Source organism: Salvelinus namaycush, chromosome 26 (genome assembly GCF_016432855.1).
Source record: "Salvelinus namaycush isolate Seneca chromosome 26, SaNama_1.0, whole genome shotgun sequence".
Lineage (NCBI taxonomy): Eukaryota > Metazoa > Chordata > Actinopteri > Salmoniformes > Salmonidae > Salvelinus > Salvelinus namaycush.
Window position 1 is genome coordinate 22,447,409 of NC_052332.1, and position 143,109 is coordinate 22,590,517.

The window sequence follows — 143,109 nt, forward strand, 5'->3', positions numbered from 1 at the left end:
TGCAATATTAAAGCTGATCCACCCCCCCCCCCCCCAAAAAAAAAAAATATATATATATATATTAAAGAGTTTCACACTTGGAAAGTATCAGAATCAACCAATAGGAAGCTCTACGCAAAAAACGTACATAAAGTTTAACTCGGCGGTTCCGAGTTCCCGAGTTGACTTGAACGTGGCATTACACCCTGGATTGCTGATGCTCTTGCCGCGTTCAAGACAACTCGGAAACTCAGAACCTCCGAGTTAAAATGTGCGTTCGTTTTTTTGCGTTGAGCCTCCTATTGGTGGATTACTGGTGCCCTTGCTGCATTCAGACAACTCGGAAACTTGGATCCTCCGAGTTAAAAATGTGCGTTCGTTTTTTGCGGAGAGCTTCCCGATCTACACCGAGTCTGGAATTTCCAATTTCTGAGTTGTCTTGAACGTGGCTTATCCATTCGCGAATGCGAGGCTTTGAAGCCACCGGCCATATTGGTACTCCTCAGAATTCCAGAGGTGTATTTGATCTGGTATATTTGATCTGCGCATGTGCCAGCACCGGTAGCACAAGCCTCAGCTCTATTGTGGCAGTAAAGTGAGTTCGGAAGAACTGAAAGTATGCATCTTAGAAATAGTTTTCCTCTACAAACTTTAAATGTCCGAACTCGGAATCAAATAGGCTTCACAAAAATAACATGGTCGCTGTGGTAGAACGTTTATTTTATTGTTCATTTTCTGCATTTGTTTAAGTTCCATCAGGTAACCTGATTTAGGTGTCCATGTAAACCGGATTATTAGGGAAAACGGTCTTCTTGCAAAGCATAAACGTTTTAAATCTGACTATCCACAATAATCATAGAATTGTGTGCGTGTAACTGTACTCAATGTTTCAAGCACAAAATTACCTGTCATGAAGTATTTTTTTGTTAAAGTGGGGACAGTAACATTGGTGCTCTCAAAAAGTATACTTTAAGGAAAATGTTTTTATATATTTTATGTTTTATTTATTTGTATGTTTAGCTCAATATAATTTTAAAGTGTATGTTATAGAATAAACGTGGCAAAACCGAATGTAGATTAGTAAAATCATTTTTATAGCTTCCAAAATATAGCTTTTTTACAACGATGGGGGAGTACTAAAATGGAAGCTGGCTTCAAAACCTTGTCCCCTGGAAATTCATCTATATATAAAGCAATGGTCTCGGCGATACATCTCTTCTGAACGGAAGCGAGCATGCCTATCGCTCTGGGTTTGATTATTCTGCCTTGCAGATTACTTTTGCGCGTCACTCCATTACCGTTTTCCTAGAAGCAAGATATTGACAGTACAGTATGTAGAAACTCTGTGGTATTATGCTGGCAGCAATATCCCTATTATTTATATTTGAAATAAGAGTCCCTCTGCAAAAACATGCTTTTGTACAAATGTTTTTCACAGCATTGCAACCACCTTTGAAAAAATAAGTGGATAATTTTACATTTTGTTTTTAATATTGTATCATTTATACCAGCATCACTTTTGAAAGTTTACACAAATACTGGTATGTTGAAAGGTATTTTGTAGGCTATATTTAAATACACTTTTACTGAAATACAGAAATATGTTCATCTATGGATTTCCCATGATTGGGAATACAGACATGCATCTGTTGGGCACAGATTCGTTTAAAATTAAATTAAATGTTATTTATCACATGTGCCGAATACTTGTGAAATGCTTACTTATAACCCTAAACCAACAATGCAGTTTTAAGAGAAATAAGAGTTAAGAAAATATTTACTAAATAAACGAAAGTAAAATATAAATAAAAAGTTACACAATAAAATAACATTAACGAGGCTATATACAGCTGGTACAGGTACTGAGTCAAAGTGCAGGGGTACAGGTTAGTTGAGGTAATTGTGGTAATATGTACATGTAGGTAGGGGTAAAGTGACTATGCATAGATAATAAACAGTTAGTAGCATCAGTGTACAAAAAGGGGGGGGGGGGTCAATGCAAATAGTCCGGGTAGCCCTTTGATTAACTGTTCAGCAGTCTTATGGCTTGGGGGTAGAAGCTGTTAAGGAACCTTTTGGATCTAGACAGTACCGCTTGCCATGCAGTATCAGAGAAAATAATCTATGACTAAGGTGTCTGGAGTCTGATCATTTTCCACAGGCCACAAAAAAAGGTAGGAGAGTGGATCAGAAAAACAGTCAGTATCTGGTGGGATCCCCATTTGCCTCATGCAGTGCGACACATAGAGTTGATCAGGCTGTTGATTGTGGCCTGTGAAATGTTGTCCCAATCCTCTTCGAAGGCTGTGCGAAGTTGCTGGATATTGGCGGGAACTGGAACCCGCTGTCGTGCAATTCGATCCAGAGCATCCCAAACAGGCTCAATGGGTGACAAGTCTGGGGTGAGTATGCAGGCCATGGAAGAACTGGGACATTTTCAGATTCCTGGAATTGTGTACAGATTCTTGCAACATGGCGTTGTGCATTATCATGTTGAAACATGAGGTGATGGCGGCGGATGAATGACATGACAGTGGGCCTCAGGATCTCGTCATAGTATCTCTGTGCATTCAAATTGCCGTCAATAAAATGCAATTGTGTTTGTTGTCCGTAGCTTATGCCTGCCCAGACCATAACCCCACCACCACTATGGGGCACTCTGTTCACAACGTGGGACATCAGAAAACCGCCCGCCCACACGACGCCATGCTGGCAGCTCCCTGGTACAGTTGAAACCAGGATTCATCCATGAAGAGTACACGGCCACTAGCGTGCCAGTGGCCAGGGAAGGTGAGCATTTGCCCACTGAAGTCAGTTACGACGCCAAACTGCAGTCAGGTCAAGACCCTTGTGAGCATGACAAGCACGCAGGTGAGCTTCCCTGAGATGGTTTCTGACAGTTTGTGCAGAAATTCTTCTGTTGTGCAAACCCACACTTTCATCAGCTGTCCGGGTGGCTGGTCTCAGACGCTCCCGCAGGTAAAGAAGCCGGATGTGGAAGTCCTGGGCCGGCGTGGTTACACGTGGTCTGCGGTTGTGAGGCCGGTTGGACATACTGCCAAATTATATAAAACGGCATTGGAGGCGACTTATGGTATTCTCTGGCAACAGCTCTGGTGGACATTCCTGCAGTCAGCATGCCAATTGCACACTCCCTCAAAACTTGACACATCTGTGGCATTGTGTTGTGTGACAAAACTTTACATTTTAGAGACTGCACTGTTGGTTAGGGGCTCATAATTAAGAATTTCACTGTAAGGTCTACACCTGTTGTATTCGGCGCATGTGACTAATACAATTTGATTTGATTTGATTTGGCCTTTTATTGTCTCCAGCACAAGGTGAACCTGTATAATGATCATGCAGTTTAATCAGCTTATTGATATGCCACACCTGTCAGGTGGATGGATTATCTTGGAAAAGAAAAAATGCTCACTAACAGGGATGTAAACAAATTTGTGCACAACATTTGAGAGAAATAAGCTTTTTGTGCATACAGTATGGACATATCTGGGATATTTTATTTCAGCTCATGAAACATGGGACCAACACTTTACATGTTGCATTTATATTTTTGTTCAGTATAAATTGTCTCTTGTGCTGGGTAATGGGTTTAACAGAGTGCTGGTGACTCCTTACTCCACCCACCCCATTCACTGCAATGCAATACACTGAGTAAACCAAACATTAGGATCACCTTCCTAATATTGAGTTGCCCCCCCCCCCCCCCCCCCTTTTGCCCTGAGAACAGCCTTAATTTGTTGGGACATGGATTTACAAGGCGTCGAAAGCATTCCACAGGGATGCTGGCCCATGTTGACCAGCAGTGTTGCAATTCTTGACACAAGCTGGTGTGCCTGGCACCTACTACCATACCCCATTCAAAGGCACTTAAATATTTTGTCTTGCCCATTCACCCTCTGAATGGCACACATACACAACCAAGTTCTTTAAATAAGACAAGACAAAGGCTAAGTAATAATCACTTTTTCTAAGAATTGACAATTTGGAGAGATGGAGAGGTGAGAAGGCTGTACATAATTGGGGTGATATAAACATATATCAACATGATTTTACTAGCATACTGCCTCAAAAATATTTTATTTTGTCAGGCCAAGTGATTGACATGATGCATTTTTTGGTTCATGTCAAGACTGGCCTTGGGCTGGTTTATATGTGTAAAGGTGCAGCCATTTCCATTACCATTAGGTTAATCTAATTCGTTTAACAGATATGTTAGTCCATCATTGTTTACATTGTGTTTTTGAAGCAGTTGACTTCTCGACTAATCAACTGCTAATAATCGGTATTTGGTACCTCCATTGGGGCAAGGCAAGAGTGCATGAAAGTCTAGTATGAAATGGCATTTTATTTCACACTGGAAGCAAGCAGGGTAAGCAAAAGAAAAAGTGTTATGGTGTTTTGTCTTCCCAACTGATATTCATCAAAATAACAGTACATTCATTTATTATTTTGGAATTAATATAACATTCAAGACTAAATGCATATGTCTATAACACATGTCTATAACACAGTCCCCCTCCAAAGTTACACATATTTGGTTAGTAGAGACGTTACTGAGTATTTTCCACCCGACTTTAGATGATACGGGTAGAAAGGTTTTCTCTCTACAATCCAATATGTATTCTATGTACAATGTATTGCATAGGGGGCTATGGAGGGGGTGGAGTGGAAACCATCAGCAGGCGGTGGGACACAGTCCCCCTCCAAAACTAAACATATTTTGTTAGTATAGAGACCCTACAGAGTATTTCCCAACCCACTTTAGCTGAGGCAGGTAGAAAAGTTGTCTCTGCATCCCAATATTGTATTTCCCACAAAAAGTTAACCATATATTGTTTTATTGTTTTCATAAATTACTTATTGACTTTTCTTGTTGGCACCATAAAAGTGGTCATTGATTAAACAGCAATATCTTTTGAATGAGTTGTCCACATTGCAATGTTTTGAAATTGAGGCTTATATTTTTAAGGAATTCCTCATTACCATACGGTAGTGACGTCATAATTTGTGCTGCTGGTAGAATACCCGTTCTTATAACAGCCAGGTGACTGACTGCTTCTCAGAAGGAAGGCTGGCGAGGGTGAGAGACGTGACTATTGTGGGTCCTCTGGGGAGCCTCAACAACATCATGAAGCTGACGAGGCAGAGAAGAGTCTCTCGATTCCCACCGGGGACCAGAATGAAATATTGTGAAAAATGTATGCACTCACTACTGTAAGTCACTTTGGATGAGAGCGTCTGCTAATTGACTTAAATGTAAATTGTAAGCCTGACCTCTGCTCTGTCTGTGGGGAAATGCTTTGCTCAATCAACCCATCTTAAAGTACACCAGCGCACACAAGAGAGAAGACATAAGGTTGCCATAGACACCATTGAAAACACAGTGAATTTTGAAATGATTTGGGGGTGAAGGGGGCCACTAGGTACTTACACATCCATAAATCACTTACAGTCCTCATCTTATTTAATGTAAGCCTACTGAAATGTATACATATACACAATGTCAGTCCGGAGTTCACGCCAGTCAAACTCAATCAAGCCCAGATAAAGTATTTGAAATGATTTCAGTCACAATGTACACAATGTTAACAATGTAATACTAGGTATGTTTAAGCAATGTAAAATACAAATAAAAGCTTGTTCATCACAAAAACAAAAACAAAAAAAAGTTATTATATTATGCGGCGTTCAAAGACATGTCGGAACTAGGAAACTCCAATATTGCTGACTTGCCTTTTCTTTGAAAGTGGGACTTGTAAAACTACAACCAAATAGCATATCGGAAATATCCGAGTTTCCTAGTTCCGACTAATACATGAACGCGGCATAATACATTCGTGAATAATGCTAGTGTCACTTCCGTATTGCATTTCGCAAAATTCGAGCGCGGTATGATTTCGTTTCATGTGGAAACGAAAAGTTAACCCGTGTAAATTTCTTAGAGTTCCAAAACAATTATACCTGCTGTTATTTCAACATGAGTGACGACCCGGACTCTCCTCCCGAAAGGGAAATGAAGGTAGGCATATTATTGTACGTAGTGTAGCTTGCTAGGTTCAGGTTGCGGCAGTAGCTTATTACTTGCGCAGCAAGTGGTTCGTTAGCTAGCTGGATAACGTTAGCTAAAGGCAACATAGACGGGTTAACTCGTTTTTGTTTCGGCCTGGGGATAACCTTCCAACTGAAGTACTGTATGGGCTATTCCTTACTGCCAAATCCCCACAATGTTACTGGGTAACGTTAGAAGCTTGCCTGTACTTTAGTGAAAGATGACTAGCTAAGCCAGACTCCGCTAGGTAGCTAACATCAACATCACGAACATCAATATGTCTCCATAAAAGCAATGTAACTTTATGGATTAACAGTTGATAGCAAACGTTACCTAGTTAGCTGTGTACAATAGGGTGTCTAACACTGACCTTAAGCTCTAACTTAGTAAGTAACGATAGTTAGCTACTAACTACTGTACGTTTATTTTTATATACATTTTTTAAATGAACAATAGCACACATACAAAAACAAAAATATACAGACAAGGGTGCATAAACCTAGCTACATAGACAGGTGTATTACATGTCTAAATACATTTTCAATTTGTCAGTTTTATGGTACGTACTTTTTTTGTTTTAGCATTTACTGACCATTAAAACATATCGTTTCAGTTCTATCTTAAACAATGTAAAGATGGGTTTGTTCTTCGCCCACTTCATCTTTATGGATAAATAATCTTGGCCTTCAAGGCAGAGTGGTAAAGAAAAAGCCATATCTCAGACTGGCCAATAAAAATAAAAGATTTAAGATGGGCAAAAGAACAGACACTGGACAGAGGAACTCTGCCTAGAAGACCAGCATCCCTTAGTTGCCTCTTTACTGTTGACGTTGAGACTGGTGTTTTGCGGGTACTATTTAATGAAGCTGCCAGTTGAGGACTTGTGAGGTGTCTGTTTCTCAAACTAGACACTCTAATGTACTTGTCCTCTTGCTCATTTGTGCACCAGGGCCTCCCACTCCTCATTCTATTCTGGTTAGAGCCAGTTTGCGCTGTTCTGTGAAGGGTATAGTATACAGCTTTTCACGAGATGTTCAGTTTCTTGGCAATTTCTCGCATGGAATAGCCTTCAATTCTCAGAACAAGAATAGACTGACGAGTTTCAGAAGAAAGTCTTTGTTTCTGGCCAATTTGAGCCTATAATCGAACCCACAGATACTGATTCTCCAGGTACTCAACTAGTCTAAAGAAGGCCAGTTTTAATGCTTCTTTAATCAGCACAACAGTTTTCAGCTGTGCAAGCATAATTGCAAAAGGGTTTTCTAATGATCAATTAGCCTTTTAAAATGATAAACTTGGATTAGCTAACACAACGTGCCATTGGATCACAGGAGTGATGGTTGCTGATAATGGGCCTCTGTACGGCTATGTCGATATTACATAAAAAACAAGCCGTTTCCAGCTACAATAGTCATTTACAACATTAACAATGTCTACACTGTTATTTTAGTGGGCAAAAAAATTGTTTTTCTTTCAAAAACAAGGACATTTCTAAGTGACACCAAACTTTTGACTGGTAGTTTGTCACAACAGGTGTAAATATATGGGTCAGGACAGTGTTATGTCTGCTGATATGACATGGTTATAACTGTCATGTGTTATAATGGTGGGCGTCAAGTAAAACGTTACCTACTACTGATGACCTTTCCTTTAAATGTACCTCTTAAAACTGCTACTCTAGCGACAACCATTTATGAATGTTGTGCTCTGAATCTTGTTTTTGCTATTAATAGGAGCATTTTTTCCCAGAAGGCATTCATTCAGCTACTAGCTATCCCAACATTGGTGGTAGTAGTACTATAATAAAGCACCACTAACTACCGTTTTGACTTATTTACAAATCTAACTCATCCTATGAACAATATATGTTTATTAACATAGTCAGAATGTTCTTTACAGGTCTTAAACCAGTAGCCTACAGTACAAGACGTTTAGTGCTATCACGGTCATTAAGTATTTTATTATTATTTTATGCAGGATTTTCAGTTCCGACAAATGAAGAAAACCCGGGTATTTGATTCACCTGATGACCTGCCAAAGGATAGATCAAGTCTACTTGCCATCTCAAACAAATTCGGACTGACATTTGTCGGACTAGACAAAAAGATCAAGGTGTACCGCACGCAGGACATCCTAGCTGCAGACAAAGTTGATGGGAACTCCAATGAAATAAGTAAGAATGTCCTTAATTTGGTCATTCCATCTTGTACAGTTTTTGCTAAGCGAAGACTGTTAATGGCTTGCCTTGGCCAATTTGACTTGATTTCTACCTTTTTCTCTACATCTTACTCCCTTCTCTCTCTTATCCCCTTTCTCTCTCCCTTAGTTGAGGGGATAGCAGCCTTGGCTGATGTTCCTGTGGAGTTGCCTGTGCACAACCTGGGCCTCAGTAGTGATGAGCTCACCCTGTCAGTCAGCGGCACGTCAGACGAGTCTGGCCTGTCATTGGACTTCTACGACGTCCGCACCTTCATCAACAAGGTGATTAACTAACTCTCATAATAACCCCCACCTGCTAATGGAGCAGATGGATCGGTTTATGTTCTAGTATCTGCTGCAATATGTGTGTTCTCTTCATTTTTCATTAGAATCTGTTATGGCCTGCTTTTTTGAGAGGCAATATGTCCATCTTTGGAGGACAGTGTTAGAAAACCACTTTTTTTCAGAGTGAAGTGATACGGTTTCGTCATGAGTCCAAGCTTTGATATCAACCACAAGCATACTAAGACTAGTCACCCCCACTTCTTCAGTTCCATATTTTCCCCACACACTTAATCCCCTCACTTCTATGGCTGTCCCCTTTCTCCAGGCCCGACTGCAGAAGTTGCCGTTTGTGACTCTGCGACCTGGAGTCGGCCTGGGCATAATTGTGCAGGACCTCAAATGGAACCCGGTGCAGGCGTCCGTTCTGGCCACCTGTCTGTCTGACGGCAGCATGATGGTGCTTGAGGTCACAGACAGCGTCACAGTACAGGCCCAGCTCCCCGCCACCGAAGGAATCACCTGTGGTGAGTGTGACATTGTGTGTCATCACTTTAAAGATTACATTACATGTTATTATCATTTCTACAGTTTTGCTCACTATTTCTGTCATCCTCTCTCTTCATACAGTATGCTGGAGTCCCAAAGGAAAGCAAGTGGCAGCAGGAAAAATGAATGCGACAGTCAGTCAGTACACTCCAGTAAGTCTGACTCAACAACTCCAGCATAGTACAGTAATTGTAGACACACTCATTATTCCTGTGCCGTGTGTATGATGTAGTATACGCCCTGGTGTGACTCTGACTCTGCTCTCCTGAACAGGGGCTTCAGGAGAAGAAAGTGATCCCTTGCCCAAGCTTCTACAGCTCCGACAACCCTGTCAAAGGTAAACTAGACACAGATCCCGCTGGCCTGAAGCAATAAACCTCTTAGCATTTTTAGACATTTTCAGTGCCTTTTATTCTCCGGCCAAATAACCCGAATCTCACAGATATGTTTTCTTTGTGTTGTCCTTTCTCTGTCAGTACTTGATGTGCAGTGGCTGAGTACGTTTGTGTTTGCCGTGGTGTATGCAGCAGCCGATGGCTGTCCAGAAACACCCCCTGAACTGGTGGTGATCTCCCTCCCTGTGAGTAGTACCGCTGCTCTGTCGTACATCTGAATGATTAGATCATTTTGCATTGTTTAATTGTTATAATATTACAAGGTTCATTTCATGCAGTGACAGAAATGTTTTCCTTCCTGATAGATTGTGACATTTTGACAATTAACATGTTGATCTGACAGACAAAGACCGAGAAGAGGGAGGAGAGGTACCTGAACTTCAACGACCCCGTCTACGGCACCTGCACAGAGAGACAGTTGCACTACTTCCTCAGCCACATAGAGGACTGGTGAGACGCTGCCCACTCTGTATTCTGCCCTGCCTGTGTACAGAACACTGCAAAAGTACTCAGTTGGTATAAGCTCTGTTCTGTTTTGAGGAACAACCGTGAGGTTGGTTAATCACATATACTCGTTGTTTCTCCTTCTTTCAGGGATGTTGTTCTTGCCGCATCGGCAGCCTCCATTGAAGTCAGTGTCATTGCCAAGCAAGAAGATAAGGTAATATTTGGGGACCAGCTATTGGTTTGATTCTCACCTTGGGTCTTAGAAACTATAGCAGGTCAATGTGGATTTCTCAACTTCAGATGTCTTTGTGCACCACATAGTCAGATCCATTAGGTACCTCCCACAAGCAAACATCACCTCAGCATCTTCTGATAAATTATTATAGAGTAGCAAAGCCTGGGCGGCATGTAGCCTAGCGGCTAAGAGCGTTGGGCCAGTAACCTAAAAGTTGCTGGTTCGAATCCCCAAGCTGGCAAGGTGGAAAAATCTGCCTTTCTGCCCTTGAGCAAGGCCATTAACCCCAAACAACAACTACTCCCCGGGCGCAATGATTTGGTCGTCGATTAAAGCAGCCACCGCACCTATCTGATTAAGAGGGGTTGGGTTAAATGCGGAAGAAACATTTCGGTTGAATGCATTCCGTTGTGCTGACTAGGTATCGCCTTTCCCTTCCCAAAGGCCAACTAATGTTGATCAAGTGAGCAACTGAGTGTCTATGTTATGTAACCTCTGCCATGTGTTGTTCAGTCCAACTGGGAGCTGTGGCTGCTGGAGGACGCCAGTAGGGGAGAGCTGCCCGTTTCACAGAATAACGACGACACGCTGCCTTTGGGCCTGGCCATCGTCTACACCAGCCAGCAGGAGATCCACATCAGTGAGTGGTTGCTGCTCTCTCCTCTTCCAACTTTCCAAATTCTTCTATGACCCCATTCCAAACCGGTCACTTGATCCTTGACCTGCATTAGGATTTGTAAATGTTTAAAGTAAGCTATTTGACAGACACTTCCGCCAACCTGCCATATTGTTACCAGTCCAGTTCTCCCAGATCTGAGAATGTAGACTACACAGGAAGCTTCAAGCAAAATAAGATGGTGAACCATTTGGAATCAGCTGATATGTTGGTCAACCATGGCAGGATTAGTGAATGTTGCACTTCAATTAGAAGCATAGTTCAACTTTTTTTAATACACTGCAACGTTCATCTCCTCGGTAGAAGTTGGTAGGCAACGCTGGTTGGCGCAGTATTTTTTTGGGGCAGCTGTGAGATGAAAAGTGATAAGCTACTGTCTCAGAATCTACTGTTTAAGTCAGTCAGACAGTCACATAGCACCGCTGATGTTGCTGTCTGGGCTACCCACTCAAAAGGACTCCACCAGCAAACCAAATCAGCAGTTTGTGCAGCATTTTGAAATGATTGTACTCTGATCAAACCCAAGTGAGACCTCAGCTGTATTGGAGAGAAAGAGCGAGGGAGAGATGGTGAGGCCCACGCTCATTAGAATGACTCAGACAAATGAAATTACAACAAACAGCATAGCCAGACAAGCATGTCTGAGAATGTTGATGAGGTTTACCTTGAGCTTTCCAAACTTTTGTGTTCCCTATGGAGAGCAGTCTCAGGCAAGCACACTCATTCTTTGTCTCATCACACTGGCCTTAGTGATGGTGCTCGGGGCTTTGTTTCTTATTAAGACCTTAAGGTCTCTTAATTCACACAGAAATATAGCCCTTCCTATGCTCTGTCCTTGTATTTATCTCAGCTTTTGTGTGTGTGTGGGCGTGCATCTGCCTCGAGCTTTAGTGTATTTGTGCCTTTCAATGGCTGTGTGTTTGCTTTTGTGTTTCTCTCTGACTACCCATAGTTGTACTGCGCTTCTCATTGGCCCTCTAACATATCTATCACCTCAACTGTCATTACAGCCGATGAGAAGACTCTTCCCCCGGTGCCCACTCTGCTGCTGCTGTCTACAGATGGAGTGTTGTGCCCCTTTTCACTGCTCAACCTTAACCCTGGGGCCAAGCAGCTGGTCGCTGCCCCCACCAACCTGGCTCTGGACGGAGAGAGACTGCCCCCTGCGGGTCTGGAGGAACTTTTTCATATTTATAAATATTTGTATTTATTTTCTGTCTCACTGGAGACATTTGTCTTATGATACTTGCTATACCTATACTACTAACATACTGTGGAGTACTTATAATAGTATTGTGATATGGCCCACTAAAAGCAGCGCTCTCCTCTGCTTTGCAGGTTCTGCAGCTCCCCCGCCCCCTTACCCAACCCCTCTCGCATCAACCCTGGGGTCGTTCCCTCCTCTCCGCCCCCCCTCGTCCCCCACGCAGACTCCCCCTGCATCCCTGTTCATCACCACAGCCCCTGCCCCAGCTCCAGTCTCCTCATCCGGCTTCTCATTCTCCATGCCTCCTTCCTCCTCCACTGCTCCTCCCGCCTTGTCCCTTGGGGGCTACGCGGCCTTCAGCGCGGCCCCAGCCTCGGGCACCTCCGCTGGCTTCTCCTTTGCCTCCAAGCCCCTGGCTGATACCCCCGCCGCAGCCTTCTCCTTTAGTGCCCCCAAGCCTCCAGTGGTGGAGACTACTCTAGACCCCTCCCCCACTCCGACGCCCACCCCCCAGCGCCTGGGCACCGCCTCCCCTATCACGGTGCTCCGAGGTACCCCCGAGCTAGCCACTCCCGCTGTGAAGATGAACCTCAATGACAGGTGAGAGGAGAGTTTGATATTACTTGCTGAATAACTTTTACTGTGTTCACATATCTATTAGATGCGAGCTGGCTGACTTGGCTAGATATATTTATGTTTCTGGTCCTCAGGTTCCTGGCAGTGGAGACCCCTGCTCCAGCTGCAGTTCCAGCCTCTCTACCCTTCTCCTTCACCTCCAAACCTGCCTTCTTTGAGCCCACCAACCAGCCCGCCCCGCTGCCCATTGCCACCAGGCCCGCAGCCATGCCTGGTAAGGAGAATGATGAGCTTTACAGCATTATTCATACATATTTATATGAATGGCTTTGATAAAATACTACCATTTTAATTTGTATACCAATATTAGCATATTTGTCAAATCAAATTTTGTCACATACACATGGTTAGCAGATGTTAATGCGAGTGTAGCGAAATGCTTGTGCTTCTAGTTCCGACCATGCAGTAATATCTAACAAGTAATCTAACCTAACAATTTCACAACAACTACCTTATACACACAAGTGTAAAGGAATTAATAAGAATATGTACATATAAATATATGGATAAGTGATGGCTGAACGGCATAGGCAAGATGCAGTAGATGGTATAGAGTACAGTATATACATATGAGATGAGTAATGTAGGGTATGTAAACATTATATAAAGTGGCATTGTTTAAAGTGGCTAGTGATACATTTATTACATCCATTTTTCCATTATTAAAGTGGCTAGAGTTGAGTCAGTATGTTGGCAGTAGCCACTCAATGTTAGTGATGGCTGTTTAACAGTCTGATGGCCTTGAGATAGAAGCTGTTTTTCAGTCTCTCGGTCCCCGCTTTGATGCACCTGTACTGACCTCGCCTTCTGGATGATAGCGGGGTGAACAGGCAGTGGCTCGGGTGGTTGTTGTCCTTGATGATCTTTTTGGCCTTCCTGTGACATCGGGTGGTGTAGGTGTCCTGGAGGGCAGGTAGTTTGCCCCTGGTGATGCGTTGTGCACACCTCACTACCCTCTGGAGAGCCTTACGGTTGTGGGTGGAGCAGTTGCCGTACCAGGCGGTGATACAGCCCGACAGGATGCTCTCGATTGTGCATCTGTAAAAATTTGTGAGTGTTTTTGGTGACTAGCCAAATTTCTTCAGCCTCCTGAGGTTGAAGAGGTGCTGTTGCGCCTTCTTCACCAAGCTGTCTGTGTGGGTGGACCATTTCAGTTTGTCTGTGATGTGTACGCCGAGGAACTTAAAACTTTCCACCGTCTCCACTACTGTCCCATCGATATGGATAGGGGGCTGCTCCCTCTGCTGTTTCCTGAAGTCCACGATCATCTCCTTTGTTTTGTTGACATTGAGTGTGAGGTTATTGTCCTGACACCACACTCCCAAGGGCCCTCACCTCCTCCCTGTAGGCCGTCTCGTCGTTGTTGGTAATCAAGCCTACCGCTGTAGTGTCGTCTACAAACTTGATGATTGAGTTGGAGGTGTGCATGGCCACGCAGTCGTGGGTGAACAGAGAGTACAGGAGAGGGCTGAGAACGCACCCTTGTGGGGCCCCAGTGTTGAGGATCAGCGGGGTGGAGATGTTGTTACCTACCCTCACCACCTGGGGGCGGCCCGTCAGGAAGTCCAGGACCCAGTTGCACAGGGCGGGGTCGAGACTAGAGGTTGACCAATTATGATTTTTCAACGCCGATACCGATTAATCAGCTGATTTAAAAAAATATATATTTGTAATAACGACAATTACAACAATACTGAATGAACACTTATTTTAACTTAATATAATACATCAATAAAATCAATTTAGCCTCAAATAAATAAATAATGAAACATGTTCAATTTGGTTTAAATAATGCAAAAACAAAGTGTTGGAGAAGAAAGTAAAAGTGCAATATGTGCCATGTAAGAAAGCTAACGTTTAAGTTCCTTGCTCAGAACATGAGAACATATGAAAGCTGGTGGTTCCTTTTAACATGAGTCTTCAATATTCCCAGGTAAGAAGTTTTAGGTTGTAGTTATTATAGGAATTATAGGACTATTTCTCTCTATACCATTTGTATTTCATATACCTTTGACTATTGGATGTTCTTATAAGCACTTTAGTATTGCCAGTGTAACAGTATAGCTTCCATCCCTCTCCTCGCCGCTACCTGGGCTCGAACCAGGAACACATCGACAACAGCCACCCTCGAAGCAGCGTTACCCATGCAGAGCAAGGGGAACAACTACTCCAAGTCTCAGAGCGAGTGACGTTTGAAACGCTATTAGCGCACACCCCGCTAACTAGCTAGCCATTTCACATCGGTTACACCAGCCTCATCTCGGGAGTTGATAGGCTTGAATTCATAAACAGCAGAGCTGCTGGCAAAATGCACAAAAGTGCTGTTTGAATGAATCCTTACGAGCCTGCTGGTGCCCACCATCGCTCAGTCAGACTGCTCTTTCAAATCATAGACTTAGTTATAACATAATAACACACAGAAATACGAACCTTAGGTCATTAATATGGTCGAATCCGGAAACTATCATCTCGAAAACAAAACATTTATTCTTTCAGTGAAATACAGAACCGTTCCGTATTTTATCTAACAGGTGGCATCCATCAGTCTAAATATTCCTGTTACATTGCACAACCTTCAATGTTATGTCATAATTACGTAAAATTCTGGCAAATTAGTTCGCAATGAGCCAGGCGGCCCAAACTGTTGCATATACCCTGACTCTGCGTGCAATGAACGCAAGAGAAGTGACACAATTTCAACTGGTTAATATTGCCTGCTAACCTGGATTTCTTTTAGCTAAATATGCAGGTTTAAAAAATATATACTTCTGTGTATTAAATTTAAGAAAGGCATTGATGTTTATGGTTAGGTACACGTTGGAGCAACGACAGTCCTTTTTCACGAATGCGCACTGCATCGATTATATGCAACGCAGGACACGCTAGATAAACTTGTAATATCATCAACCATGTGTAGTTATAACTAGTGATTATGATTGATTGATGGATTGTTTTTTATAAGATAAGTTTAATGCTAGCTAGCAACTTACCTTGGCTTCTTACTGCATTCGCGTAACAGGCGGGATCCTCGTGAGGCAGGTGGTTAGAGCGTTGGACTAGTTAACCGTAAGGTTGCAAGATTGAATCCCTGAGCTGACAAGGTAAAAATCTGTCGTTCTGCCCCTGAACAAGGCGGTTAACCCACCGTTCCTAGGCCGTCATTGAAAATAAGAATGTGTTCTTCATGTGTCACTTCTCTTGTGTTCATTGCACGCAGAGTCAGGGTATATGCAACAGTTTGGGCCGCCTGGCTCGTTGCGAACTAATTTGCCAGAATTTTACGTAATTATGACATAACATTGAAGGTTGTGCAATGTAACAGGAATATTTAGACTTAGGGATGCCACCCGTTAGATAAAATACGGAACGGTTCCGTATTTCACCGAAAGAATTAACGTTTTTGAGATTATAGTTTCCGGATTCGACCATATTAATGACCTAAGGCTCGTATTTCTGTGTGTTATTATGTTATAACTAAGTCTATGATTTGATAGAGCTGTCTGACTGAGCGGTGGTAGGCAGCAGCAGGCTCGTAAGCATTCATTCAAACAGCACTTTCGTGCGTTTTGCCAGCAGCTCTTCGTTGTGCGTCAAGCATTGCGCTGTTTATGACTTCAAGCCTATCAACTCCCGAGATGAGGCTGGTGTAACCGATGTGAAATGGCTAGGTAGTTAGCGGGTGCGCGCTAATAGCGTTTCAAACGTCACTCGCTCTGAGACTTGGAGTGGTTGTTCCCCTTGCTCTGCATGGGTAACGCTGCTTCGAGGGTGGCTGTTGTCGTTGTGTTCCTGGTTCGAGCCCAGGGAGGAGCGAGGAAGCTATACTGTTACACTGGCAATACTAAAGTGCCTATAAGAACATCCAATAGTCAAAGGTATATGAAATACAAATGGTATAGAGAGAAATAGTCCTATAATTCCTATAACAACTACAACCTAAAACTTCTTACCTGGGAATATTGAAGACTCATGTTAAAAGGAACCACTAGCTTTCATATGTTCTCATGTTCTGAGCAAGGAACTTAAACGTTAACTTTCTTACATGGCACATATTGCACTTTTACTTTCTTCTTCAACACTTTGTTTTTGCAATATTTAAACCAAATTGAACATGTTTCATTATTTATTGTGAGGCTAAATTGATTTTATTGATGTATTATATTAAGTTAAAATAAGTGTTCATTCAGTATTGTTGTAATTGTCATTATTACAAATACATTTTATTTTAATCTGTATCGGCTTTTTTTGGTCCTCCAATAATCGGTATCGGCGTTGAAAAATCATAATCGGTCGACTTCTACTCGATACTGACGCTTAGCTTGTATGATTGCCTTGCGGAGGGAATAGCTACACTGTTTGTATTCAGTCATGTTGTAGTTTGGTTTGTGATCCTTTATCCTTTCTGTCTCATCCCCAGTTCGCCCAGTCCAAACCAGTACACCCCCCATGGTTGCACAGAAACCTGCCCCAGCCACCCAGACAAGTGCACCCACTCCACAGGTATTAAAACATCAGCCTTCTCAGGTATTAGGCCAATCCATTTCTTGTAGTACTGGTCATAATAGTAGAGACAAAATCTGTCTGTGTTCCCTCCTGTAGGCAGCGCTGAGTGTGAAGGCCCTGGAGAGACAGCTGCAGCAGAGGAAGGACTCGGACCCAGTCATGGCTGGAATACTGGAGGAGGTAACAGATTCATCTAATGGTCTTCCTCTTAAAGCTGTAATCTGCACAGGTGAAACAGCACCACTGTTCGTCCCAGCGCCTTTGTTATTGCTTTATTTGGTTGATGAAACAGAGGCGAGGAGTGTCCGGCATTGTGATTTAAAAATGTTTATATACAGTACCAGTCAAAAGTTTGGACACACCTACTCATTCAAGGGTTTTTCTTTATTTTTAGTATTTTCTACATTGTAGAATAATAGTGAAGACATCAAAACTATGAAATAAAACCCCAAAAAACAAATCAAAATATATTTTAGTTTCTTCAAAGTAGCCACCCTTTGCGTTGATGACAGCTTTGCACACTCTTGGCATTCTCTCAACCAGCTTCATGAGGAATGTATTTCCAACAGTCTTGAAGGAGTTCCCACATATGCTGAGCACTTGTCGGCTGCTTTTCCTTCACTCTGCGGTCCAACTCATCCCAAACCATCTCAGTTGGGTTGAAGTCGGGTAAATGTCCCACTAAGCGCAAACCAGATGGGATGGCGTATTGCTGCAGAATGCTGTGGTAGCCTTGCTGGTTAAGTGTGCCTTGAATTATAAGAAATCACTGACAGTGTCACTAGCAAAGCACCATCACACCACCACCTCCATGCTTCACGGGGGGAACCATACATTTGGAGATCATCCGTTCACCTACTCTGCGTCTCATAAAGACACGGCGGTTGGAACCAAAAATCTCCAATTTGGCCTCATCAGACCAAAGGGCAGATTTCCACTTGTCTAATGTCCATTGCTCGTGTTTCTTGGCCCAAGCAATTCTCTTCTTATTATTGGTGTCCTTTAGTAGTGGTTTCTTTGCAGCAATTCGATCATGAAGGCCTGATTCACACAGTCTCCTCTGAACAGTTGAAGTTGAGATGTGCCTGTTACTTGAACTCTGAAGCATTTGTTTGGGCTGCAATCTGAGGCTGGTAACTCTAATGAACTTATCCTCTGCAGCAGAGGTAACTCTGGGTCTTCCTTTCCTGTGGCGGTCCTCATGAGAGACAGTTTCATCATAGCGCCTGATGGTTTTTGCAACTGCTCTTGAAGAAACTTTGAAAGTTCTTGAAGTTTTCCACATTGACTGACCTTCATTTAATGATGGACTGTCATTTCTCTTTGCTTATTTGATCTGTTCTTGCAATAATATGGACTTGGTCTTTTACCAAACAGGACTATCTTCTGTATACTACCCCTACCTTGTCACAACACAACTGATTGGCTCAAACGCATTAAGAACATATTAACTTTTAACAAGGCACACCTGTTAATTAAAATGCATTCCAGGTGACTACCTCATGAAGCTGGTTGAGAGAATGCCAAGAGTGTGCAAAGCTGTCACCAAGGCAAAGGGTGGCTACTTTGAAGAATCTCAAATATAAAATATATCTTTAACGCTTTTTTGGTTACTACATGATTCCATATGTGTTATTTAATAGTGTTGAAGTCTAAACTATTATTCTACAATGTCGAAAATGTAAAAAATGGTACTGTATAGAAGAAAGTATGTGGACACCCCTTCAAATTAGTGGATTTGGCTATTTTAGCCACACCTGTTGCTGACAGGTGTATAAAATCTCCATAGACAAACACTGGCAGTAGAATGGCCTTACTGAAAAGCTCAGTGACTTACATAGTTTTGATATCTTCACTATTATTCTACAATGTAGAAAATAGTAAAAATTATAAAAACCCTTGAATGAGTAGGTTTGTCCAAACTTGACTGGTACTGTATATTCTGGTGTTCTGTTGCGCGTGCAATGATGGCCGTTGTTTAAAGTAACTTCTTTGTTGTTATAATATTCCAAACGGGCGTAGCTGTTTCACCCAGTAAGGATTCCAGATTTAAACTGCTGCTATTTCATTACTTTTTAATTGTATTACTTAATGCTGTTTGTTGTCATAACCTCACATAATCACTGTAGTTAACCCACAAAGGAATCGAACACACCACTTGGCTATTTCCAGCACCATGCTCCAATCATTTTACAGTAAGAATTTTGTCCTCAAAGTAGTTTCATGCCGATTGTGTTCCTCTCAGATCGGCCATTTCCAGAAGGAGCTGGCTGATCTGAAGGCGCGCAGCCACAAGGCAGACTTTAGAGTGGGCACCATAGAGGAGATGAAGGAGCTGAGGAAAGAGTCTAAGAACCTCCACGTCTTCACCCTGGAGATAAAAGAAACCACTGAGGTACGAACTGAATTTGATTAGATTGTATTATTAGAATGAGAGGTAAAGCCAGTCTGAGTCAGGACATGAAGCTTGGTGAAGTTGCCATTCTTAATGTATCTAGTTGTGTCCAATTCAAAATAACACACAACAAACTGGTACCACACACACTACAACCTCCTAAAGACCTAGACCCTTTCTATCCCTCATAGGCTCTGACCGTGTGTGTTCTTGTTCTCCCCAGTCTCTCCATGGGGACATCAGCACTCTGAAAACCACCATGCTGGAGGGCTTTGCCGGTGCAGAGGACGCCAAGGCCATGAGTGAGCTCAACAGAGACAGGGGCTACCTGCAGCTGCTGTACAAGAAACCACTGGACCCACGCAGTGAAGACCAACTCAAGGTAAGCCTGGGGGGGAGGAGGGTGATGGCTCTATACATTATGGGAGGAAGAGATGGATTTTTGGTTGGGTGTGTGAAGGGAACTTCCATGATTCATCCGGGTGGATGTTTTAGAAATGGCAAAGGCAGAACACTATTGAAAAAGATGACCCATGTTAAACTGTTTTTCCTACAGCGGACTTTGTTTTGTTGGGTGATAATTTCCTCTGGTGGTTTTTCCCCATAACCAGGAGATCCGCAGGCTGTACCAGTATGTGAAGTTTGCTGTGGAGGATGTGAACGATGTGTTGGACCTGGAGTGGGAGAAACATCTGGAGAAGAAGAAGAAGAAACAGAAGTGAGTGAGAAAAAGAAAATAGATCACTTTACTGTTTTGACATGTTAAATGTTTCCTTTCTAACCAATTCCCTCTGTGACTCCTGTCTCTCCCAGACACATGATTGTCCCAGAAAGGGAGGCTCTGTTCACGGCCCTGGCCAACAACCTGGACATCATCAACCAGCAGAAGCAGAGACTGGACACACTGGTCAAAGACCTCCATGCCCTGCAGCTCTACAACAAGACTGCAGCCTGGAGTACTCCTGGCCCCACCCAGCCCGCTGCAGCCACCCCCACAGAACAGGGGTATGTACAAGGGTGTATACCTGAAATACAATGGCCAGATATGTAGCAGCACAAGGATGTTTTTGGTCTGTTTATTTTTTTTATATGTCAAATGTTCACTGGGGCATGTGTGTGTTACAAATAGCAGCACCCACCCGTAGCACGCGCTCCAGCAGGTATATTTCACTGGTCATCCCCAAAGCCAACACCTACTTTGGCTGCCTTTCCTTCCAGTTTCCTGCTGCCAATGACTGGAACAAATTGCAAAAATCACTGAAGTTGGAGACATATCTCCCTCACTAACTTTAAGTGTTAGCTGTCAGAGCAGCTTACAGATAGATCACTGCAGCTGTACACAGCCCATCTGTAAATAGCCCATCCAACTACCTACCTCATAGCCATATTTGTTTTTGTTTTTCTGCTCTTTTGCACACCAGTATTTCTACTTGCACATCCTCATCTGCACATATATCACTCCAGTGTAAATTGATCAATTGTAATTACTTTGCCACTATTGGCCTATTTATTGCCTTACCTCTTTACTTCAATTGCACACACTGTATACAGGTGTTTCTATTGTGTTATTGACTGTACGTTTGTTTATCCCATGTGTAACTCTGTTGTTTTTGTCGCACTGCTTTGCTTTATCTTGGCCAGGTCGCAGTTGTAAATTAGAACTTGTTCTCAACTGCCCTACCTGGTTAAATAAATACAAAATACTTTTGTGTTTAATAGTTTGGACAACGAGCTGGAGAGTTTGAGAGATGCACTCCTGAAAGCCAGTCTAGAGACCATTCCTAAGACCTTAAAGTCTTCAGGTAAAATACTTTCCAACCTGTGTCTCACTGTGTTAGCTATTGTTCTTGAGTGATGTAAATGTATTATAATTCTTTTCACTTCTTCAGCCAAGATGTCTCCAGTGAAGCAGTCTCAATTGCGTAACTTCCTCTCCAAGAGGCAGACACCACCAGTCCGCTCCACTGCTCCAGGTACTCCCAACACACATAACATAGTGAGCAGTGTAGTGTAAGTAATGTGTGAATGTACTTCTCCTGAATGGTTCCATCTTTTACCCCAGCCAACCTGTTCCGCTCGGCCTTCCTCTCTCCCAATTACTACGAGGATCTGGACGATGTGAGCTCCACCTCCTCCCTGTCTCAGGCCCTGGACCCTGACTACTCCCACTGTTTTGAGGAGGAACCGGAGCCCGAGCCTGCCCCCCTCCCCGTGCTGCCCACCTCAATGCCCCGCCACCCCACGGTGGTACGCACCCCTTCCATAGCCCCAGGGTTTGGTGCCATCCAGTCCACTCCTTTCAGCAAGGTGCACCAGGGCCTGGGCATGGGCCTGGGACTCAGCCCCATCCTAAGCACAGGTAGGAAACTTCATTTACTTTTTAGTTGACCTTTATTTAACCAGGTTGGTCAGAGAACAAGAGGTTCTAAAACTTTGCTGTTGTACTATGTAGTTTGTATTGCATGTTTTATCTTCTGGTAACAACCATCAGGACAGAGAGGGGACAGCCAACCATATGGTTTTCAGAGAGCTGGTCTGTTGTAAAATAAGTTATCAAATGTACTAACATCTTTAGCGGTTTTTCTAGTTCCAACCAATAAGATCAGCATGGGAGGTGCGGACAGCACGGCACTAGCCACTAAGACGGTGAAACACGGAGCCCCTCCCACTGAGAAGGCCACACCTGTCCCCCTCCCTGCCCAACAGGCTGCTGCTAAAGCCGCTTTCCTCAGGCAAATGGCTAATCAGAAAACAGGTGGGCGGGGCTTGACCTTTGTAGAGGTTGCAAATAATGGAAAGTGTATTGCCTTTGTGACTGTTTTTCTGTCACTGTAACTCCCATACAACGTTGCATTTACCTAGTAAAAAATCTATCAATGTTTCATTTTCTGCTCCGCACAGGACATGGGACCTGTTTCTGTATTTTTGGACCATATTAGGCTCTTTTAACCTCAGTAGTATAACTTGCTAGTTTGTTAATTTTTCAATCTGGGAAGAAGCTTTCATTGGTAGTCTCGCTACACTGAAAACAGTTTGACAATCCGATGTATTGACCAGCAGAGCTTTAGTGACCGGTAAAGCTTTTCTGCTCAACAACTGTCTTCATGCCATATTCATACTCCGACACCATGGGGAGACAAAGACCAGGATCGCTGGTGAACTGACAACCCCATGGTTTTACTATGCAGAATTATGGTTGATAAAACTTTAGTCAACAAATGTAATTATTTAAACATGACTTTTAATCAATTAGGCCTATTCATGATAGTATACGTCTGTTTGTCAGTAACCCAACATAACGTGACATTGAGTACTGTTAGATTCACACAATTATGCTATTATTGTGGCTAGTCAGATGAATATAATAGTTTGATTAAAATGTTTACATGCTTTGCAAGAATAGCAACATGCTTTTGCACGTATTTGATCACTTTTGTATAATGATGAGGATCATTTGATTTTTCTCCTTTGTGGACAACCAGTGGTCAGTTCCTCTCTGGCAGAGTCTACCCTGAAGACCGTTCCCCAGGTGGTAAACGTTCAGGAGCTCAAGGACAAAGGACCGCCACTGCCTGTATCCACTGTGATCAAGTAAGTCTTCATCTTTATTACCATCCCTCTTCATCAGGGCTTTACCTGGGGCCTACTTTCAACAATGCTAGGCACCTTTTCTGATTGCTGTTCCCAAAACATAAAATATATGCACATAGATAAGACATTATATAAAAAAATATATATGTAGATAAGAAATGTGACAAAGTAAATACATTTCTCGTGATTAGGAACACGGCTGAATGATTCCTATCTCATAACACTACAATATTACAATAATTGGATGATTCCAATCTGACTCACCATTACTGTACACAGAACCTACAGTCCACATAAATACTGTACACAGCAGCTTTCTTGTGTGTGTTTCTGTTTGTCTAAGTTAAAGTCCTGTGTACTGCAGTGTTGGGTCTGCTGACAGTGCTGTGTCCCTCACAGAGTCCTTTAGGGTCTGCCACAGTGAATCTGTTTCTCTTTTTTTAAACAACTCAAGTCACGGAAATACAACGTCTTTCTTAGTCTAATACGCATAACGTGTATTTTTTTGAGTTTGAGCGATGCAGGGTCTTCCGATTGGCCAGGCTTTAAAATGAGGTCACGCTAGAGGAAGAGAGGGGTAGAGAGAGGGGTAGAGGGAGAGAATCGCTATTTTAGCTTGGTGAGGCATGTTTACAATGACTCGCTGAGGCAGAAAGATACAGCCACACACAAATAGGGGCAATGAAAGAACGCGGTGAGCGAGTGTGCCATACACAGTACACAAAACATACTGTGAACTATTTTCACTGGTCCAGCACATAGACGGTCACAACACTAGACTGGCGCTGCATGGAAGGGCTGTGTATGTGGGGGATGGGCATACACGAGGGCAATGGACCATGATATAAAGTATGTGTGTAAGAGCGAGAGTGTGTGTGCGTGTTGTGAGTTTACGTCCTTGGGGGGGGCGAAGGCCCACGTCAGTACTAGCCTATGCCGTTTGTCTATGCGTGTGGCTGCATACGCCCATATACAATATGTGTGGTTTGGGATCTTTTGTGCGAGTCCCATCACAGCTGGCATATCCCAGGCCTCTATTCCATATGCTGGGGGCCACAACAGCACACAGCACTGCCATTTTCTCTCTCTCTCTCTCTCTCTCTGCCTGTCAGGTCTGACATTTAAAACCTCGCCCCCCCGTCTCCCTTATCAGGTCAAGATGACCAGCAATAAACTGATAAATTAATCTGAGAGCACAAACACACACAGAATTGAGCAATCATAAAACACAAGGGTGAAACGCTTGCCTGACACCCAGGTTGTAACGCTAATGGAGTATATGTGAAGGGCATTGGTGTATAGACTAGACTAAAGCATGATATTGAACCCTTAAGATCAACACACACAAAAAGACATCAAGTATTTTTATGTGAATATGTCTAGAGACTGAAAGCATTAAAGAGATTCTCTGGTACTTTTGTATACTTTTTAGCCAGTAGTTCTGAAAGTAGTGCTCACAAACCGTAAATTGCATACTATGTCACAAATTTGCACCACTTCATTGCTCTCTCTCACTCTGCTGTGTGTGCATCTTGCTAGCTGTCACTCAAATAGTGAGGGGCTGAAGTTCATTGGCTATAAATCGAATTGCTAGTGGGCTTGCCCAGGGAAAATGGCACATCAGTTTCCAGAAAAGGTCACTTTCAAACTATGGATTTTGTGGCTAATTGAGGTAATACAGTAGTACTGCTCATAGATTATGCATATATGAAGTACACATTGACACATTCAGCCCAAAGCGGGAGGTTTAAAAATAATTTTCAGTAGTCACCAAAGTTCCGGAGCATGTAACCAGCTGTTTTTGAGGCTGGATTGGCAAGATCAAGACCCTCCAAACATGCTTAGATAAGCATTCATACAACAGTCCCAGATTTATACCAACCATAAGCCTGTCGCATGCTTCCCAGTGGAAACAGTTTGCGCACAAATTATGGAAGTGTTCGGACTTTTGGCGTTCGTCAGGTTTCTTTAGGCTGTTCAGGCACACACTTTTGTTTTTGAGGCAAGTAGAAGTTCGGTAGCCGAAGTCTATGCCCCTTCGTCGGTGATTGGTCAGCAGTACTACTTCTAGTAGGAGTGGGAACTGTGGACGGGATTCTTCAATGAAGTGTTTGTTATTCAATAAGAGACGACTAGCTTTCATGCACATTTTTTCACTTGAGAAATACGGCACCAAACATCTTGGTTAGATGTAAAATGTTGCGACTAAGACCTCAACAAAAACGTAAAATTGAATGACAGATTTTCTTTATTTATCTTAGATCAATTGACTACTATTTTTATGGTTTCTCAGGAGGGACAAAAAGTAATATTGCAGCTTTTTTCTAGTTTTTCATGCGAAGGTCTTTTAAAGGTTGTATTTGAGGAACAGACGTTTGTGTCGCCTAGCCGAGTTCTGCTAGGATCAAATTGAACCTACTATGCGGGCGCCGTTAGAGCCTAGATTGACGGTTAGATGGCTGACGTTCTGACCTTGTGACTTTAAGAGTCAGATGGAACGCTGCTAATTAAAGACTTAACATTGCTCAATAGTATGAGATGTGTATTAAAGAGCTTTGCGGTCACACACACGTGTACACACGCGCACTTCCCAAAAAGTACATACATTGGATGCACACACAGACTCCCGTCACGCTTGCGTGAGTGTGCTACATTTTTGACCTCTTGTGTCACTGCAATTGCTGATATAAATGGCTGTTGATGACAGCTGTGCATGTAATTTGTCAATGCCAGAGGGACTGAGCGGTGCAAGGTTGGACAGAATGGACAGATGTTGGCAGCTGGTATACGGGTGCAGGCTAGTGATGGGGGATAAATAGTTACATATCGGGATATGATTTTTGACGATGTATCGTTTTGATATCGCAATATTATTTTTATGCTAGTTAGTTGTACCTGCACCAAAACTCCAGTATTTTTCCTTCATAGTGTTGTTCTCCATCTTTTTAAATTGGGAGCAAATTTGCTTTCAGCACTTTTATTTCCATGACTGATCAAATACTAGTTTCCTCATGCTCTCTCTTGTCCCTCTGTAGCAGACATACGGTGAGCAATATGTTTGGAACATTGAATCGCAATAAAAAATCACCGTATCGAATCACATTACATATAGAATCGTGAGAATCGCAGTACATATCGTATCTGCACTTAAGTATTGTAATATCTTGAAGCCCCTGGCAATTCCCAGCCCTAGTACAGGCCTGTGTCCCTGTTATCATAATGACAGAGAGAGAATGTCACTCCCCAATGTCACAGCACATTCAGACTGGAGGGCGGAGGAGGACCTTCAATTTGTACCATCAGCGGTTTCTGTTTTTATAATAATTGTTCTTGGGGGAAGGAGCAGTTGAAAGTGCGTTTTATGCTTCTGAAGTGTAGATAACGGATAAACCCACAAATGTTCTACTCTTTGTAGACAGTAACTGGTATTTGGGAATTAAATAGTTTGAATAAATTGATTTATTTAGAGCACTCCTTACATTTTGATTACATTTAAGACCGTTAAATGCACATTACCCATCATCCTTGTCTAGGGAGATCTTTGTCTCTTACTTTGACCCTGATCCCTATTTTTCACCATAGCTAAATCACCCATAGCTAATAGTCACCTATAAGCAGGTTATTACTTCCCAGAAGAGCTGTACGCAGGTACAGCCATTTACTAATCCCATGTCCCCAGCCTGTCCTGTCTTTACTGCAGTAGTGGTGTTGTCCTGCCCCAGCCACGGTGTGTAACTGGGGACATAGTATAGATTATCAGAGCTGCTGCTGCCAGCCAGATGCAAAGAGCCACTGTGACCTTTCACTTGATGGCGTGCCAACGTCCGGACGGAGAATGGGATTTGGTGTATGGGGGAAAACCTAACCGCAGCAGTAATAGTGTTTTCTCTCACACAACCTCTCTCTCTCCTCTATCCTCCGCTCTCCCATTTCTTTCCTGTATTTCTCTTTCTTGTTACTACATCTGTCATCTCATGTCCTTTTACACACACACACACACACACACACACACACACACACACACACACACACACACACACACACACGACTGACAAAATGTATCTTACTTAAACATGCCAGTCATGGTCTTTTGAGCAGAGCACCTCCAAGCATATAGCCAGCTGTAGCTTCCTATCCTTCCTATTAAGATTTACTTTGATTAATTCATTTCATTTTATCCGTGGGTGGTCTTTTAATTTCAAGCTTCAGTGGCTGTGTGATAGAGTTACAGTGTACTATGTTCCAATTAACAGCAGGAACATTGCACTGGAGTGGGTGGTCACTGGTGCCTGGCCTTGCCTGGCTGGCAGTGTCAAAGCCAGCTGACTTGTAAACCTGGGCTGATACATAGCAGTGCTTGTAAATGTGTGTGTCTGTTGGTGCCAGGTTACGCTGCACATGTGTGTAGGGCTGGCTCAGTTACCATCTAACTGACGGTTATGGATGAAGACCGTCATGGGGCGGCAGGTAGCCTTGTGGTTAGAGCATTGGGCCAGTAACCGAATGCTGGATCGAATCCCCGAGCTGACAAGGTAAAAAACTGTCTTTCTGCCCCTGAACAAGGCAGTTATTCCCTGGTAGGCTGTCATTGTACATAATAATTTGTTCTTAACTGACTTGCCTAGTTAAATAAAGGTTTAAAAAAATTAAAAAAAGAATAACTGTCATTAAAAAAAGTGTGTTTATTAATATTTTCTGGGAATGAACAGCTGATGCGTGTGTCTGCTTGACTTATAGCACCTAGGAAAGAGCAGGCGACAGCAGAGCGCTCTCCCATCTGAGTTAATGCACTGCTAAGGCCTGCCCATGCAACTTTGATGGAGAGACACTGAATAATTCAGTGGGTCTGGCTGACCCAAGGCAAGCTGCAGGGGGAGCGGTCAACAGATAGGTGCTGCTCACCAAACTGACATGTTTTTAACTATGGATGTGTTGTAGCATGGAGAAACAACTCCTAGCCGCGGCCTTTGCAGATCTGAAATAATTAGTTGGGTGTAAGCAAAATGGAGGAAGCTCCAATAAAAACCAGCCATCACCATTTTGCTTACAACTATCTAATCCTTACCGTGCTTGGAGTAATTCAGAATTTTTGCATGCTTCACTGTTGGTTAGCTACTTATCTACTCATGTTCCAGTGCACCGTACTGCCACAGATGGAAGAAGGAGCCAAATGTCTCACAGGATGTAGAAATCTGAAACACCTGTTTAGTCTAGTGGTGTGAAGTGAGAGAAGATGGAACTAGATGAAACTTGGCTGACATTCTGCTAATTTTCTCATCGATGAAACATTCGATCTCAATTCAGGTTTCTGTTCCCAAAACTAAAATCTATTAAGAAGAGTGCACCATGTTTTGTAGACTTGACCCATTGCCAAAGTTTAAAAAAATGGTTTTGTTTAGAAGGAGTGTATGGGCGAATTGAGTTATTGGATAATGGAAATGTGCTAAAACGCACCAGTATGATCTCGCTAGCTTGTGCTTGGCTATGCCAACCACCTTGCATGTTCTGTGCACTATGCTTAATTTTCTCCCATTGAAAACAACGCCAGTGACAGATCTTGAGTTAGTTACCAGTATCTTTGGCACTGCCTGATGAGAGAGCTTATCCCTGGAAGGGGCCCTGTTGGCAATAGGATTTCACTGGCCATTCTTGGCCTGACTTGGGCATGCTTGAGTGAGTGTGGGCTTCAAGATGACAGCATTGGCACCCCACAGTTCAAACTCATCACCATGTGATTAAACTTTGTCAGAGGATCAGCTGTCACTTTACACTACACATCCTCCTCTGTCTGTAACCTCACTGGCTATACATCTATAGCGGATGATCCAGGATCTATTAGCGTTTAGATTGCATATCTGTCAAGCCTGTTCAGTGTGTCTGTCTTGTTTAGTGCTTAGGCTATTTCCTCCACACACACACACACACACACAGTCCTTTGCTTGTGTGTCTATTGATCCATGCGGGCTGCCCATTGTGGCGTGGTGCTCATACTGATGCAGCACTGAGACGGCCATGAGGAAAGCGGCTGATGAGCTGAGTGATCATCCCCAGCTCTACCACCTGCTCTTCTCTGTCTCTGCGTCTCTCTCTAAATAGTTACAATGCAACTTCAGTTAACATGGAATTCTGAAGGCAATTTAGTTCTTAAAATGACAAGGCAATGCATTCTTGGAGACAGTAGATATTTTACAAAATAAATAATGTTTTTCAAAATAACCAGAGTAAAGCAATGAATGTACAGGATGATGTGATGGCAGAATGATGTACTAATGTGATAAGCTAGAGAATCAAACAGGGAATGGGGATTAGAGGGCCTAAGATCAAACAAACAGTTATTCTTGATATTTCAGAATGAAACAAGGCAGGCAGGGATTATAGGAGAAATATAGATAGTAATGACAAAAGTAACAGATACAGGTTACACACACATTCAAAGCAGGGAAAAGATAGGTGGAATAGCATTCCTCATGAAGCTGGTTGAGAGAATGCCATGAGTGTGCAAAGCTGTCATCAAGGCAAAGGGTGGCTACTTTGAAGAATCTCAAATATATTTTGATTTTTTTAACACTTCTTTTTGGTTACTACATGATTCCATATGTTATTTCATATTTTTAATGTCTTCACTATTATTCTACAATGTAGAAAATTGTAAAAATAAAGAAAAACCATTGAATGAGTAGGTGTGTCCAGACTTTTGACTGGTAGTCAAAATGTTTGAAAGCAATACCGTGTAAAATTCAAGTCAGTTGGGAGTAGGTTTTTGAAGTCCCAATGCCTTTTTCATCGGGTCTATGACCTGACGTATAATACAACAATTGACACATCAATCTGTTCGTTTTGATTTAAGCTAGTCTATAAAATACTTTCTACAAAAAAGAATCCTCAACATATGGGGCATTGAACAGTCAGCCTTGTGCAGACTCTGCCACGAGGAAGCAGAATCAATAGAACATATTTTCTGGTACTGTCCATCGGTGGCTCGCTTTTGGAGTCAGGTCCAGGAATGATTGTTATGTCATAATATCAGGGTTCAGATAGAGCTACAAACTGTTATTGTTAGGGGCTCTGAAAAACCAAGATCAGTCAATGGGAAATGCACTACATGACCAAAGGTATGTGGACACCTGCTATTCCAAAATCATGACCGTTAACATGGCTATGTGCTCGATTTTATACACCTGTCGGCAATGGGTGTGTCTAAAAAAGCCAAATCCACTAATTTGAAGGGGTGTCCACATACTTTTGTATATATAGTGTATCATTATACTCTTGGGTAAAGTATTTATTTTTGGGGCAATATCGGTAGAAATTGTACAAATAGGGCGGTCCGGGACCCTCATAATACATGATAGTAAAATGGAGGGATGTATTGCAAAAGGAAATGGCAAAATGGCATTATACTGGGAAAGATGGGTTCATTTGTGGACATCGGAAGGTTGGAGTTAAGATCAGAATGAATGGTGGATTGGCCGCTATGGGTGAAAAATTCTGCACTTAAAGAAAATTAGGAATATATGTATAATTATTTAACTACAGGTAAATTAGGAATATATGTTTAGTTATTTAACTACATGTACTGTAGAAAATAGCTGTAAGTAGCAGTAAAAGTATTGCTGTCTGTCTGTTTACTCCAATCAGGGTAGGGTAAAAAATTATCAGAGGGAAGGTTTAGCATCAAACCATGGAAGCTGTCTGTTCAATGTCTAGGTAGGAGGAGTGCTAATCCCACACACTTAGTGGAGTTCCTCACAAATTCTAACGGTGTGAAAAGACTGACTTCAAGTTGACTACGAGGACTATACACTATAGAGCTTTACCACAAAGATTACAATACACAACCAAGACAATTGTTTATGAATAACCAATAGTAACCAATATACTATTCTGCAACTAAAGGTAAAGTTCAAATACTATTTAGCGTTATCTGAATGCACATCGACCAGGGAGTGCCTGGCTTACAGAACGAGGAAGACCGTATGGGGCATTGCAACCCCCCCCCTTAATTTCCCATGAGGGAATTGCTGTACAGTCTATGACCAGAGTGAGACAATTTAGCATAGTTTGGATGTTAAAATGATGGTCACCCCCCTGGAAGTCTTTTTGAGTTGCTTTGCAAAGGGCGTGTGACTGGTTGAAATTGGGAACAAACTAGGCAGCTTTTGCCTCTTTAGGGGCATCTTGTGTCATCTGTGGCCAATAGACTACCTGGAGCAGTGTATTGCATGTCGTTCCTGAGAGACTATCCTCCTGCAAGAGTTGCATGTACATATAAAGAGCTTGTTGGCTCTGGGAAATACACATATAAATTATGACTGGTTCAGGTTGTGTACCCTGTCACGTATAGGCTTCGATCACTAGCAATGCTAACGTGGTCACGCAAACAAAAATAGTACGCCTAACTCAAAGAGCAGGGAACTTTCAGACAAAAGTTATAGGTTGTCACCTAACGTAAATCACCTAACGTAAGTCTCAATCAAAATGATGGCTCAAGGTCAAGTTACACTAGTATGGGCAATGGAGGTTGAGCAGCCTCATTTACTATCAGAAAATCATTAGCAATACCAGCGGACACTGAATATTACCTGGATAAAACAAAATTGGACAACTAATTAAAAGAGAAGGATACCAAACGATATAGCTTATCACCTACTATAAGGGTCAAAATTACAATTATTAAACTGTAATTAAAGTCTGTGGTAGTCTTTGTGAGGGGGTATGGCAGCTCCCCCTGAAATCACTATCAGAAAATATAAATCGTAGTTAGGTTGATCAGACCTTACTCTATTGCTAGCAGGAACTCAATAATCGTAGGCTACCAGTCAGATACTGGACAGCCTAATTAGATATATTGTTTTCCAAAAACAGTAACTCAACTCAGAGGCACTATATTTAGCGGAGAAGCTAGGCTAATTCAATAATCACTGTTAATTTCATTATTAATTAATTAACACTACCAACTTCTTATGGCTGCATCCCGCTACCGGGATCGATATGACAACAGCCAGTGAAAGTGCAGGGTGCCAAATTCAAACAACAGAAATCTCATAATTAAAAATCCTCAAACATACATGTGTCTTATATCATTTTAAAGGTAATCTTGTTGTTAATCCCACCAAAGTGTCCGATTTCAAATATGCTTTTCAGCGAAAGCACTACAAACGATTATGTTAGGTCACCACCAAACCACAATAAGCACAGCCATTTTTCCAGCGAAAGATAGCTTTCACAAAAAGCAGAAATAGAGATAAAATGAATCACTAACCTTTGATTATCTTCATCAGATGACACTCATAGGACTTCATGTTACACAATACATGCATGTTTTGTTTGATAAAGTTCATATTTATAACAAAAAATCTGAGTTTACATTGGCGCGTTACATTCACTAGTTCCAAAAACATCAAGTGATTTTGCATAGCCACATCGTTTCAACAGAAATACTCATCATAAATGTAGATGATAATACAAGTTATACACATGGATTTATAGATATACCTCTCCTTAATGCAACCGCTGTGTCAGATTTCAAAAAACTTTACGGAAAAAGCAAATCATGCAGTAATCTGAGACGGAGCTCAGAACAATAGCCAAATTAGCCGCCATGTTGGGGTAAACAGAAACCAGAAAATACATGATAAATGTTTCCTTACCTTTGATGAACTTCATCAGAATGCAGTCCTAGGAATCCCAGGTCCACAATAAATGCTTGATTTGTTCGATAATGTCCGTTATTTATGTTCAATTAGCTACTTTGGTTAGCGCGTTTGGTAAACAATTCCAAAGTCACAAAGCGCATCCACTATAACATGACAAAATGTCCAAAAGTTCCGTAACAGTCAGTAGAAACATGTCAAACGATGTACTGAATCAATCTTTAGAATGTTGTTAACATACATCTTGAATAACGTTCCAACCGGAGAATTAGATTGACTTCAGATGAGCGGTGGAACGGAGGTCCTCCTCATGTGAACGCGCATGTGAAAGCATGGTCAGCTCGTGGCAGTGATTACTTATTCCTGTCTCCTTCGGCCCCCCTTCACATTAGAGTCATCAGACAAAGTTCTATTGACTGTTGACATCTAGTGGAAGCCGTAGGAATTGAAAACTCATCAATATCTCGCTGTAATTTCAATGAGAACTTGGTTGAAAATCTGCCACCTCAGGAAAAAATTCAAACAGGAAGTGGAACTTCTCAGGTTTTTGCCTGCCATATGAGTTCTGTTATACTCACAGACATAATTCAAACAGTTTTAGAAACTTCAGAGTGTTTTCTATCCAATACGAATAATAATATGCATATATTAGCAACTGGGACTGAGGAGCAGGCAGTTTACTATGGGCACCCCTGTGCACCTTTCATCCAAGCTACTCAATACTGCCCCTGCAGCCATAAGAAGTTAAAGTTAATTAACACTACCTTAAAGTACGCCTTGACCAAAGGGGTCAACACCAAGTTACAATATCAGAATAATATGATTTGTCCAAGTCCATAGGTTACACAATGCAATAGAATCCAACAATAGAATTGTCAAAGAAATAGGGACTAGAGTATGAATCATGCACGACTGCCTTTGCTCCTAATCTGGGAGGAGGGATATATTCAACTAGGCTAAACTAAGGATAGAGGCAAGCGATTATTCTAATAATCCTAAAACAAAACAAAGGAGACATACAGCGTGGGTTTAATCATAAGGAACAACTTCATAGGCTTAATTCACAATAACGATTTACCGATTATGCGCCTGTATCAGGCTAACATAATAGATTCTTATTGACTCAAATAAACTCACATGGGCTCTCAGAATAAGGACTGTTGTGTTCGGACGGCGACCAGCCATATGGTTACTGTTATGAACTACAAAACAGTCCAAGGACACCCCACGCGGGGACATTGCAAGAATTCTCTGGACTACTGAAATGCTTTGTTTTGGACTGCCTGCCAATGTCCTCTGAAGACATTGGTTCCAGACAGATATACAGTACCAGTCAAGTTCGGACACACCTACTCATTCAAGGGGTTTTCTTTATTTTTGTTGTAGAATAATAGTGAAGACAAACTATGAAATAACACATGGAATCATGTAGTAACCAAAAAAGATTCTTCAGTGGCCACCCTTTGCTTTGATGACAGCTTTGCACACTCTTGGCATTCTCTCAATCAGCTTCATGAGGTAGTCACCTACAATGCATTTCAATTAACAGGTGTGCATTCTTAAAAGTTAATATGTGGAATTTCTTTCCTTCTTAATACATTTGAGCCAATCAATTGTGTTGTGACAAGGTAGGAGTGGTATACAGAAGATAGCACTATTTGGTATAAGACCAAGTCTGTTTTATGTCAAGAACTGCTCAAATAAGCAAAGAGAAATGACAGTCCATCATTACTTTAAGACATTAAGGTCAGTCAATCCGGAACATTTCAAGAACTTTGAAAGTTTGTTCAAGTGCAGTTGCAGAAACCATTGCACTATGATAACTGGCTTTCATGAAGACCGCCACAGGAAAGGAAGACCCAGAGTTACCTCTGCTGCAGAGGATAAGTTCATTAGAGTTACCAGCCTCAGAAATTGCAGCCCAAACAAATGCTTCAGAGTTCCAAGTAACAGGCACATCTCAACATCAACTGTTCAGAGGAGACTGCGTGAATCAGGCCTTCATGATCGAATTGCTGCAAAGAAACCACTACTTAAGGACACCAATAAGAAGAACAAGAGAATTGCTTGGGCCAAGAAACACGAGCAATGGACATTACACCGGTGGAAATCTGTCCTTTGGTCTGATGAGTCCAAATTTTAGATTTTTGGTTCCAACCGCTGTGTCTTTGTGAGACGCAGAGTAGGTGAACGGATGATCTCTGCATGTGTGGTTCCCACCGTAAAGCATAGAGATGGTGTGGGGGTGCTTTGCTGGTGATAATGTCGTGATTTATTTAGAATTCAAGGCACACTTAACCAGCATGGCTACCACAGCATTCTGCAGTGATACGCCATCCCATCTGGTTTGTGCTTAGTGGGACTATCATTTGTGTTTCAACAGGACAATGACCCAACACACCTCCAGGCTCTAAGAGCTATTTGACCAAGGAGAGTGATGAAGTGCAGCATCAGATGACCTGGCCTCCACAATCTCCTGACCTCAACCCAATTGAGATGGTTTGGGATGAGTTGGACTGCAGCGTGAAGGGAAAGCAGCCAACAAGTGCTCAGCATATGTGGGAACTCCTTCTAGACTGTTGGAAAAGCATTCCAGGTGAAGCTGGTTGAGTGAATGCTATGAGTGTGCAAAGCTGTCAACGTAAAGGGTGTCTACTTTGAAGAATATTAAATATATTTTGATTTCTTTAAGTTTTTTGTTTTATTTCATAGTTTTGATGTCTTCTATTATTCTACAATGTAGAAAATAGTAAAAATAAAGAAAAACCCTTGAATGAGTAACCAGCTCGATCTCACCTATCTTTTTCCTGATTTGAATGTGTGTGTAACCTGTATCTGTTACTTTTGTCATTACTATCTATATTTCTCCTATAATCCCTGCCTGCCTTGTTTCATTCTGAAATATCAAGAATAACTGTTTGTTTGATCTTAGGCCCTCTAATCCCCATTCCCTGTTTGTGACTCTGATTCTCTAGCTTATCACATTAGTTCATCATTTTGCCATCACAATATCCATTATTCATTCATCCTGCACATTCATTGCTTTACACTGGTTATTTTTGTAAAATATCTACCGTCTTGCATTGCCTTGTCATTTTAAGAACATAATTGCCTTCAGAATTGTAACTTAACCTTAGTTATAATTGTAACTATTTGGTGCCCCGTTAATAATTTCATAGTAATAAAGCATACACATTCCATTTCACTACCCACCAACCTTATATGAAACACACACACACACACTCCCTGGCATATCTCCACTAGAGTGGGAGATGAGCTATGCCCCTAGTCAGGCTGATATATAGTATCTCTGATGTAGAGTCATGGCACAGTCGAGGTGAGTCCATCACACGAGCCATCAGCCCTGGTTTGTGTATGTGGCCCTCAGCCGAGATAAATAGACCCCAGCTAGATAGCAGGTCACTGCCTCCATCGCATCTGATTCACTGCCAGCATAGGCTAACAATCTGAGTGCATCTCTCCTCTCATTTCTCTCCTCTCCCAACTGTCTCTCCCCCTCTTTCATCCCTCACAGCACTCACTGCCCCAATCCCCCTTTTTTATTACTCTCTTTTTTTTCAGCCTCTCTCCCATTCTCTCAATCGAACAGCTCCCTCTGTCCCCTCCCTTCCTCATCTTTGGTTCTCCCATCTTTCTCTCCCAGTCGCTCACTGTCTTTCATTTTCTCTCTGCCTTCTCCCAATATCTTTTTCTTTTCATCTATGCTAGTGCTGAACGATTAACCAAATTGTCAATATTTTGTGGGGGTTATTAAACAAGTAATTGCCCGATGTCGGTTCATTCACACCGTTTCTCCAGAGGGAAATCAAATCATTCACGAGAGAGTTGAAGTCTAGAACTATATGGGACACTGGGCTGAATGAAGTTGTAGTTTTCTGTAAGCAAATATTCAACCTAGTTCAGCGCAGAAACACGGTAATTGTCTACAATGACCATAATCCATTGTGCCTGTTTTTTTCCGTCTATGACACAGATGGATACACTTTTACGCCTGCTACTTTAAGTTAGATACACACAGACCGCATACGCCACCGCATGAGAGAGGAATGTACACAACACAACGAGAGAAAGGGATAGAGAGTTCGTGAAAGTATGTCTTATCTACTAGTTAAATTATTTCATCAGACAGCTCTGCAACATATTTAGGCAGGCTAGCCTAGCTAAATAGGTTGATTAAAGATTGTACAGTATGGAGAGAACGGAGATAACATTAGATGGTTGGTTGGCTGGCTGCTACTGCCTAAGCAGAGATCAGATGATGAATTTAAAGTTTTATAAAGTCATCACATTAAACTAAGTAATATACACGACTGAAATATTTTGTTATTTAATAGATAATTTCCTATTTCTCGATGTGAAACATTTTCAATGTTTTAGCAATTGAATATTCAATATTTTTGGCTTTGGAATTTCCATTAAAAAGCTCTTTATAATTTTTGTCATTATTTCATAATGCATTTAATGTTCAAGAAAAATAATTTAAATCTGTAACAGTGATTTATTTTTTAATAATCGAACCGAACAGACCTCAAAAACCACTAATCGCTCAGCCCTGATATCCACCCCTTTCCTCTCTCTCGCCATCTCTATCGCTCTGAGATTATGTAATTAATGGACCTCTCTCAATTTCTGCTGGGCCAGGCCTCGTTCCACTGTTGTGTTGAGGTTGAATACATTTTAGGCAGGACTCCCCCTGGGGCCATTTTCCAAATTAGCCCTGTTCACAATAACGAGTCCACCCCAGCCAAACCGTCAGATAGGGGGCTTATTTTAGAGATGCACTCACCAGCCAGTCAGTCTCTCAGTCACAACACTGGGCCTATAATGTGTCCATCCACGTCAGTATGGTTCAGTTGGCTATGGTCTGTCTGTGGCAGTAGTTATAGGGTTGATGCTAGAGAATAATTAGTGAGGCAGTGCAGTTCACCATGGCTTTTGTTTTCTGTGTTCTATTCACTACTGTAGGTATTGTGCATGGCCCTGGCTTTTATCTGGGACGACATTAGCCTTGGATTATGCCACGTATTTGCAGATGGGGCAGTAAATTATAGGCTGATACAAAGTTCTAATGCGCACACACACCCCAATTAATCAATGTGGCGAGAATTGTTATCATACCTCATTTGTAGATATATGCATGTCTCCTCATGACTGACTTGCATTCACTTACTTTTAAAAGCTAATCCTGATGAGATAGTGTGGAGAAGAGAAATTAGGCAACATTTAAAATTTGATGTACGGTGTAAATCCAACTCGTTGCTCAATTATTTTCCTTCCCCTCTCTCTCTCTCTCCCTCTCAGCTCGTCAGTCCCAGCCCCGGTCGGTCAGGTTGTTCAGCAGGTTTTGGCGACGGTCGCCAATACCAACCAGGCCAAACGAGTGAGTATGAAGAGTCCATCTAACATGCTCCCAACTGTCAAGGTGTTTCATCTGTGTGCTTTCCTCTATCAGAGGCTGAATATCTCTTGTACACCCCATCTCTAAGAACTCAGCAACTCTGTGTAGTTCCTGGAGTTCCAGTGTACTTGGCTGACCGCTGGCCTGCGATGTTATAGGATAGAGTTTAAGGTCATTATGACAGGGCTGTGAAATGCCCCAGGTTTCTCCCATGTGCCGGCGGAGGAGTGATACAAGTGGCGACTGGGTGGGAGCTGATTCATACAGGGGAACTCTCTCACACATCACACCTCAGTCCGAACCAGGTTCAAGTTCATGGGATGCATGACTCATAAACCTACACACAGAAACACTCACAGAAAACACTGCGTATACGAACACTAAAACACTGTTTTGCCATAAACAGAATCCAAAGTCTGAGTAGTGAGATGATAAATTACATTTAGCTTTGACTTAAGATAAACATGAACATTGATTGTTAGGTTCTCTAAAACACCCTCTTACTTTGTGTGTAGTTATTCTTGAAGCCATGGCAATGAGAGATGTATAAACTTTCCTTCTGTTGTTTTTCTCCTCAGAATTCTACTCAAGGCATACTGAAGATGTCTGCTGAGAGTATCCGCTCAGCTTCCCCCCAGGGTTTTGTGTTTGGTAAGTACATAAAGATAAGATGTTTTAGATGCTCATCATATCAAGACACGTTGGAAAATGCCTTCCACCTTTTCCCAGGTAATATTTTTTCCAAGGGTTTTTATATACTACAAATCTACACAATTTCTGGGTGAACCATTTATACATTACATCTGTTTGATTACATTCATTATATTACATATTTTATTAGCTCTTAGTATAAGGTGTGTTAGAACTCTTTTGTCATGCTTATTTTAATGCCATCTCCTCCTGTCCCTCTCTCCCAGGCGGACCCCCTAAACCTGACGCCGTAGTTTCCCTGGCCTCCTCCAGCTCAGCCCCGTCACTAGGGGAGCAGAGCAGCAAAGCCTTCTCCTCCTTTACCACAGCGTGAGTCACTGGGGGTCAGCGGTCAGAGAGGGAAACTTCATGTCAGACGTTCTTGATCAGAAAACAGGAATGTTTTATTTTTTAGCTATGGCTGACTGTGTTTTCTCATACTTTATGATGCTTTTGGACAGGTCTGCCGGGGGCTTCAGTTTCTCCTCTGTGTCCCAAGGAGCTCCACCAGGTACCTCTCTCAAATGTACAGCCATATATGCCACTCGTTGGTGTTATTAGACAGTAAAGTCAGTGCTATACTTCATTGAATGCCATATCAATGAATTACAGTGACTTCAATTAATAGCCCGGGTGTTTATTTTCTTAAATTACTGAAGACAGGCGTATTAGAGACAGGCGGAAGACACATTTAAGTTGAATGCATTCAGTTGTACAACTGACTAGGTATTCCCCTTTCCCTTTCTATTTGAGCCAGATGTCTATTTCTTTAAAGCACACAGCTTTTGCTCATTTGCATAGTTAATTGTTTAATTCCAGCATTCACTTACATAATTTAAATCAATTAACAAATAACACATTAAACCTCGTCAGCAATTAATTTAGACCCGCCATTTATTTGAAACAGGCGAGTATTTATTTAAATGTGTGCGGTTGCCCGGCTATTAAAAAGGACAGGCGGCTATTTTAGTCTCAGCGTTTAATTGAAGTTTTACGGTAGTCATGTATTAAATCTATTTGTTCAAAGTGTTTCAATGTCTGGCATAGTTTGTAAATCTGCTGTCCATGTTTCTTCCTCCCAGTGAAGGACGCCAGTAAATTCTTCTTTGGCGGCGCTGGTGCCACCGGCAAGATGATGTTCAGCTCCTCTGCCGGGGAGGAACCCTTCTCCTTCATCCCAAAATCCACTTCCCCCGCCCTGGGGAGCACCAGCTCCCCTCCTCCCAGCATACCAGGGGAGCCTGTGAGGCCCACCCCCACCTTCAGAGTAGAGCCCCAGGCACCCAAGGTGGTAGGAGGAGAGACCCTGGGGAGTTTCTCGGGTCTACGCGTGGGCCAGGGGGACGAAGAGAAGCCCTCAGCGGCCGCGTTTAGCTTTGGCCAGCCGGACAATGGAAAGGGGCTAGGTTTAGGCACGGGGACGGCCCAGTTTAGTTTCGGGTCGACCCTCCAGCAAGGGAAGCCAGCTGAGGCTGCTTTTGGTGAGGCGGATTCTACCGTGACAGACTTATCCAAGACTGCATTCAAGCCTCCCGAACCAGCAGCCCTGGCGATCACCAAGCCTGCGTTCTCCACGTCAGCAGCCACCTCCTTCAGCAGCCTCCTAGCTGCACCCCTCTCTTCCCCGTCCCCCACCTTGGAGGAAGAGCCCCCCAAAGCCCCCACACCCCCATCAGACCCCACTCCACCCCCAGAGCCTGTTCCCTCACAGCCCAGCCCCTCCGTCAGCCTCCCTGTTGCTGAGCTTGAGGTTACTACCTCCCCAGTGTCCTCAGTCACCCCCACCCCTACCATCCCTGAAAAAGCCCCAACTCCCCCTGCCTCGGCCCCCTCCCCAGCTCCCCCCATTGCCTCCACCACCCCTGTCCCCCCTGCCTCTACCAGCCCACCAGCCCAGGCAGCCCCCAGCACTACCCCAGACCCTGCCCCCGAGGCCCCACCACCCGCTATCACCCCTACCCCGAAGGCCCCACCACCAGCCTACCCGGCCCCCAGCTCTGACAAACCTGGCTCCATCTTCACCCAGCCACCGTCCATCACCACAGATAGCACCACTATAGCTGTCACCAGCCTCACAACGGTCATAAACACCGCAGCCCCTGCCGCCACCACCACCACCCCTACTGACTCCAACACCGCGGCCACGGGCTCAGTTTTCGGACAGCCTGCTCCAGCGGCTGCCGGCGGCTTTAGTTCCACCGGCTTTGGTGCTCCACCTGCAGGTGCAGGGGCTGGCTTTGGAAAACCTGTATTTGGGCAGACAGTTGGCGGGTTCGGCCAGCCTGTTCCTAACGCTGCCAGTGGCTTCGGTTTTGGCCAGTCTGCGTTCGGGGCCAGCCCTGGATTTGGACAGCCTGCAGCGGCCACCACTGCTGCAGCTGCTAGTACCGCTGCTAGTGGAGGTGGTCTGTTTGGAGCCCCCAGTGCCAGCAATGCCAGCAGTTTTTCCTTTGGCACCCCCAGCGCCAGTACGGCCAGCAGTACGGGCACGGGCCTGTTTGGGCAGCCGAGCGCAACCCCGGCCTTCGGGCAGCAGAGTGCTGGGTTTGGACAAGGCTCTGTGTTTGGAAGCAACACCACCACCACATCCTCTACTGGCTTCAGCTTTGGACAGCCTGCAGGTGAGTGTATCTGTGATATGTCACATGTTTGTGAAAATGCACTAATACGAAGTAGCTGTTAGGCCTCTGCATTCCATATCACAAAACTGGAAATGAATGGTCAATGTAATGGTATGTATTTTATATGTGGCAGACAGCTCAGGACAGTGGTCTTATTGGAAGAGCATCTCTTGGACATCACCATGACACTATTAAGTTGTTTTAAGCCTCTAGCATTTACACAGACGGCCACTCAAGCTGCCAATCTGTCTTTCTTATTGACTGGATGTACAATCTCTTTAGGAATCAGATGATACCTTAAATGTTTATGGATTGGATTACCAGATTCTAGTTGATTTTGATTGATCTCCAAAATCCATATTTAGGACTACTAGGCTGGTATTATTTCAGCCATGGTATGTTGACCTATACAATTGCAGCATACAGTGCCTTCGCAAAGTATTCAGAGCACTTGACTTTTTCCACATTTGAAGTTACAGCCTTATTCTAAAATGTATTAAATATGGATTTTTCCTCATCAATCGACACACAATACCCCATAATGACAAAGCGAAAACAGGGATTTCGAAATTTTGGCTTAGTTATTTAAATAAAATACTATATCACATTTACGTAAGTATTCAGACCCTTTACTCTACTTTGTTGAAGCACCTTTGACAGAGATTACAGCATCGAGTCTTCTTGGGTATGATGCTACAAGCATGGCACACCTGTTTGGGAAGTTTCTCCCATTCTTCTCTGCAGATCATCTCAAGCTCTGTCATGTTGGATGGGGAGCGTCGCTGCACAGCTATTTTCAGGTCTCTCCAGAGATGTTAGATTGGGTTCAAGTCCGGGGTCTGGCTGGGCCACTCAAGGACATTCAGAGTCTTGTTCCAAAGCCACTCCTGCATTGTCTTGGCTGTGTGTTTAGGGTCGTTGTCCTGTTGGAAGGTGAATCTTCTGAGGTCCTGAGTGCTCTGGAGCAGGTTTTCATCAAGGATCTCTCTCTACTTTGCACTGTTCATCTTTCTTTCGACCCTACCTAGTCTCCCAGTCCCTGCCGCTGAAAAATATCCCCACGGCATGATGCTGCCACCGCCATGCTTCACTGTAGTGATTATGCCAGGTTTCCTGTAGACGTGACGCTTGACATTCAGGCCAAAGAGTTCAATCTTGGTTTCATCAGACCAGATAATCTTGTTTTTCATGGTCTTGAGAGTCTTTAGGTGCCTTTTTCGCAAACTCCAAGCGGGCTGTCATGTGCCTTTTACTGAGGAGTGGCTTCCGTCTGGCCACTCTACCATAAAGGCCTGATTGGTGGAGTGCTGCAGAGATGGTTGTCCTTCTGGAAGGTTCTTCCATCTCTACAGAAGAGTTTAGAGCGCTGTCAGAGTGACCATCAGGTTCTTGGTCACCTCCCTGACCAATGCCCTTCTCCCCTGATTGCTCAGTTTGGCTGGGCGGCCAGCTCTAGGAAGAGTCTTGGTGGTTCCAATCATCTTCCATTTAAGAATGATGGAGGCCACTGTGTTATTGGGAACCTTCAATGCTGCAGTAATGTTTTTGGTACCCTTCCCCAGATCTGTGCATCGACACAATCCTGTCTCGGAGCTCTACGGACAATTTATTCAACCTCATAGGCATGCACTGTCAACTGTGGGACCTTTAAATAGACAGGTGTGTGCCTTTCCAAATCATGTCCAATCAATAGAATTTACCGCAGGTGGACTCCAAGTTGTAGAAACATCTCAAGGATGATCAATGGAAACAGGATGCACCTGAGCTCAATTTCAAGTGTCATAGCAAAGGCTGAATACTTATGTAAATAAGGTATTTCTGTTTTTTATTATTCATAAATATGCAAACATTTATAAAAACCTGTTTTCGCTTTGTCATTATGCTGTATTTTTGATTGATTTCTGAGGAATTTTTATTGCCTTTTTAGAATAAGGCTGTAATGTAACACAATATGGAAAAAGTCAAGGTGTCTGAATACTTTCCGAAGGCGCAGTATGTAGGAAAAGAAGCAATGGGGAATCCTGACAAAGGCAGTTACCTCAGTTACTCATCCAGTCAGAGCTGCTGCCAAAGTGCTTAAATTAATGTAGTTGTTTTCCCTCTGTGGGACTGAGCAGCATCATTAGGATGGGTATTTATCACGCCATTAGGATAATGGAGTTTAGAGAGAAGGCCACTACTCTCTGATGGTCTTATCCAGTCCAATCCCATCCATCCATCAGGGCCTGTTAGGATCTGCTGGTATTGGCTGGCAGACCATACTCCTCCATGTGTCCATGGGTCATAGGCCTCTCTAAATCACTATGCTGGAGGAAGTTGGAATTGACTACTGGTATAGGGTCAGTTTTGTTTCACCTGGTACCGATGTGGTTAGGGTTGAGGATGGTGGTTAGCTGATCCCTGATCTTTACTTCTAGGGGTAAGCTCTACCTTGACCCTGTAAACCCAAGTATAAGGTAAACACTCGACTTATTGCCGGGACGATACCAGTATTTCGATAGTCGTTAGTATCGTGACAAGGAAAACAATGCAAATTTAACTTCTTTAGAAAACAGCCCTAATTTTGGAAACAAACATTGTTTATATCCAGAGTCACATTTAATTTATTTTCCAAAATATAGACAAAATGTACATACTGCAGTTTTTTAAAGAACCGAGAGTTACTGTTTAAAATGTTCACGTTACTGGTATTGTCACAACCCTACGGTACATGTTAGCAAAAATTGCAGAACTGCAAATTAGAGAAGATTCAATGTTTTGTTTGATTATGCAAATTATAGTATTTTAGCAACATTAAATCTTATTATAATCTGTTCATATACACCCCCAGGAAGAATATAACACCATTTTTTTAAAAAATTTTTACATTTTCTGACAAACGAGCACTTAAATATGATCATTTTCACGTTTTCATAAATTCTTAGAATGTTTGGGAATTATGTATACTAAGGCATTTGTGAAAATTTGATAGCAATATAGAGTGGGAAAGCAGCCATGCGTTTGGACAATTAATAGACACTGCAGGAAATAATACCTAATAAAAACGTCTCTCCTCCAGGACCGGAATCTATGGAGACCGGTGTGCCATAGCCAATTGGCGCTTCAGTAGGCCTTTATACAAATAACCCATTTGCCACACGGGCCTGCCATCATTCACTTTGAACTGTACTGTGTGTTTACAGGCAGTAGCAACTGGCGACTTTAGATCATTAAAACGCATTCACCAAATTCCACAAAATACACCTGAATTGATTTTTTCAAAAATTTAAATACCACGAGTTCTCTTACATTTTGGAACTTTACAGTCCTATTGATCAAACAACCATGAAAAGATAGGCTTTCTCTCCCTCAGTTATGCACATCAACAATAAGATCAACAACTAATGCTAGTCAGAGCAAGATGAGCTAAAATCTAACGAGGGAACATTCGATTAACCCTTTCAAACTTTTTCAGCTAGTTGGCCATCAGAATTTCACTGATAAAAGATGGGTAGCCTGTTTGTCCATCTGCAGCTTGCCTGCCAATGCATATTTGTCCCAACCAAGCGCCCAAGCTAACTGGCTAAAGTTGTCGAACTTGCTAGCTAGCTACTTCCAGACACAAAGAGAACACCTCACTCTGACCGTTTTACTCGCCCCAGCAGAGCTGATTATCTAGAGCGTTCCTGACTAACTATTACTTTTTTGCCTACGTTTACTGACACTGGTCATATTCAGCGGGTGTTGCACGTTTGTAAGTTCATCAGTTATTCTGCACACTCAGGTGAGTGCTCTGAAATTGGAGTAGATAGAGTGAATTTGCAAACGCAGGAGATATGCCAACTGGATAACAGTTGTTCAGCATAGCTGCTAGCAAAGCAAAGCGATTCACATTTCTTGCTAGCTAACCAAATGACACCTGCATCTCTAGCTGTGTAGCCACCGAAAAACGATATGAGTTGAAAAAGTCAGTCACTCACCCACTCCTCCAATGAAATTACATCCTCCTAGCTAGCTATCTAGCAAACATTAGGCTCTGTGTTTTGAGCATGCTACATAAATAGATACGCTAGCCTATTTTCCATGTTATCACTAACTTGTGATCATTGCCCTTGCTAGTTTGATTGTATTGACATTCCCAGCCTTCGTTACAGTCGTCCGTTTTTGTCCAGAATATTAATTGTAATTGAAACTGAAACAGTGCATCCCAAATGGAGGCCGCAAACAATGTACTAAGCCAGCTGTGATTTATAACCTGATAGTAATATTTTTTGGACTACCAAAATATGTATTGGTAAATTATATTAATCATTAATTGAACTGTATGCATTTATTCTGCTAACAGTGCCTTACTGTATGTCATGGAATGTTGAATCAAGTCGAACATATTTTTAAAACCTCTTGTAACATTTGTTTTGTAGCATAAACTGGGAATTTGATATTTTTTACTGCTATGATTCTGTTTTATAATTGCAAAGTAGTTAAAACACTGTCAGTTCCACTTTAATTAAGCCATTATTATGGCACCACGTAAAAAAAAGAATTTGGATGGTGAAGTAATGTTGAGCCGGGAGTTGCCCTATTCCCAGGGATTCTCTGAATTCCCACCCGTGCTAAGAGGGGCTGGGCTGCGGGAAGACAGTTGACCTGTCTGTGTGTGTCACAACAACTCAGCAGTTACTGAAGCAATGTCTCGGTTCTGACTGTCCTAGGGCTCTGTGTTCCCACCCAGATAGGCTTTCTGTTATATCATAGTGACAATGTGTCTGTCTGGCCATATGCATGTACTAATAGTGGAGATAGGCTTACACTTCAAAGCCACGTTGGGATTACTTTTTCATTTTAATTACACAAAGAATTGAATGTGTAATGCCCCACCGGCTAACTGCACATAAGACTTGTGGAAGCAGGGTTAGTCACGCTGTCAAAGTGATGAGGAGAACAGGAAATCTGAACTAGTTATCTGTAACGGAGGAGGTTGTGATGGGGGTTAATTGAGCTCACTGGTGCGCATGGTCTGTACCACTGTTGGTGCCTTTGTCAGTCTTTACTGTATTAGATAGGCAATATGTGAGGAGAGCAGCCCTTGGCAAGTCATTTATCTGCGGAGTCCCACAGCAGGTTAAACATGAATTAGGCCTACTTACCCTGCATCAGAGCACGCCTGGTGTCGCACTTAACAGAGCTTGATTGAGATGTTATAGCCAAAGACCAGACTACATTAAATCTGTCTTGAAACAGAGGAGGAACTGCCTGAACTTGTCTAATAAGAAAGCTCCATTTTACATCATAGACATGGAAGAAATCGGAGAGACTTTAACTTTGCTCTGTAAGCCTAGGGGTGATTTCTCTTAACTCTATTAGCAGTTTGGTAGAGAGGGCAGTTAGGGGTATCTAAGGGAGTGTTAATAGCCAGGGTCATGTTTGTTTCTAAATGTCTTTGTGCAGGTCTGAGGTGACAGCAGCCAGTCTTATAGCTACAATAGCCAACTAGCTAGCAATGCCAGGACAGCAACAGGTGTTACACTATAAATGGCCCTAGAATTCCTATTGAGTCTGGATATGTGTTATGCATTCCCATGTATTATTTCTGTCCCCTTCACGGCTGGCTAGTTATTCCAGGCAGTATATTGTCAGCATAGCTATGTGAACTAGCAAAAGGGCTGCTGTTACATTTTAGTTCGTTGCACGTCCGTCGTCCGCAAACTGCACATGAACATTCGTGAATGTATTCGTGAATGTATTCGTTAATAAAAATGCATGTTGACTGTTCCTTAGGGCTGCCCCCGGTGAGAGAGAAAAAAGAAAAAGACTTGTCACTTCTTTCGACCAATCAACTGGTCCAAAATATAATTGCAATATTTTTCCATATATAGACACACCTTATGTGATTTAATAAAATCAACTAAATGTAGGCTACTGAGCTTGTCTGATGCTTTAAGCACACTGTGATTAAATGCTTAACACACAAATGACTCAAGGGAGCCAGAGATCAAGATTGCCTAACCAAAATAAAAAAATATGTTCCCGAATCATCTCCTCCCTCTGCTGCTAGCCTTCGCAGAGTCTGCCACTACGCTCTAGAAGTTGTTGGTAACCTTTTTCCATTTGGAGTGCCAATTTATCTTACCATTTCTACCAATCTGTGTGCCAGTTATGATTTTCATATGCACGTTCTTGTGGAACAGTTCAATTTATTTGATAATAAAGTCTTCATATCTCAAAATCGTTGTCATGTGATTAATAAAAATGTTATCTAAATGAAAATTATACAAATCTAAAAGTAACTTCTATTGCCATTGCCAACTATGTAAAAATAGCCTACCTGAAGCCCAAAAATAAAAACATTGCAGCCTGCAGGTAGAAAATATCCTGATAAAAATAAATTACATTGGCTATTCATGGCCTGTCTGCAAGGAACTTCAAAAATTGTATCAACAATCAACTTGGTCCAGCCTGAAGCTTGCACGAACAAACTTGCATCATTATATAAAATATTAAGGACCCTCAGTTTCCCGGGCCAGTGAGCTCCAGACAGACACAGCTGTAGTCTATTTGCTTAACCTGTCTGGCTCTGGCGTTCCGCTAGCGGAACTCCTCCCACATTCCACTGAAAAGGCAGAGCGCGAAATTCAAAAGATATTTTTTAGAAATATTTAACTTTCACACATTAACAAGTCCAATACAGCAAATGAAAGATACACATCTTGTGAATCCAGTCGACATGTCCGATTTTTAAAATGTTTTACAGCGAAAACACCACATATATTTATGTTAGCTCACCACCAAATACAAAAAAGGACAGACATTTTTCACAGCACACGTAGCATGCACAAAGCCAAACTAACTAACCAAGAACCAACCAAACTAACCAAGAAACAACTTCATCAGATGACAGTCTTATAACATGTTATACAATAAATCTATGTTTTGTTCGAAAAATGTGCATATTTGAGCTATAAATCAGTTTTACATTGCAGCTACAATCAGAAATTGCACCGAAAGCAGCCAGAATAATTATAGAGACCAACGTCAAATACCTAAATACTCATCATAAAACATTTCTGAAAAATACATAGTGTACAGCAAATGAAAGACAAGCATCTTGTGAATCCAGCCAATATTTCCGATTTCTTAAGTGTTTTACAGCGAAAACACAATATAGCGTTATATTAGCTTACCACAATAGCCAGAAACACAAGCCATTTACCCGCAGCAAAAGTTAGCGATCGTAACAAACCAGCAAAAGATATATAATTTTTGACTAACCTTGATAAGCTTCATCAGATGACAGTCCTATAACATCAGGTTATACATACACTTATGTTTTGTTCGAAAATGTGCATATTTAGAGCTGAAATCAGTGGTTATACATTGTGCTAACGTAGCATCTTTTTCCCACAACGTCCGGATATTTTTCTGACACCCACATATTCTGACCAAATAACTATTCATAAACATTACTAAAAAATACATGTTGTATAGGAAATGATAGATACATTAGTTCTTAATGAAATCGCCGTGTTAGAATTCTAAAAATAACTTCATTACCACATCCAGCTTACGTTATAACAAGAGAGAGCCCAAATCTGGGCGCAAAATAATTGTCAACATATTCCGACAGATATATGAAATATCATCATAAAATGGGTCCTACTTTTGGTGATCTTCCTTCAGAATGTTGTACAAGGGTGTCCTTTGTCCAGAACAATCGTTGTTTGGTTTTAGAACGGCCTTCTTCCCTCTCGAATTAGCAAGCTAACTAGCCAAGTGGCGCGTAGCTCTCCATCTTCACCATACCCAGAGAACGCAAGACGCCTAAACTCCCGAAAATATTTCAATAATCTGATGAAACTATATTGAAAAAACATACTTTACGATGATATGATCACATTTATCAAATAAAATCAAAGCTGGAGATATAACACGTTTATAACGATTGCTTTTCGGAAGCCATTACCGGTGACCTCTATGCGCTTCCTGGACAGAGGAATTCTGGGGTCATGTCATTCCAAGAGCTCTCTTTTCACCATAGAAACACCTAGAAACCCCATTTCACCTCTCACAGCCTATGGGACATCTAGTGGAAGGCGTATGAAGTGCATGTATACTCATACATATCAAGCACATTTATAGGCAGATCCTAGAACAGAGCATCGATTTCAGATTTTTCACTTTCTGACAGGAAGTTTGCTGTAAAAGGAGTTCTGTTTTACTCACAGATATAATTCAAACGGTTTTAGAAACTAGAGAGTGTTTTCTATCCAATAGTAATAATAATATGCATATTGTACGAGCAAGAATTGAGTACGAGGCTGTTTAAATTGGGCACGATTTTCCCCCAAAGTGAAAACAGCGCCCTCTGTCCTCAACAGGTTGGAATGAGTAATCAGGTATGCCTATTTTAAGACGTTTCCACCGGTTCGGAGCATGACATTTTCCCCCCACTTTTTTCGAAAGGGAGAGAGCTGGAAAGATTTTTCAAACAGGCTAGATTGAGGAACTATTGTTATTCTCAATGGATGTAATAACAGACTGAGTTTACTTGCTGTTTGCGGTGAAGAAATAATTCCTTTGACGCTCCACAGCTCATTAGTGGTGGTGAGTTAAATCAGAAATGCTATCAGATCCCCAAATGGGCACATTTATAAGCCTACGTTTGCACGCAGGCCAGGTAGCCAAGGCCTACTTCTGTGTAGTCAGGTACGTGTCCTTACTCAACATTGACAGGAGCCCTCCATACAAAACACAATGAATAAATGGACAACTCGTAAATGGAATGAAATATACCAAAACTTGTTTCTCACAAGTGTAACCTAGGTTGTGCGCTCTGCAAACAATGTGTCCACTCCGACAATGAGAACTGTAAAAGATTGTAATATTGAATGCCTATATTGAATGCATTAACAGAAATTACTGTAACCAAACAAACATTGTAGATGATAAATGATGGGAATTAACGGTACATGTACTACTGGTGATACTGGTGTGCCATCCCCGCGTTCTCCCCAATGGTTTTGTCCACTCAGACAGGCATCAATCAAGACATGTGCAATACATTTTTGTTGTTGCAACTGCTCAACTAAAATATTCTCGATCGACCAACAGCCCATCAACCAAACAATCGACCAGTCGACTAAATGGAGTCAGCCCTACTGTTTCTTTTATAGAAAATTAGCATACACAGTCAGAAGCATTTAATCTACGCCCTAAACTTGTTCACAAACAATGTCACCACATGGACTAATTCAAGCCACAGTAAATGATAAGGTGGGTGTCATGAGTGAGTGAGTCATTGCCAAGTCCCAGGTCCAGACTAAAGGCAGTCCCAGCATTAATTTGTAGACCTGTCCCCATACTCTGAGAGAATAACATTTCATGTTCCGCCTGATTTTTAGAGGGGAATTGATTCTCGGCACGAGGGATTTAATGGACAGTCGTACAGCCCGCTTTCTAAAAGCCACCGAGCAGAGGCCCAGGCAAAATGGAAGTGGAAGAAAAGGGAAATGTGGAGTTGACTGGTGGAAGATATCCACCAGCCAGTATGGCTGGCTTTCTCACACACACAGCTTACGCTCTGCCACACACACAGCATGTACGCATCGATCTAGAGTTTGTCAGAGGGCTTATCACACTGCATACATATCCAGTGTACATGATGGCATTGTGTCAGAGATAAATGTGGGGATTTGTCTTTTTCTGCTCCACTGTCTTCCCCCCCCTCAGTCATCTATAACCTGCAAAGAAAATAGTTCTGTCGCCATAGTCTAATGCTGCTGGAACGAGACCATCCATAAAACGACTGCACTATCAGCGTACACACACACACACACAGTTCTGACTTCCTACCATTGTCATCATCGCTAACCTTAAATGACTGTACGTCTAAAGGACAAATTGTGATAGTTTGCATGGTTGTATTGTACAGAGCCTGCTTAATGTATTTTATGTGCTACTTATTATTTTCTGTCCTCTTCCCTCCCAGCTTTCGGAAGCTCCTCCACTACCTCAGTGTTCGGTCAACAGCCCAGTACTGGGAGTGTCTTTGGACAGGTAACATTCACATTTGACAGTGTGTACAAAATAGACAACCATCCTACCATTTTGATATGTAACACTTCAGGGAAAGACTCCCAAATGCCCCTCTTCAAATGTGCACACGCTCGCACCACTCACATACACATTAGATGTATTATTGTATTTGGGTAAGAATCATGGAGAGAACTCATCAGGGAGGCTCATATGTACTTATTACTGCATAACCATCACTGATCATTGTGATCTTGTTGTGACTGTGGCTGTGCACCCCTCCCCCTATCATACCCAGCAGCAGCCATCCAGCGGTGGGGGTCTGTTTGGATCTGGCTCTGCCCCGGCTGCAGCCTCCCAGCAGGCAGGGGGAGGCTTCTTCAGCGGCCTGGGGGGCAAACCCAGTGAGGAAGCCGCCAACAAGAACCCTTTCGGCACTGCCGCTGCCACCGGGGGCTTCGGACAGCCCAACCAGACAGGTGGGAGAAGGGGTCGAGAAGGGTTGTAGCAGAAAGGATGACTGATCTTAGATTTAAACTTCCTGTTAAATTTTAAGACGGACGGGTGCAGTTATCATCAGCAGGGGGGACCCTTTGATTGACATCCCTCTTGCACAGAATGATAAAGTCCACTGCAAGCAACACAATGCAAATCACCAGAGTTCTTAAAATTATAGCTAAAATATTTTTGCATTAATCTTATCAAGACCGATGTTTTCATGTGGGGGAAGGTAGCGAATATAATAATCTTTTTTGTTTCTAAACACAGCCTCACGTAAATCGATTTTCCTCAGCATTATGCTGCGAGTCTTAATCTCATAAGCAGAGCAGTGATTTAGCCTGTTGCTGCTGGAGGCACTGACAGCGTATGTATCTGTGCTATCCTATCTATGACACAACATGAGTCAACACAACACAACCATCCTCTATAGCTCCAGGTCATATGTTACTGCTCAACAGACTGGCAGAGTTTTCCATAGCAAATAGGCTTGTATCTGTATGTTTTCTTATTCCTCTAATGCACACAAACTGCATCGAATCATCCTTGTTTGTTCAGTAGATGAATGCAAATATGTTCATATTTTCCCAACCTTGAGGTGGTACGTGATTCATTTGTGTTAAACAATGTTAATGAAATCATTAGTCTACTTTTCTTCCAAACTATATTTCACTGTGGTACTGTATGTTAACTCGAAATGACACAACGACAAGGTTCCAGTTTAACAAAGTTTACTCAACTATATGAACACACTACAAGGTAGCCATTACACTCCAGGCTAGGTCCAACAACGACAAGACTTCCTGCGCATGCGCACTCTTGACTGAGTGATAGCCCCGTAATAACAGAAATATAGGGATACTTAAAACATGAACTTAACAATCTCCCCCTTTTCTTTAAAGACAAATAAAACATCAACAACATAATTAAATGTCCAAGTATTATTCAAGATCCCCATTACAAATGGGTTGTGTGACAGTTCTTATTTGTATTACTCAAGCTGCCACTTTCCATTACTGAGAGCCTGTAGGAGCACAAGACCGGATGCTCCTTTTTTAGTCAGACAGTCAGCAAGCTGTTCCTTTGTGGTCTACCACAGAATCGGCTGGATTCTCTGTGCTTGAATAAGTTCCTTGATGCTGCTAATCTCAAAGTCTTTTCTCTGTGACAGACTTGGTTGACTTCACAGCATCAACTAATGAGTAGTTGTCAGTGACACAAACTACAGGTAGGAAGTGCCGTTTTGTCCCACCAGTGATAACCTAGCGAAGCATCACGGAAGACAACTAGTTTCAAAGAGTCATCTTTTCCAACATGCTGAAACTTTAAAGTCACTTGTTGTGATTTCAGTTTACGAACAACTTTGTTTGCCTCATGAATGGTTTGTACAGTGGCGTGTTTTGTGTTAGATGCCAAGTTGCAACCATCAAACCAGGTCTACTCTGTCTCGCAGCCCATAAAATTTGTCCCATCTTTGACCTCAATTGACCAGCTTCAATTCCACAGAGGGGAATTCCTTTGTACGGCTCTTGAAGAATCCATGTGGATAGGTTGAAGATTCTTGATATAGCTCTCCTGTTGCATCAGTATTTTTCCATCAACTGTAATAAACTCTATGCCAACATAACAAAAATGATCATGCTCCTCACGGCCAACCTAGAAAACAGCTTTGAGGTGTGGAATCACAGTTGAAGCAAAGGTCTGTGAGCCACCCCAGATAAAGTCATCAACATGACAGGCAAGTACTCCAGTCACATTGCAGTCTTGATCAAGCCAATAGAAGACTGCAGGATCCACTTGTGACATTTTTCCACCTGTATTCAGCATTGTTGCCTTGACTTTGTTGTACCAGTAGAGTGATCCATCTGCCAGTCCATACACACACTTTTTTATGTTCCACAGTGTTCCTTCACTTTTAGCTTCGGGCGGAGGTCGGATGTGAATATCCCTTGACAGCTCTGTTCCCTGCAAAAATCCAGATTTGATGTCTATGGAATTAAGTTTCCATTTTTTCTGGCAGATCACTGACATCAGCAATCTGAGTGACTCTGAGGCGCATGTCGGTGAGTCTTTTGGGAGTTCTTTAGCAGCCAGCTCCTCAAAACCTCTAGCCACTAGACGTGCTTTGGGCACTATTCCAGTTAAGGATTCTTTAAGGGTACACACCCACCTTGTTGAGACGCACTTTTGGCCAATGTCTTTGACTTCCTCAAACACTCCATTTTTCCTCCAATTACTGAGCCAACTGTTTCTCCCTACCATCTAGACAAGCAGTGTCTAGCAACTTGAACCCTAACACTGCATCTGGGAGAACCATGTCGTACTTGCGCATTCTATTGTACCTCTGTTCGAAATCAATGATGTAGTCTGCCATTGCAACCGAAATATCTCTCGTAACACTGTCAAAGTTTGAATATGCCTCGTAGGCACGGTCTTTCTCTTCTTTGAAAAATACAGAATCCAGTACTGTGATCAAAGTTCCCATACCGTCATCCTTGTTCAAATCCTCAACGGATATTTCCAGTGCTGTATCTCTCGCTCTTCCCTCGAGCGATAATACCACCGCAAGTGCTTGCTTTTTCGCGTCCAGATTAGTAACGCGTGTCCAGATTCCCAGTTCATTTTTCCAACTTTCGTACGACCTCTTCTCGTCGAAGCGAGGTGGCACGTTGTAGTTAGAAACCATCCTCTGCTACCAATGTTAACTCGAAATGACACAACGACAAGGTTCCAGTTTAACAAAGTTTACTCAACTATATGAACACACTACAAGGTAGCCATTACACTCCAGGCTAGGTCCAACAACGACAAGACTTCCTGCGCATGCGCACTCTTGACTGAGTGATAGCCCCGTAATAACAGAAATATAGGGATACTTAAAACATGAACTTAACACTGTACATGTAGGTTTGATGAGTAGAAATATCCACTTGAGCCACCCCCATACTGTCCTATGCCCTATTTTGTTCCGAATTGAAATGGTGCAGTATTCTGATTATGGCTATGTGAATATGTATGACCCATTTCATAGGGACTATGTGATAGTATAGTATATCCCTGGGTTGCCTACGGCTTTGATTCTTATGAGATATGTCATGCTATGGCACTCATGTATTGCTTTTTATTACATTTTCCCTGAACATATTCTTACCCACATTTTCACCCATGTCTTTGCTGCATGCAGACCATTAGCTTTTAGTCAAATTCCTCAATTCCATTGTTTCTTTGACAATCACCTTTGGGAAGAGCACTGCAAATTACTATTTTCCTTGAGTCGCTCTTAACTGACAGTAGGCGTTGTGCCATGCTGCGTAATACATCAAGTGTCCGTCCCAATGTCTTCCACACACACCTAATACCATTCAGCCACATATCCATTTCCTCCCTCCTTGTCTCTATGATGAAAAGTGACCCCCTTTATCTGGTAGTCAGTCAGGTAACTTGTTTATGTAACCACCCAGCCACAGGAGAATCCATTTTGATTTGAAAGGTGATTATTTTATTTTCTCTCACGTTGTTTGCTTTCAAGTTACTATGTTGCAAATTGTTGGAGCGGGAAGTGCTAAATTGCATCTCAAATGAGATTTCAGTGTTGCGTGTCATTTACACACAAGTACTTTCCATGCTCAGTATTACCATTATGGTGAAAGCATTGTGCAAAAAAAGTATGAAAATGTCTCCTAGAAAATAGTCTGGACTCTCTATGCTGATTTGATATATGATGTCTGGGACTTGAAAAAGATGTGTGAAATGAACATTGCAGGAAACCTTAATTCGAAAACAAAAATTTAACGATCGGAAATTAGGCTTTTAAACATCTCTCCAGTGTCTCTCTGTCAAAAAGAGAGGAAAGATTTAAATGAGTATTGAAACATTGGCAGCGTTGACATGGGGGCCACATCTGCCAGTGCAGTCGGAACAGAAAGTGACCAGTGGGCTGTTAGGTTGCAACTGATCCCAGGTCAGATGAAGAGGCCGACTTCCCAGCCATTTAAAAGTGAGACGCACTTCACTGTGAAGATCAAAAGACAGAGGGAGACCTGGGTCAACCGGAAAGTGTGTTCTTCTCATGACACCCCCGAAACAATATTCCACCACATTGTTCTAGAGATGAACATCTAATGAGCTTGGAGGGAGATGGATGGAGAGAGAGAAAGAAGTTAGGCGGCTGATTTTCCTCGCATGATTAGGATTTTGAAATGGATGTGTCCGAGTGAGGAATCGGGGGCAGAAAAGAGAGCTCTGTGAAGCTGTCAAGGGTTTCCCATAGCATTGCTTAGGCAGGATGCTTAGCGGCGCTCTGTCTAGAAATCTTTTGGGATCATTTTACGTCTTTAAGACTAACTATGGGAAACACATGGTTGGTTTACTTTTGTGTAGAAACTCTTGTTTTCCTCTCTATCTATTGGAAACACTAAGGCTGTTGACTTAACTATAAGTTAACTGGAACTGAGTACTGGCCCTTCAAATGTTCTGCTGCTTGAGTTCCTGCACCTCTTATAGAATATTAGCTCAAAACTATTGCACCTAAATATGAACAGTCCCAGCACTCAAAATGAGTACAGGCACCTATTTCAGTTTAGCACTGCTATAAATCCATTGTTAACCTCTGTTTGTCCTACAGGAGGAACTACCCTGTTTGGGAACAGCGGGGCCAAAACCTTTGGCTTTGGCTCCCCAGCGTCAACATTCGGAGGGGGGGAGCAGACGGCCAGTGGAACCTTCAGCACGGGAGGGGGGAGCGTGGCCGCTCAGGGGTTCGGCTCCTTCTCCACCCCCACCAAACAAACAGGTAGGCTACACCCTCACCCCAAAACAAGTGACAAGTCACCCAGCTCTGTCAACTCCAGACTTTTGTGTCCATGGTGATGTACTGTATATGTTCAAAAGTGTTATCCAACAATGTTACAAATAACCCTTCTGTTGTTAGCCGCACTGCTTCTTGACACACTGCCCGCTTAACCGAAGTCAGCGTGCATGCGCCCGGTCAGCCACCAGGAGTTGCTAGAGCACGATGGGACAAGGACATCCCGGCCGGCCGGCCAAACCCTCCCCTGACCCGGATGGTGCTGGGCCAATTGTGCACCGCCTCATGGGTCTCGGTCGCGGCCGGCTGCGACACAGTCTGGGATCAAACCCGGGTCTGTAGTTACGCCTCTAGCACTATGATGCAGTGCCTTGGGCCTCCCGAGTGGCGCAGCGGTCTCTTTACAATACCTTCTACCCTCTGTGAACGCATTCCCCATCACTATCCCCTCCAGTCTCTTTGACTGTAATAGTAACAGCCATTTACATTCTTGGCTCCGTCTCTGATGTTGTCCTGTCCGCCTCGGGCTATTGATGCGGCGGGCGGCTCAGTGACGTGTGAGGGTCAGAGAGAAGGGCAGGTGGTTATGGATGAACACTCCACACACGCATCACTTCCTCTTTGGCCCTGTGGCAGCAGCAGATCCACTCCCTGCAACCTCAGCTGCCGCCAGTGCTTGCTCCCCAAGGAGAGACTCACTCTGTACTCCTTTATCATCTGAGTTACAGCTAGAGTCACATTATCTCTCTCTCTCTGCCAGTACAGCACTAGTAGATCACGGTTAGGCTATCTTCCACAATGTAGCATCTTTCCGAGCTAATGAACAGTCTTGGCGTCGACTTGGCTAAAGAAGTCAAAGCATCAATCAATTTAGTCAACGCCGTTATATTTCCTCAATTTAGCAAAAAATATAGCATATCTTAGCAATTAGAGTCATAGCGTTCCCCAAAAGTTAGCACCACCGCAGTTTTGTCTTGGCATTTTACTCAGCTAGCTATATAGCAGTAGCATCTACCCCTAAACTCTTCTGGTCATATTCACAAAGCATCTAAGAATAGGAGTGCTGATCAAGGATCAGGTCATCCCTCTTATTCATTACCTGATCATAGATTAGCCCTCGTACTCTGAGGCGCTTTATTAATACGGAACCTGGGTTTTTTGGCTACTATCACTGGCCAGGGTCCAAGGAATGTAATCCCATTACATTAGCCCAATCAATTATTCACTGGGCCGTGCTCGTAGCTAGGCTGTCATTTCAGTGATCCCCTCTCTTTATGACTCTCTTTTCATCCCAGAGAGTGTGTGGTTGGAAATTGATTCCCATCAAGCCCTCATCGCCCCAATGCTGTGTGTGTGCGTGTGCGTGCAGAGAGAAATCTGTTGTCCCTGAACAGAAATGGAGGTGTTGTAGAGCAGACCACAATACAATAAAAACTTTATTTATCATGTTGGGGCTGTTAGTTTCAGGGCAACAGCAGGTGTGACATACACATCCATCAAAGTTGAGGAAGAATATAAACATTGCCTGTGTTTGCTTATATTTTTTAAGTATTTACTTATGTATGGTTAGTATTAGACTGTGGTAAGTGTCCCCTGAGACATTCTGTCCTGCCCGCCCATCTCAACGAATTCAAGAATATTGCTCATATACGTGTCAGCTTTATTCATGTAACCATCCCTCTCACGTATTGTTATCAAAGCAAAGTCAGCCAACTTACTCTTCCTCACACCCCTCTATCTGTACCCCTTCAGGTGGTTTTGGGAGCGCCCCTGTGTTCGGTAGCCCCCCTGCTTTCGGGGGCTCCCCAGCGTTTGGGGGGACAGCAGCGTTTGGCTCGGCCCCATCCTTCAGCAGTCCCATGGGCTCCTCAGCCAGCAAGGTGTTTGGAGAGGGCACGGCAGCCGCCAACGTGGGAGGATTCGGGTAAGAGAGACACCCCTCTTAGACATTTATTGGATATGGAGAGTGAGATGTTTTGTATTGTTCTAAAATGACAGTGTAGAAGATCTCAATATTCTTGATTATACTGACCATAAAGGCTGTAGAATGTCTTGCAAGGTTTTTATGCATTTATTGCTGTATATTGGTTATTGTCTTGGTTTTGTTATGTATATTATGTATATTATGTATAGGGGCGGCAGGTAGCCTAGGGGCGGCAGGTAGCCTAGGGGCGGCAGGTAGCCTAGGGGCGGCAGGTAGCCTGGGGCGGCAGGTAGCCTAGGGGTTAGAGCGTTGGGGCAGTACCCGAAAGGTTGCTAGTTCGAATCCCCAACCTCCTTTCTCAACTTGGGCATAATACCCTAAACCCCGCTCGGCTACACTGGCACACGTTAATGAGCTTGACATTTTAATTTAGGAAAGTCCACAATAGTTTAGTATTGAAGATTTACTTACGTCAAGTATTTAAGTATTTCTGGTATTTGTTTATCACTATACATCAGAGGGATGGAAATCAGACCTCCTGCAGAGTCAACCTTTGTTCTGAATTTAACCTCAACCCTCATTGTACAATTATGGGAGAAAATGGGATTATTCCTCCATCCCCTCCCGCTCAGCTCCCTCTCCCCCTGGAGCAGCCCCCCTCTCCCCCTGGAGCAGCCCCCCTGGCACGTGCAGGCCTGCTGAGGCGTTGGGCACCTCTGCCAAGCCCCAAACCACGTAGGCAGGCAGAGCTAGATTATTCCAGATAATCCCACTCTGAGGTCATACCGCCAGCAGATTAAGATGGGCTAGTTCCCCCCTTCTCTCTAGCCTCCCTCTCTCTCTCCTCCCTGGGGTTGTTGTATTAGGCACAGGTCTTCTAGAGGGAATTGCCAACTAAACCCCCACCCCTCAATTCTCTACCACGCCCTCTACACACAGACACACGCTTTACACCCTCTGCCTCGGGTCCTGTTGGTTGCAGGGAGATGGGAGCTAGCCTTGCCGTGCGTGAACTCATCTCTCTCTTTTTCTTATTCTTCTCCCATTCTCTCACTCCTTTCTCTATTTAAGTTGTCAGGGTTTCATCCTATTGGGCTGTCAGATGGCAGCAGGCCCAGTGGCTTGGTGTTTTCATTCATTCCCTTCCTCCATTCAGTCATACTTATTAGATTTTTTTTTAAATGTGTTATTATGTCAGGACTCGTGAGGTAATTTTTTCCCCAGTCTTTATCTCACTTGTTATCACCCCGTCGTCTTGTTTACAAGGAGAAATATTGATAAAGTTGTTTACGAATGCCTGTCCTAGTTTTGTTGTTTTCCAAACCCCTGCAAATATTTATTGAAAGATGGTTTCGATGATACAGTATTTCATGACTCCCTACAACCAGTAAATGTCACCCTCCCTATCTTTTTAAAGTGGTGAGGATGAGGCGATTGACCCAAGGGCGGTGGAGGTGGGCGGGCTGACCAGAAAGAGATTGGCTCCTGTATTAGGGTCAGAGGTCAGCCTTTATTTCTGTCCAGGGGTCTACCCATGCTGCCTCCAAGATTAAAACCAGCAGAGCAACTGAGCTGGCTGGATGTCCCGGACTATTCTGTACCCCTCTCTCGCTGTCCCTCTCTTCTCACTCTCTTCTTTCATGTCTTTATTCTTATTTTTCCGCTTCCCCTCTCTGTCTCCTCTCTGACCACTGCAACACACGTATTACACATGCACATAGTATAGTATCTCTCCTTCACTCGTCCTCATCCCCTCATCTCTCTGCTAATGTTTGATGACTCTAGTCAAATAATCCTGGTTCGGTTGTGTGACTGGCACTGGTCTTGTCTGTCTCGCTCAGGGCACCTGAAGCCTCTGTTAGAAGTAGCTTCCCCTCACACTGTTCTACTACACATTTAAACTCAATAAAACATCAAACAAACTCTGCTCCCTGACTGTGTCGCAGCTTCCACACACAGATCCCAGATCAGTAGGGTGAAGAGCCGTGGGAGCATTAGCGACTTATTCCGTTGTAATTTAAATCAAGGCTTATTGCAATATGCTTTGATGTAATGGGCTCTGATATTATTCCAGGCAAGGCTGTTCCTCTGCATATTTTAGGTTACCTCTCCTCTCTGGGTTAGAATGGTAATGGGAACAGAGTAGAGGGACTGGGGTATTGTGCTAGACTAGCTGTACTAAACAGTCTACAGACTGGAGGGAGAGGGAGTTAACTTCTTATGGCTGCAATCCCGTTAACGGGATGATATGACAACAGCCAGTGAAAGTGCAGGGCGCCAAATTCAAACAACAGAAATCTCATAATTAAAATTCCTCAAACATACATGTATTTTATACCATTTTAAATGTAATCTTGTTGTTAATCCCACCAAAGTGTCCGATTTCAAATAGGCTTTTCAGCAAAAGCACCACAAACGATTATGTTAGGTCACCACCAACTCACAGAAAAATTCAGCCATTTTTCCAGCCAAAGAGAGGAGTCACAAAAAGCACAAATAGAGATAAAATTAATCACTAACCTTTGATGATCTTCATCAGATGACACTCATAGGACTTCATGTTACACAATACATATATGTCTTGTTCGATTAAGTTCATATTTATATCCAAAAACCTCAGTTTACATTGGCGCCATGTTCAGAAATGCCTCCAGAATATCCAGAGAAATTGCAGAGAGCCATGTCAAATAACATAAATACTCATCATAAACTTTGATGAAAGATACATGTTTTACATAGAATTAAAGATACACTTGTTCTTAATGCAACCGCTGTGTCAGATTTCAAAAAGCTTTACGGCAAAACACAATATTCAATCATCTGAAAACAGCGACAAAAGCAAGCCCATACAGTTACCCGCCAAATTGTGCAGTCAACAAAACTCATAAAAAGCATTATAAATCTTCACTTACCTTTGCTGATCTTCGTCGGAATGCACTCCCAGGACTCCCACTTCCACAAGAAATGTTTATTTTGTTCGGTAATGTCCATCATTTATGTCCAAATAGCTATTTTTGTTTGCGTGTTTGGTAAACAAATCCAACGTCTGGAAGCGCGTTCACTAAAAGCTGACGAAATGTCCAAAAGTTCCGTAATAGTCAGTAGAAACATGTCAAACGATGTATTGAATCAATCTTTAGAATGTTTTTAACATAAATCTTGAATAACGTTCCAACCGGAGAATTACATTGACTTCAGATGAGCGATGGAACAGAGCTCCCTCTCATGTGAACGCGTATGATCAAAGCATGGTCAAGTCATGGCAGACCTGACTAATTCCCCTCTCATTCGGCCCCCCTTCACAGTAGAGGCATCAGACAAGGTTCTACAGACTGTTGACATCTAGTGGAAGCCGTAACTCATCCATATCTCGCTGTGATTTCAATAGGATCTTGGTTGAAAATCGACCAGCCTCAGAATTCCCACTTCCTGTTTGGATTTTTTCTCAGGTTTTTGCCTGCCATATGAGTTCTGTTATACTCACAGACATAATTCAAGCAGTTTTAGAAACTTCAGAGTGTGTTCTATCCAATAATAATAATAATATGCATATATTAGCAACTATGACTGAGGAGCAGGCTGTTTACTCTGGGCACCTCTGTGCACCTTTCATCCAAGCTACTCAATACTGCCCCTGCAGCCATAAGAAGTTAAGGAGCACAGAGTATAGTAATTCTTCCTCTGACTGTATGGTCTCAGGACTGACGTAGATATAGAGTATTATAAAGTGGATGTAAACGGACCAGTGCGTCAATAACGTAAGAAATCAATTGTACCAATGGTTATTCAACACATCCTCATGAAATGTTGATTAGGCTATTGTTAGACTGTAATATTGAATATTCAGTCTTTTAATGTTTTTAATCTTTTATGTGCATTTCTCTTCCTTCACAGCTTTGCTTCCACTCAACAAAACACACTGTCGTTTGGTGCTCTAGCCAACCAGAGTGCCCCATCATTTGGTAACCTGGCCCAGCAGCAGCAGGGGTCAGGGTTCGGAGCTCCTCAGCCCAGCGGCTTCTCTGGGTTCGGACAGCAGGGAGGAGGAGGTGAGTAGTAATATCTCACCCGTTCAGTTCTTTCAGATTATTGCATAGGAATGCTGCTCTAGATTATCCAGATGCACCCCAAGCCTTAATTGACTATTTCCCTTCCCTCCCCTCCCTATTCTTGTGACTAAACTGTATGAAAGGAGTCCAACCCCCGGCTTAGTCATTTCTGCCCCTGCAGTCTCCTCCCCACTCCCCCAGCCACGCTAATAAGGAACAAATTAACAAGGTCCTCGTTTGAAGCTTTGCTAGTGAGTCCCTTCCCCTATTCCCCTGTAGTAAAGCCACAGTTTTTTTTATGTAACCTTTATTTAACTAGGCAATTCAATAAAAACACATTCTTATTTACAATGACGGCCTACCGGGGAATTCGATTTTTACCTTGTCAGCTCGGGAATTCGATACAGCAACCTTTCGGTTACTGGCCCAATGCTCTAACCACTAGGCTACCTGCCGCCCCTGGTTAACTAAGCCCATTAGTGACTGTTTAAATAGCAGTCATTTAGCCTAGTGGCTAATGCTATCCCCAGCACTCTGTCTGCTGTGCAGTACAACAGGGCCACAAGATGCATCGCTAGGTTAATTCTAGGCTAGGCTAGCCGTGGGGATGGTGGAATCCCACAAGTGGCTTCCTATTAACCCACATTCCTACTGCGGTCACATGCCGCCATGCAAGTTATCTTTTTTGTTTGTATATGGCACAGTTTTCTCAAGATGGGAAGAGGAGGGTGGGAAGAACTCTTTCAGCATCTTAAACCGAACAAAAATATAAACGCAACATGTAAAATGTTGTTCCCGTGTTTCATGAGCCTGAAATAAAAGATCCCAGAAATGTTCAAGAAGATGATTAAACAGCATGATCATTACACAAGTGCAGGGGCAATAAAAGGCCACTCTAAAATGTGCAGTTTTGTCACACAATGTCACAGATGTCTCACGTTTTGAGGGAGCGTGCAATTGGAATGCTGACTGCAGGAATGTCCACCAGAACTGTTGCCAGAGAATTCTCTACCATAAGCCGCCTCCAATGTTGTTTTAGAGAATTTGGCAGTACGTCCAACCGGCCTCACAACCGCGGACCACGTGTATGGTTTTGTGTGGGTGAGCGGTTTGCTGATGTCAATGTTGTGAACAGAATGCCCCATGGTGAAGTTATGGTATGGGCAGGCATAATCTACGGACAACGAACACAATTGAATTTTATCGGTTGCAATTTAAATGCAGAGATACCGCGATGAGATCCTGAGGCCTGTTATGAGGCCCATTTTTTTGTAATGTAGAGTACCAGTCAAAAGTTTGGACGCCTACTCGTTCAAGGGTTTTTCTTTATTTTTACTATTTTCTACATTGTAGAAAAATAGTGAAGACCTCAAAACTATGAAATAATACATATGGAATCATGTAGTAACCCCCAAAAATGTGTTAAATCAAAATATATTTGAGATTTTAGAGTCTTCAAAGTAGCCACCCTTTGCCTTGATGATTGCTTTGAACACTCTTGGTATTCTCTCAACCAGTCTTAAAGGAGTTCCCACATATGCTGAGCACTTGTTGGCTGCTTTTCCTTCACTCTGCGGTCCAACTCATCCCAAACCATCTCAATTGGGTTGAAGTCAGGTGATTGTGGAGGCCAGGTCATCTGATGCGGCACTACCATCACTCTCCTTCTTGATCAAATAGCCCTTACACAGCCTGGAGGTGTGTTTTGGGTCATTGTCCTGTTGAAAAACAAATGATAGTCCCACTCAGCGCAAACCCGATGGGATGGTGTATTGCTGCAGAACACTGTGGTAGCCATGCTGGTTAAGTGTACTGTTTGAATTCTAAATCAATCACAGACGGTGTCACCAGCAAAGCACCATCACACTTCCTCCTCCATGCTTCACGTGGGAACTACACATGCGGCGATCATCCGTTCACCTACTCTGTGTCTCTTAAAGACACGGCGGTTGGAACCAAAAATCTCAAAGTTGGACTCATCAGACCAAAGGACAGATTTCCACCGGTCTAATGTCCATTCCTCGTGTTTCTTGGCCCAAGCAAGTCTCTTCTTCTTATTGGTGTCCTTGGGTAGTGGTATCTTTGCAGCAATTTGACCATGAAGGCCTGATTCACACAGTCTCTTCTGAACAGTTGATTTTGAGATGTGTTTGTTACTGTGAAGCATTTATTTGGGCTGCAATTTCTGAGGCTGGTAACTCTAATGAACTCATCTTCTGCAGCAGAGGTAACTCTGGGTCTTCCTTTCCTGTGGCGGTCCTCATGAGAGGCAGTTTCATCATAGCGCCTGATGGTTTTTGTGACCGCACTTGAAGAAACTTTCAAAGTTCTTGAAATGTTCCCTATTGACTGACCTTCATGTCTTAAAGTAATGATGAACGGTCGTTTCTCTTTGCTTATTTGAGCTGTTGTTGCCATAATATGGACTTGGTCTTTTACCAAATAGTGCTATCTTCTGTATACCACCCCTACCTTGTCACAACACAACTGATTGTCTCAAACGCATTCAAGGTACACCTGTTAATTTAAATGCATTGTAGGTGACTACCTCATGAAGCTGGTTGAGTGAATGCCAAGAGTGTGCAATGCTGTCATCAAGGCAAAGCGTGGCTGCTTTGAAAAATCTCAAATATATTTTGATTAGTTTTTTGGTGAGTACATGATTCCATATGTGTTATTTCATAGTTTTGATGTCTTCACTATTATTCTACAATGTGGAAAATATAAAAAATATAAATCTTTGAATGAGTAGGTGTGTCTAAACTTTTGACTGGTACTGTATCTGTGACCAACAGATGCATATCTGTATTCCCATTCATGTGAAATCCATAGATTAGGGCCTATTTCAAATCATGTTAGGTCTAGAGGAACTAGATAAGCAATCACATTATTATGGTTTTTGTTGGCACCCAAGTGGTTGACGGGCTCTGGAACTGAGGTAATAAGGTGGAAGTAGTAGTAACTCACCCGGGGTTTCTCTCTGTGTTATTCAGTCAACATTTTACAGAGTCATTTTAAATAGTCTCTACTGATAATTCTACCTAGATCAAGGGTGTCAAACATCTGGGGGGGCAGGCAACTCAATATAATTTAAAATGACTAAAACAAAATTTAAACTGTAGAAATAATACTGAACCTACATTCATACAGTTTCTTGACTGTGTCCAGCTGGCTAATAATCACTGAAATGAAAGCTAGACAGTCAGAGAGCACTGAAAACACCAAACAGTTTTTGCACATTTTGACGACATGGAAATCTAACCAATTTTCAGTGCTCCTGGGGCAAAAAGAGTTTGATCTAGATTAAGTGTGTTTTGTTTTTTTGTGTCTATTTTGTTGCAGGCTTTGGGTCTGCTGGCGGTTTTGGATCAAATCAGTAAGTATCACTCATCTTTGTGTGTGTGTGGATGGGTGTTTTGGTGTCTGTTCACATTTGTTGTGTTCATGAGTGTCTTTGTCTTTGCTTGAGTGTATACATTTGTATGTTGAGTGTTTGAACCCTCCCTACACGCACTCGCTTGTGTCTCTGGCAGTAGCGTGTGAAGGAAAAGTGTGACCACAGCCCACTTATAAGAATCTGATGGACAGCACGAATTCATAACAAGCTGCCCTAATATATCATCCCTCCTTCCCCCCTTTGTCCCTCCTGTACCTTATTCAACCCTCACCATTCTCATTTCTAACACCACTGATCTCATCACCCTCGAGGCCTCACCCCAGACACTCGCCTACTCGAGCCGCTTCCCCCTCTTTGCTCTCCTTTTCCCCTACCCCATCTACCGCTCTCCTTTTCCCCCTACCTCTTCCCTTTCTCCCTCCTTTCTTTATCTCCTGCCTCATCCCTCTCTCTCTCCCTCCCTCCCTCCTTTATCTCCTGCCTCCTCCCTCCTTTCTTTATCTCTGCCCTCCCTCTCTCCCCTCCTCCCTCCCTCTCTCCCCCCCCTCCTGCCTCCTCCCTCTCTCTCTCTCTCCCATCCTGCCTCCTCCCTCCCTCTCTCTCTCTCCCTTCCTGCCTCCTCCCTCCCTCTCTCCCCTCTTGGCTCCTCCCTCCCTCTGCCTCCTCCCTCTCTCTCTCTCCCCTCCTGCCTCCTCCCTCCCTCTCTCTCTCCCATCCTGCCTCCTCCCTCCCTCTCTCCCTCCTTTTGTCTCTGCCCTCCTTTTCCTCCTCCCACTCTCCCGTGCCTCCTCTCATTGTGCTGCTGTGTCACATGGCTCCTGTGTATCCCCCAGGGTGCATTGCAGTGGAATGCGACCTGAAGTGCTCAGGAGAGTGTGGCGACACGGCCCAGCTCAGAGTCATTCACACGCTGTTAGATAAGCTCCTCTGTCTCCCTCTGTTCCGCTTCACCCTCTCCCCTCCTCTTCTCCCTGTTCTTGTCTTCTATTGCTTGCTTTCTCTTCCTCGTCCCTCCTTTAACCCCCCATTTCTGACCTTGCTCCCTCCCTCATCCCCCCTTCTTCCTAATTCTCCTTCGCTCTCCTCTGTTCTTCCTCATCCCCTCATCGTACCCATTTTATATTTGTTGATGAGAGCAAAATACTGCCAAATGCTCTCAGATGGTCCTCTGTATGTTTTAGTTTCATTTGATGCAACTAGAATGTATGCTTAAAGAAACATGGTTTATATTAATACTCTTTGACACAAGCAAGCATTGCGTTTTTATTTTTTTCAAGACTTGATATCATTCTGAATACATTTTCATGAGGCAAAGTGTTTTCATGTAGACAGAAATTACAATACATAACGGCAGCTATATGTAGTTCTTAAGTGAAGTTCATTTCATTCCCTCCTCCGTCCCATAGAAACTGATGCCACTCTTCATGTAGCTGCGTCCTAGTATGACTCTAACTACCTGGACAGATCTCAAGTCCCTCTCATCACTCTTCCTCTCCTCCTTCTAGTCCCATTCCTACTTTCTTCTCTCCACCTCCCTCAGTTCTCCCCCCGCCCGCCTATCTCAACCCTCTCTCTCCTTCTCTGTTCCACCCATCCATTTATGCCTTCATCTTCCCTTTTTAGTGTGCTATGTGTTGATATGTGTATCTTGTGCCCTCCAGGGCTCCCTCCTCATATATGTTGTATGTCCCTGTGTATACAGTACGTACATCCCTCACAGTACTGTCAGACAGCAGTAGTATTCCTCATAATCATCAGTCAGGGCAAAGCAGGGCCTAGGGGGAAAAGTCCAAACCATCACATAATAAGGTAGCTAACCTTCCAAGCAGAATTTTGTTTTTTTTGTTTTGTTTCTGTCTTCATTGTTTGTTTTTTTCTTCAGATCATCTTCTCAAACGTTTGGAGCCGGTCCGGGTTGGAGAAGCTAGTTTTTGTTGACCCCCCTCCCCCCCGCCCCCAGGCGAGTGCACCTCTGGTGTGTGTGACCAGCAACACTGCTCTCTGCAATCAAGCTCTTTGAGTATACGACACCTAAAGGGAGAAGGGGGAGGAAGGGTGCGCAGGTTGGGGGTGGAAGGAAGGGGGGTTGAGGTGAGACAGTCCAAACTAGTTGTAAAGTATGTAGACTGACCTTATAGACCATCGTAATAGTCTCACGTCAAGTACATCAGTGGTGACTACCATGTGGAATGTGTATTTGGATGAGTGAATTTACATTTTGTGTGTGTTTTTTAAATCAAAACAGTTGGTTGTAACGCTATAATAGATTTGTTCATCCATATGAACTTTGTTTTCCTCTATAAAATAGTTCTGCAGTTCATAATTGAGCCTCGTTCTCACATATTTTGAATCTGGGAAAGTTTAAAACTTTCAATTGAAGTTTTAAGATATCTTATATTCCAAGCTTTAGTAGTTCTGATAAGAATCAAGTTCTTAATGTTTCTCAAAACGTGTCTTGTCTCACTAAATGGAGTAGAAAATACCATCCTCCGCAACAATAATTCATCATTTACTGACTCCAGACAAGACTTAGTCAAGTCGTTGATAGAAGTATCAACTCTTGATTGCGTACAATGAACTGCAATATGAGAAAATATTTTGCTTTTTATAATGCCTACTGCTGGTACCCCCATTCCTATAAATATGTATATTTTATACATGGAAAATGGGAAATAAACTTGGCAATTCTCAAATCTGTATCTAATGTAGTCTCTCATTTTTTGACAATGCACTGAAGATGAGCACTAATTGATCGCCTTTTGTTGTTTTAATGATGACAGCCTCTGGCTATTTTCCTATTGCTTTTGTGTCTGTTTTATTTATTTTTTATTTAACTAGGCAAGTCCGTTAAGAACAAATTCTTATTTACAATGACGGCCTACCCCGGCCACATCCTCCCCTAACCCAGACGACACTGGGCCAATTGTGCCCTGCCCTATGGGACTCCCGATCATGGCCTGTTGTGATACAGCCCGGAATCGAACCAGGGTCTGTAGTGATGCCTCTAGCACTGCGATGCAGTGCCTTAGACCGCTGCGCCACTCGGGAGTCTGTCTGTCTGCTTATTAAACAGAAGATTTCATATATGATTAGCTTGCAGTTTAACAATTAGATTACTAAAGGACTAGGACTAAATACTTTACTGACTATTGTATCCGTGGGGGGAATTTGTTGCAAATTTGTGGCAGTATCATGTAAGTTGATGTATTTAATTGATGTAATTCATTCATCAACCTTGGATTAAGAGTATTAGAATCAGAGAGGAGCTGCTGAAGAGGGTTGTCTCTGGCATTAGCTGGCGAAAAATGAAATAATTGAATGCAGCATAAGTAAGGTAAGGGAGCTACAGGCGGGTGGAGAATGTGGAGGAATTCACTGGCCCTTATTAAGTATTAGACATTTGGATGTAAGCCTAAGACATTGCAGGAATGAGTGTATAGTGAAAAGAGGGGTGCTAGTGTTTTGTAGTGGTATCTGGTCTTTGTGGCTGTCACCAGAATGCCATCCATGGCCACCGCAATTGAGAATGTCACCGTCGCTCTGTCCCCTTAACTCTGGCGGGCCTGGCAATGGGGGGAATGTTGCAAGCCCGGACACTCAAGTGATTGGGGAATGTTGCAGTCACAACATGTGACCTAGAGTCCTAGCTTCCCACTGTAACAGTTGAATTTATCCTCCCCTGTTTGCTAGGATATGATTGGTCACACACACTGTGGTCAGGGCAGATAATATTAGAGATGGATAACAGTCAGTGGTATCAGAGGTAGGCAAGACTAGAGAGAGGGAGTTACATTTGTATTGGACTTCTGGATGTTTTCTACCGCTTATCTTTCATACTAATGTACAGTACCAGTCAAGTTTGGAGACACGTACTCATTCCAGGGTTTTTCTTTATTTTTTACTATTTTCTACATTGTAGAATAATGGTGAAGACATCAAAACTATGAAATAATACATGGAAACATAAATTAACCAAAAAAGTGTTAAACAAATATATTTGAGATTCTTCGAAGTAGCCACCATTTGCCTTGATGACAGCTTTGCACACTCTTGACAGTCTCTCAACCAGCTTCATGAGGTAGTCACCTGGAATGTATTTCAATTAACAGGTGTGCCTTGTTAAAAGTTCATTTGTGTATTTTCTTTCCTTAGTGTGTTTGAGCCAATCAGTTATGTTATGACAAGGTAGGGGTGGTATACAGAAGATAGTCCTATTTGGTAAAAGACCAAGTCCATATTATGGCAAGAACAGATCAAATAATCAAAGGGAAGTGACAGTCCATCATTACTTTAAGACATGAAGGTCAGTCAAACATTTAAAGAACTTTGAAAGTTTGTTCAAGTGCAGTCGCAAAAACCATCAAGCGCTATGATGAAACTGGCTCTCATGAGGCCCGCGACAGGAAAGGAAGACCCAGAGTTACCGCTGCTGCAGAAGATGAGTTCATTAGAGTTACCAGCCTCAGAAATTGCAGCCCAAATAAATGCTTCACAGAGTTCAAGTAACAGACACATCTCAACTTCAACTGTTCAGAGGAGACTGCGTGAATCAGGCCTTCATGGTCGAATTGCTGCAAAGAAACCACTACTAAAGGACACCAATAAGAAGAAGAGACTTGCTTTGGCCAAGAAACACAACCAATGGACATTAGACCGAGAATTTTGGTTTCAACCGCCGTGTCTTTGTGAGACGCAGAGTAGGTGAACGGATTATCTCCGCATGTGTGGTTCCCACCGTGAAGCATGGAAGAGGAAGTGTGATGGTGTGGGGGTGCTTTGCTGGTGACACTGTCTGATTTAATTACAATTAAAGGCACACTTAACCAGCATGGCTACCACAGCATTTCAACTGGACAATGACCCGACACACCTCCAGGCTGTGTAAGGGCTATTTGACCAAGAAAGAGAATGATGGAGTGCTGCATCAGATGACCTGGCCTCCACAGTCACCTGACCTCAACCCAATTGAGATGGTTTGGGATGAGTTGGACCGCAAAGTGAAGGAAAAGCAGCCAACAAGTGCTCAGCATATTTGGAACTCCTTCAAAACTGTTGGAAAAGCATTCCAGGTGAAGTGTGCAAAGCTGTCATCAAGGCAAAGGGTGGCTACTTTGAAGAATCTAAAATATATTTTGATTTGTTTACCACTTATTGTTACTACATGATTCCATATCTGTTATTTCATAGTTTTGATATCTTCACTATTATTCTACAAATAGTAAAGATAAAGAAAAACCTTTGAATGAGTAGGTGTGTCTAAAATTTTGACTGGTACTGTATGTTTTGCTGTTATTGCCCAAGGGGAAGTGTGTGTGTGTGTGTGTGTGTGTGTGTGTGTGTGTGTGTGTGTGTGTGTGTGTGTGTGTGTGTGTGTGTGTGTGTGTGTGTGTGTGTGTGTGTGTGTGTGTGTGTGTGAAATGTCAGTCATAGGTATACGTATGTGGAATATCAGATCCGTTTCAATATCTCACTTGGCAATTAATTATACTGTAATGAAACAGCAGGGGGCAGGTCTCGAACCCTCGACCTTCTAGCCCGAAGTCCAGCGCGCTATCGACTGTGCCGCAAAAGCATGCTCGTGCGGCAGAGTCGATTTCTGCGCTAATAAACCCAGGGTCGTTACAATACATTTTGCTACACGGGCTATCACGGAGCCAAAACTGCACTGTTTGGATTGTAGGTTTACAGCACAGTATCCGCTCTCAGATCAAGAACAGTCTACTTTGTGTTGTGGATTTGCTGCTGCTGCGCAACGCTGATACGTACTCCGTGTCCTGTGGTGCTCAACAATGACAACTCCCAGAGTGCAGCACTGCCTTCTCTCTCGTCCTTTTCTCTCCCTCTGTCGTTGCATCCCTCTGACAGAGAGCGGGAGAGTAAAGCAGTCATACAAGCACCCATGGGGACAGCAGCTGTTTTTGAGGAATTCAGATAAAAAATAACCACTCGGTCGGTTTCTCTCTCCCTCTTTTTACAGAGGGATGATTGGCATTGTTCACGCTCTCGCTGCTTCATTAGTCCAGCCTTTTCTGCTCGCTGGCTTGTCTACAAGCCGGCAGAGTGTGTAATGCAATAAGCCCACCCAGTGTTGGATGCGGGGCTGATTTCTGGGGGGTCAACCTATGTTGATATACCCAGAGACCTACAGTTAAAGTCGTAAGTTTACATACACTTAGGTTAGAGTCATTAGAACTTGTTTTTCAGTCACTCCACAAATTGTTTACAGACAGATTATTTCACTTATGAATTCACTGTATCACAATTCCAGTGGGTCAGATGTTTACATACACTAAGTTGACTGTGCCTTTAAACAGCTTGGAAAATTCCAGAAAATTGTCATGGCTTTAGAAGCTTCTGATAGGCTAATTGACATCATTTGAGTCAATTGGAGGTGTGCCTGTGGATGTATTTCAAGGCCTACCTTCAAACTCAGTGCATCTTTGCTTGACATCATGGGAAAATCAAAAGAAATCAGCCAAGACCTCAGAAAAACAATTGTAGACCTCCACAAGTCTGGTTCATGCTTGGGAGCAATTTCCAAACGCCTGAAGGTACCACGTTCATCTGTACAAACAATAGTACGCAAGTATAAACACCATGGGACCACGCAGCCGTCATACCGCTCAGGAAGGAGATGTGTTCTGTCTCCTAGAGATGAACATACTTTGGTGTGAAAAGTGCAAATCAATCCAAGAACAACAGCAAAGGACCTTGTGAAGATGCTGGAGGAAACAAGTACAAAGTATCTATATCCACAGTAAAACGAGTCCTGTATCGACATAACCTGAAAGGCCGCTTAGCAAGGAAGAAGCCACTGCTCCAAAACCGCCATAAAAAGCCAGACTACGGTTTGCAACTGCACATGGGGACAAATATCATACTTTTTGGAGAAATGTCCTCTGGTCTGATGAAACAAAAATAGAAAATAGAATAGATCGTTATGTTTGGAGGAGAAAGGGGGAGGCTTGCAAGCCGAAGAACACCATCCCAACCGTGAAGCACGGGGGTGGCAGCATCATGTTGTGGCGGTGATTTGCTGCAGGAGGGACTGGTGTACATCACAAACAGATGGCATCATGAGGAAGGAAAATTTGGTGGATATAAGAAAGCAACATCTCAGGACATCAGTCAGGAAGTTAAAGCTTGTTCGCAAATGGGTCTTCCAAATGGACAATGACCCCAAGCATACTTCCAAAGTTGTGGCAAAATGGCTTAAGGACAACAAAATCAAGGTATTGGAGTGGCCATCACAAAGCCCTGACCTCAATCCTATAGAAAATGTGTGGGCAGAACTGAAAAAGCACGTGCGAGCAAGGAGGCCTACAAACCTGACTCAGTTACACCAGCTCTGTCAGGAGGAATGGGCCAAAATTCACCCAATTTGTGGAAGGATACCTGAACTGTTTGACCCAAGTAAAACAATTTAAAGGCAATGCTACCAAATACTAATTGAGTGTATTTGAACTTCTGACCCATTGGGAATGTGATGAAAGAAAGGCTGAAATAAATCATTCTCTCTACTCTTATTCTGACATTTCACATTCTTAAAATAAAGTGGTAATCCTAACTGACCTAAAACAGGGACTTTTTACTAGGATTAAATGTCAGGAATTGTGAAAAACTGTGTTTAAATGTATTTGGTTAAGGTGTATGTAAACTTCCGACTTCAACTGTATGTAGCTAGCATTTAGAGGTATGTGTCACGATCGTCGAATGGAGAGAGATTGGACCAAGGCGCAGCGCGTGAAAAATACATCTTCTCTTTATTTTAAGAAGAAAAATGAAACAAAACAACAAACAGACGACCGTGAAGCTATAAATCCAGATAGTGCTGACACAACCACTACACATAGACACAGACAATTACCCACAAAAACCTAGTGCCTATGGCTGCCTTAAATATGGCTCCCAATCAGAGACAATTAATGACATCTGTCTCTGATTGAGAACCCTTCAGGCAACCATAGACACAGCTAGACTTCTATACTAAACATAAACCCAACTACTCTAATAAACCCCCTAACCTTACAACCACCCTAGACACTACAAAAACACATACATTCACCATGTCACACCCTGACCTAACTAAAATAATAAATGAAAACAAAGATAACTAAGGCCAGGGTGTGACATAAGCCCCCCCTTAAGGTGCGAACTCCGGGCGCACCAGCATAAAGTCTAGGGGAGGGTCTGGGTGGGCGTCTGTCCACGGTGGCGGCTCTGGTACTGGTCGTGGTCCCCACCCCACCATAGTCACTACCCGCTTTCGTAGCCTCCTCCAACTGACCACCCGCCAACTTAACCCCACTGGATTAAGGGGCAGCACCGGACTAAGGGGCAGCACCGGACTAAGGGGCAGCACCGGACTAAGGGGCAGCACCGGACTAAGGGGCAGCACCGGACTAAGGGGCAGCACCAGGATAAGGGGCAGCACCAGGATAAGGGGCAGCACCAGGATAAGGGGCAGCACCAGGATAAGGGGCAGCACCAGGATAAGGGGCAGCTCCGGACTGAGGGACGGCAGCTCCGGACTGAGGAACGGATCCTGGCTGGATGACGGCTCTGGCGGATCCTGGCTGGACGGCTCTGGCGGATCCTGGCTGTACGGCTCATGGCTGGCTGACGGATCTGGCTGCTCATGGCTGGCTGACGGATCTGGCTGCTCATGGCTGGCTGACGGATCTGGCTGCTCATGGCTGGCTGACGGATCTGGCTGCTCATGGCTGGCTGACGGATCTGGCTGCTCATGGCTGGCTGACGGATCTGGCTGCTCATGGCTGGCTGACGGATCTGGCTGCTCATGGCTGGCTGACGGATCTGGCTGCTCATGGCTGGCTGACGGATCTGGCTGCTCATGGCTGGCTGACGGATCTGGCTGCTCATGGCTGGCTGACGGATCTGGCTGCTCATGGCTGGCTGACGGATCTGGCTGCTCATGGCTGGCTGACGGATCTGGCTGCTCATGGCTGGCTGGCGGCTCTGGCAGATCCTGTCTGGTTGGCGGCTCTGGCAGATCCTGTCTGGTTGGCGGCTCTGGCAGATCCTGTCTGGTTGGCGGCTCTGGCAGATCCTGTCTGGTTGGCGGCTCTGGCAGATCCTGTCTGGTTGGCGGCTCTTGCAGATCCTGTCTGGTTGGCGGCTCTGGCAGATCCTGACTGACGAATGGCTCTAGCGGCTCCTGACTGACTAACGGCTCTGACGGCTCGGGACAGACGGGCGGCTCTAATGGCTCGGGGCAGACGGATGGCTCAGACGGCGCTGGGGAGACGGATGGCTCAGACGGCGCTGGGGAGACGGATGGCTCAGACGGCGCTGGGGAGACGGATGGCTCAGACGGCGCTGGGGAGACGGATGGCTCAGACGGCGCTGGGGAGACGGATGGCTCAGATGGCGCTGGGGAGACGGATGGCTCAGATGGCGCTGGGGAGACGGATGGCTCAGATGGCACTGGGCAGACGGATGGCTCTGGCCGGATGAGGCGCACTGTAGGCCTGGTGCGTGGTGCCGGAACTGGAGGCACCGGGCTAAGGACACGCACCTTCAGGCTAGTGCGGGGAGAAGGAACAGGGCATACTGGACCCTGGGGACGCACATTAGGCCTAGTGCGTGGTGCCGGAACTGGTGGTACCGGGCTGGGGACACGCATCTCAGGGCTAGTGCGGGGAGCAGCAACAGGATGCACAGGACTCTGGAGACGCACAGGAGGCTTAGTGCGTGGTGCCGGAATTGGTGGTACCGGGCTGGAGACACGCACCATATGACGAGTGCGTGGAGGAGGAACAGGGCTCTGGAGACACACTGGAAGCCTGTTACGTGGTGTAGGCACTGGTGGAACTGGACTGGAGCGGGGAGGTGGCGCCGGAAATACCGGACCGTGCAGGCGTACTGGTTCCCTTGAACACCGAGCCTGCCCAACCTTACCTGGTTGAATGCTCCCCGTCGCCCGACCAGTGCGGGGAGGTGGAATAACCCGCACCGGGCTATGTAGGCGAACCGGGGACACCATGCGTAAGGCTGGTGCCATGTATGCCGGCCCGAGGAGACGCACTGGAGACCAGACGCGTTGAGCCGGCATCATGGCACCTGGCTCAATGCCCAATCTAGCCCTACCAGTGTGGGGAGGTGGAATAACCCGCACCGGGCTATGAACACGTACAGGAGACACCGTGCGCTCTACTGCGTAACACGGTGTTCGCCCGTACTCCCGCTCTCCACGGTTAGCCTGTGAAGTGGGCGCAGGTCTCCTACCTGCCCTCGGCCCACTACCTCTAAGCTCCCCCCCAAGAATTTTTTTGGGCTGACTCACAGGCTTCCTACCGCGTCGTCGTGCTGCCTCCATTCGCCGGTATCCCTCCTCGCACTGCGCCAGAGAATCCCATGCGGGCTCTGGCACTCGCCCTGGGTCGATCGCCCACCTGTCGATCTCCTCCCACGTTGTGTAGTCCAGATTACGCTCCCATTGCCATTCCTCCTTGCGCTGCTCCTGTTGCCGCTTATCACGCTGCTTGATCCTGGATTGGTGGGTAATTCTGTCACGATCGTCGAATGGAGAGAGATTGGACCAAGGCGCAGCGTGTGAAAAATACATCTTCTCTTTATTTTAAGAAGAAAAATGAAACAAAACAACAAACAGACGACCGTGAAGCTATAAATCCAGATAGTGCTGACACAACCACTACACATAGACACAGACAATTACCCACAAAAACCTAGTGCCTATGGCTGCCTTAAATATGGCTCCCAATCAGAGACAATTAATGACATCTGTCTCTGATTGAGAACCCTTCAGGCAACCATAGACACAGCTAGACTTCTATACTAAACATAAACCCAACTACTCTAATAAACCCCCTAACCTTACAACCACCCTAGACACTACAAAAACACATACATTCACCATGTCACACCCTGACCTAACTAAAATAATAAATGAAAACAAAGATAACTAAGGCCAGGGTGTGACAGTATGGCACCTGTCCTGTTTTCTCGTCAGATGTATGCCACTTTTAGGTTATGGGAAAGTTATTGGCTTTAAGTTGATGGTTTGGTCGCCTGTTGTCACTTACAACTCGTTCATCCTAGGAGAATTGGATTTGATTGTCTTCAAAGCCCCAGTGACTCGTTTAGCAACAGAGGCATGGGTGCCAGTGAGGGTAGCATTTGATAACCTTGGTATAAATACCCCTTTCTCCCCACCACAGGGATTGGACAGGGAGAGAGGTAAACAGATGTTTTAAAGTCTGATTTGGAGAGTGTAGTCAGTAATCACTATGGTCTAGCTTTGTGGCTGGCAGCTTATTTTATTATGTAACTGGATGCAAGCGAACGATAGCACACCGGAGACTCCAAATTCAAGATCAGTGAGAGGTTTGCAAATTCGCACTTCAAACTGTGATTGCTTTCTTATTGCCTGATATACAGTGGCATTAGAGGTGTAGTTAGATGAGGTGTGTGTGTGTGCCATCTCCCAGCTGCCCAGTGCTATCCCAACAACACCATGTCATGCCAAGTGCATGTAGCCAATGTTCCCTTCACGTGGTCAGAGGTTTTGAAATACTGCTCTCTCTCTCTGTGTGTGTATGTGTGTGTGTGTGTGTGTGTGTGTGTGTGTGTGTGTGTGTGTGTGTGTGTGTGTGTGTGTGTGTGTGTGTGTGTGTGTGTGTGTGTGTGTGTGTGTGTGTGTGTGTGTGTGTGTGTGTGTGTGTGTGTGTGTGTGTGTGTGTGTGTGTGTGATAAATAGATAGTTGACCCTACTCCCAGTCTGTATTGCCTTGTCTGATTGGACCGTAAGGGTGCAGGAATCAGTCTGTGTGCCCTCTAGGGCTTTTACAGTAATTACATGCAGACATTTTGTATTTGATCACCGTCTGTGCGAGGGCGCGCCAGTGAAATCAGCCATGCGACCCTGACTTTAACATCACATCAGCCAGCCAGTTATCTGATGGAGCCACAATCCACTAACTGAGGAGAGAGGAAATAACCTTCCATATCTTAAGCTGTGTGCTGTCAGTGTTTCTGTGTGGATGTATAGATTTACCTCAGCCGAGATAAGAGTGCCGCAGGCAGACATCGTAAATGAAATGAATCACAATTAGTGTCCACGCTCATCACTGATACCGGAAGAAGGCCGGTATTGTTATTTAAGAGGCTCTCGGTCTTAGCGCTGTTAGCGGAGGCTGGTTATTCATGCCCGGAGTGGAAACGCTCTTTACTGTAAAAACAACCTTCTCTCTCTGTCTACTCCCGTCTGATAATATAGTACTCAATGTGTAGGTTTATATATGCATGGGTTTGCTGTGAGTTCAGCTGCTGAATGCATCACATGTGATTACAAAATATTAGCCTTAGCCCACTATCCGCTGAGCCCCTCTCTTATTTCATCCAGTGATTTAACTCACCCCTTGGTTGGTGTTACAGTTAATGGTGCCCCCCACTTTCATTGTTTGGGCATTAGCTTATCAAGTAGGAAATTGTCTTTAAACACAAATGACCTAAAAATAAGTTGTTTCTTTCAGATGATCCAGTGGGGTCCCCTAATCCAGGAGGAAACTAAATGGTGTGTTTTCAAGTTGAGAACAAACCTGCTACAGTTAATAATGGAGGCCTGCGCAGCCATGCCGTGTCTAACACTGATGTTTCTGTGCTTTTACAGACCAAGATGGCCTGGACTACAATAAAGAATCTACGCTGTTTTAATTTTGGAGGGAGGGAGATCTGTTATTTTTGCCCACAAGATGTTTATTATGTAAGCTTGGTCTACGGTATCCATAAAGAAATGATATCTGTTTCATCACAGGAAAAGAGCCTAATTAAACTCAAACTTGCTGTTTGTGGCAGTCATGCTTTACTGTACCTTTACAATATTGCGAGGGATTATTCTGAAAAACACTAGCCTGACAACTCACACTAAATTTTTCTGCTGTTCTGTCGTTCGCTACATACTTTAGTCTGAGACTGCCATCATTGAAGTTTTGTGGTGACGAGGCGTTGTACAAGAAGTAATCAGCAATTGGATTGTCTCTAACCAATCAGAGTATGAAAGCCAATGATGAACTTTCAAACCACCGCTTTCCTCACGTGTGTTATGGCTCTGGCCCAACCCATAGGTTTCTGGACCAATCAGATGGCCCCAAATGTGTTCCTATTCGGTGAAGGAGGTACTCAGATACAGACTCATTGCAGAGAAGAAACTAACGTCCGTGGGCATGGTATAGTGTTTGACCTGAACAAGGAGTGTGGGTAGCCAGGCAAGAAATGCACCGGACCCTTGCAGTTTTCAGAAACAGTAGCACATTATTGACCTTACCAGGACACCATAATAGGAGTTTATTCAAAAATAGCAGAGTTGTGATTAAATTCCCTTCACATGATCAAATATTTACAGCCTGATATAAATTAGCAACAACAACAAAAAATCCTGTTTTTGCTTTGTCATGGGATATTGTGTATAGATTGATGAGAAAAAAATAACAGAATAATCCATTTTAGAATAAGGCTGTAACCTACCAAAATGTGGGACAAGTCTAGGGGTCTGAATACTTTCTGAAGGCACTATATACATATTGATTTCAAAATCAATAGTGGTGGTTGAGAAATTAGTCCTGTAAAATTCCAGCGCAATGAATATTTCATGTCAAACCTTGCTTGTTGAAGACACAGTCACATCTCACGGTCTGAAATGTTGCATAAGAACCGCAACAATATGAATACATCTCATTTGAGTTGAATTCCTTCTCAAAGCTTCCCTTCCTGTTCCAGCAAATCTATAGCAGAATTATTAACTGTAGCACTGTTGAGGCAGCTCTTTAACTGCTTCTGGTGATCATTCATTCTTTACCATTAGAAAAATAGGGTCCAACTTATGCACAAGTCTTGCCTGTCGATCAGCTGCGTTGCTTTAGCATGGGAACATGTTCGTGACCAGGCAACACCAGTTGTTGTGGATGTTGTAAGGTGTTACACTTGAAACGGGCATGTGGAATTTGAAGTGGACGCCGATTAGACCCACACTTGGAGTACAGTAAAACATGTTCTGTAGGTGTGCACCGTATAATGGCCTGGAGAAATGTAATCAAGGTTCAATGTGCAAAACGTTTTATTAATATGCTGGTACTATTGCAAGGCACATGCAACTGGATGCGGACGTGCACTCTACACAACTCATTCTGACCATGGAAAGTATATTGTTTCAATGGGGCACTCCTCGTTCTGTCACACAGAGATGCCAGTCGTCAGTGGTGCCCCCCCCCCCCCCCCCCACCTTTCTTAATCCTTTCATTCTTTACCTCGGTCCCCATCACGTGTAATCCCTGTTGGATGATAAACTGTGGGGGATTGGAAGATCTGGGTGAAATGAGAGGAAGCGGCCACATGTTTTATTAATGGCGGTGTGTGGGTGCAGGACTGACAGTGTCAGCTTAAAACTCTGACAGGAGAAGATCCCTTGCACAAGCCTATTTTCCTCAGTAATCTGTAAGGAAGCGTTGGTGAATTTGGAAGCAGTGTTGAAGCAACTGATCTCAGATGCAACCTCTCATAAATAAATTGCATTGGTTAAGTATATTATGCTTCAAAATTATTTTTACTGTGTTTGTATTGTTTGTAACAGTGAGTCTTGAAAATGATGCTGAGTGGATTGAATTCTACATGGATCCGATTTCAAAAGGCTTTGTGATTTATTTGACACATAGTATTGTAGTATCATTAGTCAAGCTGGCCTTTCACCACATCTACTTTTTCTCTGTTACCCATGCCGTTTCCCCCAGCTGCACTCTGTCAACTCTAATCTGCCCACGAAGCATCGATCAATCTGTTACATAATGTAGACATGAAGGTCGCAGCCAGGTTTTCTACACAGATCTATCTTTTTCCAAGGAACCGTTTTTGCACCAATTACACAGCATGTCATTCATTTTACCACCATTGCAACAAAGCTTAAATAATTATAATTGTTAACAGGTATAAAACACCTGATTCTCTCACTGGCAGCTGTTGACATAGACTGTTAGCTGTTGCTAAGGTGTTAGACTGACCAGGTGAATCCAGTTGAAAGCTATGATCCCAGTGGTGGAAAAAGTACCCAAGTGTAAAAGGAAAGATACCTTACATGTACATATTCTCATTCACGCCTTTAGATTGGTGTGTATTAGGTAGTTGTTGGGGATTGTTATATTACTTGTTAGATATTACTGCACTGTCGGAACTAGAAGCACAAGCATTTCGCTACACTCGCATTAACATCTGCTAACCATGTGTATGTGACAAATACAATTTGATTTGATTTGACCTTCATACAATCTGACTCAAGTGAAAGTCACCCAGTAAACTACTGCTTGAGTACAAGTGTAAAAGTGTTTGGTTGTAAATATACTTAAGTAACAAAAGTAAAAGTATAAATCCTTTCAAATTCCTTATTATGGAACACTGGTCACTTGTATAATGTACATACTGTTACATACAGTACTTACCTATTTCATATGTATATACTGTATTCTAGTTGAGGACATCCTATTCAACTATTGCTGTACATATACTATTCTATCCTTTTGTATTCTTCATATATACTACATATTCTTTCCACATACTGTCCATAATGTCTATACATCCCATCACATACAGTGCCTTTGGAAATTATTCAGACCCCTTGACTTTTTATACATTTTGTTACATTTGCCTTATTCTAAAATGTATTAAATAGATTTTCCCCTCATCAATCTACACACAATACCCCATAATGACAAAGCAAAACGTTTTTTTTTAAACATTTTTGCTAATTTATAATTAAAAAAAATATCACATTTACATTAGTATTCAGACCTTTTACTCAGAACTTTGTTGAAGCACCTTTGGCAGCAATTACAGCATCGAGTCTTCTTGGGTATGAGGCTACAAGCTTGGCACACCTGTATTTGGGGAGTTTCTCACATTCTTCTCTGCAGATCCTCTCAAGCTCTGTCAGGTTGGATGGGGAGAATTGCTGCACAGCTATTTTCAGGACTCCAGAGATGTCCGATCGGGTTCACTCCTGCGTTGTCTTGGCTGTGTGCTCATAATCACTGTCCTAATTGGAACGTTCACCTAGATGTGCAGCTACTCTCCCCATCCAACGGATCTGTAGCGTCATACCAAAGAAGACTCAAGGCTGTAATCGCTGCCATCTGTACTTCAACAAAGTACTGAGTAAAGGGTCTAAATACTTATGTAAATGTGATATTTCCTCTTTTTTTTTTTTTATACATTTGCAAACATTTCTAAATCTGTTTTTTCTTTGTCATTATGGGGTATTGTGTGTAGATTGATGAGGGGGAAAAAACTATTTTATCAATTTTAGAATAAGGCTGTAACGTAACAAAATGTGGAAAAAATCAAGGGGTCTGAATACTTTCCGAATCCACTGTATGTTGGTGTTTCATTTATTTTGGCAGTTACATGTTTTAAAATTCAATATTGGTCCACAAAATATCAAAGGGATGCAAAAGAAACCCTCCAATTGAAAAAACTACCCCCGGTTTAACTAGACACTAATGACTACATCAATTCATGTATACATACAATCAGGTCCATAATTATTGGTACCCTTGATAAAGATAAGCAAAAAAGACTGTTTAAAAATAAATAATACAAATACTGAGCTATATTGTATGCTAAAAATGTATACAATTAATATTTTATACTAACACAATTGCTCAGATAAATAGTTTTTGTTTAACAAGTAATTAAAAAAAAAAAAAAAAAAAGATAGGGGTCAAAATTATTGGCACCCCTGTTTTCAATACTCTAGCACCCTCCCCTTGTGAGGACAATGACACTGAGCATTTTTCTAAAATGTTTTTTGAGATTGGAGAACATGTTTGGATGGATAGACCATTCCTCCATACAGAATCTTTCCAGGTCCTTGATATCCATCTGTTCTTATGGACTGCCCTCTTCAATTCAAACCACAGGTTTACAATGAGGCTCAGATCTGGAGACTGAGATGGCCATTGCAAAATGTTGATTTTTATGGTCGATGAACCATTTCTTTGTGGATTTTGATTAGTGCTTGGGGTTATTGTCATGCTGGAAGATCCACTTGTAGCCAAATCCTCCACAGTGAGCTCCACAGTGAATCCCTGAGCCATAGGAAAAGATCATGGATTTTCTTGGCTCCTAGGTCTTGGAAAGCTTATTCTAAACTCCAACCTCTTCCATGTATACTGGGATGAAATGCTATTTTATCAATACAATTCAGAAGGACTGGAAGGTGTGCTTTTAGAATCTTTTTGACATAAGGCTGAAGATTAAACCAAAGATACCCGCAGAGTGCGCACAGTATTTCATTCTCAAAGCTTTTTTGAATGAGTATTTCTGTGCCACCGAATTCAATTTGTCTTTGTATGCACAGCACTTGAGAAACACTGGATCTGTGTACACCACTGTGAGACTTTGATTCTAGTTGCCAGTGTGTTATGTTACAAACCTGTGTTTGTTTGTGTTTGTACCCCAGGGTGTATTTCTGAAGGTTAGCACTATGATTCTTAGACATACACGGTGAGTTTGAACATGCATTCTATGTCCCTATGGGAATCTGCGCTGTATACACACACAGTATATCTCCCTGTTGTCATTTCCCCTGTGTGTCTGTCTAGTTAGCCACATCTATTCCTTTCTGTCTGTCATGTGACGCGCATCCCCACCCCACTCCCAGTGGAATGGCCACAGCCAGTATCAGACATTTGATTGGTGCCTCCCAGAGCGGACCGTTCCATCCCAGCGCTCCTCTCTCTCTCCATGGGGGACACAGGGTGCGCTTTGATTGACACACGTATGAGTCCATGTTCCGTGCCACTAGTCATGCCCCACACCACGCTGGCAGCACTGTGACAGTCAGGCAGAGAGCCCAGTAGTGCAAGTCCAAGGGGAGAGAGACTTACAGACAACGCGTAGGTGGGGAGATAGCAGCTATTTCTCTTGCTTAATGTCTGTCTGCCTTTACTTCCACTTTACCGTGATAATTTAGCATTTTAGAGTCAATAGTGCCTCCAAATTGTCTACCCATTTGTTTATATACGTAGACATTCTTATTGTCTACTGGGGGAACAAATGGTTGTACGATCGGAGCAGTGAATATTTTCATTCATACGGTAGGAGAAAGGAATGGCTATTCCCAAAAAGGGAGAGACCCAGAGTTGGGGGGAAAAAGATCTGTGAGATGGAAAGAAGGGATGAAAAGGAAGAGAGAGAACAGGGTAGAGCGATGGAGTGACTGTCTCCCTCCCTTAAAGGTTGTTTACAGCTGGGCCAGTGGGGGAGTTGATATTCTGCTCACCGCAGCAGACGGTACAGCACACTCCACCCCTGCTTCAAAAGCACCAGCCAGTCAGTCGCATGGACTTGGCTTCAATCAAAGAAGATCCATCATTTCTGTTTCAGTTATTTACTTTATCACCTAGAGAGGAAATGATTGAATCCACACAACCATGGGCTGTCAATCATTCACTACTAATGGCTAAAAGAAGGTAGTTGATGAAGAGAGAAAAGAGCTGCCATTGGATGAAATGACTGATTATCCTGCCCTGATTGAATCCATTGAGGTTCACACACCATACTATATAGTACATGCCTTTATATCACTTGTGCTGTGTAGTTATATTGAAGCAGTGTAGAAATATGCACATGTCAATTAAACATGTATAACATATAAGTTAAAAAGCTTGTGAAAGGAGCTATTCTATACAAATGTAATTCATAATTCATGAACACACGACTTTAGCAAAACTATAGAGCCCCCAATCTTCAGATGACATACTTTTGGAATGTCTGAAAACTAGCTGAAGGTGTGGTGGCTGTGATTCTATTTGCCTGCCCTTTCATTCAGTTTGTCGAGATATCTCAGAGGAGCAGCCCTGGGATCCAATCTAAATGTCACCTCCCTCTAATACCATAAGCCCCAAGGCTGGTCTACTTGATGTGATATTTCAATCAGTCTGGACTGCTGGTTACTCTTTGATGGAGGCTTGGCAGACATACTCTCTAACACATGCGCACACACATGAGGAAGGTTAAGATCAATCAAGTAAGCTTTTCCATGTTGGTTGCTGATCTCATTCTAGGTCATTTTAACAGAAGCATTGGTCTTGAAGTCTAGTCACAAAATCATCACTATCAACTCAAGATGGGTGATAACTTTTAAGATTTCTCTCCCTCCAACTGACACATAGATGTATAAAACGTAAAGATATTTCCTCTAAGCATAATAAGGATTCAAATGTATCCAGGAAAACTCTAAAGACTACTCTATAGTACCACAAATACACATCTGTTTTATTCTTCTAGATGTAGCAGCAGTTCTTGTCCCCCCACTTAAAGAAAGTGCTGGTAGAGGTGGTGTAATGGAGGTTTCGGGTCATAGCACAGGCTTGTCGCTGTCATGGCTTTGGATGTTGATGATGATGTCAGAGGTTATCATCACCACAGTGTTCACATCTCTGTGCTTACACATCTCTCTTCCCAGATTATACTGCTCTCTATCAATCTCTCTCTATATTTATCTTTGTATCTATCCCTCAGGTTTATCCTGAGGGATAATCTATCCCCCCCCCCCCCACTCTCACCTCATCTCTCTCTCTGTCGCTTTCTCTCTCTCACTCTGTGTCTGTCTCTCTGTACAGTAGTGGTGTTTTTCAGAGGTATTTCACAGCCCATGCACATCAGCTCATTGATTTATTGCTCCCCTGTGGCAGAGGCACTCACCAGGCCCAATGCCCGAGCAGCATCATTAATAACCTGCCAATCTCCTCTTTTCCTTTACTCTCTCTCTTGCTCTCTCTCACTCACTCTCTGACATCCTCCTTGACCATCTCTCCCTTGCTCATCCTCCCCTATTCTATCACTCTTTCCACCCCCCCTCTTGTTTGTACAAGGCTTACATCATCAGAACTGAGGAGATCAAAATAAGTAATGTTCAGCAAGTAATGTTCAGCAATGTGTGTCCTATGCACAGCAAGGTGTCCAAACCCCTGGCCATAAGGGGCCCTGGTGCATACAGGGTTCTTTCCCTTGACACTATAAGTAAATGAGTCATTGAGGTGTCTACACACCTGGGGGGTATGCGACGAAGCAAGCTAGATCTTCTCAGGGTTTTCTAAAGATTCAGTTAGCTTCCCATTCCAGCTAAGGCTTCATCCGTACAATGACGGTGGATATTGCTCTCCTCCTGCAGCTAACTAACAGGCTTGTAACTGCACGTGCATGTCGCGCGTGGCTATCCGAACACCAAACTCTTCATTGAGACAATGCTAAATATCAATCCATGGGCAATTCAGTGCCATGTTTTTATTTGTGCCGAAATCAAAATGAAAGACAAATTATGTTGCAAATTCAGCAGGCTGTGGTGTGAAATAGGCTTTTAGAAGTGCCGTCTTTATTTTATTACTTTGGTGTGTTTGGGTGTGGTTATCAATGCACAAGCACCTTTTTTCTACTATCGATTTAAAATATTTGTATTAAGTCCTACAAAAGTTTTACTGTGCATGAAGTTTCAAATGCATTTGTCATTACTGAATGTGTAATGTAATAGGTATTTTAACATTATGTTTTAGCACACACATACATTTAATAATAAAATATTTAATCAGTTGTTGTCCTCAAATGAAGTGGATGATGATGCAATCTTTGCGAGAGGGAGGTAATCTGATTTCATTGGTCCTCAACTCGGGGCTCAGACACTTCATCAGAATAAATGGAGTTAGTCCTGAGTTATCCTGCCCCGGGGCAGGTTAGATCTGAATGATTCGTTGCCATAGCAATTTACCTGGCTTTCGTGGTACCGGTTATTCCAAGTTGATCTCTGAGTTGACCAAAGATACCTTACTAACTCCTCAAACTACATTCGTAGTATAAGGCTCTGATTTTACTCTGAATCGGCAGTTTAGTAGTAAGAGGAGACAAAAATAACAGCAGACACATGATATGTGGTCCTTGTGTCCTTGCATAGACACCCACTTAGTCAGGGTGGCGCAACATTAAATCAAAATCCAAATGAAATGTTATTTGTCACATGCGAATACTGTGAAATGCTTACTTATAAGCCCTTGACCAACAATGCAGTTTGAGAAATGTAGTTAAGAAAATATAAGCTTTCTTGGCCACAGGGACAATGGTGGTCTGCTTGAAACATGTAGGTATTACAGACTCGGGCAGGGAGAGGTTTAAAATGTAATTGAAGACACTTGCCAGTTGGTCCGCACATGCTTTGTGTACATGTCCTGGTAATCAGTCTGGCTCAAAATTGTGCGCCGTTACTCAAATAATTAAATTATGTAATTTGTTACACTATACCCCAGCCTTACTCATAGCACTGGAGTACAATGTTTCAAATGTTGCAGATAAATGTCATGTATAGAGCTGATACAATTCCCTATTGTACAAACTGGAGGATCATTTCTGTTGTACGCAATACATTTCTATCTTAAGGCTCTGTCATGGTGGTAATGTCTTCAAGGAGGAGGACACTAATCCGGACGCTTATAAGAAATCCCGCTACGCCCTCAGACGAACCATCAAACAAGCCAAGCGTCAATACAGGTCTAAGATTGAATCCTACTACACCGGCTCTGATGCTATTACGGTCTATAAAGGGAAACCCATACACAAGATGCCTAGTGATGCAAGCCTACCAGACGAGCTAAATGCCTTTTTATGCTCGCTTTGAGGCAAGCAACACTGAAGCATGCATGAGTGCACCAGCTGTTCCGAACGACTGTGACCGATGGCGTAAGCGATGGCAGCCAACATTAAACAGGTCAACATTCACAAAGCCGCGGGCCCAGACGAGGTCCCGAGTTGGATGACCATTCAAAATGATTTTTTCCCCCAGTTGTCTTGAACACACTGAAGTCGGAAGTCGGAGAATTCCCAGTTCCCAGTTGTTTTGAACACGGCATCAGATGGTAACTTGGTGCTTCAGAGTTGCCAGCTCAGACCCCCCCCCCCTCCCACACTTTCCAGGGGTTTTATTTTTATTTAGCGTATAAACTTCTCTTGTGTTTGCTCCCCATTTAATGATAAATCCCCCATCATAGTAATATTTCCTGCATCATATCCCCCCACGATACCTTTGTCCCCCCCACCAAAACCCCCTAAAATGTTTTGGGTGATGATCTGTGAGGTGATAACATTTTATTTGCTTTGTGATTGGTCAAAAACTGAAAACAACTTGTCAAGTCATGTGCTCCGGTTCTTGTATACACTGTAACAAGTACATTGACAATTTGTAATATGCTGAAAAGTGGCTAAACTAAGTTCATATTTTTCAGGTAATGAGCGCAGCCATCTTTGACTTTGTTTATATGCGTCTACAACATTACAGTAGTCTCTTGTGCTCACCAGAGATGTGGTACATTGTAAACTAGTCTAGCTGTTAGGTCGCTAACTTATGTTTTGTTTTTTTATCAGCGCAACCTGTTATTTAGACTGGTTTATGGAATTAGTTTGGCTGTGGATGTGTTCCGTGTGATGCTTGGATGATGAATTTCGCGTTTATCTTTTACAATAAAAGTTCAAATTGAGGAATAAAGTTTAAGATCTTTATTTTCCATCAGTACAAAAAAAAAAATGTAGATGCTGTTTAGACATCAATGCTATTTAGATGCGTTTGTTGCGTCATATGTTCTGTTGCTACTGTTCCAATCACATATTTGAGATCGTTCGCTGCAGGGACCACTCAACAATGATCACAAATACATGATCGTATGCGTCAAAGGGTTAACAGGTATAACACTAGATTGGGGTGAATAGACAAATTAGTCAAATACATACAGTGGTAATTGCCCATTAAAGCTCTGGCATTCTGATCAAAGCCTGGAAATTCATCTTAGCAGGGCCAGAGCAGAGGGGAAGGACGAATGCCTCTGGTCTTCAATAGGGAGTTAAATTAATACTCTCAAACTCTAAACCAAGTCTGCCTTAGTGAAAAAATAACAAGAAAATTACTGTATTTACTGATGTTAATAGATGGTATATTACGTATTCCAAAGTTGACTAATGGATATTTGACTATTGATTATGGTTAAGAAATAGTTTATAAGCAGACTTTCAAATAAGTGTCACCAACTCTTTTCCTTCATAAAGTATGACATGGTATCAGAGTTGATCAAAGCTAGGGTGTTGTGGGTGTGTGTGAAGCATCTTGGCAAGGCGCTTCTGTAGATATAATCACCATGTCACAGTGTGCATATTCTCCCATCACAACACTTTAGGAGACAGATGCCAGGGAACAAATAACATTTGCACATTTTTTTTATTCATGAAAAATACCACTCTTTTAATTTTCAGTATTTTTTTTATCATTGTGCATTTTCACAGTTTTAAATATTTGCCAGTACTGTTCCATTTTCAAGTATTGAGTATCAGTGTCAATGACAAAGCAAAAAAAGAAAATACTGTATTTTTGTTTCAGTGCTGTGAAATATATTAGAGCATTTTTCAGAAGACAAACCAACAAACCCAAAGAAATTAGAAATACATAGCCTATTGTGTATAATCTGCTACAGTTAGCCATAGGGCTACTCGTCTGAAAACCTAGTCAGAGGTGAAGGGAGCGAATGGTAAGATGGACAGACAAATGGAATATCCAATCAACTCTTGTTTACATGGGGTAAGCCAATAGCAAAGGATAGGAAACAATGGTGGGTGATCCTGAGAGTGAGCTTGGGCCTGTTATTGGTTGAACTAAAGCGAAATCTTTTCTGCTGGTCTATGAAGAGTTGCTGGACTGTTTACAGGACTCTTTTACATAAAGATCCATAGAAAAGGTGGTAGCCCTCAACTAGGAGTTGTGGGTTTAGGAAAGGAAGGCTCTACCCAGTGGCACAACCCCAGAAGGAGAAACATGAAGTCCATGAATTCCACTCGTTCAATGATGGCATCGTAATCTCATAAGAACGTTTACGTAAATGTCAATTTTTAAAAACAGAACTCAGTTAGAGGCGTGTTTCCAGGAAGCACTTGTACATTATGAGATGGCCTCATCAGTAGCAACAACACGGTCAGAATCAGAGACACATTGAGGCAAGCGTCTCCTCTGTGACCTCCCTCTCGTGTGTGTGTTTTGCTGGGGACCACGTGCTCTGCCAATAAGCGCTGTTCACACTCGGTCCCAGTGTGATGTTGTGACGATCCGATAGGATGCAAGGAGAGACCGCCCCCGGGGGCCTCTGTCCCTGCTGTCTTATGACAACTGTGTGTGTGCCCCACCCCTTCTAACACTGACCTTTGCCCTCTAGCCCTAAGAGCCCATCATATATCACTCCAGCCACCCTTGGCACAGCCCAACACAGTGCATCTGAAGGGGGCTCAGTATTTCACAGCAGATATAATAATGGCAGCACTTCCCCCCCACCAGTCCCCTCCTCCCTCCTCCCTCAGCCCAGATGATTGAGTCCAGAGCAGCGGCTATCTCACATAGCTGACACGGGGCAACGAGGGCCATCTGATTAGGCTATTATGCGGGTCCAAAATGTAATTATAACAAGGGAGAGCTGCAGTATACGTACTGTATCATAGCTATCATACTGAAGATCTCATTTGGCGAGGCTATCAGTCTATCTGGTTTCCTAACCCTGTCTCTTTTTTAATTATGTTCAGCTGCTACACACTTGGCTGCTCTGTCTTTTCTCATCAGGCAAAGATGTCAAATTAAGGTTGATATTTGGTTGAGATGTCAACAGATTTGAGTAATTTTAAATAAACCAAACCACGAGGTAGGCTAAAATAACAAAGGAAACAATGATGACTCAACACATTTTTGGCCAGTTGTTGGTGGCATTTGATGGTAATATTACTCTACCAAGAAAGCTTTGCCTCCAAAAAATATCAAACCAAAATGGCATAACATCTATACTAAAACAATACCATCAGTGACAAAAGTGGAGATGCTGTTTTCTCAACCACTTCAAAATGACAGCTTGACCCCAGTGTTACAAAACACAAACATCGGTCCCTGTTCCTTTTTTTTTTAGCTCGTTGTTGTCGTTGATGATGTTATAAGGAGATAAAAAAGCCTGATGCCAAATTCTGCCCCACAGTCGTCCCTCTACCACACCCCCTCCCTCCCTCCTCCATGAGAGAGATTTCAGCCCGGGGTAAAGCCGCCCTTCCCACAGATAAATGAATGACTAGACATTGTCCCGTTTATGGAGGTATTTAGCTAGCCGGGGCTCTGTGCGTTATCCCTGCGAGAGGAGGGAAAAAACACCACATTTCTACAGCGGGCTACAACTGTCAGTGGCTACCCCTCAAGTGGGTCATCTATATGCCAGGCTGAGCCTCGCTTTTCTACTACTGCCTGCCCTTCCTCCACACAAGGAAGACAGAGGACAGGGTGAAGAGAGGAGGGATGGAGGAAATAGAGAGATGGATCGAGGGGAGCAGAGAGAGGAAAAAGTGGAGACAGGGTGAATGGGGACGAACATCAGAAGTGGAGAGAGAGAGGGTGAGGGGAGCGGGGGGGGACAAGGAGAGAGAATAGAGAGGGAGGGCAGTGGGCTACATCCAGTTAACCTCTGCAGAGCCACCCCACACACAGGGACCGTAAAGCCAAGATTATTTATCTCCAATAGCATTGCATGGAGGACTGCTGTCTTATTGCCCCGGGATTTGAAACACAGTAATTTCCCCTGGCTACTGCTTGCTGTGATTGCTTATTAATACCAATATTGATTAGGTGCTAGCATGCCCCTCTCTTCTGACAGCTGTAGAGAGGAGAGAAGAAAGGCAGAGGGATGGATGGATGGGGCGAGGGAGGTGTGTGTGACAAACACTTTACAGTGGCAGGGGCCCTGAGATGGAGGGAGTGGTGATAAATCAAATAAAAGATAACATGATGAAAGACAGTATTCTCTCTGTAAAGGGAGGTTGTTGACAACCCTTGCTGTCTATCTGAATGTCAGCTGAATGTCACTCTCAATGGGTTTGAATGTTGTCAGAAAACCTTTTACACTGCCAAACATAACATGTGCGTTTGCATTGATGAGATGAGCAAACTGGCATTGTGAAAGGGTTTGTTTGAATGATTTGTCTGTATGTTCTGTGGGAGTAAAGAGTTCTAGCAGTATTAGGACCCAATTTGGTTCCCTGTAACCCCATAAATAATGCTAATTTAACCATTCTCCTATTTGTTTAAAATGCTATTTGTCCTGCTACAGTGGTAAATATTTCTACAAAAATTACAATTGCTGAATGTCATTACACTTTTTGGTGTTTTGTAACAGATGCCTCTTTCCATATATCAAATGGGTGCACATGTTTGGGATGCTGGAATTATTTTGGTGTGGACGAACATGTGCAGGTAGCCTACTTTTTGAAGAGATTTGTTTGACAATCAGATGAAACCATCGTGACTGGTTGTGTACATACCACATTAAAAGGTCATATATTTAAACTGTTAAAGGACATGTGCTTACTATTAGGCCCATAAAAACATGTCACGGTATAATTTGCACTCTGTTGCCACTATTCCGTTCCTAAACCCACACACAACAGCACCAACAATCTGGATGGAAGAAGAGACAAGACATGTGAAGGAATATTGCATTGCACATGATTAAAGGCTAAAAGTTAAAAGCGATGTAAACTTAAGGCAGCATGGATTGAATGTCTCGCATGTTTAAAAAAGTATTAAAACTACATGTCTCCCCGATGTGGTTCGTATTCACTATCCCTCATGTAGAGCACAGAATAGTGCTTATTCACAAAAAGTGAACTCTCTCCAAGACCATAAATAAAAACACAACTTTGTGCATGTACCATGTACATAAACACGAACATAAATACTATGTTATTTTTTCAACCCACACACACTCCCCAACCCTCCCAAATTACAATCCCCAAAATGCAACAAAAAATGCAAAGTTTCTGTGGGTATTTTTTTGCAATGACTTCATCTAGCACAGTGAAACCCGACCCAGATTGAAGGTAGAATGGTTGCAGTTTGTTCATTCCTGTTTTTAAAGTCCGCTCCAGCTCCCACTTATAGGCAACGGGTGTCCTCTTTCTCCAAACTGCTCTTGTCCTTGTTTCACTTTCTCTCCCTCTCTCGCTCAATTCTTACAAAAAGCGAGAGAAGAGATAGGAAACGTAGAGGCAAATAGAGGCAAGGAGCTTGAGGGAAGGTTAAAAGGAGAAGAAAGGAAAAGGAAATTAGATAAAAAGAGAAGAAAGGAAAAGTGAGGTGTAGGTAGAGGAGTGGGAGAAGAGAAAGAGCGTTTAACCTCCAGAGGTCAGTCAGTATTTGGGCGGGATGACCACGACGGCTTCCCCGGTCTTTGGCCGCCACATGAGCACCTGAGCGTCGTTGGCATTGGGCTTGACCATGGCGTTGGGGGGGATGGGTTCGTTCTTGCCCAGGATGTGGGGCTGCTCCTGGGCCACGGGCTCACGCAGCGTGGCCCTCTGGCCCAGAGGCTTGTCCGGGTCCACCTCCATGTGGAGCTGCATCCTCCAGCGGATGGTCTGCAGCACCAGGGTCTCGGCCTGGTTGATGGCCACCAGCCAGGTGGTGAAGCTCTGGTCGCGGCGGATGCTGCTGAGCTGCGGCATGTTGCTGTCGCTCACAGGAACTCCCCACGTAACGCTGGGGTAGAAGTTGTCGTTCATGCTGACCGTAAACTTGGTGTTCTTCTTGGTAGGGCCCACAATGGTGCACGTTTCCGTGGTGTTGCCATACCAAGGATAGTTGACGCCATCCGAGTCGCTGATGGCCTGGATCTTGCCATCCCGCAGGTCAGGGAGTTCCCAGCTCGACCTGGAAGTGGAAAAGGTTAAGGTTAAAAAACAGAGTGAGGTTTAAAGTTCACGACAAAATCAAAGATAGTGCCAATCACTCACATTCATATGGGATTGAAGTATCCTTGTGTGTATATATAGCTAAATCTACACAACAGATGGTGTGAACTGTCAACGGAACTCGATTTAGAGCACTTTTTTGATGTGAATTTTGGAAAAACTATTCCTTTAAACCTGGAAGTGGAAACAAGAAGGGGAGACTTGTTTTACACGTGGGAATCTCTCTGCATTTGGTTGCTGCTTTCCTGACAAAACTTATTTGAGAGATGTGTCAATCGTAATAGGCTCTTACCCACTGTTAAATAATGGCTGGAGGATAAAAGTGGAGGAGACTATCTCCCTGAGAGGCTCAAACAGCCTGGCTGAGTGGGTTTGTTATTGAGAAGCAGGGCAGCACAATCACAGCACATCCCAGGTTCCCATTGTTAACAGCCTCCCCGCCTGTCTAACCCACTCCTGTGTAGTAAGTCACTGTAGATGCATGTCAATGATCTCAAATGGCTTCCTTTTCTCATTTCTCACTGACCAATGATCTGTCAACACAGGATAGGTGAAAGCAATATGTCCTAAGCCTATCGGGATTGCTTTGCCTCGTCCACCCTTAATTCAGATCTGAGTGAATTAAGTGAAGGTGAATTTTGTAGTATTGAGACGTAGCGGGTGACATTGTGGGACAGAGGCACCTGATAAACAATCCTGTCCGCCCCCTCGGCAGGAAGAAAATTACCTTTCTCCCAGAAGTGGAGGATCAGCAGAACTGCTGTAGATAATAGTGTGATTAGTCAAATGACAGGTCTGCATGGACATTGGTTCAGTTTCTGTATAAGCACTTTGTGACAACTGCTGATGTAAAAAGGGCTTTATAAATCAATTTGATTTATTGATTTATTCAAAGAGGTTCTAGATTGTGATCTTTAGGCAAGCCCCCGTGTGTGTGTGCGTGTGCGTGTGCGTGTGTGTGTGTGTGTGTGTGTGTGTGTGTGTGTGCGTGCGTGCGTGCGTGCGTGCGTGCGTGCGTGCGTGCGTGCGTGCGTGCGTGCGTGTCTGTTATCCATGTCCGTTATCCATGTCCATTCTTGTCGCTACAAATCACTATCCTCTCTATCGATCTGGCTCTAAAACAACTTGAGCAATCTTTACATCTATAAATATATCTCTGACAGGAGCCAAATTGTAACATCAATTTCACTGTGAAGGGCCAACAACTACAGACAATGGCCAACAAAGCACTCCCCGTATTTTTATCTGGATAACACATGGTTTCATGAGAACAGAACATGCCCCAGAGCAAGAACATTTGGCCTTTTCTTTCTCCCTCTATTGGAGGCCTAACGATACTACAGGATCTACCTACTCTTTATAGATGGTATTTTATTATAGTACTATACTATTTTCAGTACTGTATTCAAAACCATGGGAGGTGCTCTATTGAAATAGATACTAGGAAGAACCCAACAGACGTGTATTTGTGCCATCTGAGGTGATAGCTGCTCTGAGAGAGAGAAGGATCTGTTAATACCAGATTCATCTCTCTCTCGCTCTCTCTCGCTCACTACCCTCTCTATTCTCTTTTCATATTATGTTTTGTTTGCAGAGCCGAGGGACGTCTCTCTAATCTTCACACAGCATCATTTTTTTTGTTTTTGTTTTATTTTGTTTTTTCCATTCAGTGGCTCTTTAGGCCCAGTGTGAGAGATTAACACACAGACACACACACACAAACACACACACAAACAAACAAACACACATCTCAGAGCAGCTATCACCTCATATGGCACAAATACTGCACACATCCTCTATTCTGGGCAGATCAATGGCCAAACTAAATGTGCCTCTCCTATTTCATCTAAGCAACACATTTCAGCTGGTTTGGGGTTCAAAAGAAGAATGCCCCAGTAGTCTGATTTGTAAGAGGGCACAACAAAACCTATTCCCCCTCAGGAGACTGAAAATATTTGGCATGGGTGCTCAGATCCTCAAAAGGTTCTACAGCTGCACAATAAAGAGCATCCTGACTGGTTGCATCACTGCATGGTATGGTAACTGCTCGGCCTCCAACCGCAAGGCACTACAGAGGGTAGTGCGAACGGCCCAGTACATCACTGGGGCCAAGCTTCCTGCCATCCAGGACCTCTACACCAGGCGGTGTCAGAGGAAGGCCCTGAAAATTATCAAAGACTCCAGCCACCCTAGTCCTAGACTGTTCTCTCTGCTACCACATGGCAAGCGGTACCGGAGCGCCAAGTCTAGGTCCAAGAGGCTTCTAAACAGCTTATACCCCCAGCCATAAGACTTAAGACATAACATCTAATCAAATGGCTACACAGACTATTTGCATTGCCCCCCCCCCCCCCCCCCCCCCTTTACACCACTGCTACATCTATGCATAGTCAATTTAATAACTCTACCTACATAACCACCTAAAATTTGTTCACCATCTACAGTTGAAGTCGGAAGTTTACATACACCTTAGCCAAATACATTTAAACTCAGTTTTTCACAATTCCGGACATCACCACTTTATTTTAAAGAATGTGAAATGTCAGAATAATAGTAGAGAGAATTATTTATTTCAGCTTTTATTTCTTTCATCACATTCCCAGTGGGTCAGAAGTTTACATACACTCAATTAGTATTTCGTAGCATTGCCTTTAAATTGTTTAACTTGGGTCAAACGTTTCAGGTAGCCTTCCACAATAAGTTGGGTGAATTTTGGCCCATTCCTCCTGACAGAGCTGGTGTAACTGAGTCAGGTTTGTCGGCCTCCTTGCTTGCACATGCTTTTTCAGTTCTGCCCACAAATGTTCTATAGGATTGAGGTCAGGGCTTTGTTATGGCCACTCCAATACCTAGACTTTGTTGTCCTTAAGCCATTTTGCCACAACTTTGGAAGTATGCTTGGGGTCATTGTCCATTTGGAAGACCCATTTGTGTCCAAGCTTTAACTTTCTGAATGATGTCTTGAGATGTTGCTTCCATATATCCACCAAATTTTCCTACCTCATGATGCCATCTATTTTGTGAAGTCCCTCCTGCAGCAAAGCACCCCACAACATGATGCTGCCACCCCCGTGCTTCACGGTTGGGATGATGTTCTTCGGCTTGCAAGCCTTCCCCTTTTTCCTCCAAACATAACGATCCCTCCTGCAGCAAAGCACCCCACAACATGATGCTGCCACCCCCGTGCTTCACGGTTGGGATGATGTTCTTCGGCTTGCAAGCCTCCCCCTTTTTCCTCCAAACATAACGATGGTCATTATGGCCAAACAGTTCTATTTTTGTTTCATCAGACCAGAGGACATTTCTCCAAAAAGTATGATCTTTGTCTCCATGTGCAGTTGCAAACCGTAGTCTGGCTTTTTTATTGCGGTTTTGGAGCAGTGGCTTCTTCCTTGCTGAGCGGCCTTTCAGGTTATGTCGATATAGGACTCGTTTTACTGTGGATATAGATACTTTTGTACCTGTTTCCTCCAACATCTTCACAAGGTCCTTTTTTCGCACCACAGTACATTCATCTCGAGGAGACAGAACGCGTCTCCTTCCTGAGCGCTATGATGGCTGTGTGGTCCCATGGTGTTTGTACTTGAGTACTATTGTTTGTACAGATGAACGTGGTACCTTCAGGCATTTGGAAATTGCTCCCAAGGATGAACCAGACTTGTTTTTCTGAGGTCTTGGCTGATTTCTTTTGATTTTCCCATGATGTCAAGCAAAGATGCACTGAGTTTGAAGGTAGGCCTTGAAATACATCCACAGGTACACCTCCAATTGACTCAAATTATGTCAATTAGCCTATCAGAAGCTTCTAAAGCCATGACATAATTTTCTGGAATTGTCCAAGCTGTTTAAAGGCACAGTCAACTTAGTGTATGTACACTTTTGACCCACTGGAATTGTGATACAGTGAATTATAAGTGAAATATTCTGTCTGTAAACAATTGTTGGAAAAATTACTTGTGTCATGCACAAAGTAGATGTCCTAAACGACTTGCCAAAACTATAGTTTGTTAACAAGAAATGTGTGAAGTGGTTGAAAAAAGAGTTTTAATGACTCCAACCTAAGTGTATGTAAACTTCCGACTTCAACTGTACATACTACCTCAACTAACCGGTGCCCCTGCACATTGACTCTGTATCAGTACCCCCCTGTATATAGTCTCGCTATTGTTATTTTACTGCTGCTCTTTAATTACTTGTTACTTTTATCTTTTATTCTTATCCGTTTTTTTTTTAAACTGCATTGTTGGTTAGGGGCTCGTAAGTAACCATTTCACTGTAAGGTCTACACCTGTTGTATTCAGCGCATGTGACTACATTTGATTTGATTTTGATTTGACATAGCCAGACTAGGGCAAGGGGAGGAGGTCATGTTGGGGATTGTAGTATTGGGACAGTGTGTGTAATCTTTGACATGCAGACCCGAAACATCCCATGCTGCAACGGTTGAAGATTAACCCTCTGCATTCTGGATATACAGTGCCTTCAGAAAGAATTCACTCCCGATGGTGCAGTGGTCTAAGGCACTGCAACTCCGTGCCAGAGGCGTCACTACAGTCCCTGATTCGAATCCAGGCTGCATCACATCCGGCCGTGATTGGGAGTCCCATAGGGCGGCACACAATTGACCCAGCGTCGTCCGGATTTGGCCGGGTTAGGCCGTCATTGTAAATAAGAATTTGTTCTTAACTGGCTTGCCTGGTTAAATAAATAAAATAAAAAATCACACACCTTCACTTTTTCCACATTCTTTTGTGTTACAGCCTAAATATAAAATTGATTAAACTGAGATGTTGTGTGTAACTGGCCTACACACAATACCCCATAATGTCATAGTGGAATTATGTTTTTAGAAATGTTTACAAATTAATAACAAATGAACATCTGAAATGTATTGAGTCATTAAGTATTCAACTCCTTTGGTATGGCAAGCCTAAATAAGTTCAGCAGTAAAAATTTGCATAACAAGTCACATAATAAGTTGCATGGCCTCACTCTGTGTGCAATAATAGTGTTTAGCATGATTTTTGAATGACTACCTCATCTCTATTACCCACTCATACAATTGTCTGTAAGGTCCCTCAGTTGAGCAGTGAATTTCAAACATTGATTCAACAGCTGTAATCGCTGCCAAAGGTATGTACTGACTCAGGGGTGTGAATACTTATGTAAATGAGATATTTCTGTATTTAATTTTCCAAACATTTGCAAAAATGTCCAAAAACATATTTTCACTTTGTCATTATGGGGTATTGTGTGTAGATGGGTGAGGAATAAAAATAATAATCAATTTTGAATTCAGGCTGTAACACAACAAAATGTGAAATAAGTCAATAGGTATGAATACTTTCTGAAGGCACTGTACGTCAACTTATGGTCCCCTGCCACAGGATGTGGGACGAACTGAATTTGTATAAGTCACAGACATCTGTCAATAGACAGGGGGAAGTCAATTTGAGCTAACTGCCTGAGCTCACTTTAACTAATTTCGTAATATTTGGAAAATAATGTGATTTCTCATACCATACAGTTTCTGTTGACTCCAGTAGCCTACCTAACAATGAAACCCAGCTTGAATGGATCAATTTAACAGAGTGTTTATGAAAGCCTTGGCTTTAGAGAAAATTGTGGACTCAGTCCTTGCCCACCACCGCTCTATAGAATCCAACAGTGCTAAAGCGTACTGCATCTTCAGGGACACTTTCACCTCTCTATGCACCAGAGACAGTGAATTGATACACTATATATGCAAACGGACGATTTTGGGTTTGGCGGATGCCAGGAGAATGCTACCTACCCGAATGCATAGTGCCAACAGTAAAGTTTGATGGAGGAGGAATAATGGTCTGGGGCTGTTGATTCGGACTAGGCCCCTTAGTTCCAGTGAAGGGAAATCTTAACGCTACAGAATACAATGACATTCTAGACGATTCTTTCCAACTTTGTGGCAACAGTTTGTGGAAGGCTATTTCCTGTTTCAGCATGATAATGCCCCTGTGCACAAAGCGAGGTCCATACAGAAATGGTTTGCTGAGATCGGTGTGGAAGAACTTGACTGGCCTGCACAGAGCCCTGACCTCAACCTCATCAAACACCTTTGGGATGAATTGGGACACTGACTGCGAGCCAGGCCTAATTGCCCAACATCAGTGCTCGACTTCACAAATGCTCTTGTGGCTAAATGGAAGCAAGCAATGTTCCAACATCAACTCAATATTAAAAAGTTGTACTTAATGTTTTGTACACTCGTGTATGCATTACATATCTATCCAAAAGGCTAAAGTTACCTATTACTATTTGAGGCTTTCAATGATATAGGGGCATAAGGTTTATCCCCATGGACATGGGATATAAAAGTGGATTTTTGTAAAGTCTTGATGGTTTGGTTTTTTCAATCTAATAATTGATTTGATTTCGCAAAAGGATGGATTTGCAATATGAATAAAAATGTGTCTTGGCTTTTCTGCCTTTCCTAATTTCCACTATATATTTCTCGAACTTTTCTCGGGAAGTCATCATGACGCAAGTGTGTTCCAGCATCGAGGTACAGTAGACCGTTGACGTTCTGAAGTTAGCCCAATCTCCAAAAATATCTTGGAGGTGTCAAAGCCCCAGCGCCATTGAGAGGTGAATATGAAAAATGAAGTAGATTACGGATGGCAGGTATGGTCTGGAATTTTAATTCAGGGTTATTTATATTTGGTCTTAGTCTACTCAAATGTGATTGCATCTGCACCTGATCAGACTGTAGCCCTAAGTAACCTAGTCCATCACCTGCACCGTTGGTGAGCTTGAAGTAGGCCTACACCTACATTTCACATGGTTGTTTACGTTCCCTTGTAATGTGGGTTGAGTTTAGGTTGATACTCACATCCCTTTGGTTCCATATTTGTTGTAGAACTCCATGTGGTTGCATGCTTGAATCCAGCCAACAGTCCACGTCTCTTTACCGGCCACCGGCGGCACTAATACTCGAGCAGAGGCTCGGAAGTGCGGTGTTCGATAGCGCAGAACCACGTTGGATGACTCGTCGATGCTGGTTGGATTGGAGTCGATGGAGGAGTTCACCTCGAGAACGATGATACTTTCACGGAAACACTTGGGCTTACACCTGATACTCTGGATACAGCCCATTGCATTAAATAGCAACACAATCCACAAACAACGTCCTGAGATCTGGAGGAGAAGACGCATGGAAACAGCAACTAATTCACAATTGCATCCATATTTTCAATAGTTAAAAAATACAAAAAAACGAAAAAGGGTGGCACTGGCAAATGGCCACTCCACTGTTCTCCGTTGAGAATGACTAGACTATCACTTTGCTGACATGTTCATAAAAGCCATGCATTTTGCAACCAGTTCTGTATTCCAACACTATGAGGGAAAATGTAGTGTTTTACTCAATAATGGTACAGTTGTGAATACATTCACAGCAGTATGCTTTCTGCTTTTCGTTAGCGATCCGCTCACATCACCAAAAAAGGGCCGATGCAACTTTCTTTTCCGCGTCTTGAAGCTTCCTCCATCAATAGAAGTGCCTATTCAGATGTCTGTGCTGTGTGATCTGTTTCACCCCCACAAGAAGCTTGAGGTCGCCCGCGATCACTGGCAACTTGCGACCATCGGAGATGTACACCAGAAAAGATTCACATTTAGGCCTACTTTGTGATCTAATAAAGCAGACGAAATAGCTAATTGTGACGCATAATTTACAAAAACTGCTAACGTAACATTTCGACGTCATATTGGCGGAGCTCAGCGCCTCTCATCTGTGAGCCTATTCATTTCCACTTTCATTATCCTCCTGAGTGTGCGTAAAATCAACTTTCCCTCGGATACGCATTCTGTTTTCCATAAGCCACCAGTTCGGTCACTGGTGAAAGGTTTTTATTCCCCAAAAAATGTGTTTTTGTGTGGATAAGAGGGCTGCAGCCAGCAACGGCTTGCATTGAGCAACGTCTTAATTATGTAACAATAAACGATTAACACTTAATGCCACAGTAATAAGCCCCCTTTCACTGACCCCAGTGTTACGACAATTATAACAATGTCACATCAAAAATACATTATGACTAAATGAGGTGCACATCTCATGAGGTGCATGTACATAAATAACCCATCTAGAATAAGTTGCTGACGGTCTTCACTGCAACAGACACACAGCCCGCGTGCAATCCTACAATAACTCTATGCACAGGGATTATATGAGGGATAAGAATAAATATTGCTGTCCGTACCCGAAGTCGACGAACATTTTAGACATGGTATGCAAAAGGCAATAGGGCAAGTGAAACGGTTAGCTTAAAATTAAACAATTGGACGTAGGTATCATTGCAAAAGGCCTGTTGTAGCATAAACCCAATATATTCTATTAAAAAAATAGAGGTTCACCACACTTTTGGACAATGCAAGGCAAGACCGTCTTTTTGACTTGTCCCAAGACAGTTTATTGGACTGCCCTATATGCGTGCGCACGTGGTTTGAGTGGTAATTCCGTTATCTTCCCAGTTGGTTCCTTTCTCTTTTATTGTTACGATCAATTGCAAGGTCCAGTAGTGGTAACATTTCAATGTACAGTTATTTCATCGTCGGTTATTATAATGAACACCGCGCAACATTCAAAGGCAACCAGGTCAACTTTCCCCTCTCCGTTTGGATCTCTATCTTCTTGTAGATCAACTAATAAAAAACTATTTTAATTCTAATCATGGAATGTCCGATAACCCAACCAGGCTCCCTCCTCGATCCCTGTCCTTTGGGTATAATTTAGTCCCAATTCCAGAACAGACTGTCATTTCTCTGCGCTTGTCCCATCGCGGCCACAGCAGGTTCACCCTCCCGCATTGGTCTATTTCAGCGGCTTGAGCTGCAGCTCCTTTAAGTAGCCTACCTTTGAGACGACACTTCCCCTCACCATTGCAAGCATTCTGGGAAATGTAGTGATGGGCTTTTTTGCTATATTTATTAAATGACACATAATTCAGGCTATAATAGGCCTACTTCCATCAGTCAAAGTGAAGTGAATAGCCCTAATTTAATTGAATATTTTTGAGCAATGTAATAGGCTATAGTCTATAACTCACATCAATTTGGATGCATGACCAATTATAAAATATAAATTGGTGAATATTCAATAACAAAATAAATCATTTAAATGTAGGCCTACTTTGAATGCTCCTGAGAAAACCCCTTTTATTATCTATAGGATAAAGTAAGTTTTCATAATTGAATGTTTGTTGTTTTTCTTTTCTTCTATTTTGGTTCGTGCCGAGAGCGTCTCTGTCGCTGTCCATTTAAGCACCTTGGAGAACTCCCATCTGGAAGAGCGCGTCGGTAGATGAGCGCGGAGGAAGTGGGACTGTGCGTCGGCTACGTCATGTCCACGGAAAACGACTGACTATCGAAAGAGCTCTCCTCTTTTGTAAATACTGAATGACTCGCCGAGCTGACTATGGATGCTTGTTCCTTGATTGACTTTAATAGTATCGGGGCTACAGTGTATCTGTCTAACTAAGAATTCCTTGACGCGTTCTCCAAATTCCATTCGTGAACGATAGCCCATTCTTATACATTGGCCTGGTAAGACGATAACAAAAATGTGTCTTTGTCGTTGAGCATAACAGACAAAGTAAAACCAGTGTATTTAGTTTCTGCCGTTCAGGATCAAAACAAAACATTATGCCATTCCATGTTAGTTGCTGATGGTCGTATATTTTAGTTTATGACATGTTAAATGCTGATGATGTTTCACTGTAGATTGTATCTCGTTTGATTGGCCCAGGCAGATGCCAGTCAAGCCTCTTTGTGCCTGCATGGATCCGGTTGTAGGCTTAACACAGCAGCATGGGCAGCGCGCATTTCAACAGGCCTAAATATATCTGGTAGGGACGCAGTGGGGGAAGGAGAGGGCGACAGAGCTTAGCTTTGGATATTTAGCCTTCGTGGTTAAAACGAGAAATTGACCTTCTGAAACGTAATACAGTAACTTTTTTCACCAAGGTGGCGAAGTGGGACCAACCCAAAATGCCCGCAATTCCGAGTTCTAGGTCCAGGACGCGGGATCGGAACAACGTCATGAGCAGACCCGAGTTCATGTCCCTGAACCAGCCCCTTTGGAGCGGCAACTCGGAGAGCCGGGGAAACTCAAGGCGACCTGGTCAACCCAAACACCAAGCAAGCCTGCCGTGCGACCCGCAGGAACCTACTGACAGTGCCAGCAAGGAACGGAAAGAGCCCACGAAACTGCCCGAGGAGGACTGTATCCAGCTGAACCCTTCCTTCAAGGGGATAGCGATGAGCTCCCTCCTCGCCATTGACATTTGTCTGTCCAAGCGCCTGGGGGTCTGCGCCTACACGTCGTCGTCTTGGGGCACGGTTCGTTCCATGGTCACCCTACTTGCGTTCACGGGACACGGCATCACGTGGATCATTGGCACTATTGTGTGTCTGACAAGGAGTAATACGCTGGCGGGACAAGAGGTCTTGGTCAATCTATTACTTGGTAAATGCACGCCTCACTCTACTCAAAACACATTGTGTAATAATTCAGCTATTTAATTGTACACATATGATTCAGCTCTTCTTTAATGGTTTTGTTATTATGCTATAGTGTGTCTATCAATGCATGCATTTTTTAATTAATAGGTATAGGCTAGGCAGTCTACTGATATGATCACATCTCTACTTCCTTATCCCAGGGCCTGTATTAGGCCTATATAACCCATGTCAATAGGCTAATATGTATGCCATAATTGTTAACTGTTAATGCTTCTCACTAAAATATGTCATTGTCCACCAGAAGTTAAAGCATCCCATGGTAGAGGATCAGAAGCAGGTAATTAGGAAATCCTATCCCTTCATGGTCCCTCTCTCCTTCACCCAGCACAGAAGCAGGCCTGGGGAACAGGTGCTAGGCTCCACATATCACAAGTTTACTTTGGACTGAAGAACTATAAGTAGACATTTTACCAAGCCAGGGGCCTACATCGAAAGACTCAGTGAAGTCATTATCATCAGTGTCAAGCATAGCACTTCTTATCCCCACTATGGCAGCTGGTACAAAATCTACAGTGGAATAATTTTCCAAATTACCTCATTTAAGTAAATATACTTGATTATACTTACTTCCTTAATAGGTGTTTTCCCTACATTAGCTATAGTAATGCGAATGTAACAGATTTCTCTAACTAGCGGTAATGAAATCAACCTACAGTTGAAGTGGGAAGTTTACATAGAGTACACTTAGGTTGGAGTCATTAAAACTTGTTTTTCAATCACTACACAAATTTCTTGTTAACAAACTATAGCTTTGGCAAGTCGGTTAGGACATCTACTTTGTGCATATCACAAGTCATTTTCCAACAATTGTTTACAGACAGATTATCTCACTTATAATTCCCCGTATCACAATTCCAGTTGGTCAGAAGTTTACATACACGAAGTTGACTGTGCCTTTCAACAGCTTGGAAAATGCCAGAAAATGATGGATCGTTGTTCCGTCAAAGGGACAGTTGTAAATCATGCAGCGTGTTTTGTCAAGATCGCAGATTTTAGAGAAACAACAAATGTTGGAACATATAAGTGTCTTATATCGTCAGAAAGCTTAAATTCTTGTCAATTTAACTGCACAGTCCAATTTACAGTAGCTGTTACTGCGAAAAAATGCTATTGTTTGAGGAGAGTTCCTAACAACAAAACATATTTTTCACCGTGATAGGTTTGATAAATTCACCTCTTAAGGTGAAATGTGTACTTACATTCTGAAATCTTGCTCTGATTTATCATCCAAAGGGTCCCAGAAATAACAGGAAGTGTCGTTTTGTTAGATAAAATCCTTTTTCATATCTTAAAAAGGTCCATATAGCATGCACGATCGATTTTGTATTTCCACTCGTTCAATTTGCAAAGAAAGGAGTCTGTGAAAATCTCACCCTAAACATTGTTTCAACAACTCAAATCACATTCGTATGTATTCCTCAGAGATCCTAGAAGGTAACAAGACTTCACTATGTCATTAGGGGTGTAGTATATCCTATAGGACACCATATTTGGTCAGAGAGCAACTCCTTCATGGCACGCCGATGACGCTGGCGTCCATCACTTGAACGACTGTATATTTGTCAAATATGCACCAATCTGGGTCAAACAAAGCTAGCTAGATAGCCATGTATATGTCATAAAATGTAGCTACCTGCCTTTAAATTTCGGACAAAAATTATAAGGATATTCAGAGGTATGAAGTTATGAAAACTGGTTGTTTTGCAAATGTTGAACTTATAATATGGCTACTAATACATGGAAAGCTAAATGAAAGTCCAAGTATACAGATCTGACAATATTCTTGCAGAAAATGTAATATGAATGCGAATGTCTCCTTCACGATTTCCCAAATGTACCTGGCGAATTCACACTAAAAGTCTTGTAGTTCACTCATACTTCAAGTTATCCATCTGAAACTTTGCACAAACACTGCTGCCATCTTGTGGACACTATCAGAATTACAATGAGAGTGATATATCTAGAACTGTGCCCTTCATCTTGCATTTCAAAGATGGTGGAAGAAAAATACTGTTTTTTTCTTTGTATTTTCTGCTACCAGATCTATTGTGATATATTCTCCTACATTCAATTCACATTTCCACAAACTTCAAAGTGTTTCCTTTCAAATGGTACCAGGAATATGCATATCCTTGCTTCAGGGCCTGAGCTACAGGCAGTTAGATTTGGGTATATCATTTTGGCGAAATTAAAAGAAGGGGGCTGTCCCTAAGAAGCTTTAAGCAGCTTGGAAAATTCCAGAAGACGATGTCATGGCTTTAGAAGCTTCTGATAGGCTAATTGACATAATTTGAGTCAATTGGAGGTGTACCTGTGGATGTATTTCAAGGCCTACCTTCAAACTCAGTGCCTCTTTGCATGATGTCATGGAACAATCTAAAGAAATCAGCCAAGACCTTAGAAAACAATTGTAGACCTCCACAAGTCTGGTTCATCCTTGGGAGCAATTTCCAAACGCCTGAAGGTACCACGTTCATCTGTACAAACAATAGTACGCAAGTATAACCACCATGGAACCACGCAGTCTTCATACCACTCAGGAAGGAGACGTGTTCTGTCTCCTAGAGATGAACGTACTTTGGTGCGAAAGGGAAAATCAATCCCAGAACAGCAAAGGACCTTGTGAAGATGCTGGAGGAAACAGGTACAAAAGTATCTATATCCACAGTAAAACGAGTCCTATATCGACATAACCTGAAAGGCCGCTCAGCAAGGAAGAAGCCAGTGCTCCAAAACCGCCATAAAAAGCCAGACTACGGCTTGCAACTGCACATGGGGACAAAGATTGTACTTTTTCCTCTGGTCTGATGAAACAAAAAAACAAAAACAAAAAACTGTTTGGCCATAATGACCATCATTATGTTTGGAGGAAAAAGGGGGATGCTTGCAAGCCGAAGAACACCATCCCAACCGTGAAGCACTGGGGTGGCAGCATCATGTTGTGGGGGTGCTTTGCTGCAGGAGGGACTGGTGCACTTCACAAAATAGATGGCATCATGAGGGAGGAAAATATGGTGGATATATGGAAGCAACATCTCAAGACATCAGTCAGGAAGTTAAAGCTTGGTCGCAAATGGGTCTTCCAAATGGACAATGACCCCAAGCATACTTCCAAAGTTGTGGCAAAATGGATTAAGGACAACAACGGCAAGGTATTGGAGTGGCCATCACAAAGCCCTGACCTCAATCCTATAGAAAATGTGTGGGCAGAACTGAAAAAGCGTGTGCGAGCAAGGAGGCCTACAAACCTGACTCAGTTCCACCAGCTCTGTCAGGAGGAATGGGCCAAAATTCACCCAACTTTTTGTGGGAAGCTTGTGGAAGTTTGACCCAAGTTAAACAATTTAAAGGCAATACTACCAAATACTAATTGAGTGTATGTAAACTTCTGACCCACTGGGAATGTGATGAAGAAATTAAAGCTGAAATAAATCATTCTCTCTACTATTATTCTGACATTTCACATTCTTTAAAATAAAGTGGTGATCCTAACTGACCAGGATTTTTACTAGGATTAAATGTCAGGAATTGTGAAAAATTGAGTTTAAATGTATTTGGCTAAGGTGTATGTAAACTTCTGACTTCAACTGTAGATGGTGAACTCATTTTAGGTGGTTATTTTGACACACGTCTCTGAAGGAAACCAGCAGGCTATACCCCAGACTGATTGTGTCAATTTATGCATTTCTCTGAACAAATTGGTGTGTGTGTGTGTGTGTGTGTGTGTGTGTGTGTGTGTGTGTGTGTGTGTGTGTGTGTGTGTGTGTGTGTGTGTGTGTGTGTGTGTGTGTGTGTGTGTGTGTGTGTGTGTGTGTGTGTGTGTGTGTGTGTGTGTGTGTGTGTGTGTGTGTGTGTGTGTGTGTGTGAGTTCAAAAGTACTATACACACATTGTTCCCATTCAGGTATGTGCCACTGAAGCTAAGCAGGGTTGGTCCTGGTCGATCCCTGGATGGGAGACCAGATGCTGCTGGAAGGGGTGTTGGAGTTCCAGTAGGAGGCACTCTTCTCTGGTCTAAAAAAATATCCCAATGCCCCAGTGCAGTGATTGGGGACATTGCCCTGTGTATGGTGCTGTCTTTCCGGATGGGACATTAAACGGGTGTTCCTCACTCTCTGTGGGCTTCCAATATGGGCTGGTTCATACCAGTGAATTCACCATGTCCCTTTCGACACCTGAAATCTTGAGGGATTCTATTGTAACTCCTGTGCTGGATGCCTGGTTGCTTTGGGCTGATGTGTGTGGGAGGGTTGTGGTGTTATACCAGTAGAGTGATTACTCAGAAAAACACTGCAAGTCTGTGGAATAAATCTATATTGTGTTCAGTCTATAATCTGTTTAATTTGGTAAAGTTTGGGCTATTGTGTTTGTAGCAATGTTCAGGTCATTGTTCAGGTCATTAATAGTGATCCTGGATAGGATAGGGAACCACCATGTTTGAACAACCATCCTGATTAAGGCAGCTGTGAATGCAGTATCATTCACAATAGCATCTCTATCTCGCTTCATTTTGACTTCAGGTTGAGATCCGGTTACTGTGCTGGCCACTCCATTATAGACAGAATACCAGCTGACTGTTTCTTCCCTAAATAGTTATTGCATAGTTTGGAACTGTGCTTTGGGTCATAGTCCTGTTGTAAGAGGAAATTGGCTCCAATTAAGCACCATCCACGACATGGCGTTGCAAAAGGGAGTGATAGCCTTCCTTCTTCAAGACCCCTTTTACCCTGTACAAATCACCCACTTTACCACCACCAAAGCACCCCAGACCATCACATTACCCCCACCATGCTTGACAGATGGCGTCAAGCACTCCTCCAGCATCTTAATTTTTTCTGCGTCTCACGAATATTCTTCTTTGTGATCCGAACACCTCAAACTTAGATTTGTCTGTCCATAACACTTTTTTCCAATCTTTCTCTGTCCAGCGTCTGTGTTGTTTTTCCCATCTTATTGCCCAGTCTGAGATATGGCTTTTTCTTTGCAACTCTGCCTAGAAGGCCAGCATCCCGGAGTCGCCTCTTCACTTTTGACGTTGAGACTGGTGTTTTGTGGGTACTATTTAATGAAGCTGCCAGTTGAGGACTTTAAAGGCGTCTGTTTCTCAAACTAGACACTCTAATGTACTTGTCCTCTTGCTCAGGTGTGCACCGGGGCCTCCCACTCCTCTTTCTATTCTGGTTTGAGCCAGTTTGCACTGTTCTGTGAAGTTAGTAGTACACAGCGTTGTATGAGATTTTCAGTTTCTTGGCAATTTCTCGCATGGAATAGCCTTCATTTCTCAGAACAAGAATAGACTCACGAGTTTGAGATGATAGTTCTTTGTTTCTTGCCATTTTGAGCCTGTAATCGAACTCACAAATGCTGATGCTTCAGATTCTCAACTATTCTAAAGAAGGCCAGTTTTATTGCTTAACATAATTGCAAAAGGGTTTTCTAATGATCAATTAGCCTTTTCAAAATGCTAAACTTGGATTAGCTAACACAACGTGCCATTGGAACACAGGAGTGATGGTTGCTGATAATGGTTCTCTGTACGCCTATGTCGATATTCCATTAAGCTACAATAGTCATTTACAACATTAACAATGTCTACACTGTATTTCTGATCAATTTTATGTTATTTTAATGGACAAAACACTTGCTTTTCTCTCAAAAACAAGGACATTTCTAAGTGACCACAAACTTTGGAAAAGTAGTGTACATATTTTTAGCTTGGAAGTGCATCATAGATAACATTGACTCTAGGCTGGTGAAATCCGTGGCTTGGCTCTCCTCCTCCCTCACCTTCAGTAGTGCTGAGGTGGGCTATATCAGGGGGCAGAGCTGGGTCCTGTAGCTGGCACCATTGACTTTCATTGGCAGCTCAGCACTGTGTCCCCACTGTCCCAGAATGACCCCCAAGGTACCTCATACTCACTTCCATGCTGTCCATTCCCCTCTCTCTACCTTCTTTCAATTTCCTCAACTTTCCTTTTTCATCCTTCCATCCTTTTTCATCCTTCCATCCTTAACTCCTTCCTATCTTTCCTTCCTTCATTTCCACCATCTCTCCCTCCCTCATTCATTCCACCAACTCCCAAATCTTAATGGTCTGTGAAAACTGTGAATTCTAATTTGCTAGAAGTCTACTTTACAATAGAACTAGGGTGTTATGTGTGTGTGTGGGTGTACAGGAAGGAGACAGTGTCATCAATGTCTGAATCCTGAGTCCTGACAGGTTCCACAGGGTGGGGTGGAAGCCGGGTAATCAAAATTAAAGGTGGGGATATTTTGGACCGCACATAGAGGGTTGGATGCTGCTAAAAAGAGATTGAAAAGAGACACTTTAGGACGGGATCAAGTACTGTAGGTTAGTCATATCCAAATAATGAATAATGATCTATCACACCCAATCATAAGTAAGTCTATTATACTGTACATCTATATTATTCAAGTCTTTTCCATTCTTATTACAAAGGTTTCAGGTGGAAAACGTTTCTATCTCAGTATTTCACTTGCAAAAACTCTCAGCGACAGTCGCCTCAGATCAAATCACTACACAGATAGCCAAGTGCACATACAGTAAGCCAAAGCTGAACTATAAGCTAGGTGCTCTCAGTTCTGTGCTAGCTTCCAGACCTATTTAGAGAGTAACTGGGCTGCTAGCCTGATAATGTGGCCGATTGGGATGCTGTAGCACAGAGGCTTATACATTCTGATCACACACAGGGAAGAGAGAGGGGATGTAGCGATGCGCACCTGTTCCACAAACTCTTGGCTCTTCTTAACCTTTTACTAAAGTGGGCTAAATCAGGGTCACACAGAGTGTTTCTTGGTAGTCTGAAACAAATCTACTTTGAAACAAACATACACTTCACACACATGGTTATGGCCTTTCAAAAAAGAAGACACCTGTACATGTCAGATATAGAGTTGGAATGCATTCCATTTTGAGTTTATATACACTACCGGTCAAAAGTTTTAGAACACCTACTCATTCAAGGATTTTTCTTTATTTTGAATATTTTCTACATTCTAGAATAATAGTGAAGACATCAAAACTATTAAATAGCACATATGGAGTCATGTAGTAACCAATCGTTTTTTAAAAACAGATCCAAATATATTTTATATTTGAGATTCTTCAAATATCCACACTTTACCTTGATGACAGCTTTGCACACTCTTGGTATTCTCTCAACCAGCTTCACTTGGAGTGCTTTTCCAACAGTCTTGAAGGAGTTCCCACATATGCTGAGCACTTGTTGGCTACTTTTCCTTCACTCTACAGTCTGACTCATCCCAAACCATCTCAATTTGGTTGAGGTCGGGGGATTGTGGGGGCCCGGTCATCTGATGCAGCACTCCATCTCTCTCCTTCTTGGTCAAATAGCCCTTACACAGCCTGGAGGTGTGTTTGGTCATTGTCCTGTTGAAAAACAAATGATAGTCGCACTAAGCACAAACCAGATGGGATGGCGTATTACTGCAGAATGCTGTTGTAGCCATGCTGGTTAAGTGTGCCTTGAATTCTAAATAAATCAGACACTGTCACCAGCAAAGCACCCCCACACTATAACACCTCCTCATTTGCGCTTTACGGTGGGAAATACAAATGCGGAGATCATCCGTTCACCCACACCGCTTCTCACAAAGACACAGCGGTTGGAACCAAAAATCTCCAATTTGGAATCCAGACCAAAGAACACATTTCCACCAGTCTAATGTCCATTGTGCGTGTTTCTTGGCACAAGCAAGTCTCTTCTTATTATTGGTGTCCTTTAGTAGTGGTTTCTTTGCAGTAATTCTACCATGAAGGCCTGATTCACGCAGTCTCTTCTGAACAGTTGATGTTGAGATGTGTCTGTTACTTGAACTTTGAAGCATTTATTTGGGCTGCTATTTCTGAGGCTGGTAACTCTAATGAACTTAATCCTCTGCAGCAGAGGTAACTCTGGGGCTTCCTTTCCTGTGGCTGTCCTCATGAGAGCCAGTTTCATCAAAACGCTTGATGGTTTTTGCGACCGCACTTGAACAAACTTTCAAAGTTCTTGAAATGTTCCGTATTGACTGACCTTCATGTCTTAAAGTAATGATGGACTGTCGTTTCTCTTTGCTTATGTGAGCTGTTCTTACCTTAATATAGACTTGGTCTTTTACCAAATATGCCTATCTTCTGTATACCCCCCTAACTTGTCACAACACAAGCGATTGGCTCAAACACATTAAGAAGGAAATTAATTCCACAAATAACTTTTAAGAAGCCACACCTGTTAATTGAAATGCATTCCAATTGACTACCCCATGAAGCTGGTTGAGAGAATGCCAAGAGTGTGCAAAGCCGTCTTCAAGGCAAAGGGTGGCTATTTGGAGAATCTCAAATATAAAATATATATTCATTTAACAGTTTTTTGGTTATTACATTATTCCATATGTGTTATTTCATAGTTTTGATGTCTTCACTATTATTCTACAATGTAAAAATAAAGAAAAACTCTTGAATGAGTACTTTTGACCGGTAGTGTACATCACAGAAGACTGAAATATATCAAAACTGTTTGACATAGAAACACCAGATTTTCTGCAGATTCCAAAAAATAATGTTTATTAATTGTGAAAAATATGAATAACATTCCATCCATGAGACCACAAGGTCATTTGACTGCAGGAAAGGGCTACAAGCCACTGTGTCATTGCTGGGGTACCGCCTGGCCTGCCTCGTTGCTTCATCACTGATGCTTAGCCCTATAACAGATATAGAGCAAATTACACGAACTACAAGCTAATTGGTCACCATGGGTTTTTGACTGGAGATATTGTGTGTTGTGGTTTACTGACCTGTGGTTAATTGATTTAGTTTGGCTGTTTCATGCAACATCTTCTCTCCTCAGCCCTCCTGCTTGATGTCATGACAGTGGCCGGAGTCCAGAAGCTGATCAAACGCAAAGGACCCTGGGAGATGAGTCCGGGATTCCTGGACTACTGTGTCATGGATGTGTACTCCTTCCCAGCGGCCCACGCCAGCCGCGCCGCAATGGTGTCCAAGTTCCTGCTTTCCCACCTGGTCCTGGCCGTCCCTCTTCGCATACTGCTGGTGCTCTGGGCCTTCCTGGTGGGCATGTCCCGGGTGCTGTTGGGTAGACACCATCTGACCGACATGGCGTGCGGCTTCGCCCTGGGCCTTCTGCACTTCAGCCTGGTGGAGACGGTGTGGCTGTCGTCCAGCGCCTGTCAAACCCTCATCTCTATAGGGACCCTCAGCTGGAGCTCCTTCTACTGAACACAGGGCCAGGAGTTCTTCCTGATGTGATCTGGAACAGAGTTTTCCCTGATCAAGGCCTACTGTCAAAGGCTGCATTAGACCTACGTATAGGCTTTATCTTGATTTCCTTTCAATGATGTTTGTATTTTTCTGCTGGACACTATCATTTGTTTAAACTATACATTTTTGAGAAACAGGTGGACTGGACTCCAAATGTGAATAGATTTTTGCTGTCATTGAATTGTGCTGTATGTGTTAAACAAAAACATGATTGTTGTCTAGAAGATCAGGGATTTTGCTACAGGGTTAAATATTTATCCTATCCAAATAAGTTTCAAAAGATAGTTTTGATTAGTTTAAGGCAAGCGGTTTCATCATAGATCTCTGTATGTTGTATATTCCACATTGTTTGCCTTCTCTGCTGCAATCTAAGCATTAACCAAGCAGATAGACACAGTTAGTTTATGGTGCTGATTTCATGCCTTACTGAGTAACTGAACAACGTCTGTGTGAAGTCATCTACAGTACATCAGGCTTGGGGTTACCATTGATACTGTGACATATGTGTGTGTATATGGGTGATTGTGTGTGTGCATATGTCTGTGTGTGTGTTTGTATGCCTCCATGCAAGATTTCTTATGTGTGTACCTTTGTGAGTCAAATGTAATGTCTTTTGGAGGGTAAAAGTCACTGAGTAAACCTTTGCTGGGTAAAGTCCTGAATGTTCACTGGCATGTACAAAAAATGAATTATACCCGATATCAAAGGCTTTTTTTACCTACTGTATGCCTTCATGTATTTCATTTATTGGTCTTCTGCTATCTCTTTTGGTTGTTTATTTTTGTTGTGATATTATGGACTTGGGAACCAAACTATTTAAGCTGTAGCCTTTTTGCTTTCGCAAAAAAATATTTAATTGGGTTGAACCTGTATATATGTATGTATGTGATATTGCATTAGTGCAAGTCAGCATGTTTTGTTTTGTACAAGGATGACAAGAAAGTCATCTTTTCATGCAGTGTTTGAATTTATCCAGTCTAATTTGCTAAATTAAGAAGATGGCTGGATAGTCTTTATAAGATGTGGATGTCTTTCCTGCGTTGTTTATGCATGCCCATAAATATACCATTTGCCATGACTTATGGTATATTGTTGTTTTTCTGTGTGTGTGTGTGCTTGTGCGAGCATGCGTGCGTGTGACATTCATTTTTTGATTGTGGTGGATGCTTTTAAGAACATGTCAATGTGCTAAACCCAAGTAATGGCTGTATTTGGACTCATTGACCACAAAATTGATTGGTAGCCACCACCTGAAAACCATTGATTTACATGACTCCACTCCATCAATATGCCTCACTGTCTGCAGTTACTCATCAGTAATGAAGCTGAAACAACAGCTTCCTTATTTATTCAGGGAAAAACCATTGAGATACATGTATCACAGCTGACCACACACACACACAAAGTTGCATGGTCAGCCTCTCACCATTTACATACACTCACAGAAGGAGCTGAGCCACACGTGTCTCCCCTTTTACGGGGAAGAAGGACGGGAACAAAGGAGGGATAATCTGTCTCAGCAGATGGGAAAATGGCATTTACGGTGCCTTCAGAAAGTATTCGCACCGCTTGACTTTTTCCATATTTTGTTGTGTTACAGTCTGCATTTTGATTTCACTGGCATACACCCAATACCCCATAATGTCAAAGTGGAATCATGTTTTCCATTTTATTTTATTTTTTATACAAAATTAAAAGCTGAAATGTCATGAGTCAGTAAGTATTCAACCCCTTTGTTATGGCACACTAAATAAGTAAAAATGTGCTTAACAAGACACATAATAAGTTGCATGGACTCACTTTGTGTGCAATAATAGTGTTCATCTCTCTAACCCACACAGACAATGATATGTGGCGGAGATCTTTGTGGGCTATACTCGGCCTTGTCTCAGGATGGTAAGTTGGTGGTTGAAGATATCCCTCTAGTGGTGTGGGGGCTGTGCTTTGGCAAAGTGGGTGGTGTTATATCCTTCCTGTTTGGCCCTGTCCGGGGGTATCATCGGATGGGGCCACAGTGTCTCCTGACCCCTCCTGTCTCAGCCTCCAGTATTTATGCTGCAGTAGTTTGTGTCGGGGGGCTAGGGTCAGTTTGTTATATCTGGAATACTTCTCCTGTCTTATCTGGTGTCCTGTGTGAATTTAAGTATGCTCTCTCTAATTCTCTCTTTCTTTCTCTCTCGGAGGACCTGAGCCCTAGGACCATGCCTCAGGACTACCTGGCATGATGACTCCTTGCTGTGATTATTATTATTTGACCATGCTGGTCATTTATGAACATTTGAACATCTTGGCCATGTTCTGTTATAATCTCCACCCGGCACAGCCAGAAGAGGACTGGCCACCCCTCATAGCCTGGTTCCTCTCTAGGTTTCTTCCTAGGTTTTGGCCTTTCTAGGGAGTTTTTCCTAGCCACCGTGCTTCTACACCTGCATTGTTTGCTGTTTGGGGTTTTAGGCTGGGTTTCTGTACAGCACTTTGAGATATCAGCTGATGTAAGAAGGGCTATATAAATACATTTGATTTGATGGTAAGGTCCCTCAGTCAAGAAGTGAATTGTAAACACAGATTCAACCACAAAGGCCAGGGAGGTTTTCTAATGCCTCTCAAAGAAGGGCAACTATTGGTAGTTGGGTCAAAAATAAAAAGCAAACATTGAATATCCCTTTGGGCACGGTGAAGTTATTCATTACACTTTGGATGGTGTATCAATACACCCAGTCACTACAAAGATATAAGGGTCCTTCTTAACTCATTTGCCTGAGAGGAAGGAAATTGTTTACGGATTTCGCCATGAGGACTGTGGTGACTTGAAAACAGTTAGAGTTTAATGGCTGTGATAGGAAAAAACTGAGGATGGATCAACAACACTGTTTTTACTCCACAATACTACCCTAAATGACAGAGTGAAAAGAAGTAAGCATGTACAGAATAAAAATATTCCAAAACATGCATCCTGTTTGCAATAAGGCACTAAAGTAAAACTGCTAAAAATGTTGCAAAGAAATGAACGTTGTATCCTAAATACAAAGCATTATGTTTGGGGTAAATCCAACACAACACATTACTGAATTCCACTCTTCATATTTTCAAGCATGGTGGTGGCTGCATCATGTTATGGGTATGCTTGGCATCGGCAAGGACTATGGAGTTTTTTCGGATAAAAATAAATGGAATAGAGCTAAGCACAGGCAAAATCCTAGAGGGAAACCTGGTTCAATCTGCAAATTCACCTTTCAGCAGGACAATAACCTAAAACACAAGGCCAAATATACACTGGAGTTGCATACCAAGACGACATTGAATGTTCCTGAGTGGCCTAGTTACAGTTAGGACTTAAATCCTAAAATCGGCTTAAAAATCTAAGGCAAGACTTGAAAATGGCTGTCTCGCAATGATCAACAACCAGCTAGAGCTTGAATAATTTGTTTAAGAATAATGTGCAAATATTTTATAATCCAGATGTGCAAAGCTCTTAGAGACTTACCCAGAAAGACTCACAGTTGTAATAGCTGCCAAATGTGATTCTAACATGTATTGACTCATGTAATGAGATATTTCTGTATTAAATTTTCAATAAATTTGCTAAAATTTCTAAAAAAATATTTTCACTTTGTCATTATGGGATATTGTGTGTAGATGGGTGAGAAAGAAATCTATTGAATCGATTTTGAATTGACTGTAGGGGGGTATGAATATTTTCTGAAGGCACTGTACGTATCATACTTCCTCCATCCTCTGCTTTTGTCTTGTCCAAAGGTCACATATTATTATACACATTTACATTCAGGGGCAGCTCCGGACTGAAGGGCAGCTCCGGACTGAAGGGCAGCTCCGGACTGAAGGGCAGCTCCGGACTGAGAGGCAGCTCCGGACTGAAGGGCGGCTCAGGCGCCTCTGGACTGAAGGGCGGCTCAGGCGCCTCTGGACTGAAGGGCGACTCAGGCGCCTCTGGACTGAAGGGCGACTCAGGCGCCTCTGGACTGAAGGGCGGCTCAGGCGCCTCTGGACTGAAGGGCGACTCGGGCGGCTCTGGACTGAAGGGCGACTCAGGCGGCTCTGGACTGAAGGGCGGCTCAGGCGGCTCCTGACTGAAGGGCGGCTCAGGCGGCTCCTGACTGAAGGGCGGCTCAGGCGGCTCAGGACAGACGGGCGGCTCAGGCGGCTCAGGACAGACGGGCGGCTCAGGACAGACGGGCGGCTCAGGCGGCTCAGGACAGACGGGCGGCTCAGGCGGCTCAGGACAGACGGGCGGCTCAGGCGGCGCTGGACAGGAGGGCGGCTCAGGCGGCGCTGGACAGGAGGGCGGCTCAGGCGGCGCTGGACAGGAGGGAGACTCTGACCGCGCTGGACAGACGGGAGCACCTGGAGGAAGGAAACGGAGAGACAGCCTGGTGCGTGGGGCTGCCACATGGGGCTGCCACCGGAGGCCTGGTACGTAGAGGAGGCACCGGATAGACCGGACCGTAGAGGCGCACTGCAGGTCTCAGCACCGAGCCTGCCCAACCCTACCTGGCTGAATGCTTCCCATAGCCAGGCCAGTGCGGCGAGGTGGAATAGGCCGCACTGGGCTGTGCTGGCGAACCGGGGACACCATGCGTAGGGCTGGTGCCATGTACCCCGGCCTGAGGAGACGCACTGGAGACCAGATGCATTGAGCCGGCTTCATGGCACCTGGCTCGATGCCCACTCTAGCCCGGCCGATACGAGGCGCTGCTATGTAACGCACCGGGCTATGCATACGCACCGGGGACACCGTGCACATCTCCGCATAACACGGTGCCTGCCCGGTCCCTCTCTCTCCACGGTAAGCACGGGGAGCTGGCTCAGGTCTCCTACCTGACTTAGCCACACTCCCCGTGTGCCTCCCCCCCAGTACATTTTTGGGGCTGCCTCTCTGGCTTCTAGCCGCGCTTTCGTGCTGCTTCCTCATACCGCCTCTCGGCTTTAGCTGCCTCCAGCTCTTCCCGAGGGCGGCGATATTCTCCAGCCTGTGCCCAGGGTCCCTTGCCGTCCAGAATCTCCTCCCAGGTCCAGGAGTCCTGCGATCGCTGCTGCTGCCCGTTACCACGCTGCTTGGTCCTTTGGTGGTGGGTGATTCTGTAACGCTCGTCTTCCTCCTCTTCTGAGGAGGAGTAGTAGGAAGGATCGGAGGACCAATGCGCAGCGTGGTAAGTGTCCATATTTTAATAAAGAAATAGAACACTGAACAAAAACAACAAAGTGAACGAACGAAAACGAAACAGTCCCGTATGGAAAAACACAGACACAAGAACAATCACCCACAACCCACAATGACAAAACAGGCTACCTAAATATGGCTCCCAATCAGAGACAACGCCTGACACTTGCCTCTGATTGAGAACCATATCAGGCCAAACACATAGAAACAGACAAACTAGACATACAACATATAATGCCCACTCACATCACACCCTGACCAAACAAAACATAGAAACATACAAAGCAAACTATGGTCAGGGCGTGACAGATACTTTGAAAGAAATATCATTTTCAATTAAAAAAATGAGACATGGCAATCTGCACAAAGGCAAAAAGGCCGTTTTTAAACAATGGATGAGCTTTTCTTATTAATCTACTTGAGAACCATTTAGGGTTCAAATAAAACGTTTGAATGAGTGAAGCTTTTAGAGAGAGGTTTAGTGCTTTTATATTTAATCATCTCAACCCACCCAATTCATTTTCATTATATAGATAGGCTCGTTTCATTTTGTCTGGTTTAGCGTCCCAGATAAAGCAAAATATTTTTTGCTCATATGATTTGAAAAACGAATCATCAGGAGTAGGCAGCGCCATAAGTAAGTGAGGAAACTGAGATATGACTAAGGAGTTAATCAGGGCAATTTTTCCATAAATAGACAGGTATTTACCTCTCCATGGTTGCAGGATCTTGTCTATTTTTACAAGTTTTCTATTGAAATTCATTGTGGAGAGCTTATTTATATCTTTTGTGATATGAATACCGAGTATGTCTACTTCTCCATCAGCCCATTTTATAGGTAAGCTGCAAGGTAATGTAAAAGTTGTATTTTTTAAGGATCCAATACGTAATATTGTACACTTATCATAATTAGGTTTTAGTCCAGAGAGTACAGAAAAGTTATCTAGATCTTTAATGAGACATTGCAGGGATCTAGCTTGCGGACTAAACATAAAACTTGAGTCATCGGCATACATGGACACATTTGTTTTTAAGCCTTGGATTTCTAATCCTCTAATGTTGTTATTGGATCTGATTTTAATAGCTAGCATTTCGATGGCCATAATGAATAGATATGGTGACAGCGGACACCCCAGTTTAACTCTTCTTGACAATTCAAAACTCTCTGAGAAGTAGTAATTATTTACTATTTTACACCTAGGGTTGCTATACATTATTTTTTACCCATTTTATAAGAGAATTACCAAAATTGAAAAAATCCAGGCATTTATAAATAAAATCCAGTCTTACTTTATCAAATGCCTTTTCAAAATCCGCTATACATACCATTCCTGGCTTCTTATATGTTTCATGATGTTCTATTATTTCTTGTAGTTGTCGTATATTATCTCCAATGTATTGTCCATGTAAAAAACCTGTCTGAACAGGATGAACAATACCTGGTAAAACCCTTTTAATTCTGAGTGCTATGCATTTTGCTAAAATTTTTGCATCACAACATTGAAGTGTAAGGGGCCTCCAATTTTTTAGATAGACCTGGTCTTTATATTTGCCTTCTGGGTCTTGTTTTAAAAATAGAGAAATCAGACCTTCTTGCTGAGTACCTGACCGACTACCATTTCTATAGGAGTAGTTCAAACAATCTAACAATGGAGCTTTAAGTATATCAAAAAAATACTTGATACTACCGGTATGCCATCAAGCCCTGGGGTTTTTCCAGACTGAAAGGATTTAATAGCCTCAAAAAGTTATTCCTCTGTAATTTGGCCTTCACACTGATCTTTCTGTACATTTGTTAATTTTCCATTTTTTATATTATTTGGAAAGAATTCCTTACCGTAATCTTCATTCAGTGGGAGAGGATGAGACGGAAAAGAGAACATCTGCCTAAAATAATTAGCTTCCTCTTTTAAAATATAATTCGGAGAATCATAGATGACTCCGTCTTCAGTAACGAGTTTCTAGAATTATTTTTGTTAGCGTTCCTGTATTGGAGATTCAGGAAGAATTTTGTGCATTTTTCTCCATATTCCATCCAGTTTGCTTTATTTTTGTAATAGATTACATTAGATCGTTCTTGAATAAGTTCCTCAAGTTCTTTTTGTTTTTCCTCTAACTTATTTTGTATCTCTGTAGTATTGTTTTTATTGCTATCTACCTGTACTATTAGTTAATGGATTTCCCTTGTTAGTCTTGTTTCTTTAGCCAGAAACTGCTTTTTTATTATTGATGAATATTGAATTGAATGACCCCTGAAGGTACATTAAAAGGTATCCCAAACAATAAGGGGATTTGCTGAGCCTATATTATACTTGAAAAATTCAGTTATAAATTATTTTGTCTTAGTTAAAAATAAGTTGTCCTCCAGTAAACTTTGATTACATTTCCAATATCCCCGTCCACGTGGAAAATCTATAAGAGTTATGTTAATGCCAATTAGATGATGATCCAATCGCATTCTGTCTCCTATTAAAACTTTTTTGACCTTTGATGCAAGAGAGAAAGAGACAAGAAAGTAGTCAAGATGACTAGCTTGATTAAGTCTCCTCCATATATATCTCACTAGGTCGGGATTTTTTAGTCTCCAAATATCCACTATTTCTAATGTGTCCATAATATTTGTGATTTCCTTAAGGGCACGGTGATGATAGTTTGTAGAGTGATTACCTTTACATTGAAGTACTTAATGCTGTGTTATAGTCTCCTACCATAATGATTAGATAATTTGTTGCCTGTAAGTTAATAAATTGGTATAAATGTTTTCGAAGAAGTGTGGATCATCCTGATTTGGACCATATAGATTAATGAGCCAAGTCTCTTTTTCGTCCACTTTCATATTCAAAAGGATCCAACTTCCTTGCGAATCATTCCTGATTATTTGCACCTTCAGATCGATTTTTTTTTTAAATGAATATCCTCACACCCTTTGAGTTCCTTTGTCCATGACAGAAAATTAATTCACCACCCCATTCCTTTTTCCACGCAACTTCATCTAAGGATGTAAGTGAGTTTCCTGTAAACAGTATATGTTATATTCCTTTTCTTTTAGCCATGTAAAGACTGATCTTCTTTTTTTATAATCTGCCAAACCGTTACAATTATAACTAGCTATACTTATTTCACCCCTTACCATAACTAGATACTATTCTCAGGCTAAATTGACCATAATTAGTGCTTGTAAAGTTACTGCCATCAGAGGTATTAGGAAGGTCAAAACTAGAGCTTTCAAATATCTGATATTTAGAATTCAAGGTTCTAGCAATATTTGTTTTATTCCCTTGCCTGTTTGCCTGTGAGCCAATGCCACCGGGTTTATTAATAAGTGTATCGAAGACATTCCCAAAGTGACCGTAAGTACATATCCCAACCAGAAACCATGGATTACAGGCAAAATTTGCAATGAGCTAAAGGCTAGAGCTGTCACTTCCAAGGAGCGGGACACTAATCTGGACACTTTAAAAGAAATCCCGCTATGACCTCCGATAAACCGTAATAAAAACGTCAATACAGGCCTAAGATCGAATTCTACTAAACCGGCTCTGATGCTCGTCGGATATGGCAGGGCTTGCAAATTATCAAAGGAAACCCAGCCGCAAACTGCCCTGTGAAGCAACTCTACCAGACGAGCTAAATTCCTAATATGTTCGCTTCGAGACAGGCAACACTGAGCCATGCATGAGAGCACCAGCTGTTCCGGAAGACTGTGTGATCTCACTCTCCGTAGCCGATGTCAGTAAGACCTTTAAACAGGTTAACATTCACAAGGCTGAAAGGCCAGAAGGATTACCAGAACGCGTACTCAGAGCATGCGCTGACCAGCTGGCATGTGTCTTCACTGATATTTTCAACTTCTCCCTGACCCAGTCTGTAATACCTACATGTTTCAAGCAGACCACCATAGTCCCTGTGCCCAAGAACACCAAGGTAACCCTTCTAAATGACCATCGCCCCGTAGCACACACACATGTAGCCATGAAACGCTTTGAAAGGCTGATCATGGCTCACATCAACACCATCATCCCAGACACCCTAGACCCACTCCGATTTGCATACTACCCCAATAGATCCACAGATGACACAATCTTTATTGCACTCAACACTGCCCTCTCCCACCTGGACAAGAGGAACACCTACATGAGAATGCTGTTCATTGACTATAGTTCAGCGTTCAACACCATAGTGCCGTCCATGCTCATCACTCCATGCTCATCCTCATCAGGACACTGGGACTGAACAACTCCCTCTGCAACTAGGTCCTTGATTTCCTGACGGGCCGCCCCCAGGTAGTGAGGGTAGGCAACAACACATCCACCACACTGACCCTCCACCACACTGTTTGCTTACTCCCTTCCTATACTCCCTGTTCACCCACGACGGTGTGGCTGCGCACAACTCCAACACCATCATTAAGTTAGCTGACGACACAACAGTGGTTGGCCTGATCACCGACGATGATGAGACAGCCTATAGAGAGTAGCTCAGTGACCTGGCAGTGTCGTGCCAGGACAGCAACCTCTCTTTCAACATCAGCAAGACATTGGAGCTGACCGTGGACTAAAGAAAATGGAGGGCCATATTGACAGAGCTGTAGTGGAGCGGGTTGAGAGCATCAAGTTCCTTGGTGTCCACATCAATAAGGCATTATCATGGTCCACACACACCAACACAGTCGTGAAGAAGGCTAGACAGATCTTTAAAAAGTTATACAGCTGCGCCATTGAGAGCGTCTTGACTGGCTGCATCACCACTTGGCATGGCAACTGCTTGGCATCCAACCGCAAGGCGCTACAGAGGGTAATGCGGACAGCCTAGTACATCACTGGGGCCAAGCTCCCTGCCATCGAGGACCTCTATACAAGGTGGTGTCAGAGGAAGGCCCTAAAAATGGTCAACAACTCCATCCACCCCAGTCATAGACTGTTCCTTCTGCTACCGCATGGCATACGGTACCGATGCACCAAGTCTGGAACCAACAGGACCCTGAACAGCTTCCACCCCCAAGCAATAACACTGCTAAATAGTTAGTTAAATAGTTAACCAATAGCTACCTGGACTATCTGCATTGACCCTTTTTACACTAATTAATCACATGTATTTATAAAGCCCTTTTTACATCAGCAGATGTCACAAAGTGCTATTCAGAAACCCAGCCTAAAACAGCAAGAAATGCAGATGTAAAAGTACAGTGACTAGGAAAAACTCCCTAGAAAGGCTGGAACCTAGGATGAAACCTAGAGAGGAACCAGGCTCTGAGGGGTGGCCAGTCCTTTCCTGGCTGTGGCGGATGGAGATTTTAAGAGTACATGGCCATTTAAGGCCAGATTGTTCTTCAAGATGTTCAAACGTTCATAGATGACCAGCAGGGTCAAATAATAATCACAGTGGTTGTAGACTAGAGGGTGCAACAGGTCAGTAACTCTTTTGACTCATCACGCTGCTGCTACTGTTTATTATCGGGGTGCTTAGTTACATTATCCCTACCTACAGTGCCTTCAGAAAGTAATCTTACCCCTTGACTTCACACATTTTACAGCCTGAATTTAAAATGAATTAAACTTTTGTTTTCACCCATCTACACACAATATCCCATAATGACAACGTGAAAACATGTTTTTAGAAATGTTTACAAACGAATTGAAAATTAAATACAGAAATATCTAATTCACATAAGTATTCACAGTGATTACAGCGGTGAGTCTTTCTGGGTAAGTCTCTAAGAGCTTTGCACACCTGGATTGTACAATATTTGCCCATTTTTATTTTTTACATTTTTCAAACTCTGTCAAATTGGTTGTAGATTTGGCTTTGTGTTTTAGCTTATTGTCCTGCTGAAGGTAAAATTAATCTCCAGCTTTTCCTCTAGAATTTTGCCTGTGCTTAGCTCCATTCCGTTTCTTTTTTATCCTGAAAAACTCCCCAGTCCTTAACGATTTCAAGTATACTCATAACATAATGCAGCCACCAGTATGCTTGAAAATATGGAGAGTGGTACTCAATAATGTGTTGTATTGGATTTGCCCCAAACATAACACTTTGTATTACAGTATTACAACACTGTTTTTGCAGTATTACTTTAGTGCCTTGTTGCAAACCGGATATATGTTTTGGAATATTGGTACAGTTGAAGTCGGAAGTTTACATACACTTAGGTTGGAGTCATTAAAACTCGTTTTTCAAACTATAGTTTTGGCATGTCGGTTAGGACATCTACTTTGTGCATGACACAAGTAATTTTCCCAACAATTGTTTATAGACAGATTATTTCTGTTATAATTCACTGTATCACAATTCCAGTGGGTCAGAAGTTTACATACACTAAGATGACTGTGCCTTTAAACAGCTTGGAAAATTCCAGAAAATGATGTCATGGCTTTAGAAGCTTCTGATAGGCTAATTGACATCATTTGAGTCAATTGGAGGTGTACCTGTGGATGTATTTCAAGGCCTACCTTCAAACTCAGTGCCTCTTTGCTTGACATCATGGGAAAATCAAAAGAAATCAGCCAAGACCTCAGAAAAACAATTGTAGACCTCCACAAGTCTGGTTCATCCTTGGGAGCAATTTCCAAATGCCTGAAGGTACGACATTCATCTCTATAAACAATAGTACGCAAGTATAAACACCATGGGACCACGCAGCCGTCATACCGCTCAGGAAGTAGACGCGCTCTGTCTCCTAGAGATGAACGTAGTTTGGTGCGAAATGTGCAAATCAATCCCAGAACAACAGTCAAGGACCTTGTGAAGATATTGGTGGAAACAGGCACAAAAATATCTATATCCACAGTAAAACGAGTCCTGTATCGACATAACCTGAAAGGCCGCTCAGCAAGGAAGAAGCCACTGCTCCAAAACCGCCATTAAAAAAATCCAGACTAGGGTTTGCAACTGCACATGGAGACAAAGATTGTCACGTTCTGACCTTTATTTTCCTTTGTTTTTGTCTTTAGTTAGTATGGTCAGGGCGTGAGTTGGGGTGGGCAGTCTATGTTATGTGTTTCTATGTTGAGGTTTGTCATTTGGCCTGATATGGTTCTCAATCAGAGGCAGGTGTTTTGCATTGTCTCTGATTGGGAACCATATTAAGGTAGCCTGTTTTCACTGTTGGTTTGTGGGTGATTGTTCCTGTTCGTGTGTTCCTGTTTTTTCTATGTTCACTAGTTCGGGACTGTAGCTTCGTTGGTTTTCGTCTGTTTAGTGTTTTGTTCATATTGAGAAGTATTCTATTAAATTATGGATACGCACCACGCGCTTTGGTCCTCCTCTCCTTCTACCGACGAAAGCCATTAAAGAATCACCCACCAAAAAAGGACCAAGCAGCGTGGTAACGGGCAACAACAGCAGCGGCCGAAGACACAGGACTCCTGGACTTGGGAGGAAGTATTAAACGGTAAAGGACCCTGGGCACAGCCAGGGGAATATCGCCGCCCCAAAGCTGAGCTGGAGGCAGCGAAAGCGGAGAGGCGGCGTTATGAGGAGCTAGCTCGGCAGCGTGAGCAGGATCTGGGTTATTCTACTTGGGAGGAAATAGACAGGTGGTCGGTCGACCCAGGGAGAGTGCCGGAGACCGCCTGGGATTCGCTGGAGCAGTGCGAGGATACCGGCGAATGTGGTTAGCACGACGGCGCGGTAGGAAGCCCGAGAGGCAACCCCAAAAATTTCTTGGGGGGTGGCTAAAGGGGAGTGTGGCGAAGTCAGGTAGGAGACCTGCGCCAACTTCCCGTGCTTACCGTGGAGAGCGAGAGTACGGGCAGACACCGTGTTATGCAGAAGAGCGCACGGTGTCTCCTGTACGTGTGCATAGCCCGGTGCGGTACATCCCAGCTCCTCGTATCGGCTGGGCTAGAGTGGGCATCGAGCCAGGTGCCATGAAGCCGGCTCAACGCATCTGGTCTCCAGTGCGTCTCCTCGGGCCGGTGTACATGGCACCAGGCTTACGTATGGTGTCCCCCGTTCGCCAGCACAGCCCAGTGCGGGATATTCCACCTCACCGCACTGGCCGGGCTAAGGGGAGTATTCAACCAGGTAAGGTTGGGCAGGCTCGGTGCTCAAGAGCTCCAGTACACCTTCACGGTCCGGTATATCCGGTGCCACCTCCTCGTCCCAGCCCAGCACCACCAGTGCCAACACCACGCACCAGGCTTCCAGTGCGTCTCCAGAGCCCTGTTCCTCCTCCACGCACTCTCCCGCCAGTCAGGAGCCGCCAGAGCCGCCCGCCAGTCAGGAGCCGCCAGAGCCGCCCGCCAGTCAGGTGCCACCAGAGCCGCCCGCCAGTCAGGAGCCGCCAGAGCCGCCCGCCAGTCAGGAGCCGCCAGAGCCGGCCGCCAGTCAGGAGCCGCCAGAGCCGCCCGCCAGTCAGGAGCCGCCCGCCAGTCAGGAGCTGCCCTGCAGTCATGAGCTGCCCTCCAGTCATGAGCTGCCCTCCAGTCATGAGCTGCCCTCCAGTCATGAGCTGCCCTCCAGTCATGAACTGCCCTCCAGTCATGAGCTGCCCTCCAGTCATGAGCTGCCCTTAGTCCGGAGCTGTCCTTCAGTCCGGAGCTACCTCTCAGTCCTGAGCTACCTCTCAGTCATGAGCTACCTTTCAGTCTTGAGCTACCCCTCGGTCATGAGCTACCCCTCGGTCATGAGCTACCTCTCAGTCATGAGCTACCTCTCGGTCATGAGCTACCTCTCAGTCATGAGCTACCTCTCAGTCATGAGCTGCCCTTCAGTCCGGAGGAGTTTCCTCAGTCATGAGGCGCCCCTCAGTCCAGAGGCGCTCCTCAGTCCAGTGGGGACTTTTGTTAGGGTTCCTAGGCCAAGGTCGGCGGCGAGGGTCGCCACTCAAGGAACGCTAAGGAGGTGGACAAAGACAATGGTGGAGTGGGGTCCACGTCCAGAGCCACCACGCGGACAGATGCCCACCCAGACCCTCCCCTATAGGTTTAGGTTGTGCGGTCGGAGTCCGCACCTTAGGGGGGGGGGGGGGGGGGGGTACTGTCACGTTCTGACCATAGTTCTTTTGTGTTTTCTTGTTTTAGTGTTGGTCAGGATGTGAGCTGGGTGGGCATTCTATGTTTTGTATTTCTATGTTGGGTTTGTTGTTTGGCCTAATATGGTTCTCAATCAGAGGCAGGTGTTTGTCATTGTCTCTGATTGGGAACCATATTAAGCAAAAACATCTCAATTTAATTTAGTTTCAATTCAGGCTGGAAGACAACAAAATGTGGAAAAAATCAGGGGTTGTGAAGGCACTGTATATGTACATACAGTATCTACCTCAATGACCTCGGACCCCTGCACATCAACTTGGTACTGGTACCCTGTGTATATAGCCAAGTTATCATTAATCGTTGTGTATTTATTCCTTGTGTTATTATTTTTATATTATTTATATATTTTTTTCTCTTGCACTGTTGGGAAGGGCCCGTAAGTAATCATTTCACTGTTAGCCTACACCTGTTGATTTGATTTGATTTACAATGAAATGCCTAACTTGCAAGCCCTACCCAACAGTGCAATATTCAATATCAAAATAGTATAACTAATAGAAGTCTTTGGCAATTGTTTGGGCCTTTCTCAGACACCGCCTGGCATGTATGACCTGGATGGCTGGGAGCTCACCCCCAGTTCACACCACTCTCTTTAGGGGCTCCGGTCGAGGGTGGTGCAGTTGCCATATCAGGATGCTCTCGATGGTGCAGCTGTAAAAGTTCCTTAGGATCTGAGGGGCCATACCAAATCGTTTCAGCCTCCTGAGGGAGAAGAGGTGCTGCCGTGCGTTCTTCATGACTGTGCTGGCGTGATAGGACCATGTTCAGTCCTCAGTGATGTGGACACCAAGAAACTTTAAGCTCTTGACCCTCTCCACTGCGGCCCCGTTGATGTGGATGGGGTTGTGCACCCACCCCTGATTCCTGTAGTCCACAATCAGCTCTTTGGTTTTGCTGACATTGAGGGATAGGTTGTTGTCCTGGCACCATACTGCAAGGTCTCTGACCTCCTCCCTGGTGATCAGGCCTACCACCGTCATGTCATCAGGAAACTTGATGATGGCACTGGAGTTATGAGTGGCCACATGTCATCTGACTTATGGACCATAAAATAAATTGACTCCAGATTTTGTATATAGACTTAATGAATTAGTCTCTAATGAATTTGAGAATGATTCATTGCTACATTTGAAGTCGGCCACGTTACACCACTAGATATCACCATATCACATCAAGGTTATAAGAACTGAACCGATGGACCTGACGGGGCCATGAAATGTCAAACTTATGTATGTCCTTAGAATCTGTGGAAATATAAAGTCACTGCAACCTTAGATGGCTGCACAAGAACAGTTGTTGGCACTATAGATGTAATTGGCACCAGTGGTCCCATAGGATACTAGAACAATGACCTCTGATAAACCATTAAACAATAAAAACGTCAATACAGGCCTAAGATTGAATCCTACTACACCGGCTCTGATGCTCGTCGGATGTGGCAGGGCTTGCAAACTATTATGGACTACAAAGGGAACACCTATGTGAGAATGCTGTTCATTGACCACAGCTCAGCGTTCAACACCATATTGCCCACAAAGCTCATCACTAAGCTAAGGACACTGGGACTAAACACCCCCCTCCGCAACTGGATCCTGGACTTCCTGACGGGCCGCCCCCACGTGGTAAGGGTAGGCAACAACACATCTGGGGCCCCTCAGGGGTGCGTGCTTAGTCTCCTCCTGTACTCCCTGTTCACCCATGCCTGTGTAACAGTATAACTTTACGTCGTCCCCTCGCCCCGACACGGGCGCGAACCAGGGACCCTCTGCACACATCAACAACGGTCGCCCACGAAGCATCGTTACCCATCGCTCCACAAAGGCCACGGCCCTTGCAGAGCAAGGGGCAACACTACTAATAGGTTTCAGAGCAAGTGACGTAACTGATTGAAACGCTACTAGCGCGTACCCGCTAACTAGCTAGCCATTTCACATCCGTTACACTCACCCCCCTTTCAACCTCCTCCTTTTCCGCAGCAACCAGTGACCCGGGTCAACAGCATCAATGTAAGAGTATAACTTTACGTCGTCCCCTCGCCCCGACACGGGCGCGAACCAGGGACCCTCTGCACACATCAACAACGGTCGCCCACGAAGCATCGTTACCCATCGCTCCACAAAGGCCACGGCCCTTGCAGAGCAAGGGGCAACACTACTAATAGGTTTCAGAGCAAGTGACGTAACTGATTGAAACGCTACTAGCGCGTACCCGCTAACTAGCTAGCCATTTCACATCCGTTACACTTGCGTGACCAAGCACGACTCCAACACCATCATTAAGTTTGCTGACGACACAACAGTGGTAGGCCTGATCACCGACAACGATGAGACAGATTATAGGGAGGAGGTCAAAGACCTGGCAGTGTAGTGCCAGGACAACAACCTCTCCGTCAACGTGAGCAAGACAAACGAGCTGATCGTGGACTACAGGAAAAGGAAGGCCGATCCGTCTCCCATTCACATCGACGGGGCTGTAGTGGAGTGGGTTGAGAGTTTCAAGTTCCTTGGCGTCCACATCACCAACAAACTACCATGGTCCACATTTTTAGCAACAATTTTTTTTTAATTGGGGGGGCTTGACGGTTTTGCATGTTATTTTGGTATTAATATGTGTCACATATCAATTTGCAAAACATGTTAAAAAAAAAATATATATCATAGAGTTCATAAAGCCGCATACACACATGGTCTCTTTTTTGTTTTCTTGAGTAAGGCAGCTCCAAAACGCAGGTGTTTCAGCCTAGCTTAGTGCTTTCTGTGGTGGCGGGGTGAGCCAGCATAAAATAGGAGCATTGCGCCGTGATTGTGTTCTGTCACTCATGGGGACACTACGTCATTGCCAGGTTTAAGTCCATAGTAAGGGTAGACAAGAATAACACCTTCATGAATCATTATAATAAGATATTTTCAGAGTGAATATAATTGCACTTAAATTGTTTATTTTTTGTATTTTATTTTTATATTTTTTGTATGTTTGAGCATTGTTAATACCTGTGTTTGGTTTGCTAGACATGTTTGATGTAGCAATGTAAGTTGATTTTTGTATTATGAATAAAATACTTTTAAAATTAAAAATTAAAAAAGGGTAGACATCCAACATTTCAGCCCTTTGGGTCCTGCCATAGAGTTATATATAGAGTTATATTACAAGTGCCCTTCCAAGAAGGCTCAAGGTCATTGGCCACAGATAGAATGACGTCAAATCACGTTATATGTATAGTAGCTTTGATTGGACTGATGTCAACATCTTACTTTCAAAGTCTTAGCTAGCAGTCCTCATCATGAATCAAGTCGACAGTCTACTGGCAAATCCTTTTTAATCCTTGACATATGAAGAGAAATAATGAAGAGAAATTATAGATAAAACGTATCGGTGCTCATTGGACATAAAGATTACACAACAAGTTAGAAATCGCAAATTCAACAATGAGTTGTTTGGAAGGAATCAGTGGCTACCTGCAAGCATTGCAAAGCAGCCACTAACGTTAGCCTGCTATTCAATGGAGTGGCTGTGCGCTTTCTTTCCAGAGTTCCCACCATAAATCCAGAGAATGCCAGACTTTGATGATAAAGTTTGATGACAAAATTTGCCCACAAAGGACCACCGTGCCACCTTCACAAGGTGAATCCAAAAATGTATTGTATGCTGCTGCATAAATGATGTAATATGCAAGGGAGATATGTATACTGTAGCTAAGAAAGTAATAATAAGTGTATGTTGTGTAGTAAGCTATTATTAGCCCGTGTGCCTCACCCTAATAATTTGTTCTGTTTTCACCAACGCGGTATTTTAAACACATCATTCGTGGCCGGTAATTGCTTGTTTGCCAACTTTTTTGTACAACTTTGATAGTGCTACTGATAGTAGTGGTGGCGCTTGGCTTGCTTGTGTAAATACAGCATACACAAGATTCTATAATAGAATTGTGTTATTTGACATGTCAAATTTAAAGCTTATTTAGCACGTCAAATAGTGTTATATGACGTGTATCTTTTTTGACACACAAAGACCCAAAAGGTGTTCAATGTGCCTATTTTGGTCTATTTTTACCTCTTAATTTCACCTACTGTTCTAACTTGGTGGTGTACATGTAGCCTATAAGCTGTTTTAGAGAAATGTAATAATCAAATATTGTGAGATCTTTCATTGACTGTTTATACGCCCCCTTTATTTATCCTATGGTTCTGACTTGTTGTACAGGGAGTACACTGTATGAACGGCCCATGTTCTGAATTCTGTCGCTGTACATTTCAAAGGTGCTGAACAAATAGTTATATTGACTATGTCCGATGTCACTCGCTCATTAATGTCTTAATCGAAATTACGGATTGCCTTTTATCCGCTTGTCATCCCCTTATGCCATAGTACAGGTAGAAGGTAGTGCAGGTAGAAACCACATTTGTTCAAGCAAGTCAGCCATACAGTGGCTTGCGAAAGTATTCACCCCCCTTTGTCACGCCCTGGCTATAGAGAGGTTTTTTATTCTCTATTTTGGTTAGGCCAGGGTGTGACTAGGGTGGGCAGTCTATGTTCTTTTTTCTATGTTGTTGGTTTTCTATGTGTTTGGCCTGGTGTGGTTCCCAATCAGAGGCAGCTGTCTATCGTTGTCTCTGATTGGGAGCCATACTTAGGTAGCCTGTTTTCTCTTTTTGTGTTGTGGGTGATTAATTTCTGTTTAGTGTGTGTTGCACCTGACGGAGCTGTTTCGGTTGTCACTTTGTTGTTTTGCATTTTAGTGTTCAGTTTCTATTAAACATGACGAACACTTACCACGCTGCGTTTTGGTCTTCACCTTCTTCCGACGACAGCCGTGACACCCTTGGCATTTTTCCTATTTTGTTGCCTTACAACCTGGAATTAAAATAGATTTTTTGGGGGGGTTTGTATCATTTGATTTACACAACATGCCTACCACTTTGAAGAGGCTAAATGTTTTTTCTTGTAAAACAAACAAGAAATAAGACAAAAAAACTAAAAACTTGAGCTTGCATAACTATTCACCTCCCCAAAGTCAATACTTTGTAGAGCCACCTTTTGCAGCAATTACAGCTGCAAGTCTCTTATGGTATGTCTCTATAAGCTTGGCACATCTAGCCACTGGGATTTGTACCCATTCTTCAAGGCAAAACTGCTCCAGCTCATTCAAGTTGGATGGGTTCCACTGGTGTACAGCAATCTTTAAGTCATACCACAGATTCTCAATTGGATTGAGGTCTGGGCTTTGACTAGGCCATTCCAAGACATTTAAATGTTTTCCCTTAAACCACTCGAGTGTTGCTTTAGCAGTATGCTTAGGGCCATTGTCCTGCTGGAAGGTGAACCTCCATCCCAGTCTCAAATCTCTGGAAGACTGAAACAGGTTTCCCTCAAGAATTTCCCTGTATTTAGCGGAACCATCATTCCTTCAATTCTGACCAGTTTCCCAGTCCCTGCCGATGGAAAAACATCCCCACAGCAGGATGGTGCCACCACCATGCTTCAATGTGGGGATGGAGTTCTCGGGGTGATGAGAGGTGTTGGGTTTGTGCCAGACATAGCATTTTCCTTGATGGTCAAAAAGCTAAATTTTAGTCTCATCTGACCAGAGTACCTTCTTCCATAAGTTGGGGAGTCTCCCACATGCCTTTTGGCGAACACCAAACGTGTTTGCTTATTTTTTTCTTTAAGCAATGGCTTTTTTCTGGCCACTCTTCTGTAAAGCCCAGCTCTGTGGAGTGTACGGCTTAAAGTGGTCCTATGGACAGATACTCCAATCTCCGCTGTGGAGCTTTGCAGCTCCTTCGGGGTTATCTTTGGTCTCTTTGTTGCCTCTCTGATTAATACCATCCTTGCCTGATCTGTGAGTTTTGGTGGGCAGCCCTCTCTTGGCAGATTTGTTGTGGTGCCATATTCTTTCCATTTTTTTAAATAATGGCTTTAATGGTGCTCCGTGGAATGTTCAAAGTTTCGGATATTTTTTTATAACCCAACCCTGAACTGTACTTCTCCACAACTTTGTCCCTGACCTGTTTGGAGAGCTCCTTGGTCTTCATAGTGCTGCTTGCTTGATGGTGCCCCTTGCTTAGTGGTGTTGCAAACTCTGGGCCCTTTCATAACAGGTGTACAGTGTATATATACTGTAATGTGACAGATGATGTGAAACTTAGATTGCACACAGGTGGACTTTATTTTACTAATTATGTGACTTCTGAATGTAATTGGTTGCACCAGATCTTATTTAGGGGCTTCATAGCAAAGGGGTGAATACATATGCACACACCACTTTTCAGTTTTTTATTTTTTGTAATTTTTTTCATTTCACTTCACCAATTTGAACTATTTTGTGTATGTCCATTACATGAAATCCAAATAAAAATCAATTTAAATTACAAGTTGTAATGCAACAAAATAGGAAAAACGCCAAGGGGAGTGAATACTTTTGCAAGACACCGTATCAGCGATGTTTTTTTTAAAGGCAATAAATGAGGCTGAATGATCTGTTTCGCTGCCAGACAAGGCTCCGCTGAAAGCCAAGTGTAGCAGTGGTAAGGTGTTGGGAGTCTGCTGTTGGGACAGCTTTATGTATGCCCTAAAAGTTTATGGGTATCGTTTGTCACTGTTATAGTGCAATTCATGTATTGTTTAGTGTTGTGTTGTGTCGTGGCTTTGCTGGCATGCATCCCAAGTAATTTTTTTTGCCCCACCAAGATTTACATGCTAAACTCGCCACTGCCTACAGCACTAGACTAAACTTAACGTGTGTCATCCTTGTGGTATTGAGAGATAAACATGGTAATGCATTCACTGATTGCAGATAATTCCTAGATGATAGAGCGCTTGCTTTGTTATCCAACTGATTTTGCATCCTTTCTGACATCCTGTGAACCCCATTCATTGCTGCTCGCGGCTATATTTCGTTATCTTTTTCTCTCACATTGCTCATGTTCACATACCTATGTTACAGTTGTCTAACGCTATCACAAGGAGATCATTTGAGAGATGATTTGCCTTTGTTACCAATGCCTGGGCGCGTGTTCTGAAACAGCTGGTGACAACTCTGTCCCACTTTAAATTACAGTTTTTCTCAATTGCTAAAACACTAAAACCCATTGGCTGAACAAAGTTCTCAGTTGCCTGGACTCATTTAGCTAATTATGCAGTCTGTTGTCAATACCTTAAACCATTTCACATGGTAAAACACAATTTGCAGATCTCACTTAGACTTTTCAGCAAAACTCTAAACACATTCTCATTCTCAAAACACATTCTGCACTCTAATGCACATGTCATCCATACCGGTAAACACAAGTGGCAACAATCAAATACAAATAGAGAACACATGTCATTGATTGAACACAACCACTCAAAATTGATTTAACCTGTTTCAAATGATGCAACACAACCAATATAAGCCAGTTCAGAGAGCAAACAGGTTGTTGAAGGTGGGAAGGAGAAAGTCTGAGAATGGATAGAAGAAACAATGTGAGAGGACGAGGACAAGTGCGTATGCGAGATGGGCGACGAGGAGGAAGAGGAGGAGGAGGGCAAGAAAGAGGAAGAGGAGGACGAAGAGGAAGACAAAGAGTGGAAATATCTGATGAAAGCAACAGTTATAGACCATGTTCTTGTCCATGGACTGACAATGAGGGAAGCAGGACTTAGAGTGCAACCCAATTTGAGCCGATTTTCTGTGTCCACCATAGTAAGGACATTCAGAGAAGAGAACAGGAACAGTATACTACTGTATTTTTGTAATTGCAAATTTACTGTACTACACTATATGCAGCTGTTTCAATAGACATCGGTAAAGTTAATCACTGTATGTATTGTACTGCATAAATATGTTTTGTAACTGCAGAATTACTTTTTGTAGAATTGCAAGGCTGCCACATGCAGGTGGAAGGACAGCTATATTCACTCGGGAGCATGGTCCTTCAAGATAATGCAATACGACTCAGAGAAATCCAGGAACGAGTGATACAAGACAACACACACTTCCAGGGAATCGACAGTGTGAGCATTTCCACAATTGACCGTGTCCTCCATCGTAACAGGATGCGAATGAAACAAGTATACAGAGTACCTTTTGAGCGCAACTCACCAAGGGTGAAAGAACTGTGAGCTCAGTATGTGCAAGTAAGTGTACATTCAGAAACATTTACTGTAATCCAGATTGTCTACAGTACTAACACATACTATGTGAATGACATTACTCTTCAGTACATACAATGTATGTGAAACAGAAGCCTAATTGTACTCTACAGTATAGCACTGTCTCTGTACGACTTACAAAATCCTACACACAGTATATTGTATTTCTACACAGACAATATTTGACTTGGAATCCTTGGACAGACCCCATGAGTTCATCTTTGACGATGAAGCAGGCTTCAATCTAACAAAGAGGAGAAGGAGAGGCCGAAACATGATTGGACAGCTGGCCATTGTTGAAGTCCCTGGTCAACGAGGTGGCAATGTCACAATCTGTGCTGCTATCAGCAACCATGGTGTTCTACATCACCATGTTACACTCGGGCCATATAACACCCAGCACCTTCTAAGATTTATTGCCAATCTAAGAGATGTTTTATTTGAGCAGCAGGTTCAAGAGCAGCAGGGTCAAGAGCTAAATGAGAATCCCATTCCCACCTATGTGATAGTGTGGGACAATGTCAGTTTCCACCGAGCTGCTCAGGTAAGGGAATGGTTTAACATCAATGGGCAGTTTATGAACTTGTACCTCCCTCCATACTCGCCTTTCCTGAATCCGATTGAGGAGTTTTCTCCTCTTGGAGATGGAAAGTGTATGATAGACAACCCTACACCAGAGTAAATCTGCTGCAAGCCATGGATTTAGCTTGTGGTGATATAGGTGAGGAATCATGTCAGGGCTGGATACGGCACACAAGAGGCTTCTTCCCCCGTTGCCTCAGGAGGGACAATATTGCTTGTGATGTCGACGAAGTGCTCTGGCCTAACCCAGCCCAAAGACAAGAAGAAGCACATTGATCACATGTTTACTCCTTTGATTTTTGTCCCTTTTAGTATTGTATACTGTAGTACAGTGCATTGTAGGCTGTATACTGTACAATGGACAAATTGTATGGCCCTGAACATTGTGCTTTCCATTTATTAACAGTACTGACTGCTCAATAGATTTTGACTGGTTGCAGGTTCATATCAACAAAGAACAAGAATTACAGTATCACAGAGACAAAGGACACGTTTGTGAGATGCAGGGTACAGTACTGTAAAAATAGGGGTACAAGGAGGAGGAAGAACAAAAAAACAAATTGCAAAGAGCAAAGCAGAGTAGTAATTTCTGATCAATTTTGAGCTACTATGATAGAACATGTTTTCGTTCATCAAAAGACAATGACGGAAAAATATGAATTTTTTTTAGATAAAAAATGTACTTCTCCCTGAGAATTGTATGTTTTGAACAATGTGTTTTCTATTTTTCGGTGTATTGTTTACTGACTGCTTGAGAGTGTATATCATTTTGATCACTTTGTTTATGATTTGAGAGCTGTGTTTGATTTTGAACACAGGTAAAACTGTTTTGAGGCGAATGTTTCATTTTGCGAGAGGAGTCAGGGGTTATGTAAATAGTGCTTGAAGATGAGGTTTTGTTTTTAATGTTTTCAGGAAATGGAGCAAGGTTTCAGAAATTGTGTTTTAGCAATTGAGAAAAACTGTAATCACTTATAAAGCATTCGTAGAGTGCATTCGTTGATTTACAAATAATTGAAAAGCAAAATCATACTACATAAACTTTTTTCTCAGACTTCCTTTTTTCATGATCTATTTACTTCTCTACCCATTTCTCACTTTCTTCTTCTCTATCTGCATGGTGAGCTTGCTTCTCTCCCCACTTTTTCTCTCTTCCTGTTAGTTTTAGAGTTCCTGTTCTATGAATAGTACCCACATTATGAAGGCCATCCTTTACTGAGAGGTCCTTTCAGCCCATTCATACTACATCTGCTAGCGTAGGCCATATAACACCATCATACATCACCTCCAGATCTCTTACTCATAATGTTCAGAATTAATCATTCAACAATGAGCCAACGCAATTACACCACTGATAACATGCAAAGCATTTCCTACAGATCCACTTCAAACGGCCCAGTGAAAAGCAGCTGAGAGAGAGAGAGAGAGAGAGAGAGAGAGGTGTCCTTCAGGGGGTTCAGTTGCTGTCTGGCAGTAATGTTAGCCATAAAATGAGGGACAGTGTCTGACAGACCAACCAGGGACAATGATATCAATCTCTACAATATACATTATCTTGGAAATATATTGTACCAAGTGAGCCAGATTAACCTGGGAAACTTTGGCTCTAGTGTGTAACTTCAAGTCTCTTTCACAGTGTTGTCATTGTCCTATCCTTCTTTGTCTCCTACTAGTATACAGGCAGCTGTCAGCTCCCACTCCCTGATAACAATAGTGGTCAAGTATCCTTTGCTCAGTCTGTGGGCCAGCCCTGACTCAGCACTCTATTAATACTGCTTATCGAGATCCTATACCCCAAAACTAACTGCATCAAACACACACACACACACACACACACACACACACACACACACACACACACACACACACACACACACACATACACAAGCATAAGCCAGCATTAATTTCAGTTCGGTTTAGAATAAAAACCTACAGCAATAATGACAGTATTGATTAACCCAATAACTGTGTCAGTATTTCATGAGTTGAAAATGAGTGTTCATTCATTTAATTTAATTATTGATTTATTTCATAAAAGGTAGTTTATGGACAGAATTACATCTAGAAATGTGTAGTTACATCACATTGTTGCAACAAAAAAAAGACAACTCTTTCTTTATTGACATCGCTTATAGCCTGATATCTGTAGGCATACTTACTGCATCTAAAAGGGAAGTGAAAGGAGTTAAACATCCCTCTGACTCATCATCAGACATGTTTATGCAGCCGTGCAATAGGCTTTCTTGCCTAACGTAACTAAGAGAGGAAGTAGCTGTTTATCTCTGTCTTGACCATATTCTGAAATACTTTTTTCAGAGCATTTCTGCCATATTCAAGCAGGACGTAAAACAGATGCTGTGGATTGCACCAATCCTAATACAGAGTCCCGTATTCATTTGAACAGGAACAATAATTGGTAAAGTGTCAATGTCTAAAATTACACAATTCTGGTTATTTTTTATGTGACTTTAATGATGGAATAGGTTTTGATATTATGTGACTAAAACTGTATGTTCTCCATCTCCCAGTATTCCCTCCCAATGCTAAAAGGGTTTCTGTCTTCAACTTTTCATCTCTGGTTAGAGACCAATCCATCAATTTACCCCTCAGAGCAGGGAAAGGAAATAACAACTTCTTCACACATTAATGACAAAACATTGATGAGTGCATGTGGGCAAATGCCAAAGCCTGTGAGTCAAAACAAGGTTTGGCATTTAAATGCTTGTCTAGTTATTCAAATTTCTTGATAAGTGCGCTCTCTAGTGGACATTCTAAGCTCTTACACTATGAGACTGGTTCTCAATCAATGAGAGAATCTCAGTTGCATACTCTTCGTGTCCTCTCCTCGCCTCCTTCTCAAAACCCATTAGATGAGAAAGCCAGAGGTCTGACCTTCTCCTCCAATGGTTTTTGAGAAGGAGGCGAGGAGAGAGGAGAGAGGACACGAGGAGTATGCAATTGAGATTCTCCCTATATGTGAGCTGGTACAATGCTGGCAAATTACTGTTATTGCTCTGAAATATCGATGTGTTGGTCTTTTAATTTGGATTTGTAAGTACTGTGTACCTTTATGTCTCAGTACAAGTATTGATCGATAGTTAGTTTCAGTATGCGGTCAAAATAAAGGCCATGTGAGACTGGTCATGATATGTGCCATACACTGATAGTAGTATACCCAAGGTTTCTTTCTACTCAACCAGATGCTTCTATGGAAGAGTCATAAAGGTCAGTCTTCACAATGACATTGAAAACAACCGTCCTCATCGCACACCCTGACACAGACATACTCATGGATGCACTCAAAGACACACACACACACACCACAAAAAAATATGCACACACAGATGTGGGCACACAGATACACACACACAAATAAACACACCTCTTCACTGGATTGAGTGACCTAAAATCTAATCAACCTGTACTCCAAAAAATAACTGCATTCATTAGTTCCACGCTCACAATCACAAGGCTTCAAAAGCTGTCCAAGTAAGATTCGTAGACAATGACTGGATTCTGCTCTAAATCATAATCTGAAAGAACATAAGCAAGTACAACATCACACACACACACACACACACACACACACACACACACACACACACACACACACACACACACACACACACACACACACACACACACACACACACACACACACACACACACACACACACAGAGAGAGAGAAGAAGAAGAAGAAGTGAACCCAGCCATGTTAGTAGATACCTAGCACATCCACCTATCCCAGCTGCCTTTGGGAAGTAGTGGAGATTATTTTGCACCCTGGGGTCAATGGTATTACCCTGGTCATTGTCTACCTCGCTCTTCTTACCCTCCAGTCACTCAATGCCTCCATTGTAAATACATGTATTCTGCTCACTGGAGATGGATTGTTGGCATCAGGTTTGGCATTATTTACCAATATAGTTATTAAAATTCATGTGATACAGTGCTGCTGGCTGCAGTTTGTGTTGTCCACCACTGAACTTGATATTGGAGCCACAGCAGTCAAGGGTAAGATTTCTGTCATTGGTCGAATAGACTGAGCAAAGCATTGGTACTGACTCATTGATCTTTATGAAAACAGTATTTTTGCCCATGAATCAAGACATAATTTTTTTTAAGTAGAGGATAGACAGGTTTTCCACAAGAAACATGACATGTTTTAATGCAAGAAACTATCCTCCTTTTCAACACCAAATTATTAAAAAGAAATACAACCTAGAGAAGAACCTAAGGGAAAACCAATCACAAAAGTGATATTACTTTAGCCTGCGTTGCTTGCAACCAAACAACAGTTCATACAGTTTACTGTAACTCAAATGCAATGTCCTAAAAAGGACACCAGCAGAGCCATGTATTTAGCAGTGGTGGAAAAAGTACCCAATTGTCATGCTTGAGTAAAAGAAAGATACCTTAAAACGAAATGACTCAAGTAAAAGTGAAAGTCACCCAGTAAAATACTACTTGGGTAAAAGTCTAAAAGTATTTGGTTTTAAATGTGCTTAAGTATCAAAAGTAAATGTAATCGCTAAAATATACTTAAGTATCAAAAGTAAAAGTAAAAGTATAAATCATTTCTTATATCAAGCAAACCAAACGGCACGGTTTTCTTGATTTTTTAAATTAACGGATAGCCAGGGGCACACTTCAACACTCAATACATAATTTACAAACAAAGCATTTGTGTTTCCTAAGTCTGCCAGATACGATGCAGTAGGTGATAGCTCCCTATTAATATTACATGGGGAATATTTAAACAATGTTACTGTATGTACAGTCTTGGCTAAAAGTTTTCAGAATGACACAAATATTATTTTTCACAAAGTCTGCTGCCTCAGTTTGTATGATGGCAATTTGCATATACTCCAGAATGTTATGAAGAGAGATCAGATGAATTGCAATTAATTGCAAAGTCCCTCTTTGCCATGCAAATGAACTGAATCCCCCAAAAACATTTCCACTACATTTCAGCCCTGCCACAAAAGACCAGCTGACATTTGACGAGGACAAGGCTGGAGATCACTCTGTCATGCTGATTGAGTTCGAATAACAGACTGGAAGCTTCAAAAGGAGGGTGGAGCTTGGAATCATTATTCTTCCTCTGTCAATCACGGTTACCTGCAAGGAAACACGTGCCGTCATCATTGCTTTGCACAAAGAGGGCTTCACAGGCAAGGATATTGCTGCCAGTAAGATTGCACCTAAATCAACCATTTATCGGATCATCAAGAACTTCAAGGAGAGAGGTTAAATTGTTGTGAAGAAGGCTTCAGGGCGCCCAAGAAAGTCCAGCAAGCGCCAGGACCGTCTCCTAAAGTTGATTCAGCTGCGGGATCGGGGCACCACCAGTACAGAGCTTGCTCAGGAATGGCAGCAGGCAGGTGTGAGTGCATCTGCACGCACAGTGAGGCGAAGACTTTTGGAGGATGGCCTGGTGTCAAGAAGGGCAGCAAAGAAGCCACTTCTCTCCAGGAAAAACATCAGGGACAGACTGATATTCTGCAAAAGGTACAGGGATTGGACTGCTGATGACTGGGGTAAAGTCATTTTCTCTGATGAATCCCCTTTCTGATTGTTTGGGGCATCCGGAAATAAGCTTGTCTGGAGAAGACAAGGTGAAGCTACCATCAGTCCTGTGTCATGCCAACAGTAAAGCATCCTGAGACCATTCATGTGTGGGGTTGCTTCTCAGCCAAGGGAGTGGGTTCACTCACAATTGTGCCTAAGAACACAGCCATGAATAAGGAATGGTACCAACACATCCTCCGAGAGCAACTTCTCCCAACCATCCAGGAACAGTTTGGTGACGAACAATGCCTTTTCCAGCATGATGGAGCACTTTGCCATAAGGCAAAAGTGATAACTAAGTGGCTCGGGGGAAAAAAATCAATATTTTGGGTCCATGGCCAGGAAACTCCTCAGACCTTAATCCCATTGAGAACTTGTGGTCAATCCTCAAGAGGCAGGTGGACAAACAAAAACCCACAAATTCTTACAAACTCCAAGCATTGATTATGCAAGAATGGGCTGCCATCAGTCAGGATGTGGCCCAGAAGTTAATTGACAGCATGCCAGAGAGGATTGCAGAGGTCTTGAAAAAGAATGGTCAACACTGCAAATATTGACTCTTTGCAACAACTTCATGTAATTGTCAATAAAAGCCTTTGACACTTATGAAATGCTTGTAATTATACTTCAGTATTCCATAGTAACATCTGACAAAAATATCTAAAGACACTGAAGCGGCAAACTTTGTGGAAATTA

General features: G+C 43.0%; 3 protein-coding genes across 3 annotated transcripts; 2 read left to right on the top strand and 1 right to left on the bottom strand.

The window, feature by feature from the left end:
* Positions 1 to 5,865: 5,865 nt before the first annotated feature.
* LOC120020999 (nuclear pore complex protein Nup214-like) lies at positions 5,866 to 68,932 on the top strand. The gene is made up of 36 exons (XM_038964663.1): positions 5,866 to 6,022; positions 8,030 to 8,225; positions 8,379 to 8,533; positions 8,862 to 9,060; positions 9,164 to 9,234; positions 9,356 to 9,419; positions 9,559 to 9,662; positions 9,821 to 9,927; positions 10,072 to 10,138; positions 10,673 to 10,799; positions 11,846 to 12,004; positions 12,174 to 12,642; positions 12,753 to 12,892; positions 17,096 to 17,178; positions 17,278 to 17,361; positions 19,427 to 19,576; positions 19,800 to 19,958; positions 20,188 to 20,294; positions 20,390 to 20,581; positions 21,296 to 21,378; positions 21,466 to 21,549; positions 21,639 to 21,935; positions 22,164 to 22,331; positions 23,059 to 23,167; positions 38,143 to 38,221; positions 38,818 to 38,890; positions 39,157 to 39,259; positions 39,391 to 39,440; positions 40,012 to 41,550; positions 51,515 to 51,582; positions 51,857 to 52,037; positions 56,681 to 56,848; positions 58,616 to 58,787; positions 62,682 to 62,836; positions 66,179 to 66,212; positions 68,116 to 68,932. The coding sequence occupies exons 1-36, from the start codon at positions 5,981 to 5,983 to the stop codon at positions 68,159 to 68,161; spliced, it is 6,084 nt and encodes a 2,027-aa protein (XP_038820591.1). The 5' UTR covers positions 5,866 to 5,980; the 3' UTR covers positions 68,162 to 68,932.
* A 24,562-nt stretch (positions 68,933 to 93,494) lies between these two features.
* On the bottom strand, positions 93,495 to 101,186 carry LOC120020924 (protein FAM78A-like). Its single transcript, XM_038964561.1, has 2 exons — positions 100,924 to 101,186; positions 93,495 to 94,014 (listed from the first exon to the last, which is right to left on the bottom strand). The coding sequence occupies exons 1-2, from the start codon at positions 101,184 to 101,186 to the stop codon at positions 93,495 to 93,497; spliced, it is 783 nt and encodes a 260-aa protein (XP_038820489.1).
* A 2,878-nt stretch (positions 101,187 to 104,064) lies between these two features.
* Positions 104,065 to 114,964, top strand: LOC120021745 (inactive phospholipid phosphatase 7-like). The gene is made up of 2 exons (XM_038965591.1): positions 104,065 to 104,556; positions 113,485 to 114,964. Exons 1-2 carry the CDS (start codon positions 104,079 to 104,081, stop codon positions 113,871 to 113,873), a joined length of 867 nt encoding a protein of 288 aa, XP_038821519.1. The 5' UTR covers positions 104,065 to 104,078; the 3' UTR covers positions 113,874 to 114,964.
* Positions 114,965 to 143,109: the final 28,145 nt, after the last annotated feature.

Bases quoted from the DNA above. Each gene is read 5' to 3' on its own strand.
- LOC120020924 (XM_038964561.1), bottom strand. From the start codon at position 101,186: ATGGGCTGTATCCAGAGTATCAGGTGTAAGCCCAAGTGTTTCCGTGAA. The intron at 94,015-100,923 runs GTGAGTATCAAC...TTCCACTTCCAG, and splicing joins AAATATGGAACCAAAGGGAT to GTCGAGCTGGGAACTCCCTG.
- LOC120020999 (XM_038964663.1), top strand. From the start codon at position 5,981: ATGAGTGACGACCCGGACTCTCCTCCCGAAAGGGAAATGAAG. The intron at 6,023-8,029 runs GTAGGCATATTA...TATTTTATGCAG, and splicing joins CTCCCGAAAGGGAAATGAAG to GATTTTCAGTTCCGACAAAT. The intron at 9,420-9,558 runs GTAAACTAGACA...TTTCTCTGTCAG, and splicing joins CTCCGACAACCCTGTCAAAG to TACTTGATGTGCAGTGGCTG.
- LOC120021745 (XM_038965591.1), top strand. From the start codon at position 104,079: ATGCCCGCAATTCCGAGTTCTAGGTCCAGGACGCGGGATCGGAACAAC. The intron at 104,557-113,484 runs GTAAATGCACGC...TTCTCTCCTCAG, and splicing joins CTTGGTCAATCTATTACTTG to CCCTCCTGCTTGATGTCATG.